Raw genomic sequence first — 121896 nt, forward strand, 5'->3', positions numbered from 1 at the left:
AACAAATCTGTCCGAGGGCACAAGCAAATGAATTACAGAAGGGAGATTTATGACTCTAAAGATTTTTATATGACCTTTTGCCCCTCTACTTTGCTGTAAATTATTATCCTTTTCTGTCCTTTTTTAAAATGAGTTTATTGGGTGATGTTGGTTAATAAAGTTATATAGATTTTGGATTTACAATTCTATGATACATCATCTGTATATTGTATTGTGTGGTCACCATCCTAAGTCAAGTCTCCTTCCATCACTATTTATCCCCCCTTTACCCTCACTAACTCCCCCAAGCCTATTTTCCTCTGGTAATCACCCTACAATTGTCTGTGTCTATGATAATTTTTTGTTTAATCCCTTCACTTTCATCCAGCTCCCCAACCCCACTCCCCTCTATTCTATGTATTATAAATCTGTTTCTATTTTGTTAGTTTATTTTGTTCATTAGATTCCCCATATAAGTGAAATCCTATGATACTCGTCTTTCTCTCACCAGCTTATTTCACTTAGCATGATACTCTCCAGGTCCATCCACGCAGTTACAAAGGGTAAGATTCCATATTTTTAATGGCCTAGTAGTATTCCATTGTGTAAGTGTGCCACAGTTTTTTTAATCTACTCATCTGCTGATGGACACTTGGGCTGCTTCCATATATTGGCTATTGTAAATAATGCTGCAATGAACACAGGGGTGCACATAGACTTTTGAATTAGTGTTTTGGGTTTCTTCAGGTATATTCCCAGAAGTGGAATCACTGGGTCATAAGGAAATTCCATTTTTAATTTTTTGAGGTAGCTCCATACTGTTTTCCATAGTGGCTTTGTCACTCTGCATTCCCACCAACAGTGCATGAGGATTCCCTTTTCTCCACTTTCTCTCCTATACTTATTCATTGATTAATTGATGATGGCCATTCTGAGAGGTGTGAGGTGATGTCTCACTGTGGTTTTAGTTTGCATCTCTCTGATGATTAGTGACGTTGAGCATTTTTTAAAATATGCCTATTGGCCATTTGTATGTCCTCTTTGGAGAATTATCTATTCAGTTTCCTTTTTTTTGTCCTTTATTCATATTTGTCCAGATGTCTTCATGCCTTAGAAACATATTCTCCTTAGTTTTTACTCTTCTCTCTACTAAAATCCTACTTACCTCTCAAAGACCAATTTAAGTCATTACCTCTTGCATGAAGACTTACTTCCCTTAGGTCCCCAGCCCACTCTGATCTCTCCACCTCCAAGTTCCCGCAGCACTTATTATCTTTTCTACTTATTCTTATACATTCAGCCATTTCTAGATGTCTATTATGTGCAAAGCAGTGTCCTAAGCCTTGGGGATCTATCAACAAACAAAACAGACAGAAATATTAGCCCTTGTCAGCTTAGATCCTTGTGGCTGTAGAAAACTTAATGAAATGAACACAGCAAAGTAATTATACAATACATTAGAAAATGATACATGCCATGGAAAAAATAAAGTCAGAACAGGGAGAATTAGAGTGAAGGTCAGAGGTGGTGTTTATTAGGGTGGGTGGATAGGTCTCAGTGAGAAAGTGACTTGATTAAAGACTTAAAGAAGGCTAGTCAATCAGTGGTGGTTGGGGGAGACCCAAGACGGTGGAGGAGTAAGTGGAAGCTACACTTACATCCTCTCAAGACCAAACTGGAATTACAACTAAATTATATAATGGTTGTTAGGAGGTGGAGGTGTGAATAGAAGGTCCAGCCTGGGCCATCCTGCTACCTCATATTTTTTTTTCTTGTTTGTATGAATGCTTGATATCCTCGACTAAATTGTGAGCTTGCTGAGATCAGGAAGATTTGCTGATAACATTTTTTTTTTTCTCATTCCTTTTAGTGTCCCACACAATATTTTGTACCTAGTAGGTGCTCAAGAAATAACTTTTGGTAATTGTTGGCTTATTGATTCTGCACACCATTGGCCTTATATCTTCATATTTAGAATCATTTTGAAGCATTAACGGTAAATCCCTTCATCCCTGCCCCTAAATACACATTTTATTTTTGGAGTTCCCTGCTTTTTCAGAAGTTACCAGAGTGAATGACATGAGACAACACTGCCCCCTTCAGGGCAGGTAGTACTAGGGGCTTTTGACTCTCAGTTCACTTACATTGTTAACTACACTGTGTAACTCACTATTATCTACCCAACCAACCAAAAATGTTTGATTAACATTTTCATACAATTTTGTTGTTTAAGTATCATGTAAGCAAATGAAATTTATCAGGAACAACGGACATGATTAGAAAATGAAGTACAGTAATTTCCTGAATAAAACCACAAAATATACAAAGGAGAGGGCTGTATGGCAGTAACTCTGAGACTATTTGAGCTAGTTTGTCTCACGATAGATGGGGAAATTCAACCCCAGTAAACCTGAGTTAAACAATCAAGGCAGGTCAATGCCAAAGACAGTCTCCCATCACAAGAGTATGAGGTGGTAGAAAGAAAGAGCCAAGGAACTCTGTTCCTTACCAGTTAGTAAGTACCGTGTCTAGCATGAATGGATGTAGCATGGAATTGTGGAAAGAGCAGGTGCACGCTGGAGTTAGCCACTTATTTACTGCTTGACCCTAGGTATGTTATTTAAACTCTCTGAGCTTCTATTACCTTCCCTAAAAATGGTGTCAATACCCTTTTTCCAGTTACGAGATTTAAAAAATAGTTCATTTTAAGTGACTTTTTAATAAATTGTAGTGTACCAATCTTGATTTTGGAGTTTAGGTAATCTCTGAGAAATAATTGCTGGTTCACTTTCCCAGAAAGGAGTTTATGGGCAGGCTATAGGATAGCCACAGAACCAATGAGATGTTTTGACAAGCAGTCAGGAAACTATATATATGGTCCTAGCTGAAATTTCCCACAGGAAGGTTCTGAATAGGACACTGCTATTGCCACCACTGGCAACAGACACTGGAGCCATGAAAACTGCCAGTGGAGTGATTCTAAATTATTAATTTCTTTGTGCCACCCCTTTGACTCAGGTCCTCATGAAAGTATCTGATTAGCTTAAGTCCTGTGTCTGCTCTACCTGCCCATGGCCCAAAGAGCCAGGGGTGGCCACTTGGGCTTCCTAGTGGAGTCTGGTATCACATTGTAATGGATGTCTTAAATATATAAAGGGGATTCCAGTAGGCAACAGCCCCAAGAGTAACAAACACCCACTGTAAATATCTACTGTAACTATTATGTGGTTCTCTGAAAGCCAACTTTGCTACTCAGCGGCATAGCTTTATAGCTAGAAGGGAGCTTGTAGCTGCTCATTTTAAAGTTTGGGAAACCAAGATCCTGAGAGATGATTTATTTAGATTACAGAGAAAGTGAGGAGCAGTCTAGAACTTAGGTCTGCTAATTGTCAGTCCAGTTCTCCTCATGGCATTCTTTCCCATCTGTAAAAAAGAATAAGATGCTTACTGCCCGGAACACTCCTTCTCATGGTATGGATATTAACTCAAGCATTGCTTTCTTAGGGGAGCCTTCTATCCCTTGTCCAACTAATTCTAATTCCCTTTTAGATCACCATAGCACTTATAATAATTACACTTTTCTATCTCATTATGAAAGTATTTGGTTGATGTAAATCCCCATTAGGATGTAAACTCCATGAGGGCAGAGAGTGGTTCTGGTTTTGTTCCCTGTTACTTCTCCAGGTTTAAGCACAGTGCCCACCATATAGTTGGCCCTTCATGATTATTGGTAAGTGCAGAAGTAAATGGATAAAGAGAGCTTGCAGACCAGAAAGAAATTTGGGTTATTAGTAGAGTTGTCACTACTACTATTGCAGTGGTTATATGCATATATCAGGCAAATATCAGGTAAAAGTCTTCGACTTCTCATATATTTTGACTTCTCTTTTCTTTCTGCTTATGCCTTTTACCTGATGTCCATCTGTCATCTACTTTACTCCACTGCCCCCATCCCAGGTCTTTTCAATAGGGGAAGATCCTTAGCCTTCAGAATAATCCCTCCACCTACTTGATCAACTAGTTTAGAGGGCTAGGGTGAGAATTTAATGGAGAAATGATGTAAAAGCCTCTACCATAGGGTTTAGAACATCTGTTCAACAGATATTAAATTCCCACTCTCTTTCCCTAAGGGAAAAATTGTAGCCAGAAACTGAAAGTTTATTTTAACAGACAATGTTCGGGAAAGGAACAATAGAAGTAAACCTCTTAATGGGAAACTTTCAAGTCAGGAGTTAGGGCAGTGGAAAGCCATTTAAGGACCCCTTAAATGTCACTGTGTATCACCCTTGTCTGAGACAATTTGGAGAAGAGTGGCGATATATGGCGATTCTACCTGTACAACAGCCTCTTCTAGACGTCCACAAAAACTCAATTAAATTAACAGCCTTGGCTGGCTGGCTGAGTTTGTTGGAGCATCATCCTGTAGACCAAAAGGTTGGGGTTTGATCCACAGTCAGGACAGATTCATAGGTTGTGGGTTCAATCGCTGGTAGGGGCATGTATGGGAGGCAACTGATTGATGTTTCTCTCTCTCAAATCAGTGAACATATCCTTGGGTTAGGATTAAAATTTTTTTAAAGCAAATTAACAAACAGTAATTAGGACTTGCTCCATGCCAGAAACTGTGTTAAGTGTGCAATCTCTCTGATAGCTCCTTCTCACTCTACCTCAAAAGCTCCTTTTAAGGTGTTATCCTTAGTGAATTCACCTATTCCTAAAATGTCAACCACTATCTATATGCCAGCAAACTTCCAAGTCCATGTCTCAAGTTTTGAAGCCCTAGACTTGTGTTTCCATTAACTATTAACTTGTGGATTGTCCAGCTGGCGTAAAAAATTCAAAGAATTTGAACTTCCGGCCAAGATGGAGGCTTAGACGGACACGCTAGGTCTCCCTCTACAACTAGAGAGGAATACAACTACTTCAAAACAAAGGATAACTAGAAATTCCAGAAAATAAAACTACACGGAAGCCCAACATAAGAAGTTATAAACCAGCGGTGCCATTTGGGCAGGTAAGAGTTAAAGAGGGCAGTGCTGTTTGCGGTCGCACCTGGACAGCGGCGGGCGGCGAGGAATCCCGCCTGCAGTCAAGCCCCTGGCGGTGCGTGACTCCGGCGCTGGGGAGAGCGGCCGCCGCATCGCCTTGAACAGTGAGGCCCAGGGGGGCGGGAGGACGGATCCCGGTCTCCTAGCTGAATAACTGTGTGAATCCATCTTGGACCCCCGCCCCCAAAGAAAGCACCACAGGGCTGCGAAATAGGTCGCGGACAGGCAGGCGCCGGTCGCTGATTTGTGACGCGTACACAGGCACTGCCCCGGACAGCCGGCCCAAGAAAACAAAACGCATCTGTCAAAATGAGGCAGACAACTATAGAAATCCCGGTGACACAACTCACCAGGCAGCAGATAGAGAACCTGACAGATGAACAGATAAGAAACCTGTCAGAGGCTCAGTTCTGGGCCATTGTTATCAGGTGGCTTACAGAATTCACAAAAGAGCAGGAAAAAGATAAGAAAGAAGCGAAAAACTTTCATAACGAAAGGAACAAAACCGCATACGAGATAGATGGTGAGAAAAAAAAATCCAGAGTTCATTTCAACAAACTGGAATATGGAGAAGGAACAAGCAGTCAACCAATGCAGCGAGAGGAAATGGGAAGCAACAATGAGAGGATCAGAAACCTCTGGGACAGCTATAAAAGGCCCAACATAAGAATCATTGGTTTGCCAGAGAATGAGGAAGATGAACTAGAACTTGAAAAATTGAGTGAAAATATAATAAAGGAGAACTTCCCAGACTTGGGGAAGGGAATAGACTTGCAGGTCCAGGAAGCAAGGAGAGTTCCCAAGAGACTGGACCCAGGAAGAACCACCCCAAGACACATTATAATCAAAATGTCAAAAATTAAAGATAAAGAGAGAATCTTAAAAGCAGCAAGAGAGAAGAAAAGAATTATGTACAAAGGGGTCCCAATTAGACTATCAGCAGACTTCTCAAGGGAAACCCTACAGGCAAGAAGGGACTGGCAAGAAATATTCAAAGTAATGAAAATCCAAAACCTACAACCACGAATACTCTATCCAGCGAAATTGTCATTCAGAATAGAAGGACAGAGAAAGTGTTTCCAGGACAAAATAAAACTGAAAGAGTTCATTAGATCCAAACCACTGTTATATGAGATGTTAAAGGGACTGGTTTAAAAAAACAGAAGCTAGGGAGATGAAACAAAGGCAAACTAAATAGGCAACGAGAGTGGAAAAGGAACTGTGGGTACGGGAAGCATATTGGGGGGAGGTCAACAGGGAGGGGGAATGGGGAAAGGGAGGGAGATGATATAGGAATTGGGGATCAAGGTAGGAGGGAATGGAATAGACGGAGAGAGGTTGGGAGGAACTGTATGCACAACTAATGGACATAATCTAAAAGGGGGGGACAACTGGAGGGAGGGGGGCCACTGGGTGGAGGGGAGCAGAGGGAAGGGAAATTGGCACAAATGTAATATTTTAATCAATAAAACACATTAAATCTGAAAAAAAAAAATTCAAAGAATTTAACTCATTATCTTCTTCCCAAAGCTGTTCTTCCCTTTATGTTGCCTATTTCTTACTGGTTTCACTACTCACCAGCAATCTAAGCTAGAAGCTTTGGAGCCCGTTTCAATGTTTCCTTCTATCATTCTCACACAGAATTGATAGAACTTGGTACAGAACTTACTGGTGTCTTGCTTGTATCCTTTTAGCACTAATGTTTGCCTGCATGCTCACCCAAAGCCTTTTTACTATAAGTACCAGGGGCTCTTTGCCTGAGAAACTTCTCTAGCTGCTGGTGTTTACTCAACCAACTTATTGGGCAGGCCAGAAGTGCCAGAGTTAAAATCCCTGGGACCAGTCCTCAACCAATGACTGCTGGCAGTTGATGGATATATTTTGGGGACAACAACTCTGAAGCATTCCCTATGCTGTCTCCCAGAGGTCACTGGTCTTCCTAAATCCTAATTGCCCAGAGTGGTAATCTACTCATTAATGCATCCAAAATAATTTTCATGCCTTTTGCATTCCCAACTGATGCTTCCTCGGATTGTCTTTCAAACAAACTCATTGCAGCTGAATGAATGTCTGTGGGTCTGCTTCTAGTCATCAACTAAAACAGTGACCAATTAGATATTAGGATAAAAAAAGGAGTTGAGAATGGCTATAACTTTTTACTATGCATGACTGGCTTTTGGGGGGTATCATTTACGTTTTAGACATTAGATAATTGAAACTAGGGGCCATCAAGATCACCCAGTTGGACTCCGAGAGAGTAGAGATAAGGAACTAGGAGTTACGAGTATACACAGGCAAGTGCTGAAGCCATGAAAATGGTTACTATGGCCAAAATGCTATGTACAGAGGAAAGAACAGAGGGAATGAATATTGAATGACAACTAGCAGTTTCTATAAGAAACACTAAATATCATTCAAATTTTCATCCCTAAAACATTTTAACTAATGTTTAAATCCAGAGCCCATCACAGTGCCTGGGCAGTAACTTTTCCAGAAATGGAGAATTAAGTTTTATCCACACTGTATAGTTAATGCAACGAAAGAATCAGACCTTAGATCTCTTTGCTCTATCTTGAACGCAGTGTTTTTCTCTTATGAAAACCTAAAATCTCACCTACCACCCCACCCATTCTTATTTACTCTACCAGGGAGGTCTGTTTTCCAACTGACAAAGGAGAAGACAGTGTGTTTCCTACATATTGACAGTTAGCTTACTTAAAGCAAGATGCTGGTGATGCCAGTCTGTGGCCCCATCCCTTACATGACATTTGATTTGAGGGTAGATTTTAAAGCAGTTGTTAAGACCAAAGGTTTTGACCTTAAAGGTGCAGTCATCTTTCTCTTGGGAGACCTCGGGGGTCTTGTTTAAATATACTCGTAATGCGTTATATTGTTGTAAAAATGAAATGAGGTAATGCCTGGAACTTGCTGAAGTCCTCGGCCTAACACAATCGAGAACTCGTCAAGCTTTACTTTATGCAGCGTGAATTAAACAGAGAATACGCTCATTTATTTATTTCGTCCTCCAAGTGCATCACACTGAAATACCTCACATCTCTTTACCATTCCCCCGCCTCCCAAATTGTCCCCCAATACCCTGCTGCCAAAAAGCACTATGCTCCTTACGACAGCGTACGACGCCGAACCGCAAAGTAACGCCTTTCCCCAAAGAGTCTGGAGCGCCGGAGCCAATCACGCTGCTTCCGACCAGTGACGCCAGCTGCGCTTGTGCATGCGCAGGGTGGGGAGACCTTGGCCGGGCGGTGGAGGCGCTTGGCGGAGGTGAAAGCATTGACGGAAAGGAAAGTCCAGCGGGAAAATGCAGAGCTGGAGTCGTGTATACTGTTCCTTGGCAAAGGTGAGGGCTGACTAGGTGGGGCCGTGCAGAGCCAGAGGCACAGACAGGCCCGCTGACGGGGCCCGGGACGCCGTCTAACTTGTGGGAGTGGGTGAGGCTGACGGGCTGAGTGGGACCGTCCGCGGTGAGCCGGCTCAATCCAGGCCGTGGAGTGGAGGCAAAGGCCTGGGTTCTGGAGCGGGGCCCGTCGTTTGTGTGGCGGCCGGCAGTCACACCCTGCACTCCACTCCGGTGGGGCGTGCGGCCGTACACAGGCCTTTCCACCTTGCAGGGAGTTGTAGAAATTGCCCTTGTCCGGTACGGCCTGGCTTTTCAAACCTACCCTTTCCTAATTTCAGTCTCTGCCTAACTTCCTGCTGTGGGCCACTGCTTCAAGGACCCCAGCCCAGTCAACCCCGATAGGTAGCCCTAGGAATTCCTCAGAGGTCCCTTAGGTGTTTGCAGACTTAAGCTCGTGTTCATTTCCCTTTTCATTCGTATACCAAATACAGCCAATTTGTATATTTAGGATCGTGGCTGAGTACTGTATTGACGGAGACCCTAAACATGATAAAGCAGTCAAACTCCTTTGTTTCTGAGATGGGTATCCTGTGTTCCTGAAAGTTGATGTAGCATACTGCAAGCCATACATTCAGTGACGGCCAGAGCTCGGACTAAAACTCAGGAATGCCATTTAGTCAGCGCCTCCTTGGTCTACCTTCCGGGCCACAGGTGCAAGAATTACCTTGGAATAGGGAACATTACTAGATCAGTGTAGGTTTTGTTACTGCCTTCATTTGCCTGGTGCGATCGATGGTATTTGCTTTGTTTCTTTGTACCTCACTGTTCTAGAAATAGTTGTCATCCATATTTAGAGATTGTGTGGAGATTATGATGCAGTTGGTAAAGCTGCAGTAGCTCTTGAATATGACTATACTACTACATTTTCCTAAATTACTGTCTAATTTTCTGTTCCTAGTTGATGATTCAGGAACATCTTCATAGATCATACATGGTAGATTTGACTTAGGGAACAATAATTAGTAGTAAGAGGATTGTCATAATGTAGATTATTCAGATGCTTAGGTTAGAACTTTTAAGAACTTTGTTTTTGACATTAAAATGATCCCTGGCACTAACAATTAGCCATGCTTTCTGAAAATTTAATAAAAATTAACACCACCAAATAACATTTTTTATAAGTTAAACACGAGATGTTTGAGTATTTAAAAGAAAAAGATTATATGGTAGGCTGAGGTTGAAAAATTTAAATAATTGCTGTTGTGAAAGAGGAGAAATTTCTCTGTAACCTCTGGGTGGCAATGGAAAATACATCAGTAATTAGTGTTTGATACATTTGCCGAAAATCATTATGCTTTCATGGGACCTTCAGCAGTTCTTTGTTTACATAATAGGGCCATTTTCTTTTTTTCTTCCAGAGAGGCCATTACAGTCAAATATCTCATGGCATAAAGGGAGTTTCTGCAGTGCCTCTGAGAACTTATGCAGATCAACCAAGTGAGTACTTAGTAAAACAGTCTCCTTTCAAAGTTGTTCATGTATTTATTCACTTAAGAGTTTATTGAGGACCTAGTGTGTTCTAGGCAGTGAACAAAGCAAAGTCCTATTCTTATGGAATTTATGGTCTAGTTCCATAAAAGACAAATAATACACAAGTAACACGTAAATATTTTGGGTTACGATGGAAAATTAAAGCAGGTAATGGGAAGGAAAATCAATTATTTTAGATAGGGTGTCAGGGCTTTTCTCAGTAGGCATGTCTGACAAGTCCTGAGTGAAGTGAGGGAGTGAGAAGGTTATTTCAGGCAAAGGAAAAGCATTAGTGAGAAGGGTCTGATGTTAAAAATCGATTGTGAAGCTTAAGGAATTGCAAAAAGGCAATTCCACGGGCTAAGCATAGGGAGCTATGAAGTCTACATACAGGTTGGGAATGTTCACAGAATTCTTTCCTAAGGAAATGATTTTGCTATCTGAAAAGGGAGTGGTGGTGGGTATGGGTGGAGGTGTTCAGGAAGAAGGCACAGCATGTTAGAATATTTTGAATGAGAAGGAGCATAGTGCGTGAAAAGATCCACTGGGGCTGAAATCTGTTGAAGATTGTGAGTTGACTTCTCCAAATTAGGAAAGACCCTAACACTGTTTTAAGGGTAGTTGGAAGTCATTGAAGTGTTTTAAGCAAGGGTATAATATGATTAGATTTGTTTTTAAAGATCATTCTGGTTTCAGATTGGAGTCTTTATTGTAATTTGTTTTCTTTCTCTCAGACTATAAGAACCAGGCCTATGTCATTTATAAGTAGCCCAAGAGCTTAGAGTAGTGCTTGTAATGTGAAATGTATGCTGTCATGATAGAACAGAATGTACATAGGTAGACCAGTGCAATTCTGTGGGTATAAGCTAACAGTAATTCACTGTTGCTGAAGCTTAAACTGCATGGTATTAGTGGATAAACAGAATGTGGTGGGAGATGAGGCTGGAGAAATAGTTACTGAAGAGGGTTTGATGCTGTATTTAGGAACTTGTATTTTATCCAACAAGAGACAGGGAAACCAGTGAAAAGTAAGAGAATAAGGTCCGAATTGGGTTTTAGTGGGAGTAACACTGGCATAGCAGTGTGTAGGGTGTTGTGGAGGGTAGGAATGAGACTGGCAGCTCCAAGACTAAGGTGGATTTGAGGAGGGAAGAAACATTTATTGAGTGCTTAATAAGCACCCGGCATCCTCCCAGGGCCTTGACGTGCATTATCTCCAACCTCACAACCCTGAGATGTAGATATTAACTGTCACTGTTATCCCTATATTACATCAAAGCCTAGAGAGATTAAATGATTTGCCCAAGAAATTAAGAGACGGTAGACCTCATATTTGAACTCAGGTTTGTATTACTTGAAATTCTTTTTTCTTTTACTATATTTCCCCTTATGGGCTAGGAAGTTGGAGGGTTATGATCAGAAAATCAAGTATTAGAATTCAGGATTTTAGAGGCAGAGCAATTTTCGGTGGTGATAAGTATGTGGAAGAAGGTCACTGAAATAAACAGAAGATTAAGGGCATTGATAACTTAAAAACAGCAACATTTACTCTGCAACAAAACATCAACAAATAAACCTTACAAAGTAGCTTTATACTCATTTAGGGAACTTGGTAATTAATGATTGCTGCCTTATGATACCTCTTCATATTCCTGTTTTCTTTTTAAAAATAATTTTGAGTTAACTGCATTTTGATATGTGCCTGTCTTCCCTAAATATAATGAAAGAATATTGAAGGTAGTGATGTTTTCCACATAGGGTATGCATTTATAAATATTTATTGATTTCATTCTGAAAATGAAAGAGGTTCTTGTTATTTTAGTTTGAGTTCCTGATTGCCCAGGAAATTATGATAGTATCTTAGTGTTTTGGAAGGCATGAGAGCATATGGTTTAGGCTTCAGAATCTAAAGAACCTAGTTTGAATCCTGGCTAGATCACTTACTAGTTGTGCAACCTCATGCAAGTTAGTTTCTCTCAGCCTTATTTTCTCCCTGTTAAATGGAGGTAATAACTATGTGATAGAGATGTAATGAGGCCTAAATAAGACAACATGAAGCATTTAGCTCACTGCCTGGCACATGTGGTAGATATTATTGCAGACTGATTTATTAATATATCTCTTGTAATTTGTTGATGATTACAGTTTATTTGTAACCTGACACCTTTATTTCAATGGTAACCTTAATAATGTATCTTTTTCTCAAAGTGATATAAGTAACATTTGTGTAATAATTTGTAGAGCACTTTCCTGCTTTTTCTCTTGCAGTTCATTTTATGGCATTAACTGCCACGTTTCTAAAGTCAGTCACTTCTCATTTTATCATTTTTTGAAGTATCAGTCTTCTGGTATTTCACTGCCACCTGATATGCAGGTTGCTGTCCAGCTGTCTTGCCATTTTTGCTGACTTAGTCATCTTTCTCTCCCGCTATCAGTTTGTATATTCTTTTCAGTTTTTCTTTTTGCTTTTAAAAGCCGATGCTGATTTTTAAAAATTTTACATCAAGTATTCCTTAATGTATTTCATTTAACTGCATTTCTATATCCATATTTTTAAAACGATATATGGGAACCAAACTGAGAAATACTTATTGACAAGGAGATGGTAAATTAGAATTGTGTATTGTAAACTTTCATTTGTATGCACCTTTGGTACAGGTGGATAGCTAGCTGGTTTGGTTTTTCCCAATATTTTATTATGAAAAACTACAAACATTAGAAAAGTAGAAATTTTACTGTACTTACATTGTCACATCTGCCCATCAGTTTATCCATCAGTCCATCTTACTTTTTTGGTGCATTTCAAAGTGAATGGCAGACATCAGTATACTTTCCCTGAATATTGGCTTATTCTTGAAGGTTTGTCACTGGATCATACCTTCCTGTATTCTCAGCTTACAAATCTTTAGATAAAGACTCTTCTATTTTCCCTTCATTTTTGTGTTTCCTATTGCTTTAGCAGTATTCTGATGGAATGGTACATTCAGTGAGTAGTAAACTGTTTTGAGTTTTGAGTTTTTGGTATTTGTTGTAGTTAAAAATTTTGCCCTGGCTGAGTAGTCCAGTGGGTTAGAGTATTGTCCTGATGTGCCAAGGTTGAGGGTTCAATTTCCAGTCAGGAGACATACAAGAAGCAACCAATGAATGCATAAATAAATAGATGTTCCCCCCCCACTTCCTCTTTATAAAATCAATCAATAAAAAAAGAAAAAGTTCTAAGATCACATAGTGAATTGGGAAATAAAACTCTAGTTTTCTCTTTAGCTTTTATATGTTTAAGTTTATTATATAAACCTCTATATATTATAATTAGAAAATATCTTAAAACACTCAGAAAAGAAACTTGTTTTTGTAGTTTTTATTTACATTACTGTGAAATTAAGAATTAGAACCCAAATTAGGGGATATTCTTTAGGTCATCATTTGGTTCATGATTTGAAAATATGGAAATGAAGAAGTAAAAATGTCATTATTTGCAGATGACATGATACTCTATGTAGAGAACCCCAAAGACTCCACCAAAAAACTACTAGAAGCGATAAATGAATTCAATAAAGTAGCAGGATACAAAATAAATATTCAGAAATCAGTTGCATTTTTATACACCAAAAATGGGCTATCAGAAAGAGAAACCAAAAAGACAATTTCATTCACAGTTGCTTCAAAAAGAATAAAATACCTAGGAATAAATTTAACCATGGATGTAAAAGACCTGTACTCAGAAAAATGTGAGACACTAAAGAAAGAAATGGAAGAGGATACAAATAAGTGGAAGCATATACCATGTTCATGGGTAGGAAGAATTAACATCATTAAAATTTCCATACTACCCAAAGCAGTTTATAGATTCAACACAATTCCTATCAAGATACCAAGGTTGTATTTCACAAGACTAGAACAAATATTTCAAAAGTTTATATGAAACCACAAAAGACCCTGAATAATTGCAGCAATTTTGAGAAAGAACAAAGTTGGAGGAATCACGTTACCTGATACCAAACTGTACTACAAGGCCATAGTGATCAGAACAGCATGGTACTGGCGTAAAAACAGCTATAGATCAGTGGAACAGAATAGAGAGCCAGGAATAAACCCATGCCTTTATGGTCAATCAATATTTTACAAAGGAGGCAAAAACACAAAATGGGGTAAAGATAGTCTATTCATTAAATGGAATTGGGAAAATTGGACAGATACGTGCAACAAAAAAATGAAACTAGACCACTTACAGCATATGCAAGAATGAACTCAAATGGATTAAAGACTTAAATGTTAGACTCGAAACCATAAAAATCCTAGAAGAAAACACAGGGCAGTAAAATCTCAGACATATCTCATAGCAGTATTGTTTTCTGATATACCTCCTTTGAAAAGGGAACCAAAAGAAAAAATAAATGAAACTATATCAAATAAAAAGTTTTTGCACAGCAAATGAAACCATCAACAAAATGAAGACAGCCCACTGAATGGGAGAACATACTTGCCAATGATAACATTTGATAAGGAGTTAATATCTAAAATTTATAAAGAACTTATGAAACTCAATACCAAAAAAAAATCAAATTAAAAAATGGGCAAAGGACCTGAATAGACACTTCTCCAAAGAAGACATACAGATGGCTAATGGAAATATGAAAAAATGCTCCGTGTTACTATCAGATAAGTGCAAATTAAAACAACAATGAGATATCACCTCACATTGGTCAGAATGCCTGTCATCAGTAAATCAACAAACAAGTGTTGGTATGCATGTGAAGAAAAGGGAGCCCTCGTCACTGTTGGTGCGAATGCAGATTGGTACAGCTACTGTGGAAAGCAGTATGGAGTTACCTCAAAAAAATAAAAAATGGAACTGCCTTATAACCCAGTGATTCCACTTCTAGGAATATATCCTAAGAAACTTGAAATCCTAATTTGAAAGAATATATGCATCCCTAGGTTCATTGCAGCACTATTTACAATAGCCAAGATTTGGAAGCAGCCCACGTATCCACCAGTAAATGAGTGGATAAAAAAAGTTGTGGTATACTTGAATACTACACAGCTGTAAAAAAAGAAGGAAATCTTACTCTTTGAGATTGCATAACTAAGTGAATAAACCAGTCAGAGAAAGACAAGTACCATGTGATTTCACTCATATTTGGAATCTAATGAATAAAATAAACTAACAGAATCGAAATAGTCTCAAAGATAGAGAACAGACTGACCACTGTAGGAGGAACTGGATGGTGGGGGATGGGGTTGCGGGTCTGGGTGAAAAAGGTAAAGGGGAAAATATAAATATATTTTATTATATATTTAATTCTGAACACGAGTTAGTGAACCAAGTGGTGTCGTCAAAAAGCACAGATGAATCAGTAAAAATTGAAGCAATACTTTTTTCATGTATTGGACTAGTTGTATTTTGTTCTTATATTGAATAATTCTAATTATAATTGATTTAACCAAGGAGAATCAGTACTTTCATTTATTCAGTAGAAATATTCTTAGATTTTTGTGGATAATTGGGTTGGATATCTTTTTAGTTATCTTCCAAGACAGTTCTATTTCTGTTCAAGGCCAGCAAAGGTTTATTTGAATTCCCATCCCCACAGGGTTGTGTGTTTTTTGGGTATGGGATGATAAGAGTTTAAATTGTCATCTTTGTAGGTCAGAATATAACTACCATATAGAGAATACTTATGTATCTTCCAGGTACTATATACTAAGCTGTTTACATACATTATTTTATTCTGTATTACAACCCTATGAGGAAGATACTTTGTGGTCTTTGTTTTGCAGATGAGGAAACTAAAGGTGAAGCTGGTTTAATTACTCACCTAACATCAGATAGCTAGTAAAGCTTGATTATTGCTCTTGGGGATTTTAATTTTCTCGTAGTTGAAATTGAAGAAAGGAATACTAGTATATTGATTAATGGGAAACCACTGGAAGTAGAGACAAAAAGCTTAATTTTGTCTGCTTGCTGCGTGGCCTTGGGCAAGTTAATTGACTTCTCTGAACCTGCATTTCTTATATGTGAGATGTTAGACATATGCCATTCTTAACTTTTCTCATAGGAAGGTCTGAGAATCAAACGTGATAATATACGTGAAGGAGTGTTATTTTTAAAAAGTGTTAAAAATTATTAAATGCTACTGTAATTGGATTGTAAGGACAGTGGAGGGGGATTGAGGAGAGTGAGAATAATTGGAATTATTTTGTACATTTCTGTTGTAATTATATTCCTTAAGAGTCCTGGCTGGTTTGGCTCAGTGGATTGAGCGTCGGCCTGCGAGCTAAGTGTCGCTGGTTCGATCTTCCAGTCAGGGCACATCAGAGAAGGAAACTCTGACTCCAAAAAACCTCCGCTGCCTTGTGGCATACCTCTTCAGGGGAAAGGCTAAGGGAGTAAACCCCGACAGAAAATCCGGAGCCGGAGTCACTAAGGCGGTTTGACGTTGTAGTCAACACCGGCAACTCCTGCGGCGCACCTGAAGCCAAGCTGTATTGACTCTGTCTTTCCCTTGGACCCTTCAGCTGCGAAGAGAGGGGCGGTCTGCTGCATGGGCAACAGCAGACCCTCCATATCACCCTGCCCAAGCTCTGTAGCTTCAGCTTCACTGGAGAGGACACTCCAGCGTCATCGCAAGATGTCGATTCAACACGGGAGGAGACAGATACCGTGTCACTCCCGAGTCGGACTGCACAGCCATTCTCGGCGGTGCAGATAGAGTCTTAAGAAGCTACACCATCGTCTCTCGAGATGGACGGCTGCCGACATATTCCTTAAGGCTGCTGTGTTTATATAATATCCAGAGTAGTTAATTGAATGTTCTGGTTAGCCTATTATCTTAAACTCTATAAAATTTATCAGTATTCAAATAAAGTTCAAAACATATTTCCCATGTGTTATAAAGAAGCTAATTGTCCCTCCTCTGATATCTCAGAAGTTAAGAACCTAGAAGGGATAATCAGTCTTAAGTTTATTGACAGTACTAAGGTATTACCTTATTTAATCCTAACAGCAGTCATTTAAGGCAGTGCTATTATTTCTATATTACAAAAAGGTTAAGTGACTTGGTTACACAACTAATAAGTGTTAGAGCTGAGATTTAAAGCCAGGTATGCCAGATTCCAAAACTCTGGTTCTTTCCTTTATATAGGTGTATGTATTACAGTGTTACCAAATGTCTGTCCATTATCATTAAATAAAATTACGTGGAATTTAGTAAGGTCAGTAGATACAAAATTCAGTAATATTTCCATATCCCATAATGAACAAATGGAAAATGAAATACAAAAATCTGTGCCATTTTTCAGTTAACATCCAGGAAACAAAGCACCTAGGAATAAAATAGTAGCTTTTTTTTTTTTAAATGTACTGATTTTTGATCAATACTGAGCAATTTACTGTTTTATATCAATTTGCTTTTCTTGTAGTTGATGCAGATGTCACAGTGGTAGGTTCTGGTCCTGGAGGATATGTTGCTGCTATTAAAGCTGCCCAGTTAGGCTTCAAGGTAAGGGTTAGACTAAAACTAGGTTTTTACTCATTTTCATTTGGGGAGAATTGATCATATTCACAAAATACTTAAATAATGGTAAATAATTTCTTAATCCTATACATATATTTAAGCCTGAAACTAATGAAGAGAAGGTTCTTTAGTATTTTCATGAAATGGAAAGTGAAGTACTTTTTTTCCTCTTCCCCCAATACTTTTCATTTTGGCTTCTAATCACACTTTGAACGGTACAGTAATATAGCTAAAAGCATGTATTTGGTAATGTTCAACACACAAAAATATCTTAGAATAATTCATTTTTGGTGGGTTACCTTGAGATTGGTATTCAAATGATAAATTATGAAGGATTATATTTCCTCAAAACACAGCTTGAGTAGCTTGTTTTGTAGAAGGAAGATATATATTTGGAATTTTAATGAACTGAAACATGGCATCTTATATGCAGTTAAATAATGTTCTCTTTGGTTGTAGACAGTCTGTGTTGAGAAAAATGAAACACTTGGTGGAACATGCTTGAATGTTGGTTGTATTCCTTCGAAGGTGAGCATACATTTTTGTACACTGTGGAGGTTTTTTTCCATTGGCCACCATCTAGAAGGATATATTTAGACTATAATATTAAACTAATGCAGTTATTAAAAAATAACCCATGGATGATTAAAAACATGGTTTCCCTTTGTAACACTTAGAGAGCTGTCACCAGTCAGCCATATATTCCTGAAATATCCTCCTTGTCTGAGAATATGTAGCATTTCCATTCAAGCAGACTCTGATGTTATTTTTTTTTCCTCTTTAGCTTTCCTTTACCATTGAAACAGATAATAGTAAATTCTTTTAGGGACTTTATGTATTTAGTATACATGACTACCTTTTTCACCTGCCACCTTGAAATGTGTAGTTAATGCCATTGCTTCTAAAGAAAGTAAAGATGTTTTATTTTTTTATTCTCATTTGTTAAACATTTTTTACATCATTATTAATTACAGAAATTGTATTGGTATAGTCATATGTACTATTCTGTGTACAGACTGTTCATTTCATAAGTTTTTTGATTGCATATAGTCTGCATTTGAAAATTTGATAATCTTATTTCCTTTAGGCTTTATTAAATAACTCTCATTATTACCATATGGCCCATGGAAAAGATTTTGCATCCAGGGGAATTGAAAGTAAGTATACTTTCCATATTTAGTGATATGACCAGCCATACTTGACTTGATTTTTCTGGCTAAAGACTTGTGTCTGATATATGTGTAATATTTACTGAGGGAAGAGTAAGAAAGACCTTTAAATATAGAGATTTATTTAAGAAAGAAGGCTTAATCCAGATTTCTACCATGACATCTTCTGTTCCTTTGTCAGCTTTTGCATGTAGTCTTTGGGGGGCGGGAGGGGGGTGGGGGGAGGCAGGGGGTAGAGGCAGACAGTTTTCATTTTCCTGAAACCTGGAAATCACTGGGGTGGCTGCTGGATTCCTGAGTGGTATGGGCTGATAAAGGAAGGAACCTTACCTAAGTTGTTGGCAGTAGAAAGAGCAGAGGAGAGAGGCAGGGATGTAGTGTAATGGAAAAGGACATTTCGTAACATTTTAATTTGGTTTGTCATGCCTTCTGCAGTTCTTTTTGGGCTGTTATTTCATTCTTTCTCTTTAACGATTGTTGTTGACAGATTCATGCAGAAAGGTAGTCTGTTCTGGAAAGGGCTTTAAACACATTGGAAAGCTATTTTTTTCTTCATTTGTTTCTTTGTAGCAGTAGGTTTCCGAAAGAATGGGCTATAATGTAGGCTGTCCCTTGGACATACAGGTGATTTATATATACTAAAGCAAATACTGTATTAAACTAGATGAAGAGTGGAATGAAAACCCATTTTCTTTACCTACTAAGGAAAGAAGAGACAGACTTAGTCAAGAGACCTGCATGTAGGCAACAGTTCATGTTCTAGCTCTGTGACCTTAGGTAAATCAAATCTCTCAGGATCTTTGCTTTCTTATCTCTTAAGGTGTTTTCGTTTGTGTGAGCTGATTTCTAAAATACCCTTCTAATGTTCTATGCCTTAAGTTTATCTTCTTATATTGTTGCTTCAGAGTTCTCTTCTGAGTTAAATGAATGATTAAACTCTATGCTTCTGTATTTGAAATTTTCTCATGTGTGTTTTTATTAGTTTTTGTTTCATGAAATTTAGCATTTTCTTTTATTTAAAATTTCAGGTGATGTTTTACTTTGCCATTTCTACTTAAATCTCCTCCAGACTTATGATCATCATAAGGTGTTTGGAGAATATGTTGTCACAGTGGGGTATCATGTTTTATTTTGGACTGCATTTTTCCCAAAGGTGGATTTTTTTATAGTGATCAATAGGTTATGTTACTATGATGTGATGTTGTTGGCCTTTTGCCAGCTGGGATTATTATATCAGTTATTAAATTTAAAAATGTTAATATGGCCTTATATGCAGTTCTGTAAGGATTAGGCTGAAATTTTCTAGACCTTGATTAGTAAAAAGTATCATACATTGCTTCAAGAATTTAATTAAGTACTAAAGATTTATTTAACAAATTACAGTGTCTGAAGTTCGCTTGAATTTAGAGAAGATGATGGAGCAGAAGAGTAGTGCAGTAAAAGCTTTAACAGGTGGAATTGCCCACTTATTCAAACAGAATAAGGTCAGTGTGTTTAATGTTCATATTTTTGCTTTATTTTATATACACATTAAACATTGCTTTATGCTAATAGAGTGATGCTGTTAAAACTTGGCTGCTGGGTAATAGTTACTTAATTTAAAACAGTATGCTAACCTGAAATAGATTTCTCTGACATAGATATAAGTATATATACACATACATATATATATATAACATTATCAAGTAAGGAAGCATTTTGTATTGGATGAATTATTTAATAGAGTAATTTTTGCTGTTAATCATGTTTGTAAAAAACTTTATTTTAAATATGTGAATTTCTGTATTTTATAAAGGTTGTCCATGTAAATGGTTATGGAAAGATAACTGGCAAAAATCAGGTCACCGCTACAAAAGCTGATGGCAGCACTCAAGTTATTGATACAAAGAACATTCTTATAGCTACAGGTTCAGAAGTTACTCCTTTTCCTGGAATCACGGTATTTATGCTTTTTACAATGGTTAAAACCTTTTTATAGAAGTATTGGGTTGTCCAAAACGTCTGTTAACATTTTTTCTTTACAGTAGCTCTAGTAGTACTTAGTTGTTTTTAACTTCTTTTGAAACAATTTTGTTAGATTGTATTGAGATAACTGTCATATCAGCATGCATTTTAGAAAAAAATTAACAAAATTGATGAACTTTTGTGCAGCCATTTTAATGAAGATGAAAGAAAATATGCAACATTTTTTGACGTATTCGTTATTATTTCAAGAAAGGTGAAAATGTAACTGAAAAGCAAAAAAAGATTTATGCAGTGTATAGAGAAGGTGCTATAACTGATTGAACGTGTCAAAAGTGGTTTGCGAAGTTTCTTGGTACTATTGACATTTTGGCCAAATATTTCTTTGCTGTGGGGCTGTCTTATGCCTTGGAAGATGTTTAGCAGCACCCCTGGCCTCCACCCGCTAGAAGCCAATAGTGGGAGATAGTGGACATACTTAAAATATCCAAATCAATAGTTATTGGTGAAAATGAAAAGTATATCTTAAATAAAGTATATGGAAACAAAGTAACGGGCTTTTTCACCAACCCAGTACATATTATAAACCACTTTATTCATGCTCTTTATGAACTCTGAGAGCTTTCTTACTAAAATACTGTTAATGTTGACAGTCATTCAACTTTGGGAAGTCGCCTGTCTTTATTCTCTAATGGTTTTGACCAGAAATAGAACACTTTACATTAAGATATATTTCAACTTAATAGGAAGTTAAAATTGACCACTTTGTTTTGATATGGTGAATGATAAAATTTTAGGTATTTTAATTTTTAATTGAGTATATGGATAGAAGACATAGGTACCTCAAAACAAATAAATGACTTAGTTTTTTTAGTGATTATACTGAGTGAGAATACGGTTTATAAATCAGTAGGTTTTTCTAAATTTGATTGTGTCCTTTTTATTTACTAGATTGATGAAGATACAATAGTGTCATCTACAGGTGCTTTATCTTTAAAAAAAGTTCCAGAAAAGATGGTTGTCATTGGTGCAGGAGTAATAGGTGTAGAATTGGTAAGTGATATCTTTTCTGTCTCTTATTATCTCCATGGGGTTGGAAGTGACTTAATGGTCCCCTATTTGACTGTATAATGTCACAGGCAGAGCAGCATTGTGTTTTGCTTAAATACTTACAGTAGTCAAGAGTTTTCAAGACAACTGATTTATGTAATCAGTCATTAGGACATTGTCTTTTATTTTGAAATTTGTTTCCTTTTATCTTCCACTCTTCTTGTTCTCTAGAACTTGATTAAAAAAAATTTTTTTTTGACAGTCCTTCAACTTTTTATATCTGAAAGCCCCTCAGGTCCTTTAGCCCTTTAGAAGGCAGCCTTCATTCTGAGCAAATTGCATTTCAGATAGACTCTTACTTACATAATCTGGCTCTTCCCGTCCTCTCCATCCTCACTTCAGTCCCTCTAATTTAGGTATTAGAAATGTCAAGCTGTTTACAGTTCTCTGAATCCTGCTGTTTCATAAATCTCGCTGCTTGTTCTTCCTTCTTGTCCATCTGGCAACTTTCCTGTATTTTTCTCTCAATTTCAGTTATCCTTTCCCAGGGCCATTTTATCTTATAATCACCAAGAATTGCTGTACTTCTAAAAAGACAAATTTAGACATTTTATTCTCTAACCATAACCTCCTTTCCTCTCTTATTCAGTTATTCCTAGTAACAGACTTTTTAATCAAGTATTCTAGTCCATAGATCCTTCTTTGTTTTTGCTCTCTTCTCTTTCCTGTCTTGACTGCTTTCCAGTTCAATTTAGATTCTATAGCCCATCAGTTTAACGGCTGTCTTACAGGGCTTCTTTGAGTCCCTTGCCTTGCTGTCAATACCGGCTTGACAAAACTCAGATCCTGCCTTCTTTATGGTATATCCAGGCTAGTGACTACACCAGGAGAAAAACATACACCCTGCAGATTAATGCCTGTATAAATTCTTGGTCATAAATCTCAACAGGAACCACAGCCTGCTAACAATCCGATTATTTCCCTAGTTGGTACACTCTTGTTGTGTCTGTAATGGCTGTTTCATTTCCTATTTGTCTCTAACCTCTGCCAGTACACTGTCTTCCCCTGCCTGTAGATGACCTTGTCTGCTATCACATAAAAGAGAAACCACCAGATGAAAACCCCCTCAATTTGATGCCCCAGATTTGAAAATGTTGTTACACCCATTCTCTTGATCTTCTCTTCTGTAACTGGAAAACTATTTTTCCCTAAGATGGAGCCCTTCACCTCTACTTAGTATTGCCTTGTCTCCTGCCTTCTCAGGATCTTGGCTTTGTGATTTTTGTTTTTGCATTTTTTTAGTCTTCAAACTCTCCCCTACTTTTGTTTCCTTCTCATTTACATTTTTTTAATCCTCACCTGAGGATATTTATTGATGTTTTTAAAGAGGGAGGGAGGAGAGAGAGAAACACCAATATGAGAGCGAAACATTGATTGGTTGCCTCTTGTATGCGCCCAGACAAGGGACCAAACCCGCAACCTTTTTGGTGTACAGGACATGCTCTAATCAGCCAGGGCCCTCCTCATTTACATTCAAGCAAGCCTCTGGTCACCTGTGTGCCATTCACACATGCTCAGAGGCATCTGCACTCAGAGACACAGGCTGTGTACACATAAATAAGCCTTCCCTTGATCCCACTCCTCCTTAAGTTATTAAATTCCCTCTCACCTTCTTTTCACAACCAAACAGTCCAGATGTATTGCACAAACTCCCACTCACTCCTCAAGTCAGTGGCTTCTTGTGCCTTCAAATTGTTCTTGATAGGACATGAATGGATCTCTTCGTCCAGCGGACCATTTTCTTCACTGCTTTACTTGGTAGCAATCAGCACTGCTGATTTTCTTGCCTTTGGAACTCATCTCTGATTACATACTCTGTTGATTTTCTCTCTCACCTTTGGGCTAGCTTCTCTATTTCCTATGCATGTTTTCCTTCCTTGGCCTTCCCTTTAATTGTTAGTATTACTCTAGATTCTGTCTCAGGATTATATCCCAGACCCTTTTTGTCTTTCCATAGAGTATTTTCTTCACTCCTATCTGAATTACCTAAGGACTTGTAAATATTTGCAACCTAATTCTTTCTCCTTGCCTCTGAATTTTATATCTGAATGACTATCAGCATCTCTCTACTTTTAGGTCTCCCTTGTCCTCATTTCTGTAAATGTATAACTTAACCTTTACCTTCCCCTCCTCCGTCCTCCACCACACAATAAACAAAGCCAAACCAATTTTTTTCTAACATTTCCCATCTTAGTGAGTGGTACTGCCATCTACCTGGAGGTCTGAGCATGAAGTTTGGGAATTACATGACTTATTCCATGTCTTCGTGCTCCATATTGAGCCAGTTACTGGCTCCTAATGTGATACCACCTGATATAGATATCTTGACTACAGTATATCCTCTTCTCATGTACCTACTTGGCTCCATGTTCAGGCCAGCATCATGTCTTGCCCTAGGTCTCTCTAGCTTCTTTAAACTTTTACTAATCTATATTCCCCAGAGTTGCTGGAGTGATCTTTCTGTAATGTAAACGTAATCACATCCCTTTCCTGCTAAAAACCCTTTCTTGACTCGCTATAGCTGTTAGGATAAATCCAAACTCCTTAATGCTGGTTAAAGGTCAGCATGACGGGGTACAGGCTCAAATCTCCAGCCTCATTGCTAGCCCTTCTCCTTCTCAAACTATGTTCTAGGTATATTCAAATATCAGTCGCTGAATAAGCTGTGCTTTCTTTTATCTGTGGGCCTTCTGTTTGGAATATTTCTTTCCTCTAGTCTCTGCACTCGAATGAGTTCTTTCCTGACTATTCTAGGTGCCCTTGAGTACTCTTGCTGAGTGTTCCATCACACCTTGTACTTCTTGTTACAATATGTTCTCACTTTCTTGATATTACTTGTTCACTTGTCTCTCTTTCATTAAATCATGGTGGTTTTATTTACTGTGTCTTTAGCATCTAGCATAGTCGTCGTCGGCAGCCGTCCATCTCCAGAGACGATGGTGTAGCTTCTTAAGAGTCTATCTGCACCGCCGAGAATGGCTGTGCAGTCCGACTCGGGAGTGACACGGTATCTGTCTCCTCCTGTGTTGAATCGACATCTTGCGATGACGCTGGAGTGTCCTCTCCAGTGAAGCTGAAGCTACAGAGCTTGGGCAGGGTGATATGGAGGGTCTGCTGTTGCCCATGCAGCAGACCCCCCCTCTCTTCGCAGCTGAAGGGTCCAAGGGAAAGACGGAGTCAATACAGCTTGGCTTCAGGTGCGCCGCAGGAGTTGCCGGTGTTGACTACAACATCAAACCGCCTTAGGGACTCCGGCTCCGGATTTTCTGTCGGGGTTTACTCCCTTAGCCTTTCCCCAGAAGAGGTATGCCGCAAGGCAGCGGAGGTTTTTTGGAGTCAGAGTTTTCCTTCTCTGATCTAGCATAGTCAATGACATATAATAAGTACTCACATACTAGCTTTTATTGTTATTATTCAACATTTGTTGGTATAACTTTAAACAGTCAGCTTAGAAGTTACTTTTTGGTGAAGACTTCTTTGTTTTGAAACTCAAGTATTTTTTTGAGTCAGTATAAAATGTACATCTTATCATTTAATAAAAATATATTGCAGTGTTTGTTTATTTCTGTCTCTACTACAGAACCATAAACTCTTTGAAGGCAGGGACTGAGTTTTATTCATATGTGAATCTCCATTGCTTTTATTAATACTTCTCATTGAGTCCTATAGATACTAGATCCATTATTTTGTCATCATCCTTTTGATCCAGTCTGGTCTGACAGGATCACTTGTAAATGGTGTTTAAAACTAAGGATAATCTGGATTTTGGAGAGAACATCTTTTAATATAATGCTCTCAGATCAGTTTGTTTATTTTTAAAGTTGTTGTCAGCTGAGAACCTTACATCCTTTGCTTGAGAAATTCTGATTTTTTTAAACCTAAATAAAGGATTTTGAAACTATAATTTCTCTTCAATTTAATCTTCACTTGCACCCATTATTTCAATCTATTTCTCTTCTTGATTCTGTCATTCTTAAACTTACCTGATTTTTCTTGCTTTGTGTAATTCATAAATTTGGGAAGCATGTTAACCTAAGGAATGTGGTCCATATTTTCTAGTGACTTATAATGTTGAGCATCTCTTTATATACTCATTTGCTGTCTTTTTATGTTCTTTGCTGAAGTGACAGTGTAAATATTTTGACTTTTTAAATTGGGTTTTTTAATTTTGTTGCTTGGTTTTGAGACTTTTGTAATCTGAATATAAATCCTTTTTCAAAAGATGTTTTGCAAATAATTTTTCCCAATTGTGGCTTTTCTTTTTGTGTTCTTTTTTCTTTTTAAATTTATTTTATATTTATTGGAGTAACATTGGTTAATAATGATATATAAATTTCAGATGGTCAGCTTTATAATACATCTGTGTACTCCATTGTGTGTTCACCCATAATCTTATCTCCTTTTGTAACCATACATTTGACCCCCTTTTCCCTTTTTATCCCTTCCCGTGAAAATTAGTTGTCCATATATGTGTGAGTTTATTTCTGTTCCATTGGTCTGTGTCTGTTTTTTTCCAACATACAGTATTTTGATTATTGTAGTTTTGTAGTGTACTTTGAAGTCGGGGAGTGTGATACCTCTGGCTTTGTTCTTTTTTTTCAGGGATTGCTTTGGCTGTTTGGGGTCTTTCATGTTTCCATACAAATTTGATAACTTTTGTTCTATTTCTGTGAAAAATGCCATTGGGATTTTGATGGTGTTTGCATTTAATCTGTATATTGCATTAGGTAATATAGCCTTCTTTATAATGTTAATTCTTCCAATCCATGAACATGAAATATTTTTTCATCTCTGTGTTTTCAGTTTCTTTCAGCAGTGTCTTACAGTTTTCAGCATATAGGTCCTTCACTTCCTTTAAGTTTATTCCCAGGTAATTTATCCTTTTTGTTGCAATTGTAAATGGAATTCTTTTCTTCATTTCTTTTTCTAATATTTCATTGTTAGTATATAGAAGTGTGACAGATTTTTGTGCATTGATTTTGTATCTTGTCACTCCTAAATTTGATTATTGTATCTAATAGTGTTTTGGTGGAGTATTTAGGGTTTTCTTCATATAGAATCATGTTATATGCAAATAGTGACAGTTTTACTTCTTTGTTCCCAATTTGTATACCTTTTATTTCTTGACTTCCAGTACTCTGTTGAAAACCAGTGGTGAGAGTGGGCATTCTTGTCTTGTTCTTAGTCTTAGAGGAAAAGCTTTCATATTTCACCACTGAGTATATGAGCTGAGGGTTTGGCATATATGGCTGTATTATGTTCAGGTATTTTCCTTCTATGCCCATTTTATTGAGTGTTTTAATCATAAATAGATGCTGTATTTTGTCAAAGCTTTTCTTTATTGATATGATCATACGATTTTTATATTTTGTTAATGTGGTATATCAGATTGATTTATGTATGTTGAACCATCCTTGCAGCTCTTAGTGTACTATGTTCAATTTGCTAGTATTTTGTTTAGGATTTTTGCATCTGTGTTCATCACAGATACATTAACTTTTTGTTGTTATTATTGTTCTCTTTTGGTTTTGTTAGCAGAGTAATGTTAGCCTCCTAAAATGAGTTAGATAGTATTCCTTTTTTAATGTTTTGGAAAAGTTTGGCAAGTATTAGGTATTAAAGCTTTGAATGTTTGGTAGAATTCACCAGTGAAGCTATCTGGTCCTGGACTTTTGTTTTGCGGGAGGTTTTTGATTGTTATTTCTGTTTTTTTACTAGTGATTGGTTTGTTAGGTTTTCCACTGCTTCATGGTTCAGTCCAGGAAGGTTGTATATTTCTAAGAATTTGTTCATTTCTTCTAGATTATTGAATTTTGTGGTGTATAGCTTCTCATAGTAATATTGTATAATCCTTTATATTTCTATTGTATTCATTGTAACTTATCTTTTATTTCTGATTTTGAATCTTTTCTCTTTTTTGCTTAGTGGGTCTATCCAGAAATTTGTCAATTTTATTTTATCTTTTCAGAGAACCAGCTCTTTGTTGCCTTAATTTTTTTCTCTTGTCTTTTTTGTTCCCTATTTCATTTATTTCCACTCTTAATTTTTATTACTTTCTTCCTTCTACTGATCTTCAGGTTCTTTTATTGTTCTTTTTTTAGTTCTTTAAGGTGAAATGTTACATTGTTTGAGCCCCCAGCTGGGGACCTGACGTGCAACCTAGTCATGTGCCCTGACTGGGAATTGAACCAGTGACACTTAGCTCGCAGGCTGACGCTCAGTTCACTGAGCCACTCCAGCCAGGGCTTGTCTTTGTAACCTTTGATCTCATCTTTTATTTTTTCTTTGACCCAATAGCTGTTCAGTGGCATGTTGTTTAATATCCACATTTTGTGGTTTTCTCGGCTTTCTTCTTGTAGTTAATTTCCAGTTTAATAATGTTGTGGTCAGAAAATATGCTTGGCATGATTTTAGTATTCTTAAATGTATTGAGATCAGTTTTGTGCCCCTCTGTTCCATGTGCAGTTGAGAAGCATTATCACTAGTGTTTTGAACTCTGCATCTGATTGTCTCCATTTCGCTTAGTTCTTTTTCTGGTGTTTTGATCTGTTCTTTTATTTAGGCCATACCTCTTTGTCTCCTCAATTTGACAGGCTCCCTGTGTTTGCTTCTGTGTATTAGGTAGAGCCGCTGCACCTGTAATGGTGTTAGGGGTTGAGCTTTAGGTATTTGTCAGTGTGGGGCGACCCGATTCACCTCTTTGTGGTGCTGTGTGTGTGGGAAGGGTAAGAGAGGGAACAATATTGCTTGCTTGGCACACGCCCCTTTTCCAGTCACGTTACCCTCTTCCCGTATGTAACTGGCGCCCCTCTAGCTGTTGCCCTGATGTTAGTTCCCAGAGTGGGTGGGTTTGTGTATATTTTAGGACCGTGGGGGTCCTTTAAACTAACTCTCCTGGGAGATGGGCAGTTTCTTCCGCTACCTCAATTCCCACTGGTTTTCACAGCCAGAAGCTATGACGTTTTATTTTCCTGGCACTAGAACTGTGAGTTGCGTGGTCTAGCCTGGGGCTGGGAGTGCTCCCCGGGGTTCCCTCCCAGCTTTCATCCACCACATGTGGATGTGGGACCATTTGTTCTGCCGCCCGCAGTCACTGCCTTGCTACTGCCATAGCAGCCTCGCCTCTGCCACACTGTGTCCTCTCCACCCTGGCTTCCCATCTCTGCCCCTCCTACTCAAATATGCAGAATGCTTCATGAATTTGCATGTTAATCCTTGTCTGTGGGCCATGCTAACCTTTGCATCGTTCTAATTTTAGTATGTGGGCTGCTGAAGCAAGCACTGTCATTAACTTTTGACATTTTTATATGTGTCTTGGGGAAGGTCTTTTTGCATTGAGATAATTGAGTGTTCTGTTAGCTTATTGAATTCAAGGGTCCAGCTCTTTCCATAGGTTTGGGGAGTTATCGATTTTTGTTTGAATAGGTTGTTTCCTTCTCCCTCTGTTCTTTTGGTATACCTGTTATTCTTACATTGATCTTTCCAATGAAGTCAGATAGTTCTAGCATTGTTCTTTCATTTTTTTTTTTTAACTTCTCTTTCTTCTTTCACCTGAGTCACTTTTAGATTTCTGTCTTCAAGTTTGCTAATTATCTCTTCCATCTGGTCTGTTGTTTCCCAGGCTATCTAATGTGTTCTTCAGCTCCAGAATTTCTGTTGACCTTTTCTTAATAGTTTCAATCTCTTATTTAAGTACTCCTTTGCTTTATCGGTTTTATTCCTGAGCTCATTGAAATGTTTTTCTGTGTTTTCTTGTATCTTACTGATTATCTTTTATAACTACAATCATTTAAGTGACAGAGATGTCATTTAAATCACTTTCTTCCATGTCTTTGAGTTTGGTTTCTGGATACTTTCATTTTCATTCTGAGCTCCTCTGTAATCTTGGTTATTTATGGTACTTGATGGATTGTTTTCTCTGCCTGGTCATTTGAGGTAGTGAATTTTTCTTTTAGGTGCTGTTCTGTTCTTAACAATAGCAGGTTAGGTAGATGTCTGTCTTGTTCTCCAGTAGATGGTGCTATAGTGCAAGTTTTAATTTTTTTCTTACTTGCACTACTGGCATCTCTGAGATCTGTAGTTGGTGTGGCATCAGTCTAGAAAAATGCCTCATGTTACATGTGGGGGTGGGCATGCTCTCTCTGTGTCCAAATCGCCTCAGTCTTAGGGTACCATCCCTATGGTGGGATATGGCCGGTGATGGGGCTACAGGTCTGAGTTCCCAGCACTGGCTCCACGTAACCAGAGGCTGCCAACCAACGTGTGCTTTCTGAGGCATCTCTTCTGCCTCTATTGGGTTCTGCCATGATGGGTGGGGGAGGGGGAAGAGGGCTTACAAGTCGGTAGCTTTGCCTTGATAGTAATGGTGGCTACTACTCCACAGCTGCCACACCGCTATGCTGTGGTGCTGTGTATTCCCACCCTTGTCACTGGGTTTAACGGCAGTTGGTGCTGACCAATAGGCCAGAATGATGCTTCTGCCCCTCTAGCCCTATGGATTACTGTGTTAGGGGTTCAGCCTGACTCCTTCCCTGCTACTGCGTCATTGGGGACTGTGGTAGGTGCTAGACTGCATCTACAGCCTCATCTCTGTTCTTTTCCCCTCCTGCCTCCCATGCTTGTTCTGATACATCCACCTACAGATGACTTCATGCATGGATGTCTCAGACGTGTTTGTGTGGAGCAGGGAATCATTTATTGAATTGATAGTTATCCAGCTTGTCATTTTAAGGGGAAAAATCAAGAGGTCTTCTCACTCTGTGATGCTGACGTCATTGCCCTCTTTTTGTGTTACTGTCTTTCGAAGAGTTTTCAATTTTGATGAGGTTTCATTTATATACTTTTTTTTCCCCTTTTATGGATTTTGCTTTTGGTGTTGTAGCTAAGAAACCTTTGTATCATTCAAGGTCACTAAGATTGTCTCCTATGTTTTCTTCTGGAAGTTCTATAGTTTTTGTTTTACATTTGGGTCCATGATGAATTTTGAGTTCATTTTTGTATATGCTTGTAACTTATGTCTTCTTGCCTATTTCACGTGCAAGTATTTAGAAGTTACAATTGTTAAAATGTTTAAAAATCAGCATTCAGTTTAAATTATAATTGAATGAAAAAGTAAATATTTTTCTGTTGACAAAATAAAATAAGCCAGTTTAGTATTTTGTAAGCATTAATAATTAGTAGCAGTAAGATTCTACTTCTTACCCCTCAGGACCTTCCTTCCCACTTGTTCCTCTTTTACATTAGTTACCTGTATAGTTCCTTCCCTCTCTTCCAGTCCTTGTGTAAATATCACTGACAGTGAAGCCTTCCCCAGTCATGCTATTTAAAATTACAATTCCTTTCCTTTCAGTAGTCCTAGCTCTGTTTACTTGTTTGTTTTTTTTCTCATAGTACTTTACTGACCTCTTTGTGAATTTTACTTGTCTCCTCTACCAGGATATAAGGTTTCTGGTATGCCTAGCACCTCAAATGGTGCCTAGCCTATAGTAGGTACTCAATAAATGTTGAATGAATAGAGTGAATAAATATATAAAGTTATATTTGTCCCAGTGTTGATTTTAAACCTCAGACCCTCTAATAAAAGCATATTAACAAAGGAAAATAAACTATTTAAGATAACTCAGCGAACATTTGCTATGAGAACCTTTATTTTTATGATTTTTAAAAAAATGTTATTTGCAGGGTTCAGTTTGGCAAAGACTTGGGGCAGATGTGACAGCAGTTGAATTTTTGGGTCATGTTGGTGGAATTGGAATTGATATGGAGATATCTAAAACCTTTCAACGCATCCTTCAAAAGCAAGGATTTAAATTTAAATTGAATACAAAAGTTACTGGTGCTACCAGGAAGTCAGATGGAAAAATTGATGTTTCGTAAGTATCCTATATTTGATTTTGATAATGGTACCCTTGTCTTTTTCTTTAAGAAAAAGCTTCAATATTTCAGAATTCAATATTTTATAATTTCAGATTATTTTATAATTTAAGACCATTTTATTCCTTAGTATTATTCAGTATTGCTTATCAAATTAGTCTATTAAAACTCATAATTAAGTTGATGCTGGAAAAATTAATCCAGTGTTCTGATTGTAATGTACTTTTCAATAGTATGCATTCAGAAAAATTTAAACTCCCAGCATTCAATAAAATGAATTTTTTAAAAAGATTTTATTTTTATTTTTTGAGAGGGGAAGCAAGGGAGAAAGTGGAGTGAAACATTGATGTGCGAGAGAAACATTGGTTGTCTTATATACGCCTCCAAACTGGGAACCTGGCCCGCAACCCAGGCATGTGCCCTGACTGGGAATCAAACCAGAGACCTTTTGGTTTGCAGGCCAGTGCTCAATCTGCTGAGCCATACCAGCCAAGATAGTAAAATGAATTCAGTATTTTTAGACATGTATATGGGAAAATCAGTAATGTTAGATTGCTTACTATGTGCCTAGCATTCTTATTTATTAAACACTTTTATAACTTAATGAAATAACTCACCTTAGGTCACACATCGAGTGACAGAGTCACTACTTGTACTTGGATCTTTCTCACTAATACCCATGTTCTTAATCTGTGTTATACTGCCTGTTTTTGTGGGATTTTAATGATAGAGCTCACGAGAATATGTACATTTTTTCATTGTCTGACCCTTATGTTTATATTTATAATAACATTAACTTACACTATTAAAAGGGTCATTAATACTTCAGAAATGTCTGGCTTTAGAATTTGAAGTCTATCAAGTATTTATGCAGATGTGTGTTTAACAGTTATAACATGTTCATTGTCCAGTATTGAAGCTGCTTCTGGTGATAAAGCTGAAGTTATCACTTGTGATGTTCTCCTGGTTTGCATTGGCCGACGACCTTTTACTCAGAATTTGGGACTAGAAGAACTTGGCATTGAACTAGATCCTAGAGGTAGAATTCCAGTCAATACCAGATTCCAAACTAAAATTCCGAAGTAAGTTGCATAGTTTACTGCATTTTCAATAATTTTGAAGTTTATGTCAAACACTACTTTGAAAATGTCTTCTGTCATGCTTAAAAAATGCATTGGCTTTGGGGAAAATAGTAAATAAATATGTGAAAGCAAAATAATTAATTGAATTTTTTTATTACCCAAGATTAGAACCCAAACTCAAATATTTAAAGAGCTGTATTTAATATGTTTTTGGTGACTTATTATTAGAAACTCTTAATTTTGTGAACATGGCATAAGTAAAGATGAGTATCTGATTTCAGAAGTCCACTGTTTCTTTTGATTTCTATTGCAGTATCTATGCTATTGGTGATGTAGTGGCTGGTCCAATGCTGGCTCACAAAGCAGAGGATGAAGGCATTATCTGTGTTGAAGGAATGGCTGGTGGTGCTGTGCACATTGACTACAATTGTGTACCATCAGTGATTTACACACACCCTGAAGTGGCTTGGGTTGGCAAATCAGAAGAGCAGTTGAAAGAAGAGGTAATTCCGAACAAGGGTAGTTTCACTCCAATATGTGAATTAAGTTAATGACACTGAGAACTGTTTTATTAATATATTAATGCATTTTAGTTACTATGTAGAACATTATATATTTTTTTCCTTTGTTAGATCATAGAAGAGATCATTCACTTGCCTGTATTCGGAAACTAGTAACTCCAGAGATTTTCTTTTTGTCTTTGAAATATACACAAATAGACCAAAATTTACATCTGCTTGTATTTATACCAAAATATATTTCATTAACAGGCTTTTGGTCTTTCCTTCTATATGTTCTTTGAAGTATTACTTTCTTGGGATTTATTTTCTGAACAAATGGTAGATGATTTCACCAATGAGGATGAACATTTTCAGAGTTTATTTAGGTTGCCATTTTCTCTCTCACAGGGTATTGAGTACAAAGTTGGAAAATTCCCATTTGCTGCTAACAGTAGAGCTAAGACAAATGCTGACACAGATGGCATGGTGAAGATTCTTGGGCAGAAATCAACGGACAGAGTATTGGGAGCACATATTCTAGGACCAGTGAGTATTGTAAAACCAGGAATCCCATCAGGATTTTTTGGGAAATATTGCAATTTAATAGGTTGATTTAAAATAACCAGGTATTTACAGTCTGAGGTTATTATTTATTAGTAAAGTTTGAGTATGGCCTCTTTGTGCATCATATCTAGCAAGGTACTGGCAGTACTGTTTTGCCCACCACTTCATCTGCTTTCCACACTTGGAAATATGATTATCCTTTTAAAACATGTACCATGTGCCTGCTTACAACTCACCAGTGGTCCTTTGCAGTTGAAGGCTTACACGTAAGTCCCCACTAAATCTAGTCCTGCCTACCTTACTGACTTCATCTCTTTTCCACTCTTACTTTTTGTTCATTCTCTGTGTCATGGGCCTTTTCTCAATTTCATAACAGGTCAAACTTCTTTCCATTTTAAAACTTTTGTGCTTATATTGGTACCCTTTGCTTTAATACTGTACCTTCAGATCTTTGCGTGGTCAACTCTATTATTCATGTCTCAGCTCAAATGTTACCTTCTAAGAGAAGCCTTTTCTACCGCTGAATCTAAAGCATGCCTTTCACCTAGGTATCTGATGTAACAATAATAGAACGTTTGATTCCTTATTCTGTAATTTTTCCTAAATACATGCATTAACTTTAATTTTTACAACTGTGTGCTGTAGGAACCATTATGCCCATTTTTGAGGCAAAGAAGTGGAATGAAGCACACAGAGTCTGCATAGTTGAGGTAGTAAGTGGTAAGATTTGAGTTCAGAGCCCAAGCTCTTACCTTCTGTGCCACCTTTTCTGTTAAGCTTTTTCTGGCTGGAGGAAGTTAGTTAATTGCTCTTACAAATAATCTGTCCCATTAGTGTAGTTGTTTTTGCCATGGAAATAAAACTACTTTTTGGCTTACTGTTTTAAAGGGTGCTGGTGAAATGATAAATGAAGCTGCTCTTGCACTGGAATATGGAGCATCCTGTGAAGATATTGCTAGAGTCTGTCATGCGCATCCGGTAATTATTCATAACATGGCAGAATGATTATTAAATTTTCTTTTGACCCATGAGTCCTTGATTTGTAATATTACATTTCTTCTCTTGCAGACCCTATCAGAAGCTTTTAGAGAAGCAAACTTGGCTGCATCATTTGGCAAATCAATCAACTTTTAAATTAGAAGGTTATATATATATTTTTTTTTCTGAAATTTCCTGGGAGCTTTTGTAGAGATCACACTTCTGAACATGAAATGCTCACAGCTCCCAAGAATTTCTAGGACTGAATTACGAAACTTTTAGAAGGTGTTTAATAGAACTGGACAGAATGGAATAATCTCATACCTATATTTTAAATAAACATTAATATTTTGTTTCAGCACATTAATATTACCAAAAAAAACACAAAAGCTATTTACAGTAGCACTCTGGAAAATGTTCTTCAATGCATATTTCCATGCTGTTTGCAAAAGGTTCAATTTCACTGAATTTATGTTTTGTAGCTTTTATCTGGTATAGTAAAGTTGGATTTACTACATGGATGGAACTAGAGTATGGTATGTGAATAGGTGTGTATGAAGCAAGGTGATCAAGTGATTTTAAACTTGGTTTTCATATTGGACATAAGAGTCAGTCATAATAAGATTAAAATATGTATAAATTGAACTCATGTAAATAAAAAAATGATCTCTTGTTTTATTTAATCCCTAAATTCTTGCAATTCAGTGGTAGAATTTGTGTGTTTAGATTTTCAAGCTACCATTGAGGTTTGTAGTTCTGAAGTATATTATCACATTAAGAAGGTATATCTGCAAAATTCAAATGGGAAATGAAGATATGAAAATAAACTTTTTTAAAATATTCATTTACTGGTTATTCTGAGTAGATATCAAGATGGTCTGATTTCTTTTATGACTACCTCTTATGTGTATTCTTATTACTTTTATTATAGCTCTTATAAATGTGGATGTATCTTTCCCCACATTGTAGTATTAAGGCATTTAAAAGGTTACTATTACCCTTCTGTCTGTTTTAGTGATATCTATTAAATTTAGCTGATATATTTGGAAAAACAATGTAAGGAAATCTTTAATCTGCTATCTTTTCCTATGTAGATTTCCATTGGGTAAATGACTGTCTCTTTAGAGTGCTATAAAATTGAATTTATTGGTAAAGATTTAAGATGGCCATTTTTTGAAGTATTTAAATAAGTGTTAAATGACAAATAGGTTTTTGCATATAACTAAATTTGAGTCATTTTAGATTCAGTAGTTCTCAAATCTGAGATAGTATAAACTTTTTTAAAGACTTTATTTTTAGAGAGGAGGGTAAGGAGGGAGAAAGAGAAGGAAAGAAACATCAGTGTGAGAAAGAAACATCAATCTCGTACATGCCTCAACCAGGGACCAAACCCACAATCCATGGCATAGGCCCTGACCAGGAATCGAACCAGTGATCTTACACTTTGCAGGATGATGCCCAACCAGCACTAGTCAGTGTTGGGATAGTATAAACTTAAAGAGGAAAATAAAGTATCCTAAAGTACTAGAAATATGTTAATTAGATGGTCACTTGATTGCAATTTAAAAGTTAAAAGTTATACGAGTCTTAAGGCAAGTTTGGAGAATGTAATTTAGCAGCAGAAAGCTGTATGTAATAAGATACCATCAGCTGATCATAGCTAAAAGGAGACTAGTAGTCTTAAGGTTTTAATTGTATTTATATATGGATCACTTTTTCCTTTTTCTTAGTGTGTTCAGTGGTCCTGGATTGTATCATGGCCCTTATGAATGATACAGTGTAAAGACTGGATTGTTACATACCTCTGAAAAAGTGATTTTTTTTTCTTTTAGTAGGCAGTTAACTTAGCATATCTCCCACTCCCCACTTGCCATCTTTGTGAGGGGCAGCAGCTGAAGTCTGCCCATTGCTTGTGTAGTTCACTGGTCAAGTAGGAATTGGACAAAATATATGTATAATTTGGCGGGGGGGCGTGGGGTGTCCTCTCCTATGCCTGCCTCTCTTGTGTTTCCCTCCCACATATTTCAGTTGCTGTGGTTGCCCTAAACTCTGTCCTTCAAATCCTTAACCAGTAGAACTTTGCTTCTGCCCAAGTTGCCACTTACTGGGATCAGCCCTTAAGTGAAAAGTTACTGAAAACAGAATTTCATCCAGTGCTGATCTTTCATGAGTGTCAGCTCCCCTCTGCCTTTTGCCTGCTTGGGTATTCTCCATTATCTTTAGGGGGCAGAAAACAAAAACATGTTCAGAGTTAGCAGTTGTTATCAGCAGGAGGGTTGGTTTGATATGTAGTATTTGCCATTATTGAGAATGAACTCTGCATTTTTAAAAAATCTGAAATTGCAATATTATGTGAAGTGCTAGTTTATTTAAACATCAGACATGTCTCCTATTCTAGGGGGAAAATTTCTAATTAGGAAATAGTGAAATATCATTTAGTATGAATTCTTATAGAGAGACACACAAGATAATAGTTAAATTCAACTTGAAGGGTTCCCATTCAATGTGAGAATGCAAATTTGTTTGTGTGGGACTGAAGTCTTGGGTATAAAACAAGTTTTAAATGTTCACTTACTATTTACTAAGTTCTCAGTATTTTCTTGGCTTGTGAGAGATGGGGCTGAGTTAGTTATCCAATTCATTAAACTGATTAAAATTCTTAGTTTTGAAGTGAGGTCTTAGTTGTTTACCCATAAAGGAATGGGGAGTATGATGATTTCTATTTTAAGAAAAATACTTAGGGGTGAGGGGGATGACTTAGTTGCTCTAGTAGGTGATGCAACATGACCACTTTGTTAGTTATTAGGATTCCTACCTAAATAAAAGTGACAATTAATTGCCTTGAACCAGAGGGAAGTTGCCTTATTTAAATTACAACTGTTTACATAACTTTTGTTCAGGCTCAGTTTCAAGTGCAGCTGTGTTGGATGCGTGGGTGGTTGTTAAGTAGCACACAGAATAGTTTTGCTCTAAGAAGAATGTGTGAAAAAAATCCCTTAGGGCCTGAGCTATTACCCAGTTAGTTCAGTGATAAAGTTGACACAGGCCTGGCAATTGTATTCCAGCTATTTTCTTTACCTTGTGGCATAAGTAATTGTCATATGATTGTTTTGGCCTCACCTACAGATCCTAGCAGAGAATCTAATTTAGGTTGTGAATTCAAATACAATATAAAAACTGAGAAATTACAACATCATTCTATACTTTGAGTAGCACTGCTCAGTTGGTAGGAACAATGTCTGTTAACTCTGGCCTGCTTTAATTTAAAGTTTCCCCATAGCAACCCTGAACCTATACTAGGTGTTAGTACTTAAAAGTCATTAATTTTCTAAAAATTGGTGCTTTTTGTTCTCTTTCCTATAGCAAGGAATACTTATGGGAGTTTTGGAGATTGGAGCAATTAAGCAGCCAGTGATATTGTGAAAGTAGGCTCTATCCTCCTTATCCAGAAATCACTGGGAGGTGATTTTAGGGTGGATTGTGGAGGGTATTGACCTAGCAAACAGGAGTAAAAGCTTATTTATAGATATAATGGAAATTATGGTCTCCATGGTTGTAATCAACTTGTTTATAAATCCATCTTTACATTCTTTGTTCAAGGAATTCATGAACACTGAATCAGTAAAAGTAATAGTTTAAGAATTATACTAAACAAAGTTATACAAAAGCACTGTACTTTATTAAACTTCATATAAAATGTGGTGATTAAAAACATTAAATAGGCAATGAGCTTTACTTTGAAAATCAGTAAGTCAGTTTAAAATGTAGCTTTTTACCAAATTTGGTCACTTAGCCATCTTATAGCCTTTTGGCCTTTGTTACAAGCAGGTGCTATAAATAGTAACTTTCTGGCTTATATCCTTTAGGAGTGAACGGACTTCTCCTTCTAATCTTACCAATTCTTGAGCTTTATCTTCTAAATATTTTTGATTGTCCTCATATTTTCTTTCTAACTCTGTGGGAGATAAAAAGAAGTCTGAGCAATTTATACTATGATGATCTCAAAATTAACACTCAAGTATCTTTGCTTATAAAGCTCTCTTAAGTGCCTAAGAAAGGTAAATAGATTTTCACCTTAAAAAAAAAAAAAAAAAAAAAAAAAAAATTAGTACACATACTAATTCTAAAATTCTTCATGAAAGCATGAACCTAAGTGAAAACACCTACCTTTCAGGAGTTGCAGCTTGCTGTTTGCTTGAGCCAAAAGTGTTTTTGCTTCATTTTGTAGCATTTCAGCTTTCCTTCTAGCATCTGCTGACTCTTCAGTTTTTTTGGCAATTAAGTTTTCTACTTTCTTATATTTTTCATCAAGTTCACCATCCAGAGACTGCAATTCCACATTTAAACACAAAGAAGTGATAATGTTAAGTGTTAGTAATTACATTTAAGAGCAGTATGTAGTATAATCATGGCAAGTTTGGATCACAGATATTAACTTGGACAGCAAACATTCTCGATTAGGGGCCACTGTTCAGGTACTCAGGCTTCAAGCTATTCAATAAAGTAATTGAAAGCATTATCTTGAAGTAGTGGAATTAAATACAACATTGACATGAAAAGATTTCAGACATTTTGGAGTTGTAACAGGTCTCAAGGGCTAAGTCCTCTTTCTCCTGCTGATTTAGCTCTTCTCAACAGAGACACTACAGAGATTTTCTCAAAGGCAGAGGTGCTGGGATCCAGACATTTATACCTCAAAAAAAGCCCTTTTTGAAGAAATGAGAACTATCTGGATTCTTGATTTGGGTTTGTAGAGACTTGATATCAAGAGTCAGAGTGAAAAGGTACAGTTAACGGTAGGGCAAGATTATAGCATACATGGTTGATAGGAGAAATTGGTGTAGGTTTAGAAAGATGGTTACAAGTGTTTTTTTGAGAAACAGGATAATAGTTATTGATAATAGGAATTCCATGTCAAGGGATTTTGCTCTTTATTATAATCAAATGTCACATTTATGCAAAATGCTCTGTAAGACAATTATTTGGGAGACTTACTTTCTCAGGACTGCAGGAAACTAGTGGAAAGTGGAAAAGACAGGTGCAAGTGAAATTTTCTTACTGTTTTGCTCTCTTCTCCAACCCAGAGGTATAGGGTAGTCACTATCACCTAATGCCCAAAAGCCAAACTAATTCCAGGAAAATCCTTGAAATTAATTTCAGTTTAAAGCTCCATACTATTCATGTAATAATTGCAGTACTCTCCTCAAGTTTAAAATGGTTTCTTTGGAGATAAAGCCCATATAATTCAGAAATTACTTTTAGTGAAAAAAAATGGGTCCTGAGATTTTCTCTGCAGAACAGAGTACCTTCCAGTGAAAAGCAAAGGGGCAGTTAATTCAGAATGAGGATGGAAGGGGTGAGATGTTTGTTCCCTCCTACTAGCTGTTCTCTGTTATGAACTGTAAGCTGTTTCTACACTGCTTTTAAAGATTTCTCGAATGGCCAGGTGTTGTTTACCGTATGCCATAAAGATCTCCCTGATTGAAACACAGAAAAACATGCTTAATATTCTTGTTTTAAGACTTCCATTCCTAAGTTAATTTCACTTTTCTAAACCCTTATCTAAGTTTGGATATGAGGGCCTAGGTCATGCTTATTGGATACTTTCATATCCACTCCCATTTTTTTCCATCTGTGTCTTTGAAGACTGCTATGTCAGAACAGGTCATTTGGGATGTTTCTGATAATTAACCATTTTAAGGGCCGTGTTCCTTATTCCAAGGAAGGCAGTGAGGAGACCAGTTGCTCCTTGATCAACATAGCTGTGAAATTACAAAAATTTACTTACCTTCTTAACATCTTCTGCATTTTGTTTCATAGCATATACTACTTCTTCAATATATTCTGCCTCCCCAGAGTTTTGGGCTGCTTTCCGCTTAAGTTCTTCCATATTCCTTTCCAGCTCACTTATGCGCTGGGAGGCATTGAACAAGGTTTCCTCAGAAGCTGCTGTTTCAGACTCAATCTAAAAGTATAATGTCAATCAGCCAGCAAGCCATTAATTTAAGAAGTGGTAGGAAATGCTATGAACATAAGTTTAGAGGAAGATTTAACAGACCACTATGCCATTTTACTATAGACCAAAAGAAGTAATTACTAAAAAAAATTTCAAGAAAGTTTATAGTGCCCGTTATTATTTTTAAATATATTTTGATTATGCTATTACAGTTGTCTCAACTTTTCCCCCTTTGCCCCCCTCCACCAGGTAACTCCCCATTCCTTGAAGCAATCCCCCCTTAGTTCACGTCCATGGGTCATGCATACAAGTTCTTTGGCTTCTCCATTTCCTATACTGTTCTTAACATCCCCATCTATTCTTTACCTACCAATTTGTACTTTTTAATCCCTACACCTTTTCCCCCATTCTTTCCCTTCCCTCTCCCAACTGATAACCCTCCAAAAGATCTCCGTATCTGTGATTCTGTTTCTGTTCTGCTTGTTTGCTTAGTTTATTTTTTAGATTCAATTGTTGCTAGTTGTGAATGTATTGCCATTTTGATGTTTATAGTTTTGATCATTTTCTTAAATAAGTCCCTTTAACATTTCATACAATAATAACTTCATGAAGTCTCTTAGCTTTACCTTGTCCAGGAAGCACTTTTTCTGTCCTTCCATTCGAAATGATAGCTTTGCTAGATAGAGTAATCTAGGTTGTAAGTCCTTTCTTTTCATTACTTTAAATACTTCTTGCCAGTCTGTGCTAGCCTGCAAAGTTTCTTTTGAGAAATCAGCTGACAGTCTTAGGGGGACCCCTTTGTAGGTAACTTTCTGCTTTTCTCTTGCTGCTTTTGAAAGTCTCTCTTTAACCTTTGGCATTTTGATTATGGTGTGTCTTGGTGTGGTCCTCTTTGGGTCCATCTTGTCATCTTGTTTGGGACGCTCTTTGCTTCCTGGACTTGTGTGACTATTTCCGTCACCAAATTAGGGAACTTTTCTTTAATTATTTTTTCAAATAAGTTTTAATTTCTTGCTCTTCCTCTTCTCCTTCTGGCACCCCTATGATTCGAATGTCGGTACATTTGAAGATGTCCCAGAGGTTCCTTAGCCTATCCTCCTCTTTTTTTTTCTTGATTCTTTTTAATTCTTGCTGTTCTGATTGAATGTTTTTTTCCTTCCTTATGTTCCAAATCATTAATTTGTTTCTCTATTTCATCGACTCCACTGTTGGTGTTCCCCGTAAGTTTTTTTTTTTAAATTTCACTTAGTGTAACCTTCATTTCTGCCTGGGTTTTTTTAATGCTGTTGAAGTACCCAGTGAGTTCTTTGAGCATCCTTATAACCAGTGTTTTGAACTATACATCTGATAGATTGCTTATCTTCATTTTGTTTAGTTCTTTTTCTGGAGTTTTTTTTCCTCCTCATTTTGGCAGTCTCCCTGTGTTTGTTTCTGTGTATTAGGTAGAGCTGCTTTGACTTTCAGTAGCATGGGCTATTGTAGAAAAGTGCAGCTGTAAGTTGTATAGGGTGGAGCCTTAGGTAATCACCAGGGGAGGGCAACCAATGTCACTGCTCTGGGGCTCTGTGTCAGGGAGGGCTCAGAAAAGGGACAGTGCTGCTGCCTGGCCTCTGGAGTTTTATCCAGGAGGAAGTGCCCTCCCAGTTCTTGCCCTGATGCCAGACACTTCAATTTCTCTTCATATGCCACTGTTGCCCATCCAGCTATTGCCCTGTGGTGAAGCCCATAGAGGGTGAGTCTGTGTAAGTCCTGAGTCTACTGCAGGCCCTTTAAGAGGAGACTTGAGAACCCCACAGTTTTTTCCACTACCTCAATCCCCACTGGTTTTTATAGCCAGAAGTTACGGGGACTTATCTTTCTGGTGTTGGAACCCAGGGCTGGGTGGTCTGGTGTGGGGTGGGATCCCTTGCTCCCAAGGTACCCCTCCTGATTTTTATCCAGCACACATGGTTGTGGGACTTGTTCTGTTTCTGCACCTCTCTTAGCCTCTCTGCATCTCCACCCCTGCTTCCCATCTGGATAAATGTGGCTTCTTTATTTATTTGGTTGTTGGATTTCTATACAGCTCAATTTTCTGATGATTCTGGGTAATATTTGTTTTGTAGTCTAGTTATAATTTTTGCTGTGGTTGTGTGAGAATGCGAGCCATGTTTACCTATGCCTCCATCTTGACTGGAAGCTAAATGCCCAACTTTAAATGGTCTTTGCTACATCTCACATGTTAACTTAATCCTTTTGGTACTTTTGGTGATCTAGGCTGAAATTCACATAAAATTTCTCCTTACAGTCAGAACCACCCCCAGGCAGCTTGATGTGTTGAAAAGCATTTTAAGGATACCTGTAAACTTTGGCCAATGTTCCCAAATAAGCAGATATGAGAAGAGGGATTTGCATATCAATTGTAATTAATGTGAGTGGGAAAATTATAACTTCCAGTCATCTTTAGTTTTTTCTATCAACTTCAAATGAAACTCTAGTAGTGGAGGTTATGGCACTTCAGAAACTACCTATAAAATTAATTCTGGTGTTTTTAGCTAATTACTGAAGACATGGAGACATGGAATGTTCTTTAAGACTGAAAAGTTACTGATAGGATTGGGGGATGGAAATTATAAATAAAATTATTAAGGGGAAAATATCTGGGCAACTGGTGAAAAATCCACATTTGATTTCTTTTCAAAGGATTACAAGTAAACATTGATTTTTTTTTTTTTTTTTAAAGAAAGCTAGCCAAAATAAGCGATCTGGCCCATGATAGAAAAACCAGTTTCACTCAGCCCTCACTTTTTCTTAAAAATAATCTTTAAGGATGGGGCTATTTCCATAGAATTAATTCTAAAGAACAATAATGACATAATAGAACTAATGGGTTAGTGTAGACATATGCTAAAATTTATATTTTAAGCCAAATGATTCTTGGCCAAAAAGCTTACCTATTAATTAATTTAGAAAAATATTCTTAGAGAGTAGTTATAATTCTTAGGAGATACGTTTATAGTTTTATGAGTGAATAGTTTCTGACAAGCTTTCATTAGCATAGTTTAGTTAGAGGTTGCCTTTGTTTCTTACTGTTACTAATTTAAACCACTTGCTGCTTCCCAGGGTCCCTGAGAAACAGAACCACCATTATTAATGTTAATCATCAAGCCAAATATCTCACCTATCGTTGGATTAATATTTTCTAACTTGCTTTTCAAAACAGTAATTTTTAAAAAGTCACCAAAATACTGTTCATGTTAGCAGCATACTAAGAAAATTTAAAAACCTAAAAATAATTAAAGGTTTAAAACACAGCCTGATGGAAAAACATAGTTTTCTAAACCTGAACAAGCAGCTTAAAGAAAAGGCCTTGCAGGTACTCAGAATTTAAGAAGGAAAAGTGTCTGACGAACTGCCAGGCCTGTCTTAACTGAGATCAATCGAATAAGGGAGACAGGTTTGTACTGACTAATGGCAGGAAACACAGGTTAAAAAATAAACATTAAGGGGGGTGGTTGGCCTGAGATGGCTGCCAGTATTGGGAGCATCTAATTTCAAAGTATAGTCTGAGAAGATAGGGAAGGATTGGATGAGTCATGTATTTTCTTCACCCACTTTTATAAAAGAAATGAACAGAATTCCCTCAAATTGGAAGGAAAAAGGTTTGCCTATAGGAATTTTTCTTAAAAAAAAAAAAGGAAAAATAGAACTATGTTTGCATTACTTTAAGAGGATTTTTAGAATAAAGCATTAAATGTATGTGAACTATTCTTTTGTTATATGGTAGTTTCTAAGAGCACTTTGCTTAAAAAAAATTATGTTTTCTGTGCATTCACAATAGATTGTTTAGCTATTAAGATCTATATTAGGTTCTTCTAGATTGGCCATTGGAAACTGACATTTTGACCTTTGCTGCTTTCCAGTCGTTTTCAAAACTAATGCAGTTTTGTTAATGATCACCTCAGAAATCTTAAGACACTGGTTTCAGCCATGTAGTTGCTTTTGGGCTGCTTTATAATAGCAGTTTTCTAACAATGGATTTTGAAATTATTACTATACTTCATACTATTGAATGGAGTCTATATGATCTCTTGAAAGAATGGGAAACTTGTCTTAAGATTTTTATGGGGGTGAAAATGAAAGGGGACTTAATGTTCCAGTGTCTTCAGAGTCCTTTTACTTTGAAAACATGTCACTTATAGCATCTGTGCTAGTTCAGTTATAAGAATTTTCTAACTATGAAATATACTATTCTGAAAAAAGATTATGTATTGTTTTCTCCTACATGTAATAATGATTGTAATAATCTTACCGAAGTTAGTAGGTTCTGGGTTCCTTGGATGTCTTCATCCGCTTGTTTAATTGCCTTCTCTGCTGCAATCTGGGCCTTTTCTGCTTCTTCCAGAGCTTCTTTTACCATGTCTGCAGTGACTTTAACATTTGTTGCACTTTTGCTGAGTAAAAGAATGAGACGATATATTATCTGTGAACATGAAAAAAGCACTGTACTTCCTTCCAGAAAAGAATATTTCTTTTAAGAAACCCTTCCTGAAATGACCCAGAGATACTCCTGGAAATTTTTGTTGGTTAAATACTTTTTACACTTTTTAAAATGCCATGTATTTGTATACCTGGCTTTTTTAGCTTCTTCTAACAACATCTCAGCTCTGGCAATGTCAGCAGCACTTTGCTGTAGAATAACCTCCACTTGAGAAAGGCTTTCAACTCGTTCGCGAATATCTTCTGTCAAGTTCTGTAACTGCTGTGGGGTGCTAGGCATTTCCATTTTCAATACTTCATTAGCAACGGCTTCAATGCTGTCCAGATCAGCACCATCCTCTGTTAAAAGCAAAGATGTTCCCATTAAGAGGTGAAAATCATATATGACTCATTTTTTCACCCACTAACTTACTGGTCATCTACTATGTGAACAGCAGAGTGGGGTTACACCAAGACAAAACACACTTCCTGTTTAAGAGTTTATAGTCTAACTGAGCAGGGAGGTGAGACCTTCACACATGAGAGAGGAAAGCTTACAGCAAGGACTACAGTATACCTTCACTTATCGCGGGTATTACATTCCAGACCTCCCCCGCGAAGGAGGAACCTTACATTTATTCTACACTCTTAAACCTACATAACTTTAACAACATACGTATACAGTACCGCAAAATCCCACAATATAGTGAAAAATCCGCGATAAATAATTAAATATATTATTTTTTAAAATCCCGCGATACAGTGAGGCCGCGATAAGTGAACCATGATATAAGGAGGGACTACTGTACTGGAATTTGCTGTAGTCTGGGGTAGTCAGGGATGTGTTTGTAGAGGATGAGGAAGTGATCAGTTTTGAAGGAAAATAGGATTTGAAAGAAGAAAGGGCATCTTTGGATGGAGAAACAGCATGAGCAGAGCCTGTTATGTGAAAGTTGAGTGGAGTGAATGGTTCAGATTATAGAAGACGAGAGGCCAGGGTAGAAAGCTGGGACTTGATCCTAACAGGCAGTGAAAACTTTCAGCTGAGGTTGAAAGAATTGGTAGGAACTACTGTAAATGCAGATATAAAGTGCTGATATTCCTTATAAGTGATCTGGATTCAGGAAATTACAGGAAGAAAATCCAGTCAGAGAAGCAAGAGAATCAGGATGGCATATTATCTATCAGAAGCCAAGAAGTTTCAAATGTCAAATGTGAAAGGAGGTTAAAAAAATACAAGATAGGTTAATCTTTAAGTATATCATTAGTTTTTAACCCTTTTCAAAAAAACTGTAAACATAAAAATGGACCCCTAAAGTTATAAGTAAAGGAAAATATATCATTGAATAATGGCTTCCACAGACTATTCCATAAGACATCCATAGTAAATACTGTTAGCTCCTTACTTATTAGCCATTTCCCCATTTTCCTTGCTAACAGAATACCAGTTGTGTTCAGGCACGTACCCCTAAGGTAAGGTAAGCTTATCAACCTCAGAATTAAGTCCTGACTGTATGTGTTTTGTACCCCTGAATCAGTTCCAACCCCTGGCAACCCTGTGAATGAGTGACATACGCATAAATCCTAATTAGTCTGCCAAGTATGGCATGGGCATGGGACTCATTTCTGGCTAGTGAGATTTATGGAGAAGACTGTTTAGAGGGTTCTGGGTAATATTTCCCTCCTTTAAAAAAAATACAACAGAAGGACAGGTGGTCTCTTCTTCCATTAGATATGATCATGTTTTTATATGAAGTCTGGTACTTTGGCAGCTGGCTTGTAACCAGGAGGAGCTAGCCAGAGAACAAAGCTAATAGGTGTAAAATGGCAGAGCAGACAGATGAAAAGCACATGGTCCCAGAACCATGGAGCTATCCTACTAACTTCTTGTTATGTGTTACACACCTTTTTGATAAAGTTTATTTCAGTTGAGAGTTTTTGTAGCTTGTAGCTTAAACCATCCTTACTGGTAACACTCAAACTGACCAGCAATACTTATGAGTTAGACCACAAATTCAAGAGATGTTCTTTCTACAAAACATATAAGGTACAGAGTTGTCTAACCATAGGTAATAATACCCTGTAAATAAGAGCATTACGAAGCTTTGGGAGCAATGCCAAAATAAACTCTACTTCAAATTAAGGTTCTAACAACATTATCTGTAATCTCTAACAAATTCCAAATTCAATTCTCATAGTATATGATTTATTCTTCCTTCTTGATTTGCTACTTGGGTATCAGATCACATGTGTCTGTATCTGCATAAAATTGGAGAAGGTTATTGACACACACATACAGGTAACCCCATATAACATGGTTGTTAGGTTCCTAACAAGTGCCGTGTTACGCAAATCTGTGTTATATGAAACAAAGAACTAGTACAAAAAGGGGAGTTAGGTTCCAAAAATTAAAAAAAAACATACTATTATATTTTTATAATTAAGAAATATCTTTATTCAAGCAATTTTCATCGAAAGTATTACATATTAACATGAATTAAGTAATGTTTTCTTCGTCATCACTAAGCTCCATTAACCAAATGCATTTTCTTTTTGACAAGACATCCTCATTCTCTGAACTTTCTTCAGCATTATCTTGATTTCTGTGCTCTACTTTTTGCAAAACTTTTTTTAGATTGCTTGATTTTGGCTGAGAGATCTTTATAAATTTTGTTATACGGTGCTAAGCACTTTTGAAGTTCTCTCTTAAACTTTGTGCTCCTAGCAGTGCAAGATGGTCATTTAAGAAATATGACTTAACTGTTTGGCTAAGTCTATGCCTGCCTTTATGCTTTTTAGAGTAAACTGTTTAACTTCTTCATTTTCATCAGTGCTGTCATCCCCTAAGTTACCTTGGCACATTCCAAATGTCATTTCCACCAAAATTGCTCTTATCATTTTCTTCTTCTACCAGCAATTCTTGGCTATCTTCTACAGTCATATCGTGTTAGAGCGGAAACAGTGTTATAAAAGTACCGTGTTATATGGGGGGTTTCCCCAATGCTCTTAATGTGTTAGAGCGAAACTGTTATAGAAGTACCATGTTATACGAGGGATACCTGTATATAAACTTAAGATAGGAAATATTTCTTAACATGGAATTTTTCTTTTTAATTTGGAAATGTTACTTTATTCACTGCCAGAGATTGATTTTATCTAAAATGCAGATTTGAATTATGGCCTCTGAAACACAGACTCTTACCAAACAGTTTTATATTTCAAGATAGGAAGAAATGTCTAAAATAAAATGAAAAATAAAATGAAAAATTTCCTTACGGGTCAAAAAGTTTCTGATCTGCTTGATCAGATCTCGCAGATCCTCATTACTCTTGTTCACTTTTTCTTTGGTAGCATTGGTTTTCCACAGAACATCCTGAGCATTCTCTTTGGCCTCATCTGCCCTCAGTTTTGCTTCAGAGACCTAAATATGAAGAATAAATTACTCAGAGAACAACTTCACTCTTTCTAAAGCAGTTCAGAATATTATAAACGGTCCAGAAAAGCATGTTAAAAAACTAGCATTTGGAATCATGGCTTTTCAAAACAGGTGCCTCCCATTCAACCATATTATATTCCTATACAGAGTGAAAGTATTCGGTATACAGATTCCTACACAGTATTCTCATATAGCTAAGACTAGCCTACAAATTTTTTCTGGTTGTTTTTAACTCCTTTAAAAAACATTTGGTGACCTATAAAATATTCCTTAGTCTTTTTCTCAGGTACCGACATAAATATTTCAGTTAATATGAGGTTAGTACTTCATGTATCACTTTTGAATAAAAGCTCAACTGCTTATTATAGAATTTTTGTAGTGCAGCTGGATGTATTCATAATCCTGCACCCATGGTAAGAAACATGGTTATCTCAAATTATTGTCATGATAAGAAGGCAAATTCTTACATATCGATGAATAAAACCTCCTCATCTCTTTCCCTGGCCTCACAAAAACTTGAATTTTCATGCTTGGTGTGAAATGCACTTTTTATTTTAGTCAGCACTTTGAATTGATGTCCCCTTTTCAGATCCTCCACTATGTATTGGAAGCAAACAAGCAATAAAAACTGAGGCCATCCGCTGAATTACCATCTTGGAGAGCTGTTCAACCTCAGCGAGGGCACTCAGAACATCTCTGTCAAAGTCCATGGCTTTCTGCCAGGCACTGTGTGCAGCAGTGACCAGTCCACCACAGCCAGGTCCTCCACACTTCTTATGTCCTTCGTCAGTTCTGCAGTTGGGGCCGCCACATTCAGTCTCGGAGCAGGAGGCCCCTGGCGGCGTTCCACAGGTCTGCAACGAGCCAAGGAGCAGGCACAGATTCAGAGAGGGAGTCTTCCTGCAGTGTAACAGCTGTGCAGGGGTTGGGTGGCCCCAGAGAGTGTGTAGGTGGTCCTCAGCAAGGGTGTTCGGGATGGAGAGAGGAGCAGAGAGTTTAGGGATAATCTAACCTCTATTTCCAAGGAAACAATAAAAATTTTAACCCTTATCTATACCTTCTGCCCTGAAGAACTGGAATACCATATGGGCTCTGACCAGGGTGCAAAATTATCTCCTCTATTGGGTTCAAGTTTGCCTATACATGAGCCACAGAATGCTTCCCCTTTTTCTGACCAGCTGGATTTAAAAAGAAAACAAAAAGCAAAACAAGTATTGGAAACCTTTTTTAGACCAGTGCCATGTTAAATGTCCTGGTGAGTAAGGGTGACACTAAAGGCCCGTTACCTGGCTTTTTAGTAACTTTCCATCTAGTTAGGAAGGCAGGATTGGTCTGCATAAAACAGCCAAGAACAGGTCAGATGCAGCAAGTATGAAGGAAAGCAGACAAAGGAGAGACTACTGAGGACTCTAGTAGTTGTCCTTGGCGAAGGATGTCTCTGGTGGGATCTGAGAATAGGAAGCAGGGCACCATTTTAGATGTGAGAGGGAGAGAGAAAAGAGTAGGAACAAAGGTGGATGTAACTTCCAAATAAGCAACACCCCACACTCTCCTTTCTTATCTACCAGAAACTTCCAAAGAGCAGGGCTTGGGCATGGTATACACATGGTTAATTGGTGAATTAGAAGTTTGCTATGTGGCATAAAAGGCTGAGCAGGAAGAAATTATATTTGGAGCTATCCTTTTGTGGAAAATGCTCATACTGAAGAGACAAAGGATTTAGGTTTGGGCATGGTATACACATGGTTAATTGGTAAATTAGAAGTTTGCTATGTGGCATAAAAGGCTGAGCAGGAAGAAATTATATTTGGAGCTATCCTTTTGTGGAAAATGCTCATACTGAAGAGGCAAAAGATTTACTGCAGTGAAAAGCAGTTAACAAAATACTCCCAAACAAGGAAAGCGTAAGATGTAAAAAAGTACTTTTTCATAAATACAACAAACTCTTTAGCCTAATAATTCTGTGATGATTACAATCTCATATCTCAAATAAAATAATATAGTCTTCCATAGATCTGGTTTACGGTACATAGGAAACTTCAGAAGATAGTCTTGGCTGGTGTGGCTCAGTTGATTGAGCGCTACCCTGCGAACCAAAGGGTTGCAGTTTTGATTCCTAGTCAGGGCACATGTCTGGATTGTGGGCCAGGTGTCCAGTTAGGGGCGCATGAGAGGCAACCACACATTGATGTTTCTCTCCCTCTCTTTTCTCCCTCCCTTCCCCTCTCTAAAAAAAAATAATAAAATTTTTAAAAAAATATTCAGAAGATAAAACTCTTTGTGCTAAAGAACATGAGCTTTAATCAAGAAGGGCAGCGTAAAGCCTCAGAGATGCATTCTAAAAACAGTCTGACAGCACACTAAAAGGTCTGTTTTATTTCAACAGGAAAGACATGAAAAAACCCCAGCATGGGTCTAGGTAAATAGACATCAAGACAAAGAACTGAAGGCACTTGAAAAACACAAAAGGACAGAAAAGTCCCTAACATGAAGTGGCATTAAGGAGTTCTCATAGAATAATTAAGAAAAACACATACAATGAGAGACAGGAAGGAGCTGGCTAATCCTTAGGTAGCTCATCACCACATGGAGAAGCAAGCAGGGGAAGGGCACCCCTTCATGTGGCCAGAGGAACCAGCCCACCGCCACCCATCCCCAAGATACTGTCTCTGCTGCAAAGCAAATATCCTTTAGCATGTTCAGCTACTTTTCATTTTAGTTTGTGGATTTTTTATTTGTGGTTACTGGTTTTTTATTGGAATTTGTAAGGAAGGAGTCAATACTGAAAGCAAGAAGATTTAAAGAACTGGCATTTCATGCCTAAGTATAACAACTTTGTGTCCTATTAGGTACGATTTACACATTGCTCTGAGCCTCCATTTTTCTATTAACTAGTGACAGGATTACTTCCTATTTCCACAAGATGCTATGAAGTTTCTTAAAATAATGAGTATATATTGTAGGTATCAATTAAATTAGTCACAATATAGTATGGATTGTGCTTTTGTCTATTCAGAGAAAGGGGTGTGGGGACAGGCAGGGAGGGAGAAGAACTATCATTAAGACTAATGAAGTCTGAACTTGCACAGTTTCTATGCACTCACCTTCCCCTTTGTTTAGTGGTGCTTTGTTTCTTGGCTAAGAGAGCACAAGCCTTACAAAATAAAAGTCTATAAAAAATACCCTCCAAACTCTCAGGTACTCTTCTATGAAAAACAATAAGGAAACAAGAGGAAGAAATAGGCTTACACTGGTGTTTTTGGCCTTCTGCCTGATTTTCATTAAAGTCACTACTCAATTTCATTTGGCTCCAGAGTTACTTTTTAAAAGCTTTTGGAAAATGAATCTACTTTCTAGACTGGTCTCAGGGTTAATCTTCACCAGGTAAAGTTACTGGAACAAAGGAACATTTTAACTAACACCTATGGAAAAATTCTTGAGCTCCCTTTAATTTTTTTTTTTTTAAGAAATCCCTTCCAGAATAATTCTGAATTACTCCACTGAGATGGGAGTTTGCACTTCAAAGCAGAACAAAGTAAAAAAATAAGTGTCCACATTATAAAAAGGATCAAGTTTAAATAAGAAGTCACTGAGTCAGCAGACAGTATGGGAGAGTAGTCATGATTCTTGAATTGTACCACAAAGAAACCACTTGAAGAGAAGGAAGATTAGAAACATACACGCTGCTGTTTTTCACCTGGCTTGGTCATGGATACCCTACACTGTGATCCAGAGATGGGAGCCTAGGAGTTGTAGTCCTGCTGATTTGTTTGCAAGGTGAACAATATTAAAGACAAGACAGGGTGTTTTTTTCCTCTTACAACATGATGGCCTTGAGGCCAAACCCCCTCAACCTTACCATTTCGGCAGCAGCTGAAAGGTCTAGACTTTGTAGTTTGCCTGCCAGTTCATCCAGGAGGCGGGCCTGTTCCTCTTGTTTTTCCCTGAACTGGGACTCACGCTCCAACATCAAGTCTTCTACTCTGTTTCTTGTAAGCTCTGACTGCTCCACAGTGCTGTTGGAATCTATGGTGGAGGCATTTACCCTCTTCTCTGCCTCTAAAGACATCTGGAAATACTTGGTAATGCTATCCAGGGCACCTAGGACGTGAAATCGCCCACAGTTAATCTCTTGTACTCAATCTCCTCATCAAGCAATGTCCATATTTTGTGTCTTTCTAGCCCTAAATTTACTGTATTGGTTTTGTTTTAAAATTTAAGAAATAAAATCTTTAGTAAGAAATATAACTTTCCTGTTACAACCAATGAATATACTTTGTCCTATTAGCACCTACTGTGGCTCTGGAGGATGCCAAACATCTGAATGAAAAATTAAGTCAGCCATGCAGATATTTTGATTCAGGCAAGCATCCAGTTCATTCTAGATAGCTGGTGTCAGCCAGCCTCTAGATACACATCCAGCTAATTTTCCCCATTCTCAGTCATTTGTTTAGATGCACTCAAAAGGCTAGTATTATAAACATTAAACAGGATGGCTGTTTTGCTTTAAGGACCTAGCCGAAAAATTAAGTGATCATGCATTAAACAGGATGGAGAGTGTGACCTGACATATTTTTACTTTCTTTTATTATATATGGCCTATGACAGCAAATGAAGGATTTGCCGAAATTATTTCCTGACCAACCAACGTTCTTGAATGTAAAAGGTTTTATGGAAGTAGCAACCTAATTTCTTAATTATTCAAGAGCCCGTTTCCAAGAAAAGCCAAGGAGGTTAAATCACTAACTGAAAAAAATCAGGAAACGCATGCCATTTTAATGAAAGGACTGCCGCTCACTCCCTGTGATCTCGGCTGTGAGACTTGTAGTCTCTTTGTGGCTCAGGTCCCATGTTTGTAAAACGGAGACTTCAGTCTTCATTTGTGCCAGAGACACAATGAGAAAAAGCTTTAAATCATTAGAAAGCACTTAATTTTTTTTCTGAAAGCACTGTATTAAAGAGGTTACACAGATGGTTAAATCCACTGTCCAGGACTGAGTACTTGCACAAAAAATGCTCACCCCGAATATCTGAATTTTTGATAAATTCTAGTTGTTCAGCAAGCTCTTGCACTGTCTTGTCGAGGCTTTCTGCTTTTGTCTGGAGAGAATGTAGGCCTTTGGCTGTGCTGTTTCTTTGTGAAGCTGTGTCAGATAATTCCACTTCTACTTGAGCCATCTTTTCCGTAACATCTTTGGTTAGTTTCCTACAAAGAAAAGGGTAAGTTTACCCAAGTAAAATAAATCTTTTCATATTTCCTACTAATACTATAATTCTTTAATTTCAAACCAATTCAGTAGTTGGTAACAATTTATCTCTAAATACTGGTTTTATTCTCCTTATCATTAAGAGGCTGTATTAAATCTAACAATTTTTCTTGCTTCAAAGACTTTGAAGAAAAACACAGAAGCACCACCCAGCTGTGTTGGTTGGGCTATTTAAATAGCAGGGTTCTGAATCTCTGCTGTAATATAAGCATATGTCCAGAGCATGGAGATCCAGCTCCAAATGCAAGTAGCTTCAAACCCATACAATCTCACAAACTCAAAAGACTAAGTGACTCCAGTGTAGAATTATGCCTCCCAGCCAACAGCCAAAAATGCTCTTATTTGAACCTTATGGATCTCCTTCAAGATGGGACATGCAAAAAAAATAGCCCCAGAGCCAGCAGGATTACAGCAGGAGCCACCCTGCTTTTCACACAGCTCCCCCTCCCTTTAAGCAAGGTCTCATCAAAGGAGCCTCCTTCTTCCACCAACAAGCAACCCTTTTATTTTACAAAAGAAAGAAGGTAGTTATCTATTGAGAATGAAATACTATAAACATTTTAGCTTTCATAATATTTCATTGGAATCTAAACCCTACAGCATTTTGTTCTGTATCTTCACATCTTTAAAGCTGTACTTTAGGCACCTACTTGTGTATTACTTATATATACAGTGTACATGCACATGCATATATATCACAAAAAAAGTGATCTTTGAGAAGAAGACCTTAGCTCTGGGTATTACTGAGTCACCTAATTGAATATGATTGTCTTCTCAGGGATATAATATTATAAAAAACTGGAAAAAGAATGTAGAGATGCTGAAAGGTTGGGGGCCATTAGAAAAATTATATTTAAGGCCAAGATAATACCATGACTCAATCCAGAGAAAAAGTACTTAAAAGTATTTGTAGGTTACATTGCATTTATTTATAAGCCCAAAGACCTTTTTTTTTTTCCTGAGGCTATTATAGCTTCTTTTTTCAGTGCTTTGCTCTTGTTAATCTGCAGATTCACAGGAGGCTTTCATTTCTTCTCAAGTCTCATACAATGTTACAATTTTTTTAAAAAATCATATCTAACATTGTACATTTTTAAATAATGCCACTTTGGATGTGAAACATGCATCCTTGTATATTATGTTGAAAAAGATGAACGAAACCAGTTTTCCTGAGGTACTTTTATCTATCTGATTGTAAAGTAAATAGGCTACATGGAAAGCTGTTTCAGGAATGTAAACTCTTCTGACATGCTCTCAAAGGACACCATATTTTATCATTCTTTTTTTGGTGCATGAGGCCAAGGCCAAGAATCATTTCCTAAATGTGCTTGCACTCAGAACAGAACCTTCCAAAACTTATTGCTACATGTTAGGAGACTGAGCTGCACAAGTCTTTCTAATGAGGTAAAATTCCTCATTAAATGTATTATCGCCCCATTAGACATTTCATAACACCCTGGTCAACTACATGGTCTGGACACAAAGCCTGTGGTTTGACATCAAGGGACTTTAAATCTAGAAGGTTTAGGAAGGACCTTCTACAAAGTACGTGACCAAATATCAGCTGTTCCCATCCTGCTGCTCATAGATAGCGTTGAGATGAAAAGTTCATCTGGCTTCTTAAAGATGCCGATTAAAGTCCCATCAAAAAATATTACTGTAGTTTTATCTTAATGTAAAATGACTTCAATGTATAGGACTTAGCTATGAAATAGCCCCCTTGCTCATGCTAAATGGTGAATCTGCAATAAATAACTGAGCATTTGGGAAAACACAAATGCTTCCTACTCTCTTTCCTGTTTCGTCCTTCAGCCTAGATCTTATTCTGCTAGTTTTGGGCATCTTTGTTGGCAAAGGTGTTTGGACTGTTTCAGAGCAGGAGTGATAAGGCTAGGAAAAACAGTAGAAAAATGAACCCTGACAAGTTAGGCATCACTCAGCTCAACCCTCTGCTTTCAATGGCAAAATTAACACTTTCCAGTCAGAGAGATGATTACCCAGAGAGGGGCTAAGAAGAGGATTTTTCATTGCAGAGAACTGTTATAATCAGATGAATGAAGCACAGTTCTGGTGGACCAATGGCTGAGCAGCAAAACATAATAATTAATCTTGCAATGTTTTTTGCATTTACATTATCTATTTCATAGATTGATCTTTTTGCTACTCCATAAGATAAAGGCAAACATTATCTTACCCTTCACAGGAGAGAAAAGAAACTCAGGAATAAGTGAGTCACTGAAGTTCACAAGCCTAGCAAGTAACCAAGCTGTGACTCCTTATGGATTCTTGGTCTCTGAAACCAATGTTCTTGCCATGCTTCTGCCTTAAGAGCACCATTTGCAAAAAGGAGTGCTGAATATAACATGCACACATTCTATACTGCAGTCTCCACAATTCTGGTCCCCAACGATGTGCCAACGTTCACGCACCCAATGCCCAGACTGCCGGAAAATGAACGGCCAGCATCTGTTTTCACTCATAGGACTAACTGCACCCTCTGACGGATGCACTACTTCAAGCCATCTCAGCTTTCATTCATGAAGTGTAAACAATATTATGAATTCTTACTCATGCTCATTAACTACTTACTCTGCTTCCTCAAAGAGATTCCCAATGTTTTTCAGCGGCTCTGCAGCTGGGCTCTGGGCCAGGATGTCTCTGATCTCACTGACTTTCTTCTCAACTGAGTCCACAGTCTCCCGGTATGGCCCAATCACACCACTGATCTTCAAGGCCTTGGCTTTCTCCAGGAACTTCTGGGTCCTGTTGGTCAGCTCAGCGATGACCACATCCCAAAGAGCAAAGCACTGGTGGCAGGGTGTGCAGTCAGGGAAGACCCCCGAGTACCCTCGAGTGCACTTGTCACAGCGTGGACCCTCAACACCCTCGATGCACACACACTGGCCGGTGGACTGGTCACACTGTGGTGTCTCAATACCCCTAGGGTCACAGTCACAGGCTAGAAGGGAAAGAGCAATGCTAGCTGATCTACTAGATCACAAGGCTCAGTGACAAGATTTGACATTTTGGGTCCTCAGTGACTGTTACAATGGCACTGTGTTAACCATTTATGACCATTTACCAACAGCTTTCATAGACTGCAGCAGCTTTCTCCAAAACATACATTACCTCAACCCTTGCTGACCACTTCTTAACAATAACAGTAATAGTGGACAATAATTTTTTTAACTTAAAAAAATTATTAATTTAAAAAACACTCATTATTGTGCCTGGCACTGTAGAAATGGTTTACATGCATCATTTCATTCAAGCATCACAATAATCCTGTGGGATAGGTGAACTGCCTCAAGTCTTATGACAAGGAAATGGCTGAGCCAGGATTTTAATTTAGTGCTTGCAAGTTAAGAGTCTGTGCTCTTAAGCTCTGTCCTGGCTCTGCCTCCCTCTTACTCTGAAGTCCTATCAGTACAGAAAATTCAGGTGACACCCTGATGCCACAAGGCCATTGCTTTTGTTAGCCAACTGTACTCCAAGTTCTCAAGTAGCAAGTTTGAGCAGTAGGCGCTGTGGTCAGTGCTGTGGGCTCATGCTGCCTGGTGGTGAGTCCTGCCTCCCTGCACCTCAGCTATTTGATTCTGGGCAGTAAGGAAAGTGAGCCAGTATACACATCTGTAAAGAAGGAGTGACGATTATACCTACTTCACAGGATTGCTTTCAGGATGAAATAACTTAATTATAAAGTGCTTCAAGGAGTTTCTGACTCACAGTGAGTGCTCAGTAAATGTGTTTCATTACTATTGCTTTCTGTGTCCATGCAAATGTCAGGTGGTCTCCTGCTCAAAGTGTTGCCTGATCACATTTCCATTGGATGAAGAGGAAAAAAGTTGTCATGGCCTTCCTTATGTTTACCTTTGTGTATTTTCCAATAACATCATGATCATTCAAAAATTTGAAATTTGGAATATTTTAGTTCTCAAACTTTAGGATTTAAAACATATAGCATTCTCTTGGAGCCTTGGGTTTTCAAAACTAAATCTTTTCTCCTTAAGAATATTGTTCTACTTCCAGGCACAAAAGGCATACTTCATTTTTCCTATGTTATTTTGGGGCATTCTCATGAATCAGGAAGCAGCATAGGTGAGCTGGAGATAACTTCAAGTGTGTTCCCTAGACCATTTGTCCTAGGAGATGTTCCTAAAAATAAGGGCTCCTGAATCAAGCAGTTTCAGGAAAGTCTACATCCTCTACTTGAAGATTCAAAACAAACAGCATATTAAGGATTCTGAGGTGTGTGGGAAAAACACTGTACACATTCTTTTTACCCAGTCATATCCCAAACTCATTTGACCGTGAAATCTTTTTTTAGTGGAATACCTAGTGACAGCCCAGAGATATGATGGGGAAGGCTTGGGAAAGCCATTGCTTTCCGAGATCAGGAAAATGGGAATAACTGAGATGATGCAGTATCTGAATGCATATGTTGTTTAGACTTTAGCAATGGATTTCCATAGCTGGTAAAATTCGGTCACCTTCCCAAAAGCTAAGTTACTTGGGTCATCTAGATCCTAGCCTCTCAAATTTAGGCATTCATCAGTCACTGGGAGGGTTCCTGAAACACGATGGCTTCCCCATGCCTCCACCCCCAGACTCAGAATCAGTAGGCTGGGGTGGGGCCTGAGTATCTGATTAATAGTTGCCAGGTGATGCTGATATTAAGGGGCACCAGACCCTATTTGGAGATGCACTGTTTGTGTTATTTGCCCAGCTGTTCCAGCCCTCCTCTTATATGTTAATGTGTGCATGTAAGAGTGAGAGAGTGTGTGGAGCAGGAGCAGAGTCGTGACTTTGGAAGTTCACAATGTAGGTTAATGCACAAAATCTAAGGACCTATGTAAGTAGAGGTCCTTAATGATGCCACTTATACTCAGTCAGATTCTCAGGCTACCTCTGTCCAGCAGGCCCCCATGGGAAGCCTATGTGGGGTCTAGGTATCCCAGTAGACCTGTGCCTACTCTACCATCCCCCATAGATTTGGGACAACCTGCACCTGCTTTTAGTTTGCTTAGAAAATTATTTCTTTTCCGTAGGTCAGTCCTAAAAAGGGTTTTATTGGATTCATGCTTGGGGCAAGGGTGTGTGCCTATGTAGACTTTATTTTTAATTTCTTTAATAATTGTTCATTTATTTCATTGGTAAAGGTATATCTTGCTCTCATTATGTAATGGGCATCTTTGAGGAGGAAAACACTGGCCCTAAACTGTGGAATTTAAAAGGCAAGTGCACTCCCATTAAGGTTTTCCTCATTTGTCTTTTACATAACCACATTTTTTTCTATAAGAAGACCTAAGTCTTTCCATAAGCATATTGTTAACAAGGTGGTACCAGAAAGTCTAAAATTCTGCTCTCCAACAAGCCATTTCAATGGAAAGATTTGCAATTGAAGACATATTTGGCAACTAACTACATAATTTGAGAAAAGCAGTCATATTCTTTTCCCACAGCTCCATCTAATTTTGGGTGACACCTATTCTTATCCCTGCTGATTTCTGGATCCTGTCCCCTGTCCCTTTAAGACTAGTTTTCTGAAGGACCAGTAGAAATTCAGCTATCTCCAGAAGGCAGGGACCAGTTCAGCAGAACTGACCAACATTCCTTTCCTTCAATTGAAAAGTAGAGTCAAATTTCACAGATGGCTCACAGATGCATTTTCATCATTGAAAAAGTCAATCCTGAACTCTCTCTCTGAAAGAATACCAAATGCCTACTCTAACACGCATGTTTTAATTTCAAGCTGAAGCTGGGAATCTGCTAGAGCTCCTATGGACATGTGCTTCCTTCCCTGCCTATTGAGTTTCCAGAACTGCTTCTCAAAGGGGGTCACCTGCACGGCAAGCCCTAGAAGGCTTGCGTTTATGACCTTGTAAAAAGATTCCCCAAGAGTAAAAGATCCCCCAACAGTATTTCTGATTGAAGCACAAAGGTTGGTTCTCTGACACTAAATTATGAAGGAGACTCTCCAATCATCTCTCACATGTACTGGGATCTGTAACATTATAAGCTTACTGCAGGCTGCCTCCGATGAGGTCCAATGGATTTTCTCCTCTCTTAAGGGAAAGGGATAGAAGACCCAGTGGACCTGTAGCTCAATCTTGCTTTAAGAAATGGGATTATTGGGCAGAAGATCAAAAACTTTCTCTTGGAAAGAAGGAAAGTGTATGTAGCAAAAGTGAACAAATCATAAAGATGAAGAATAGCACTTCTAAAATCAGACAATCATTTTAATGAGCCATAAGAATTCTACCCTCATCTGTAAATACATTCTTGGTTTTGTGGTCAGTAGGTTCTTTCTACTTTTACTAAGTTTTCTCATCATTTAAAACAGAATGTCTAAAAGGTAGGAAAATGAAAAATATTGCACCATTTTATAGATATTGAGGCCTGGAAGAAAACACTTGCAAGTCAATGCCAGAATGGGAAACAGCCAATGTATCTCTTTGTCAGTAGGTATGATTGTTCTGCTTTCTTTATACCCTTCCCTCTCCTTCTCCAGACCTCCTCTGCCCACTGAAGAAAGTCCATCCTCAACAGCTTGGCACTGAAGGCTGTGCACAATCTGGTGAAACTGAATCTCTCCATGACTCTCCAGTAACACAGTTTGTTTCCCGAGCGTGCCCTCCACCCCCACCCCAGTCTTGCTGCTACATGTTGTCCTTATTGTCCTAATTTATCCAGGACAATAATTCTCTCTCTCTAAATGTCACTGACATCGAGGACCCAGCAGGTCCTTACTTGCGTTCGTCTTTGGGCAGGTCTCTTAACCTTTCTGAGCCTGAGAGTCCTCAGCTAAGAAATGGAGATTACACTTAAAACAGGATAAAATCAGGAATATGTATATAATATGCCTAAAAGTGCTCAGCATACAGCAAATTCTTTTTCTATGAAACCCTGTCAAACAACTAATCTTGCCTCTTCAGGAAGATGAAAAGGTCTCCACTTGTTTCCCACCTCCTGCCATCACTTTACTGTACATACCCCCTTCCCCAGACAGCCTGCTGGCACCTCCTGTTCAGATGGTAGCTCGCTTCTGTGTCCATTCCCCGCAGGCCCCAGTGGGCAGTACACAGTGTTGTGCTGATGTGCTGATTGTTCACCTTTTTTTTTTTTTTTTTTGAACTAATCTGCCAGGGACAGAGAAAGTGCTACATCCTACAATAAGGAAACAGGGTCCACTATCCTCTGCTGGGAACCTTGTCTCAGAGTAACATGGGACTCCAGGTGTCATGCCAAAAAGTTTATTGATATTTTATGTAAGCATTTCCATTTTACTGTAAGTGCAGGAAATTTAAATACTTTTTTAAACCCTCACCAGAGGACATTTTTTTCATTGTTTTTAAAGAGAGAGGAAGGGAGGACAGAGAAACATTGATGTGAGAGAGAAGCATTGATTAGGTGCCTCCTGTATAGACCTGGACTGGGGATCGAACCCGCAACCCAAATACGTGCCCTGACTGGGAATCAAACCTGAAACTTTTCGGTTATGGGACGATGCTACAGCCAACGGAGCCATACAGGCCAGGGCTAAATACTTTTAAATTTCTTAAATGTAATTTTCTTTTTCTTTACATCTTCTACCTCCCTCAGCCCTACCTATTTTTTGGCCTCAATAATATAACTTCAGTTTGGGAAAGAAAGTTGGAGAGTGACTATGATTTCAGCTGCAGAAATGAGCTGGCTGTCCAGTCCAGAGGTAAGCGCTTTTTCTATAAAGGCCCAGAAAGTAAATATTTAGGCTTTGTAGGCCATATGGTCTCTGTCACACTATTCAACACTGGACATCCTGGACAATACGCAAAAGGCACAGCTATGTCCAGTGAAGCTTTCCTGACACAGTGAACTGGATTTGACACATGGCCATGGTTTGCCTACCTCTGGTCTGGCCCAGCACTTCGGCAGTCATATTCTGTGATTAGGATTATGTAAGATAAGCCTTCCCTCTACTAACAAGAGTGTTGGTGGTTCTCTAAAGAATCAAATTAAATCTGATTTCCTGAGTCACGTTGACAATAAAGAGTAAGGTAGCTCTGAATGAATCCCAGGCTGAGAAAATACAAACATTCTAAAACTTTATGTCTGAGCAAAGAAATGGACTTAATGTTTCTCCTAAAACAATTTGAAATGAGAAACAAGTATGATGCCCACTACCCAGAGCTTCCCATCTAAGCCCCACACTTCCAATTTGCCTGCGTTTAAGAGACACTGGCCTTTCCCAAGAGCCAGAGGCTCTTTGCTATCTATGAGTCAACAGAAAGATTTGTCATGTGACCCTTTGACCCCTGAGGGGCACGACACAGCGCTCCAAGCTGAGGTTTTCTCTGGCATGTACAGTGGGTGGATGAGATTCCCCCTCCATTCCAGCACAGTGGTGGGCTTGTTCAGACTTGGCATGACTGGCCAAGAGCCTCAACCCGCCTGGACAATAGGAACATTCAACAAGTTGTAAGTTTGAAACTACTCATTTGTCTTTTACATAACTACATTTTTTTTCCATAAGGAGAATACTTACCTATGACCTAAGACTTTCTATAAGGTTACTGTTAATGAGGGGGCACCAGAAAGTCTAAATTTGTGCCCTGTTCAACTGAAAGATTTAAAACTGAAGACTATTTGGCATTTAATTATGTAATTTGAGAAAAGCGGTCCCATTCTTTTTCCATAGTTCCATCTAATTTCAGGAGACACCTCTTCTTGTCCCTGTTCATTGTTGGGGCCAGCCCCTTCAATTTTCTGTTATCCCATTTGGGACTACATTCCAGTACATTGAGAGCCCCAACCTCCATCTGCCTTTGCATTTTTGTCCCTGCCCTCATCAGATCATACTGGTCTTGTTCCTACTGCCACCCTGTCTACACAAGGCTCTCCCACTGGCGATGGCGGCCCAGTGTTAACGCAAATCAATTCGCACTCTCTCTGGGTGCTTTGTAAATTATGATCTTCCTCCACAGGCTGTCAAAAGCACTTGGGTCCCAACAGTTTCTTATGTAATGGATTGACCTTTCTTCTGGGTAAAACAAAGAATTTGGCAAATACTGATGTCAAGGATTTCACTCTTTGCAAAGTTTCTAAAACTTTTAACCTGAAGAAATTGACACTGTTACTATAAGCCACAATTTCTCTGGCAAATTTAGAGCCAAAAGTTTAAAGAAAAGATAAAAGGGTAAAGTTCTGAGTACTAAAGGAACAACTCTCTGATTGACTCTGGCTCTGGGTAACAGGCTTTTCATACTAAGCTTAGATGGAGCAAAAGGTCAGAAAGCTTTGGCAGCGAAAGCTATTTTTCCAGTGATACAGGCTAAGAGAATCAGGCTATAAGCAATGATAGAACCATTATCTAGAGAAGTCAAACTCCTGGGACAGTATGCACATTCCCAGATTGAGGGATTTAACAGAATAGTGTTTAGAACTCAGGAGAAATCAGATTTCAAGCACATTTTGTTGTTGTTGTTGTTTTCAGAAGACATCTTGTACAAGTAGTGCCCTGCGTGTCCTGGACCATCGAATGAAAGTGAGAAAATCAGTTCCCATTTGGAACCAACATCTGGACTGAGCACTGATGAATGAAAAAGCATTTTTTTTTTTTTTACACAGCAAACTATTATCTTCTCTGTGGAACAAACCATAACTAATCTAAGATGTTGGTCCAAATCCTTCTGGCTAAGCCTCAATTGGAAAAACAAATCATATGCCTTTTGTTCTGCTCTTGTCCACTGTTTGAAATTTTCTTGCTGTTAAGGAATACTCAGTTGACTTAAGAAAACATAGTATCTGTTTCTGACCTTTGGTAGGAGATAACTGAATATCTAACCTGAAGATCTGTATTATTTCTCACTACAGTTGTACCCCCCAAAGAAAAAGGTCATTTTAAATTGAGTCCACAGGGACCTAGAATTTCAGATATGTAACAAAGGAAATGTATCAAAGAACAAATATGAACTACAGAAGGTATTTATAGTTATAAATTTAAAACATAGTAAAGAAAACCCAAATAGGAAAGAAAGAATAGGAAAGCAGAATAGACACAACCTATTCAAATCTTTTCTGTAAATGTTTTTACTTTAAGATCTGAAAAGTAATCTGGCAGGTCAAAACAAGACTAAAACAGCATAAAAATTAAGCAATTCTCAAGGTGCTATGACAGTGCCCTCCAGTTCCCACTCATGGGGACACTGCACAGAGTACAAATGCTAAGGGTTTTAATTGCCATCAAACCATCTTACTACAACAACCATTTAGCTGGGTATTCGCTGACAAGGAAGCTGGTCACACAATACTTTTCACAGGGGAAACTAATCAATTTACCAAACGACATGGTTAATATAAGCCTATTGTGGCTAACAAACAACCCAATTAAAAAATGGGCAAAGAGGACATACAGGTGGCCAATAAACATATGAAAAGATGCTCAACATCACTAATTATTGGAGAAATGCAAATTAAAACCACAAGGTCATACCATTTCATGCCTTTCAGAATGGCTATCATCAATAAATCAATAAACAAGTGTGTTTGAGGATGCAGAGAAATGGGAAGCCTTTTGCACTGTTGGTAGGAATGCAGACTGGTGCAGCCACTGTGGAAAGCAGTATGGAGATACCTCAAAAAATTAAAAATAGAACTGCCTTTCGACCCTGCAATCCCTCTTCTGGGAATGTATCTGAAGGAACCCAAAACACTAATTCGAAAGAACATAAGCACCCCTATGTTAACTGTGGCATTATTACAATCGCCAAGATATGGAAGCTGCTCAAGTACCCATCAGTAGGTGAGTGGATAAAACAACTGTGGGACATTTATACAATGGAATACTTGGCTGTAAAAAAGAAAATTTTACTCTTATGACAGTATGGATGGACCTGGAGAACATTATACTAAGTGAAATATGTCAATCAGAGAAAGGCAAATATCATATGATTTCACTCATATTTGTGGAATCTAAGGAACAAACTGAGCAACAAGGAAAATGGGGACAGACTAATAGATAGAAAGCAGGACGATAGCTAGTGGTTAGGGGGTGGAGGGATTAAACAAAAAGGAGAAAGGACTCATGGACATGGACAACAGTGTGGTGATTTCTGGGGGGTAGGATTATAAGGGGACTAAATGGTAATGGAAAAAAATACAAGAAAGTTTTTTAAAAAGCAATTTTGTGTGTATTTGTGGTACGTATATGCGTTTGCACAGAGGCAAACAGACATTACCCCTGAGGAGTACAGCAGGTCCACTTTTTACTACCCATACTTCTATAGGACTAGATTGTTAGATTTTTTACACAATGAACATGAATTTCTTTTGTAATTAAGCATAGAGTTTTTAGAGCCAAATTAATTTGTACTGCACTTTAGCATTTACAAAGAGCTCTTACAGATAGATGCTCCCTCCACTCTGACCAAATACCAACGCAAGAATGCCTGCAGCCTCACCTCGGCATTCCACGTTGGGGTCTCCCCAGAAGAGCTCCTGGCACTCGCTGCAGGTGCGGCCCCCAAAGCCAGGCATGCACTGGCAGTGCCCCGTGAACTGTGGCCAGAAAAGAGACTTCAGTCAGCAGGCTGCAGGGCAGAAGCCCGTTGCATTTTCTTTCCCAGTTGCTAGTGAGGGGAAGTGGACTGAGCTATTTACCTGAGAAGACCTCCACATCATGACAAGGAAAAGGGATTCTTACTTCTACCTGGGGTGCTGAGGGCTAACTGCTCTTCTGCAACAGAGGCTGGAGAGACCCAGAGAACATTGCACTTTATTCACATGTTTCCTCACCAGTCATTCAGGCCAATTGGTACTCCCCTGCTCTGGGAGCCCTTCTTTCTGAGTATGTGTCAGGAAACATGAGTACTTCTGACAATGTCGTGTATGGCTGTTTGATTCCTTTCAGGCTGTGTGGCTAAGAAAACAGTCTGATTCAGCAGCCAGGGACTGGAGAGAAACAGCACTCTCCTGTCCATTCTAATGTGAGTCTGCAGCGGGAGTGCTGTACTAAAGTGCTGTCGTTGCATCAGGTGGGGCCTCCATGCACAGTTATGTCCCAGCTGAGAGGGACAGCAAGTGATGGCTGACATCCAGTCTGTGCTGTGTTTGCCAAGCTGTGTGCCCTGTGACAAAAAAGGTTGTGACCATAGGAGAAGGTGCCTTTCTCTAACTGGGACAAAGGCACCAAATAGCTGTCACCTGGACTCATGAAGGCATCTTTCCTTATGCCATGACAGCCTCACCCTAGCTACAGAGCCTCACCTCATTACAAGATGGCCCGAAGGAATGAGCAGCATTGCAGTTGCACGGGTCACACCCAGTCCCGCTGGCCAGCTGCCAGGTGTTAGGTGCACAGCGGTCACAGTTCTGCCCGACCACATTAGGAAGACACAAACACTGGCCCGTGGTTTTGTCACACTGGCAGTCAGAGCCATTACAATGCTCCTGCACAGTGCCCAGGTAATTGCAGACACACTCTGAAAAAGAACATGGCCACATTTACTTATACAGTCAACATTCACAAAATATACAGGCAAAGCAAAATTTAGCTAGCTACATCCCAAGGGCTAAGATTTTCACTCTGCAGATTTCAACCTGGAAATTCAAATAAGCAGAGAAAGGAAAGGACATTATTAAAAAATAAACTACAAAAATAGCAGAGACAGAGACAAAAAAGAAAATACCATTTACTATAGCAACAAGAAAAATAAAGTACCTAGGAGTAAACTTAACCAAAGAGATAAAAGACCTGTACTCTGAAAATTACATAACATTGAAGAAAGAAATTAAGGAAGATACAAATAAATGGAAGCAAATACCATGTTCTTGGATGGGAAGAATCAACATCATCAAAATGGCCATACTACCCAAAGCAATTTACAGATTCAATGCAATCCCTATTAAAATACCAATGACATATTTCACAGACCTAGAACAAATACTCCATAAATTCATATGGAACCAAAAAAGATCCCGAATAGCCAAAGCAATCTTGAGACAGAAGAACACAGCAGGAGGAATCACAACACCAGATATCAAACAATACTACAAAGCCACTGTAATCAAAACAGTCTGGTACTGGCATAAGAACAGACATATAGATCAGTGGAACAGAATAGAGAGTCCAGAAATAAACCCAGGCCTCTATGGTCAACTAATCTTTGATAAAGGAGGAAGGAACATAAAATGGAGTGAGAAGAGCCTCTTTAACAAATGGTGCTGGGAGAACTGGATAGGGACCTGCAAAAAAATGAAACTAGACCACCAACTTACACCACACACGAGAATAAACTCAAGATGGATCAAAGACTTAAATGTAAGCCGTGACACCATAAAAGTCCTAGAGGAAAACATAGGCAAGAAAATATCAGATATCTCACGTAACAATTTCTTCATGGATACATCTCCTAAAGCAAGAGAAATAAAGGAAAAAAATAAATAAATGGGATTACATCAAACTAAAGAGTTTCTGCTCAGCAAAAGAAAACATCAGCAAGATGAAAAGGAAACCAACCATATGGGAAAACATATTTGCCAATGACATCACAGACAGGGGACTGATTTCCAAAATATATAAAGAGCTTATACGACTCAACATCAAGAAAACAAACAATCCAATTAAAAAATGGGCAAAGGACCTGAACAAACACTTCTCCGAAGAGGACATACAGAAGGTCCATAGACACATGAAAAAATGCTCAACATCATTAGCCATCAGGAAGATGCAAATAAAAACCACAATGAGATACCATTTTACACCAGTCAGAATGGCCATCATCAACAAATCAACAAACAAGTGCTGGCGAGGATGTGGAGAAACAGGAACCCTACTGCACTGTTGGTGGGAATGCAGACTGTTGCAGCCACTATGGAGAACAGTATGGAATTACCTCAAAAGATTAAAAATGGAACTGCCTTTTGAACCAGCGACTCCACTACTAGGATTATACCCGAAGAATCTTGAAACACCAATTGAAAAGAACTTATGCACCCCTATGTTCATTGCAGCACTGTTTACAATAGCTAAGTGCTGGAAACAACCTAAGTGCCCATCTGTAGATGAGTGGATCAAAAAACAGTGGTACATTTACACAATGGAATACTATGTAGCAGAAAGAAAGAAGGAACTCCTGCCATTTGCAACAACATGGATGGAACTAGAGAGAATTATGCTTAGTGAAATAAGCCAGGCAAAGAAAGAAAAGTACCATATGATATCACCTAATACAGGAAACTAAAGAACAACACAAACAAAGGAACTAAATAGAACAAAGAGCAGAATAGCAGTCAATAGTGGGGAGGGGAGAGGGAGAGAAGGGGGTAAGGGAAGGGTTTAGTCAAAGAACGTGTATAAATGACTCATGGACATGGACAACGGGGAGGGATATGATTGCGGGAGAGGGGGTGGGTTGGGTGGGGGAGAGAAATTGGGGGAAAAGGGGACAACTGTAATTGAAAAACCAAAAAAAAAATAAAAATAAAAAATATATAAAAAAATGAAAATAAATAAAAAATAAAATAAATAAATAAAAAATAAACTACAACTATTGTTCTTCAGAAGTTCTGATGATGGTCTATTCTGTTCTGATATTTCCCAGGCAGACATGCACAACCACACTGTCTAGCAGTGTTTTCAAAATATGCAGATTTAATAAGCTGCCAGTGAATAACTGTAAAGTTGAGGACTTAAGTGTAAATAATAAAAACTATGCTGTCGGAATTAAGGAATCTAATGATTTCAAACTCTTGGCAGGGAGCTGTAGTAATGGTACAGAGCAGGTACAAGCCCTTTAAGCTAGTAAGGCTGAAGGAATCCAGTCCTGCTGGCCCTCAACATTCCACACGTGTTTGTGTACACAAAGCCAGGGCCCGGGGCTGTGCAGCAGGAGCAGGGGAAATACTGGATCTCTTGCTAATGGAGAAATAAGGCATTCTGAAAGAGACTTTAAAGATGATTCTTTCTTTCCCTGTCCATCAAAGACAGAGAAAAGGTGTGGGTGGACCAGAGTGGGTATCTAGGATTGACAAATCCTAGCCAATCAGCAGGTTCTGGGTAGAGCTTGTATAAAATCAATATACTTGACTGGATGGCATTTATTATGGTGACAGCTACATATTTTTTCTTTTGGTTGTCTCTCTCAGGCACTGAGTCATGGCTTGAGACTTCAGTTCTGCTAGAAAGTGAGGATATAAAGAAAAAAAAAGATCAGTCTCATTCTTCTTTTGTCGTAAGTGAAATTTTACCTCTCTGAACCAGTGACAAGTATATTCCCAAGTGAAATGAATATCAGAAGAACGAAATCCCCCAATGAAGAACCAAGTGGAAACCATTCTAATGAGGTAGCAAAATGAATGATCTTCTTACTCCGACAGTCCTGCTGGAGGGCATCCCCATAGTAACCAAACTGGCAGAGCTGGCAGTGCTCCCCTTCCGTGTGGTACAGGCACTTGAGGCACCTCCCAGTCTCCTTGTCACAGGCTTCTGGGTCTGTCGTGTCAATGTTGTGGTGACAATGGCAAGGCTGACACATCCCCCCAACATCAGAAGGATTGCCAAAGAAGCCTGCAGCACAGTCATCGCACCTGGAGCCTATTGTCCAATGAAAGCAAGCACAATAAACACCATTAGCTTGCTGACAGAAAGGTCTAGTCCATCCACATTCCTGCAGAGAGTCAACCCAGGTTGTGCTCCTCACCACACCAGTTAGTTACCCAGCCCAGGTGGCCACACCTTCTGGGGAAAAAGCCAGCTTCTAGTTGTGAGGGAAAGAAGTATTTTGTCACCTTTAACACTACTGCAGCCTGGCTCAGAGGCCACAGTGGGGCAAGGATGGCTGTAGGAGTTCCAGCACATGGGACTTGAGCTTCTCATCACACAGGGATGAAGCAGATTAGGAGCTAAATTAACAATCTAACAGAATAAAGCTTAGCTTGGTGTTAAATTCTAATTCAAGGATTATATTAACTGAAACATCACTGCCCCTGCCTAAGCAAACCCCAAAATGGAAGGTCCTTCATGATCTCAAAGTTTCTGAGAAATCCCAAAACTAAAGGCAAATATTTACTGAGTTATGGATAAGCATATCTAGTATTTGAAAGAGTGGCATCAAGTATGAAATAAAAGGGAGTTTATTTGCATAACTTGTCATACACCTTGAGTGCTGACAGATAATGTAAGTATAACAAACAAGAAGAATATATCTAGTGTTGACTGATTCAGTTGTCTGGGGGCCCCTACATGATATTCTTTCCTTCTTTTTGTCCAGTGGCCACTTCACCACTTTTGAGACTCCTCTTCTAGGAGACGGATAAGGGAAGGGAGAAGTTAAATGTAAATTTAAATTTCTGTTGCTTATTAAGTGTTCACAGGGATTCATTTATGGATTCAAATGAGCTTGCTCTTTTGCTCTGTATTGTAACATTATTATCATGGAGACTTAAGAATTGACTCTACTCCACATGTCAAACAAGAAAAAGAGCATCTTTTTAGATTCCCTTTACTTTTAATGAAGGATTATAAAAATGAAACTAAATTGGCTCCCTCTTCATCTATTTTCTTCATTAACAACTAACTCATAAAGACACCTCTTTTGCTTCAAGAGTTTCAACATTACTTACCAATGTACCCAGGATTACAGACACATGCAATCTGTAAAGTAACAGGATCTTGATAGCAGCTACTGGCAAACTGGCGTCCACTCTCGGGACCTTCTGGGCAAGGACAAGGGCGGCAGTGATCTCCTGACCCAATGATGGGATCACCGTAGTAACCACCCAAGCACCTGCATCCATCACAAGAGAGAGGGCCATGAGCCAGACTCATAAGAAACCTGCTACAAGAAAAAGTCTTAGAAACTGCATTCTCTGTTTGGGAACCTTCGTTCTCCGTTCCTCATGCATCCATGTGGGGCACTTCCCATTGGAGCACTGGTTCTCAAATGTTAGCTCTAATCAGAATCCCCCATAAGGGCTTGTACAAATCAGATTGCTGGGCTTCTCTGTTTCTGATTTAGGCAGTTTCAGGTAATGCTGTTGCTGCTGGTCTGGGGATCACATTTGCAGGGCCACTGCATTAGGGTGACGCCCCTGGCATCGCCTTGACCCTCCATCACTCCTCCCCAGAGGAAGAGGTCTATCTCCTCCTGTGGATCGTACAGTCCTAGCAGCTGCCTGCCTGCCTTAAGCATTCCAGTTGGCTCCCTCCTTTCATTAAGGAGTCTGGGGAAAGGGTTGGGGAGAGCTTATGGTTATCTGACTCTGCCATTGCCTAAGAGGGTGACCTGTTAACAAGCCCATGGTGGCATGTTCTGTAATCTAGCCTGTACCAGAATAAGCTGATTAAGATGCTTTCTAGCTGCATGATTCTTGTGTCTGTCTCTCAGGTGGTTTCACACTTGGGTAGGGATGAGGCGTGTTATTTATCATCTCCCAAGCCCAACTGGTCCCATCTCCTCTCCCCACAGATAAGGAACCCATGGAGGTTAAGTGATTTGCAAGGCTTGCACAACTTGTTAACAATGAGCCAGGGTTTGAATCAGCCTCCTGACTTTTGGCAAGAAATTATTTGACTATGTTGTACTGCCTCTCAATGTAAATGATACCAAGATTACTTTTTAACTTCCTATAACATAAGAGCTTAAAGGAATTTGAAGATCATCTAATGCAACCTAGTTATTTTACTCACAGGACGTTGGATACTTGGAGAGATTAGAGAACTCGCCAAGGTAATAAAGCAGGTCAGAAGCAAAACAGGGCCTGGAACTCAGGTCTAAGGATTTCCAGTTCAGTTTGTTTTTCATGTTCCCCCCACCCTTTTGGAGGAAGAGGTAATATTTTTTAAGTGGGTATGGGGGAAGATGAAGAAACAGGAGGGAAAAGTTGTCCAGAGCAAATTAATCACATGTGGGGGAATTGGTGGTGATGAAGCAATTTCATACAATGGTTTTTGAGAAAGTTTTCTAGGTGAAATAAATCCAAATACATCATGACAGAAACTGAGTGCTCATTTCCTGCCCCCCCCCACCTCTTCCCCCTTCAGGAACAATGTGAGCCTAGAGCTTCTTTTTAAATTCACAGGATTGGTACCAATTATCTTGGAAAGAGGAAAAGAATGATGAGGAATTGGCTCAAACTAGACAGCAGAATCCCAAATACTTTAACAAAGTTTTGTCATCCAAGCTAGGGCTAAATATCTTTCCTCTTCCCATATTCTCTCTCATTCTCTTACAAGAAAGCAAAATGCATTACAAGTAAAATCCAAGAATAGTCAGAAATACCGGCAAAGCCATTCTCACGGAATGTTCTTGCAAAGACATTGGACGGTGTGCTGATTTCAAATCAGCATGTGAACAACCACCTTTGTTTACTATGTTCCCCTTTTTAATTTGATTTTCTCATCTGTCTCTTTATCTCTAACTTATTTTCCATCTCTCACTGAAAGAACAATAGAAAATTTAATGCAGAAAACAAAAGATGACACGAATATACTAATTTCTTCCTTTAATCTTGCATAACTGTTTCCTTGCAATCTTTTAAACACAGTTTTGTGGTTGGAAGGAATAATTTTTCTCAGAGGAGTAGAACCTCTACTAGAACCTCTGAATTCTAGAATACCCTCTGGTACAGAGCCAAGACCGCGTATTAGCTGCCATGCACATCTTCATGCCCTAAGTTAACCACATATTCATTTTTACTCACAATTTCTTTTTCATCTGATGAGCAACTTTTGTACTGACTGAAGCAACCTGCTTAAATTTTAAAAACAAAACTCCTATATAGAGTGGATGGATATTAAAAGAGATAAAATTTATTAACATGGAAGGTAGAGATTAGTACTCCAAAAAAAGCAGATTCTAATAGCATGTCTGCCTTTCTTAATTAGTGATGAATAATATAAGTCAGCATGCCATTTTCTCACATGGACTATTTCTTATTGATTGAGCAGGGCTGTAATGTTATTAGAAGCACATTCTATGTCTTATTCTTGCTAAGTCCAGTGCAGTGCTTTGCATTTATAATAATTATCCAATTCATGTTTGCTAACTAGAGAACAGATCTACTCCTACACATTTTATGTCATCTCCTGGAAACTATAGCTACATAAAATTTCAAAAAAAACAAAGCTATTTAAAATGACTAACCCCATTTGCAATAGGTTTCTACTTGGACTGAAATTAGGTATTAGCATTTCACAATTCTCATCCTAGGCCAGAATCTGCTGAATCAGAGAGATGATTTCCACACAGATCTCTATGGCAATCTCTAGGATGATTCTCCAAGAGGGCAGATTCATGTCGGTTTTGTTCTCTGTCATATCCACAGCCCCAGAGCAATGCCTGGCACATGGAAGGTGTGAAGTAAATATGTATTAGATGATTAATTCCTAGAAAATACTGAAGTGTTCAGAAATGACTGAGCCATCTGGAGCGTGGTAGATTCATTCACTCTGTGGTTTCTCTAAGACCCTATTTGCTCAGCCAACAATGATTTCATTCTCTTTACTTTTAAGAGGCTTCCTCCACATACCTTTCACAGTTGTGGCCCGTGGTATAGTCCTGGCAGCTCAAGCACTCCCCTGTCACTGAGTCACAGTCATCAGCATGGCCGTTGCACTGGCAGGGCTGGCAGCCCGGAAAGCCCCAATATCCAGGTAAGCAGCGGTCACACTGTCGAGTGTACACACCCTGGAAACAGTGGCACTGGCCAGTGATGGGGTCACAGAAAGCACTGACAGACCCTTGCAGGTGGCACTCACAAGCTGCAAAGACAGGCAACCGAGGAAGCACCTTGAGAGACTCATTCGATGCAAACACACCCCTTAGATAAGCACCCTCATGCCCAGGTCAGAATGCTCATGGTTCACGTGATCAACTTCCTGAGTAAAACACTGCCTTCTGAGGCTATGGCAGCCACAACAGTATGTTTCAGGTCATCTGGATGAGTACATTCCAATCCTGATTAACCTACGTCTGCATCCACTGGGGCCGAAGCCAAAGCTTCCAGGAGCACATCTGTCGCAGGTCCTTCCAACCACGTTCGGCCGGCACTGGCACTGGCCTCCACTGGGGTCACAGACAGAGCTTAACGAGCCCTGAGGGTCACACTCACAAGCTGCAGGGGGGAAAAAGAGGCCAGAACTTGTGATACAGAGCAGCTGTGCCCCCCAGGAATGAGGGCAGCTTGTCACATCTGGCTGTGAACTGGTCCATCTGTTCCCTTGGGCTCTCCCTGATCCTTCCTCCTTTATAACCTAGACTTCTTCAGAATTCCCACAGAAAACAATCTCATCCCTATGGAAGCAACCAGAGACAGAGGTGGCAGATACAAGCTGCTTTTAGAGGCCATTAAGGTTTTCTCCCCTTGCCTTCAAAGCTTAAATATCACAGGACCTTAAGACAAAAGCCCAGTGACCTCTGGGGCTTGGTCTGACCTTTCAAAGAGAAAACCAAATTTCAGTTCTGTGCTTCTTCTCTGATTCATCCTCATGGACTTTCCCCCTAGTCACCTGGTGTGTATTTCTTGACTACTGAGTGCATTTGCAATGGTGCTCTATTACTGAAATATTCTTTTAAAAATATAAATCAAGACAAACTTTCGTTGAGGCACTATTTTCTTTGTGCTGACTACCTAACACAGAGCTTTGAGGCATGCTTTCCAACATACCTCACGATGCCAAGTGTGCTCTTGGCTCAAGAAAGAAAGAGCAGAAGCAGCTGCAGGAATACTTACCCAACCCTGTCTCGTGTAACAGGGCAGAGATGCTAAAGATTATGTTTCTGCAAACATCTGTCATTGGCGTTTTCACAACACTTCTGCTGTTCTCTAGGCATCGGTATCTCTGAAAGGTTTCCCAGGCGCTGTTGGTGATGAACCCATCTCCTGAACCTCCCATGGTGAAGATGTCCAGTGATTTACAGAATGGCATGAGAACAAGCTATAAAAAAATGAGAACAGCAAAGTGTTCTTATGGTGGTGTCTGGTGTCATCAAATACAGGCAAGTAAACACATAAAAACCCAAAATGCTTCTTTGACTCTTGAAAAGAAAAAAATTAGACTCATTTCAAAAAACTTCCCATTCTTAAAATATTCTTGTCAAAGAAAGTTTAGATAGCCCTTACACAGTTTGATGGTTTTTGAAGCATCGTTTTTAAGACACTTCATATTTTTGGAAAGAATTGGCTTGAGTAAATCCTTTCCAGAGGGTGGAGTTTTATTAAAATAAATAAGGAAAGCAGCCTTGGAGGTAAAAAAAAAAAAAAGAAAGAAAAAAATTCTGACTACTGTCTTAGCATTATCCCTCCACAAAGCTCTCCGGGGAAGCAGATGAGCACTTTCTGTCCAGCCTTCCCACTTGTGTCGGAAACGGCCTCACACTTACTGAGTCGATAAGCGTGTAGGGACTCTCCACACCGCTGTCGGAGGAGGTGTACTGGGGCAGTTCTAACCGGACTGTGTAGTTCACACCCCTCTCAAAGCACACAGGGCGCGGAAGGACGACGTACCTGCCCCAGATCAGAAGAGACAACAACAAAAGACAAACTAAGTATCCAATCAATCCATAAAAGCGCTACACAACTCATTCTGAAGGAAGAAAGTCAACAGTTTGGGTTTGGCTCTGAAATGGTTACTGTATAACTGCAAGGCAAGATATAATAATAATAATAATAATTTGCATATTAGTTCTATTGAGCTGCAAACCACTGTCACACTGACCTCGAACCAGGTGATAAAGACACCACCTGGTTGTCATCATCAGGGACTGTGTTACCACATCGGCTGCTAGTTGGAATCTTCCCAGGTCGCTGCACCGTGATGACAGCTTTTTCCCAGTGGTCAGGGAGCTAGAATAAGAAACAATCAAGCGAAAGTACCAGCTGCACTGGCCCACTGCTGCCTGTTAATAAAAACGTCTACCGATCCATCATTTGCCAAGTTTAAATGGAAAACACTCTCCTGCACTTACCCTCCCTCTTTACTATTTCCTCCACTATGGCCCCAGTTCCAGCCCTAATCCCTCCTCACCTGGACACGGAAACAGCTTCCCAGCTGCTTTCCCTGCATCTCTGATGCCCCTTAGCATCTATCTTCAAAGAGCTCAGATAATGAGCTCTTAACCCTTCCAAAACCTTCTCTTAATATAGAGACCAAGTTCATTTACTGATCTAGCATCTTTCCTAGCAGCATATCTAACCATATCCCATATCCCTTACCTAGCTATGTGGAATGACTCTCAAAACTCTCCTCTCCCCTGCTCATGTTATTCCTGACTTCTTCGTGTCAAAATTTCACCTATGTTTAAGGAAAGGCCGACATCTGAGTCTCTGTGAAACATTTGGGCAGCCCCTGGCCCAGCCTGGCTGGTGGGAAGCTCTCATCTTCTAGCACTGTTTGTATTTCTGTTCTTACACTTTCCACCTTAGGCCTCTCACTACACTCAGGGGTGCGTGCGTGCCTGTCCCTGGGCAGTGCAGGCCCTGAGGGTGAGGAGAGGATCTGATACAGTCTGATCCCACCTCAGTTCTCAGCAAGTTTAAGTGCGTAACAAGAAATTGCTCAATGTTCCTGAAATTGAATTGAAGAAAAAATGTACATTTTCACTTCCATGGAGGCTAGAAAGTCAGGGAGAAGCTCCTCTATTCCAGTGCAACCTTCGAATTTCACAAAAGCAGTTTCCATGAGAAGCAAGATTTCTCTCTCAATATCCTCCCCACCCCCAATAATTCACCGAGGGTTTACCTGTGGCTCATAGCGAATTAGGATGTCGTACTCCATGGAGTATGGTATGTTGTCAATGAAAAACTCCAAATAAGCTCCTTCAGGCACTCGGACAAAGCCTGCTCCAGTCCAAGAGGGAATCCGGCCCTGCACATACTGCCGCTCCACGATGGTGACCCCCTGAGGACAAGGACACAGTCCTTACGCTTTACTTGAAATGAAGCTCAATTAAATGTAACAGTCAAAGAAATCTGAAGTCACACAAAGGTCCCAAACTGTATATATTATATCTAATTTTTGCAATCACATTATCCAAGTAGATTTTAAACATTTTTAATATATAAACAGCAAATTGTCTTCCTTTTAGTTTTTATGGTTGAGATAGTCTCGAGACATTAGAGATGGGACTCAAAGCCCTAGGACAGATCTCTATGATGTAACTAGGGCAATGAGCATAAAGGAATGAAAGGAAACAGGCCAAATGCTCTTATAAGCAAGCCTAGGAATGACAAGGCATTTCCCAGATTTTCTACAAGGTTAGTCCAATATTTAGTGGATTTATTTCTGTCTTTCTCATTGGCATTTGTTTCAGGCTTCAAGTACAAGTGAAGAAACTTCATATAATCATGGGTGTTCACTGCTGCTGAATGTTCAATCATGCATGTTCACTACCGATGAGCTCATTGGGACTTGTCACTGAGGCTGAAAAGTGATCAAACTGAGCTGCTTAACTCAAGCAAGTGTTTAATTTGCTCACAGGGTTATATACTACCTGTGATTAGTCATCTCCAAAGATAAAGTCCTTCATTCCCTGGATGTATGTGTATGTGGCTTTAACCATTAAGAGGTGAAACCTACATTACCCCACCCTCGGATCTGGTCTGGCCTTATGACGTGACCAGAAAAAGGTGAAAAAAATGACATTCTGGGACCTCTGGGCCCAGGTTTTAAAAGACCTGATATTTTCTCCTTGGAAGCCAGATGCCACATCAAGTCTCACTCTCCTGATTCCACCATGCTGTGAGGAAGCTCAAGACAACTGCTTGGAAAGGCCATGCAGAGAAAACAGCCATCCAAGTTGAAGTGCCAGATATACATTTAAGCCATTAAATTTTGAATGGCTTACAACATAGCAATAGCAAATGAAAACAATATCCTCTCTAATTACTACAGCAGATCAACAACAACTATGGAGCATAAATGGAGAAGAATGGAAGAAGAAAAGAAAACCACAAAAATACCCCCCAAACACCAAATGTCCCAGTCTCTGTGAGTCATAGATTTATGTAGCTTTCAATATGACTGTTCTCAAGTCAATATGGTCCTGATCCTTACTTTGGGCTCACTGACAAAATACTTCTTAACTGGTCTGTTTACAAAATGTGTAGATGCCATTAGTGCTCCCCAAACACTGCTTTACTAACTTGCCAAGCAACCCCCTACTCACAGGCCCAAAGTTGGCTTCTTCTGCTTCATAGAGGTAGTGATCCAAGGTGGTAAAGTAGTAGCCAGGTTCCACATCATTGCACTGACGTCCGATCATATGGGGTTGGCACGTACACTGGCCCGACTCCACAGAGCAGCTGGAAGGGAGCAGAGCCGGGTCAGCATACTCTCCACTTATACAGGAGCCTCCTGGATGCAGTTGTACATTTGCCATTAAACATTAAATGGGGTAAGTTATTCAAGTGGCATTTTCTTATTTCCTCTGAAAAGTACTTGGAAAAAATACTGCCTGTGGATTCATTCCAAACACTGTAGTTGAAAGCTCTGCATGACCTGGTCTTTCACTTAAATCGCCCTTGCCCTGTCTTCACTATGCTCTGTCCACACCACATTAGGGTTTTCTGTAGATACAACAGGTGTTCTTATTTTGATTTTCTTTCTTTTTTTGCTTAGGTTGTGTGCCTTATTTTCAACTGCAAGCTCTTTCCTGGGCCTTAGCCCCAAATATCCAACTCCTAGAAAGGACAGTTCTAACTTAGCTATCCCAGAGGCTAACTGCAGATTCAAAAGTACAGCACTCAATCTCTCCCATGTTCTCTGCTGGGGAAAAGACACTGCCACCGACTGAGTCAATGAAGTCATAAATCTGGAAATTAGTCTCTGGACTCCTTCTTCATATCAAACAGGCACCAACTTCAGTGATATCATCTCCTAGCATCTGTTGCATCTCTTCCCCTTTCCCCAAACTATGCCTGCCTTTCTTCCTTCTCTCACTCACAGTAAAAGCAGTTACAGTCTTCTAATCAGTATCCTTGTCATCAATCTTCCAAATTCCCAACCCATACCACCACCTCCAGAGCTGAGCTGCCCAAATGAACCTTTCTAAGATGCATTAACCATATCACTTCCTGGCTACAATGGTCTTGGGGCAGTGCAACAGGACTTCCACAACCTGGCCCTTCTCTCCCTTTCCATCCTTATCTCTTCCCTCACCTTTCTGACCATACTGAAACAATTTCCAAAATGCACTGGGTGATTCAGGGTCTTTGGTTATGTTGCTCAGCCCGGACCCAGTAAAAGTCCACTAAGTCTTCTTTCCAGATTGAGCTCACCAATGGTTCCTGCTGTGGCATTTCCTGACCATCATCCCACTCCATAGAATGAACCACTTTCTCTTTCATGCTACCTCCTCCTTGCAGAAGAAACAATGTATTCACAATATCTACAACAGAGCTTGTCACACAGTAGGTGTTCATTATAGTTGAGGCACTATGTCTTCAAATTCTACGTCAAATCCTTTGTTTGGTTCCCTCACTTGACTTCAAAAGTGGTGCTTCCTGAGGCTTCAAATGTTTCTTATCGATCCTATGAAGACATTTATTGCCTTTTCTCTAGTAGTATAACTGTTGGACTTCCCTAACCCCCCACTGGCCTGTAAACTTCTTGAGGGCCCAGACTGGGCCTTATTCACCTCAGTCAGCCCCTGCAGGGCCTGGCCCAGTGTTCTGCATACAGATACACTCAAACATTGAGTTCAACAGATAAATGTGTGCAAGATAGGAGTACTGAATTAAAAAACAGGAGATGTAATGTAATAATAAAAATTTTAAAAATCAGTCATTAATCTTTTAGTTAATAAAGGCCTTGGGATAAAGTATTCATTTTGTCCTTAGTCTACGTCTGTCTTTTTCCTTAGTATCATGACTTTATGTACATGGTAAAACCAAATTACAGACAGTCATTTTTACTTTATTAAAGTCAAGATGTGGTTTGAAACTCTTACTTTAAAATCTATTCCCAACGTCCGGCCAAGATGGAGGCATAGACAGACATGCTGCGTCTCCCTCCACAACTAAGAAGGAATACAACTACCTCAAAACTAGAGACAACCAGAAGTTCCAGAAAACCAAACTGCATGGAAGTCCAACAAACAAAGATATAAAGAAGAAATACTCATCCAAACAGTAGGAGGGGCAGAGCCAGGGCTGAGAGAATGCAGTGTGGTGGTGGCAGCAGCAGCTGTGGCAGTGGCAGGCCAGCGGAAAGCACAGTTATACCTTTTAAAAAGTAAGGAGGGACACCTGAGGAGTGTTCCCAGCTCCTACCAGACTGCACAGCTCACGGTCCCAGCACTGGGTAAAATCAAGCCTCCTTGCTTCTGACTGTGCAAGCCAGTGGGGGTTGGGGCGGAGGCAGAAACTGCCGATCTCTCAGCAAAGTCCGCTTGTTTAAAGGGCCCCCATGGTCCTAGAACATCCGCAGACCCACCCACTCTGAGAACGACAGCCAGGGCAACAGCTAGAGAGGCACCAGTCCCATATGGAAGTGGGAGAAGTGCCTGGAAAAAGAGCAAGTGCTGAGCAAGTGACATTGTTCCCTCTCTGACCCCTCTTGCACATACAGCAATGTGGTGAAACAGGTCGCCCTGTACTGACGAATCCCTAAGGCTCCGCCCCTTACAACGTAACAGGAGCGACAGCTCTACCTACGACACAGAGGCAAACACAGGAGCCTGTCAAGATGAGGAGACAGAGAAGTATGGCCCAAAAAGGGTAACAGATCAAGGTTCCAGTGGGAGAACTAAGTGACGAGGAGATAGACAACTTAACAGATGAGGAGATAGGCAACCTAACAGATGAGGAGGTAGACAACCTAACAGATGCAGAAATCCAAACACTGGTGATAAAGATGCTCACAGGCTTGACAGATATGCTTGAGTATGGCAAATGCATAAGAGAAGAAGTGAAGGCTATGCTAAGTGAAATGAAAGGAAATCCACACAAAACCAATGGTGAAGGGAAGGAAACCGGGATTCAAATCAATGATTTGGAACATAATGAAGAAAAAAAGTCAACCAGTACAGAACGAGGAAACAAGAATTTAAAAAAATGAGGAGAGGCTTGGGAACCTCTGGGACAACTTTAAACGTGCCAACATCCGAATCATGGGGTTGACAGAAGGAGAAGAGGAAGAGCAAGAAATTGAAAACTTATGTGAAAAAATAATAAAAGAAAACTTCCCCAATTTGGTGAAGGAAATAGACATACAAGTCCAGGAAGCATGGAGAATCCCACGTGAGCTGGACCCAGAGGGTATCACATGAAGACACATCATGATTAAAATACCAAAAGTGAAAAATAAAGAGAGAATCCTAAAAGCAGCAAGAGAGAATTGGAGAGTTGACTACAAAGGGGTGCCTATAAGACTATAGGCTGATTTCTCAAAAAACACTTTGCCAGCAAGAAGGGACTGGCAAGCAGTATTCAATGTGATGAAAAGCAAGGACATACAACTAAGATTACTCTATCCTGCAAAGCTATCATTTAGAATGGAAGGGCAGATGAAGTGCTTCCTAGACAAGGTAAAGCTAAAAGAGTTCATCGTCACCAAGCCAAAACTATGAACACTAAAATGACAACAAACTCACAACTATCAACAACTGAATCTAAAAAATAAAAACAAAATCCAACTAAGCAAATCAGAAATGGAACAGAATCATAGGTATGGGGATCATTTGGAGGTTATCAGCTGGGACAGGGAAGGGGGAGAAATGGGAAAATGGTGCAGGGATTAAGAAGCATAATCAGTTGGTACAAAATAGACAGGAGGAAGTTAAGAATAATACAGGAAAGTATGAAGCCAAAGAACTTATATGCACCACCCATGGACATGAACTAAGGGGGTGGGATTGCTAGAGGGAAGGAGGGTACTGGGCAGAGGGGAGCAAAGGGGAAAAAAAATTGGAACTACTGTAACAACATAGTCAATAAAATATACTTAAAAAAAAAGAAGGAAAAAAAAACCCAATTCCCAGACTTTTAATTCTTTTTTCTGACCCCAAGCTTCATTTTAAAACAAGTACCTAAGTCCAAATGAAGTCTTCTTCCATATATCATATAAGTTGTTTTTATCCTACAGGAATGTGAATACTTATCCTGTAGCCAATTCCCAGAGGAGGAAACATTGTTCCAATTAGGACCTAGCCCTTTTCTGGTACAATCCACCAACAAAAGCCATTTTCAAAAATCCAGGCATCAGACATTACATCATATGGACAAAAGAAAATATTTCCTCCCCAGATGTTTACCGAGGGAACAAATGTCCAAAACATGAACCACTAAAGGAAACGACTTGATCCTTCACATGCCATCACCAGAGAATAAGCAAATAAAGCTGAGGATAAGGACAGTGGGGAGACTCCTGGTGTGGCCTTTTACCTGCAGCCCAATAGCAAAGAAGAAACAGCACAGGGGAACCCAATCAGGTGAAAGGAATTCTCTTAACATCAGCCCTGGCAATCTCTCCTCTTTGCTAGGCAGAGCTCCAAGCCAACACTTACTCCTTTAGGGAACTCATTCTTGTGGCTTTACTGGCCCCTGTGCAGATGGCCCTTACACCTGTGACTCCTTGCATTCATTCAGCTGTGCTTTGGTTGTACACTTACAGCCACAATGGGGCATTTCCATGGTTTGCCCAGCTGTCATCTCTCATTCATTTTTTCACCAATGGCTTGTCGCCTCTCATGCTGACTTCTTCTCTTCAGCTCTGCTATTTGTCAGCAGATTTAAAATTATTCTGATACAGTAGGTGAGATATAACCTTCCCTTTCCTTTATCCTTGATACCCAAGTCTTATTTCAAAATGTTTCTCAACTTAGTTTCTGCTCATTGTCACTGCCACTAATCTAGTCCAGTGAGTCATCATTCTACACCTGCTACTCTAGCAAACTTAGAAACCGACCTCTTGAGCTCTTCCCTCCCCCTGCCTAGTCCAACCTGTCTACACTGCCAAACCAATCTTCCCGTAGCATTGCTTTCATCATTCCACAAAAAGCCACAACTGTTTCTCCTTATCTTATTATATCAAGCCACAATACCTCTGCCTGGCTTCCAGCAGCCTCTAGAACCCATGCTTCTTATTCTGGTGCCCGCCCTTTGCTTTCAGATCAGCCACACTCCTTATACTCTTCCACAAATATTTACTGAGCAAATATTGGCCCTGAAAGCTGTGCTTCCTGGTGTTAATACTCTCACTTTTTGGCCCATTGTCAACTTTCTTCTGAATCGATCCTTACTTCCTTGTTAAAGTCCATTATTTCTGGCTAAATGATGACAAAGAAAAATGGGGGAAAAATAGTCCTTGTCCTGAAGAACTTACAATCTCATTTGGGAGATAATCAATAAAGCAACTGACCAATTCAACAAATCAAAATGCTGTGAATACCTATATAGAGCTACAAGCAATGCACTGTGGGTTTAGAGGAAGGCATTATTTATCCAATTAAGGGAAGCATCATAAAAGAGGTGGCTCTGAAGGTCACAGGGGATCTTGACAGGCAGAGAGAGGAGAGGCAAAGAGGGGTAATGAAGGAATATGAGCAGCAACTGTCAAGATCAGGCCAGACCTTGACCTTGACACACTTGTTCTCATCTCTATGTCTTCAGCAGTCTTCTCTCAGCTAGAAGGCCCTCCTCCTCATTTGTCACACCTCTCAAATCTCACTCATTTTTTATTTTTGTTATTTTATTTTGTAAAAGATTTTATTCAGAGAGAGAGGAAGGGAGGGAGAAAAAGAAGGAGAGAAACACTGGTGTGAGAGAGAGACATCAATTGGTTGCCTCTCATATGCACCCCAATCGGGGATGGAACTCACAACCCAGGCACGCGTCCTGATCAGGAATCAAACTGGCGACCTTTTGCTTTGTGGGGTGATGCCCAACCAACTAAGCCACACTGGTCAGGACCTCACTCATTTTCTAAAATCCAAGCTCAAATGCTACCTCCTCCATAGAGAGACAAGAGGTTTATTACATGTAACTAATTATCCTTTCCTGTGTTCAAGTAAAAATCATATCGGATAGAAATGATACATTTTATAAGTTTATATGCTACCCCCACAAATTTTCTGAAACTAGATATAGATTAAATATATTGTATCAGTAAGGTAGAATAATGAATGATTTAAGATAAGACAAAATAACTCAGGCCCTGTGGTAGGCAGAATAATCACTCCAAGTGATGTCCATGGCCTCATCCCCGGAATCTGTGCATATGTTACCACACATAGCACAAGGGACTGACGTGATTGAAGTTAAGGACCTTGAGATAGGAGATTATCCTAGATTATCCAAATGGGCCCAATCTAATCACATGAGCTCTTACAAGTGGAAGAAGAAAGCAGAAATGTGGGTAAAAGATGTGACAAGACAAGAATCTGACCTGAAGTTGTTGGGAAAGAAGGAGGCCATGAGTCAAGGGATGTGGGCACCACTAGAAGCTGGGAATGGTCCTCACTGAGAGCCAGCAGGAAAACGGGAGCCTCATCCTACAATTGAGAGGAACTGAATTCTGCCAACAACTCGAATCAGCAGGAAACAGATTCTCCGCTAGAGCCTTAAGATAGAAACACAGCCCTACTGACATCTTGATTTTAGTCCAAGGGTCTGACATACAGAATTGTAATAATATAGATTTGTTTGTTTTAGGCCACTAAGTTGTGGTAATATACCAATGACAACAATAGAAAACTAATACATGTCATTTTTTTCTACTTGGGTTAAGGCCAAGATTATTTTTTAAAAACACAGATTTCTCATAAATACAGAATTTAGCAACTTGTTTAAAATTCTATTGGAAGGAAAACTCTATTTCACTTAAATAGTGATGAGGAGAGCGAATACTGTACAGTTTCAATTTTTCTCTATTACTAAGAAAGAAGGGGCTACCACTGTTAAACACTGATTTCTCCTCCATAACTCTGATTACCAATAAGAGTTGGTTCTACATTGATTAGCAGTCAGCACTGTTCATTTTATGCAGAGTAGCCCTACCCCTGCAAAGCAGGATATTTTCTTAAAGGGAGGGAGCTGTACTCTACACTCCTTGTATGTCCAGCAACCTATATTAACAAAGGGTTTGGTACCCACTCAATATGCTTTTGTTTTAAAATATAATAAATTTCAGTTCCTCATTTATTGAGCACTGCAAGGCCCACTGCACTGAGTACAAAGGGAGATATAAGAACAAGTAAGACACAATCCCTGTCTAAAGACACCTTTCGAATACAAAAAGCTGCAGAATTAATGTGCTGTTACAGCATCAAGTGAGGCCTGGGGACTTCAGTCTAGGAAGTCAAAAGTCTTCAAGTCAGATATCCAAGTCCTAAATTAATTAATGAAATGACTCTGAAGGATGATGTAAAGATGTTTACATTTTTCAATGTTTTCAAAACATTTAAAAGTAATGAAAAACCAAAAAAAAACAAAAAAAATGAATGGAAAAAATAAAATAAAAGTAGCATTTACCTAGCAACCATTCTTATTTTTCATTAAAGCAGGTTATCCAGTAGGCCAAGCTTCAATAACCTGGCTTGGGATACATTATTTACATTAATTAGGTCTTACCCCTTAAAAATATTCAAAAGTTCAGATTAGCTGTCAACATAATAGACATGGATTACTAAGCTTTTATTGTTCTACAAAAATCCATTTGGCACATTATACAAAACATTGTAAAAGTTTTTCCACTTCACATGATTTTTACTTATTTCTGTCCCTGGTAAAAGTAATTAAGGAATGTTTGGGATCACATTTAGAGACTGTCTCTCCTAAGGAGTACATATTTAGTTTTTATATTTTAAAAATCTTGTTTCTCAAGTTCTTAAACTCAATCAACATTTATTCAATACCCACTATGCATCCAAGTAAAACAAAGGAATATTATCAGACAGAAGATATTTGTGAGTGGTTGCAACAAATCATTCATTCAGGAAGTATCTCCCAGGTGTCTACTATGCACCAAGCATTCTGTAAGTAGAATCGGTGTTCAGAAGACTGGACCTTGACCACTTCTATGGAGCTCTAGAAAAAGTCCTTATGGGGGAAACTTGGAAAAGGATCACTAGCAAACACTGCAGAGTCACAGAACCAGAGGCATATCGAAAGGCTCTTTTTTCCCATCAGTCAAGCCAAAAACCAGAGTGTCTCATCAATCATGTTACAGAGATCAAATTACCTGCTTTAAAGTCTTCACTGAAATGTTTTGCTTCACAAACTGTCTTGATTAGCACATTCTTGCTTTTATAAATTTTTGCAAGGAATACGAGTGGCAGCTCAGGGGCTAAGTGTAGGTGGATTTAGAGACAGGAAATGTGCGTGGAAGAGAGAAAAAGAGGAAGGAAGTGTAAGTAATATAAACCATTTAGGCTAAAGGAACATTGGACATTCCTGAGTTTATGACCTAATTTAGAGAATAATGGGTGCCATTTCATCTAATCGAGATGAATTGTAAGTGTGATGACAGCTTTGAACTGAGGAGTACATTACTAAAGGAATCAGCATGTGTTCTGGGAGTCACAAAGAAAAGTCAGAAAAATGATTCCATAAGCAGACAACTAGTTTGTCTTTCTTTCTGGCTTTTATGGAATTATTCTTGCTTCCTTCCCTCTGGAGGTTTTCTAAGAACAGACATTCAGTACTGGAGTTTCAGAAGGCTACATACATGCTGTACTGAGTTTACTACACTATTTGGAATAAAACAAACCCAAATACAGAGGCCAAACAGAACACATTCTTGTTGCCTGAAATCTCATTCCTTCCCAGAAGACTACTATGGTGTTGGGAAATAATCTTGAAAGAGAGTCAATTTTTGAGTACATGAAGCTTGCTCAATGAATTCAGCATGTTCTCTCTGGGAAAGTTCAGAAACAAGGAAATATCTGCCTGTTCTCTCAGCAGTCACTCACACTATTGTTACCAGATGTTCTAAATCTGATCCTGTAACCAGCAGAGACCCAAACTCTCTTTGACTCAAAGGTAGTTAATTAAACTCTCAGAAATTTAACATCTTGCCAAACGTGTATTATGATAATTCCTGGTACAGCTTTGTGTCTCATATATTCAAGGAATACCAAAATATTTAAGTAACTAAAAGTTATATGTAATTTTCATTAATAGGCTTGGAAGTTGAAAAAAAGAAGAAGAAAATGAAAAGATTCTTTACACAAATCAAAATGGGAGTTCCTTTTTTATCTTTTAGATTGGTGAAAAAATGTCTTATAATACCAACAGCTGGCGGGAATAGAGAAAGAGGTACTTTTATAACCAGTTGGTAGAAAAATACATTAGCATAATCCATCGACAGAACAACCTAATATCCACTTTGACTTCCAAGTTCCACCATTGGGAACCTAATCTATAGATATATCTAACAAACATTCATCAAGATATATCTACAAAGATATTCAATGTAACATTTTTAAAAAGCAAAAAGACTGGAAATAAATAAATCATGGTACTTTCAAATGACAGAGTACAAAAAGGTGGTAGATGAATACACACTGATGTGAAAAATATCTCTAGATAAAAAAAGCAAGTTGCAGAATTGTGTACATAACATCTATTACTTTGATTTTCAAAAAATGTCAGTAATACGAAGTGAGAAATTATGAGCTATTTTTTTGTGTGTGCTTGTCTGTTTTAAAAAATAAAACCTAACGTTATTTTAAAAGAAATGAGAAGAAATTGTAATTTGTAACAGGTATTCTGAGCACTATTATTAATTTCTACAGAGATACAAGAAACTGTTAACAGTGGTGCTTCTAGGTAGTAGTACTTGGGTAGAGAAAGGGCAAGATATCTGTCTGAACTGTTTGAGTTTTTTTAGAACTATAGGCATACATGTTTCCATAATTTAAAAAATATTGTTAAGTAAAAGCACAAAAACAAGGACAACAATGCTATTAAAACCAAGAAACACAGACATAAACTAGAAAATTTCAAAGTTAACTCTCAGAATGAATAAATCTTTGAAAACATTGAGATGACAGGCAAAAGTGACTATCAAGCATTCAAAACAAAGGTGAGCATTCTCTGCATATCTTCTTCAGAGACTGAATGCCACTCCTCCTAGGGATCTTGAGGGCTTCCCTGGGTGACTGAGTACAAGGGTCTAAGAGAAGCTCCACTCACCTATTGTTTAAGGCTCCCCCAATGTCACAGTCACAAGGTCGACATCCATCCAAATCGTTGCTTAAGCCCCAATGGTCTGGCTGCAGAACAAAAGATTAAACATCTAAAGGTGGGTTTCTGTAATTACACAATAGACTCGGCAAGAAACAAGTTATAGCGTGTTTGGGTTGTTCTACCAAGCGCTCATTTGCACTGTGAAAGAAGAAAGCCTACAAAAGAAATGAGTATAAGTATTCTGAGATAAGGAAACCCAAGCTGCAGGTCACTAGGGTCAGAGAGGGGTCACATAATAAGGCCAGTTCAGAGTAGTTTTTTTGCCCTGCAAATAGCCTGCCTCCAATAACCACCATGAGAAGGTAGCAAAGATGCCAATTTTCTTCAATATAATTACCCCAGCAGTAAGAGTTCTGGCAAATATTTGGTAGGCCTTTAAATTTCCTAAGTTCAGTCTGTCATAAACTCCATAAAGCAAGCTTTTTAAGGGTTTGTTTATGTGGAAACATAGCTTAAAAAACAAGGACTATTTTCACAATGGAAAGGTGAGGAGAAAACTGCATCCTGAGCCACTGGAGATGGAAATAAAATGAAATGGGACAGAATGTATACACTAGGGGAAAAGGTCTCTTTGTACCTCCATATATACACATTTCCTAATGAGGAGATAAAAACAAGGTTCTTCATTTAAATCAGACTTCAAGAAAGTTACTTTAAGAATCTACCAGGATATATACAATATGCATATTCACTGATCATAATGTTACAGAGTGGGGGTCTCAAAAATCCCCAGAGCCTGTGGGTTAGGGGACGGGGAAAAGGGAACAGCTTTTAAGATGCCTTTGCATGCCTGTGTCTAGTAGCTAGTGTTTTTGTTATGCAAATGGTTTGGTTTTTCCAAGGCCCTAAGAAGATGAGAGGGGTTTTGACCATGGAATGGTGCAGAAAGAGCATACAGAGCCTATGCAAGGTTCTATGAATGGTCAGAACTGGTTACCACACCCACTGCATCACAGGAAGCACTCAGGGATTTAAAAATAGACACAGATATTTTGGCTAGGAGAACTCCAAGCAGGTTGGAAAGAAAAGGGAGTACTCCATGCTGCTTTGAAAGGGAGACCCATGCGTGATCCAGTGCAACATGGCACATGTTTTCCTGGACAGTTATACAGAGGCTGATGACATCGTACCCAAGATCCTGAAGGAGAGAGCTGACAGATAAGGGATGGGGAACTTCTGGGCATGTTTTTGGCTTCTAGCCTTTTGGGGGGCAAGGGAAGTGCTGGGTCCCGTGGGAGAACAGGGCTCTGAGCTGAAGTGCTCACTGCCCTCCCCAGGTTGGAATACTGTAAATAAAGACCTGTTTTCCTCAACACCAGTTGTTGGGTTTTACACCAAGGCGCCACGTGAAAGAACCCCCTTTCGCTCTGTAACAATAATGTAGTTTGGGTTCAGTAGACTTCCTCTCCCAAATTGTAAAAACAATCACAAAAATGTTATAAAAGATACAGAATTTAAAAAATTACTCTCATAATTACTCCAGTTGGAATGAGTGCAGTAAACTTTTCAGTATATTTCTTTCTAGATTTTGTTTTTCTTGATGATTTTTTTTACTACATAATCAAGATACTACTCATACTCTGAGGTTTTTTTATATAACCATAAGCATTTTCTCATGTTACTGTTATTTTCAGTGGCAATCAAATATCACACTGTATAGAGCTCCCAATTTTCTCCCACTATTTCTTCTAAGTTTTTGCTATTATTAATAAAAGATGGAATGATTTATTGGGTGATCACTTCACTAGGTGTATAAATGTCTAACAACTCTGTTGTACATCTGAAACTAATATACTATTGTATGTCAAATATAATTGAAAAATAATTTTTAAAAAGATACAATAATTCCTCATTTGTGAAGTTTCTACTCATGTTTTATAACATTTACATATAAGGGTGATGATAAAACCTACAACAGGGAAAAGCATTCTCTATTAAAACATGTCATATTCACAAACTAACCATCCCATGTAAGCAGGATTTACCTACCAGACACTGGTCACAATGCTGTCCTGTCACCAGACGCTTACAGTAGCAGTAACCACTCTCAGAGTCACAAGGATTCCCACCAGGGATTGTTCCCAGAGGATTGCAAGCACAAGCTTTATTGACGATAAAACAAAGTAAAGAAACATAAACCAAGTGAGTCTAAAGCAGTCATCTGGATTTAGAATTGCAAAGCAGAATGGGACTCCCAAGCTTTTTAACAAATGTACTTACATTTACAACCAAATGGATCTTCGGCACTTAAACCATAGAAACCTTCTTTACAAATATCACAATGTTCTCCTTCTACATATAACTTACACCGGCACTGACCAGCAATGAGGCCAGCGGAAAAATCTGTGTAACTGTCACAGATTCCCCCATTCTGAGAACCAGCTGGGTCACAGGTACATTCTAAAAAGGATGAAAAGCACCAGATTTGTAGAAATACATATATATATTCCCTTCTTCATTCAGATGTCACAAAAAATAGACTTAAAGAAGGCTGGATTACCAAATAAATTCCACTCCTAGCATCCTATAAAGCAGATAAACTAAGGCTGGGTCTAATGGCCATACTATGAGTTCCCAGAGAGGGATAATGACCACCAGACTATTCAGATTGAAAAGTGACCTCAAATAGGTCCCACCTCATGACCACTCCCCACTTACGTTCACAGAAGTTAGGATCTCTGATGTCTCTCTCCGGGTGCTGGTAGTAAAAGGGTTTGCATTGCTCACAGTTACGTCCCATTGTGTTGTGTTGACAGTCATCACACACTCCTCCACTGACGTTTCCAGTGGCCAAGTAGACTGCCATGTCAAAGTGGCATGAGCTGGAATGCTCATTGCAGTTACACTCTGCATGACAAGACCAATGTCAACAAAAGCCTTTTAAGTCTGCCAGTAGAAGAATGGGTTGGCAGGAAGAAAGTTCATTTTTGGAAACTAGGGATGAAGTTCAGGCAAAACAGCAATTAATAAGAAGGCACCTGTGATAAAAAAGGACATAGCCACTTATGATATCAGTTTAAATCCTCTATCGTCCTGGAAACCTTCCCAGTGTAAACTTTATGAAATAACCTCAATAATCTGCCCTCTTTGGAAGAGAAGGGGCTACAAAAAGTTGAAAACCTTTGGGGAAAGTCCCCTTAGAAGCTCACTGGCAGGAAGGATGTCATTGCATGGAGGACACCTTTGGGTCCCACTCAGGGTGGGAGGGGAATACATTACTTTAGAGAATTTTCTAGGCAATATGTTCCTAGAAAGCCTGTGTGGGCTGCCCGCTTTGAGGAACAGGGTAGGAAGGCCTGATTCACTTCCTCCCATTCGTACCACCACACGAGTTCAGGCTCTTCAGTGAGAATGAAGCTCTGCTTAACAGCCATCTATCTAGCTGGCTTTAGTGCAGTTTGTTCCTCTGCCAGCCCACTCGGCAGTCACCTTGGTCCAACCAAGCTTCAGTCGCCTCACTCTTGTGATCAACAATTCACACAGATTCCTCTTATCCTTTCACAATGAAGCTTAACTGAGCTTGGCCGTCACAGGGCTTTGCTAATGTTTCATTGGTGCCCAGGAGAGTCTTGCCCTTGATACAATTGTTGAATTAAACCTTGGAATCATTTCTCGCATAGACTCTGTGCTGGTCACCAGAATGTCCTTGGGGCCTTGTGCTTGATGTTATTCTCCTTACCTGAACTCCCTTCCTACCTTCCCTCCTCTCTCTCTTTCTTCTCTTTACCTAAACAATTTTAACTATTCACTCAGGGTCAGCTGGGTTGTATTACTAACAAAACTTTGACTGCTCCAGCCCTAAAGGCTTTCTGAATTTCCATCATAGAACAGCCCTTCTTTGGGGAGAAGAGGCAGAGGGAGGACAATTTATGAGAATCACTGTGTTGGGGTTGGAGTGGTGGTGGTATGTCAAACGACACCTCTGCCCAGAGAATACCACTGCGATAGAGGGGCAGATGGACAGGCAGATGGATGGATGGAAGTAAGCCAGAGGCTGCAGTTAAGCTGGCAAAGAAACAAGGCTAAACTACTCTACTCCACATCTCAACCTTAATGATCAATCAGGCCATATTTTCTTTCATTTTTCTCTCATGGGCATCTTGCTTTAAAAACGTACAATGTCAGGAACAACATCTTTATCTTCTACTGAATCTGCTAAACACATAGGTGCAGCTCAGTAAATAGTAATCTATTAATTTAATTGAGTGAATATTTTTTTCCTAGGAACATTAGGGTGAAGCTGGGAAAAAGGCAGTAACTTGAGTTCCTTTTGCATAACAGTGTACTGTTATCATATCTCTTATCAAAAAGTAGGTAGTAGAGTCTGAATTGATTCAAAATGTCCCTTTGACTGATACTTACTTTTACAGGCATTGCTATTCCGACCTTCAGCTGGTCTCCATGGTAAATCATGGTAGAAATCCAGGCACAGCTCACAGTTTAGGCCCTTGGTATTATGCCTGCACATGCAGTGTCCATGAACCTTGAAAGTTGTAAAAATAGGAAAGAGCAAAGTAAAAGATATGCCAATGGCTAGATTTTCTCCACGATCAATGGAAAATATAAATCCCTTTTCATACTAATTCTAATCTCTACTGCTCCACAATAGGGATTTCTTTGTATCAATTTTGTTCCCTCCCACAGTGAGTTCTATCTATTTTGTTGATGGCTAAAACATTCATCTCTAGGAACTGTTCCTATTATATAATGGATACTCAATAAATATTTTGTTAAAGTATCAATAAAAACAACTCAGATGAACAAAAGTAGTAAATTAAGATTTTAAAAAACTAGTTACAAATTAAAAAATGTATTATGATAGAAATTAACAAAAGTTATAATGGGAACCAACTCACATTACTGCATGTTTTACCACTTCATATAAAAAGTTTTCATTTGGTTGTTTTGTTTTTGTCTTCAAGCATAGCACTTAAAATTTTTTCAACCAAGTATTTTACATTTTTCCTTTTACATTTATTTTTTTCCTTTAAGAAAGGAAATATAAAATCTCAGAAAGACACACATTATTTTGCTTTACGAGGGTCCATAATGCATTATTTTGCACTGCATTACCACAGGCATGCTTAAACCCCCGAGGCCTGTAAATTCTTTCAGTCTACCAAATATGCATGTACGTGGGCATCTCACCTTAACACTAGCATAATCTATAGCATGGAATTCAGGAATAGCTATAGAATGGAATCCAGGAACGGGACAGACAGGTCCACTCTGGACCTACTTTGACAGGAATGCAGCAGTTAGAAGACTAAAATCCTGTCATTCCAAGGTGGTTTCACATTAACTGAAAAGTAGCTCCAGAGTGCATACCACAGGACTCAATAGTTTCTGAATAAACAGTCTAATGAACTGCGAGATGCATGACAGTGACATGACTACAAGACATTAGCTACATATCAAATGTGTTACACTGAAAAATAAATATGATCTTCATAGGGTTCTCTGAAAAATATAGCAACAAGATTAGGCTAAATCCTCCCTTTAGGTCTTTTAAAAAATTCCCCTTTATCCATGCAATAAATTTCTAATTGGAGGAAAGGGAAGACAAGTTTTAGACAGCTGACTACACTCAATCCTGCACCTTCTTAGAGGACTAACAAGCTTTGAAAAGGCAAAGAGCAAGTCAGCAAGGCACTGCTCATCAGGAAGGGAGGCCCACAGTCTGGTGGAAGGAACCCTGGGGCAGATTCAGAAGAGCCAGATTTGAATTTCCATCTGCCATTTGCTTATTTAGGGCCCTCTGGCAAATTACTTACTCTCTGGTTTCTTCTAATAGGGACGGTTGGTTTAATAAATCCTTTCTGGCTTTAAAATCCTATGGGTCTACAAGAATTACCAATGCATTAAAGCTGGTAAAATACTGTAACTTTATCCATTTTATAAATCACCAATATCCAAAAAATTTAAAAGTACAGAATTTGAAAACACAGGGAAAAGAATGAAACTAGAAGATATAAAGAAACAAAGTCCATTTGATCCCTAAATGATACCCTGGGGGCACGTCTAGGTTCAAATTTCAGTTTCTTTGGACTGGGATGAATTTATGCCTTCTACCATAAAGATTAGAATGCTTGCGATTTTTAATCTCCCTTAAAGTAAAGGAATATTATTATTCAGAAAATATTTTTTAATATTTGCTGATTAAAATATCTACTGTAGCATCAGCCTGCAGCAACAATTTCCAAAAATGAATTCAATGTCTATGAGCAGTCCTTACATTCTCAGAGTCCAAGAAAGTAAGCAAAGAGAAAATCAACTACGGTGCAAAGGCCTAATTGTAAGTCTGGAAAAATAAAACCCCTACAAAATATGAAAGGCTTAAGGTACAACTAGCTTCAATTTTCGTTTTAGATTCACCTGTATAAAGGAGAAAGCCACATGGAATGCCTGCTTACCATTCCTTCTACCTCTTCATTGACTCCATCCACGGGGGCACATTCACTGGCGTGGCCATAGCAGAAGCAATTTCCTCGAACCACCATATCATAAACTGCATAGTAGTACTTCTCTCTGATTTCCATTCTGGAATCCAAGAGGTTATCCCCCAAAGTATGCAGTTTCACAAACTTGATTCTCAAGTTGGTGATTTTTAAGAGATCTATGAAGGTCACCAGAAGATGAAAAATCTAATCAAACAATCAAGACTTCTTTTGCAATTATACATCTTTTGTCTTTACAGAAAGGCATGACAAATAAAAATAACTTAAGTCAAGTTTACCCCTCTTGTATGATCTAGATGATCCTAACAGTAAAACTTAACATAATGTGACAGTCTCTGGAAGGAAGAAAGGTTACTACTTTCTCATTAGTTTAATGAGAATGTTTATTTTGTGATGGATTTATTTGCAGATTGATGTTTCAGTGGAGAAACTTAAGAATGTGGTTGCATGACTACCAGAACCCACTGGCACATAGTAATCTAAACTATTGCAGTACCATCTTGTTTCCATAGCGATTAGTGTCATTCTCAAAATCAGAAAATCCCATTCAGGTGGGAAAGGGTTTATCATAACAACTCAAATACTCATTAATGTAAGATAGTTAGAGAGAAACATACAGTATAGAGCAAAAATAGGTTTATAATTGTTCATATGTAAATTAATACAATAACAAGTAATAATACAAGAATAAACTCCATTTTGTGTACTCACAACTGTAAACCTGTTTTGCCCCATCCTGTATGTCTGTATTTATTTTTGCAGAGGAAAATACTACCTGGAATTTCCCACCATTTAGATAAAATCCAAGTTACTAAAATAAATTTAACACTATAGGATAACCACAATTGAGATACAGAATATCTCAACCAAGGTATTTTTTTTAAAGATTTTATTTATTTATTTATTCATTTATTATTTTTAGAGAGAGGGCTGCCTCTTGCACGCCCCCAGCTGGGGACCTGGCCTGCAACCCAGGCATGTGCCCTGACTGGGAATCAAACCAGCGACCATTTGGTTCGCAGGCTGGTGCTCAATCCACTGAGCCATATCAGCCAGGGCTTCAACCAAGTTTTTAATCAACATGACAATCTATAACTTTTTTTTGTCATAGTTTTACAACACAAATTTACCAATACAATACAGTGGCAGAAGCATAAAGGAGTTTAGTATTAAGATGATGGGGAAAATTATTTTTTCCTACATATAAGTTACTTGTAGATCAATTTCTCTTACTTTCTTTTCTCTTTCCTGGACCTACAGACCTCTGCTGATAATGGAAGCTGGGCTGTCAATTGCAATCTATAGTAACTTTATAAACTAAGAGCCATTCCACCTTCTGACCAATGTTTTCATTAATTACTGAGTTGTTCTTGCTAAAGTGGACCCCAAAAGATTGATTTGTCCATCTGCCCTCCCACTTAGCTCTGGAGCCTGAAACTGCTCCTAAGATTTACTTTCATCTCTGCTGATGCATTCTTATAATTTACAGCACAGGGCAATAGGGAATTGGCCTAGTGCATAAGATACTCTCAAAGCCCAAGTACAATTTTATATGCTTGTAATATATACATAGCTTACAGTAGAAACTATAGAAAGAGCTGTGGGTTGAAAGAGCAAGTCCATGAGTCCATGCGTTAAACTTGGACTCTTTGTAAAATCAAAAACTAAACAGAAAAACTGTGGTCTACTGAGCTGAATGGAATTTATGAATGCCAACATTTCCTCCTGCACAAATGCTCCTGCACAGAAAGAGCACAAGTGCCTATTGACGAGAGGCCAAACAACAAACTTGAGCAGCTGGAGTATTTAGAAACCCTTGAACTGATCTTTGTGGAAGACTTCAGAAGAGCAAATACACTCCCCTCCACTCTCCTGCCATATTTAACAACTAAGTTTCACATTGACTGTTGTTCTAAGAGGCAAAAATCACTTTTGAAGTGAGTCTCAAAGGTCTCAACAATAGAAACAACTAAAGAGAAATTGTTCCCTTGATTAAAAAGTAAATCAAAAGCATGAATAGCTAAAATGGATGCTTCTTTGATACAGAAATAATTTTTTTGATGCCATTTAACAATAGGAGACAACAGAATTATAATGTCAATACATTCCCCAAGTCCCACAAGTTTCACCTAAAAAGGAGCAGACTGTGAGTCCTTTCAAAGACCTGGCACTGGGGTTCTAGGGGTGAGGGAGAGAAGGCTGCCATGGGAGCCCAGGTGGACATTTCTCACAACTAGATTTTAAGAGCAGGGAGGGAAGGCCTCACAGAGCTCATTCAGAAATGGCACAGGGCTGGATGTGCCATTAAATATTTGTTTTACAACAGAATGAAAGAGTAAATTACAGACCAGAGACAGTCTGGGCCGCATGTAAAATTAAGTTAAGTGAGGAAACAGCATTCTTCTGGCAATATTCCCTGGACTTCTTCCATTCTATTCTTCCATCCTTCAGGCTGGGAGCTTCATGGGGCCATGCTCAGCTGGAAAATAAGAATCAGCCCTGCCCTGCCGCTGCTCCCCTGACTGCACGCACCTCAGTCACAGGAGCCTTGCCCTTGCACTCCGACCACAGGACCAGGTCCCTACGAGACCTAAGCCACAACTGGCAGCGGCAACAGTAGTAGCGCCAGGCACTTTGGTAGGTGGTTTACATACAGTAACTCATTTCCCTTCTCTAAACAACCCTAAGGTCAATATTACTCTGTCCATTTACAGATAAAAAAACAAAAACAAAAAACACAGGCTTAAAAAAAGTTTTAAGCAAACGGCTTGCCCTAGGTCACAGAGCTATAACATGTTGGCACTGGGATTTAAACCTAAATCTGTCTGACTCCAAAGCACATTCTTTTAATTAGTGTACACTCTGTCTCCCCAAAAGATCCAAACATAATTCTGAAGAAACATAGCAGAGTTACTAAATGCTTCAAAGAGCTCTGAACTAAGAATCCTAACGTATGGGTTTAGGATCTGACTAACATTAATGTCACCTTATACATGTCTTCCAACTCTTTTAGCCTCAGTTTACTCAGCTATAAAATGGAAATACAGCTCTCACATTATTGAGCACATTGAGCATGGCTGAGACTTCTGATTCCCCCGCTACTCTTTCTTCTCTTTGTCCTTTGACAATAAGAGCCCTAGTCAAGAGTATGAGAGCATATGGGCACCTACCTGGAGATGTCCCACAGTGTCTCCTGCAGTGGAGCCATGTGACTAATTATGGCCAATGGAATGCAAGTAGAAGTGATAACAGCTCTGTGCCACTTGCCCTTCATTTATTTCCTCCCCTCCCACAGGTTGGGACAAGGACATTGGTCCAGCTCTAACCATGTGGACAAAGACAGTAAGAGAGAAGGAATCAGGGAATCCAGGTGGCCTACTGACTAGGGCTGCCAGATTTAGCAATAAAGATACAAGATGCTCAGTTAAATTTGAATTTCAGATAAACAATCACTTTTTAGTATAAGTATGTCCCAAATATCACATGGGACATAGTTATACTAAAAAATAATTCATCGTTTTTCTGCAAGTCAAATTTAAGTAGGTGTCAGTCTATATTTTATCTAATGAGCCTAAATGTGGCAACTGAGCTACTCTTCACCAAAAATCCCTCTAGGTGATTATAAACTTCCATTTATTTGAGCCACTGTATTTTGGGGGATACTTTGTTACAACAACTTTATCTAACAGCTTAATCTGTACATACACATATATACATATACTGAGCAATAAAATAAATAAGGTATTGTGAGAAGCACAACTGTTTGAGTACCTATGACATAAATTTTTTACTCTTTATCAAATTATGTTTCCCACCAGTAAGGATTGTGATTACTGCCAATTTCAAGAGCTTCTGGTAGGGTATTGCAGAGAAATAATAAATGAAAAGGGTGGACTTAGCACTGAATATTTAGATTCTGGGTAGCAGTGCTCTGGGTAAAAGTTCTTCTATGATTGTTATTTTCTATCAAACTTTAATTTGAAAACAAGCTTACTCTGTATTCTTGGACTATAGGGATCTTCTATTTTGAAAGCAGGATCTAAAGCACGAAATATCACCTAAAAATAGATAGAAGAGTAATTGGTATTTCTGCCATGATCAAAAGCTGGATTTGCAAGTGAGATGTAATACAAAAAAAGCAAACAAACCTCTCCTTCTGTTGATGGTTCAATATCAGAATATCGAGAATCACAAATTATATCATCAACTTTCTTCATGGGGCCAGTTGAAATGCCTGGAAAGGAGCTCTCACAGTCATAAGCGAAGTATCTGTACACGCCCCATGTCTTCCCAAAGTCAGATGATCGTTCTATCAGCATAGCGGCAGGACGGAATGTCTAAAGACAGGGTGGAGAAGGTTTATTTGATGCTTTATTTGTAATGGTTTTTTAAAAATCTCAAATGAAAATATCACTCAATTGACTGCATGTGGTTGGTATTTCAGACTGTGGCTGTTCTGCAGAGCCTCTTCTTGCAGGAAAGTGTCTAGCTTCTAAACTTTGCACTTTCTCCCACCCTACCAAAGATTAGTAAGCTGTTTCTTTTTAGAACCTGATTATAAACAGGCCTTAATAGAAACAAGTTTTGGTATATTTAGTCACCAGGTCCTTATAATATGACTGTTTGAGTACTTCTTCTTTTAATTGTTCATTTAATTATTTAATAGATGTGTAATGACTGCTACTCAGTACCACACATACGTTGTAGATAGTCCAATGAGGTATTAATATGGGTATAAATCAGTTACACACTGCATGTCACATGTGGTGTGCTTTGGGAAAATAAGAGGAAGAAATTACTAACTCAGGAGACTGGGGGAATCCTGCAATTCCACTCCTAGCTGTACACACAAAAGGACTGAAAATGGGCTCAGACCAATACTTGTACATGAACATTCATAGCAGCATTATTCACAGCAGCCAAAGTAGAAACAATTCAAATGTCCAAATAAAAACTACATCTATGCAGTGAAATGTTATTTGGTCATAAAAAGGAATGAAATTCTGATATTTCCAGCATAGATGAGCCTTGAAAACATTATAGTAAGTGAAATAAGCCAGGCACAAGAAGACAAATATTGTATGCTTCCACTTGTATATACGTTTGGAATAGGCAAGTACACAGAGACAGACAGTATATTACAAGTTTCCAAGGGTTGCGGGGAGGGGTCAATAAGGAGTTACTGTACTGCTTGATGGACAACAAAGTTTCTTTTTGGGGTGATGAAAAAATTCTGGAAACAGTGGTGATAGTTACACAATGCTGTGAATATACCTAATGCCACTGAACTATACATTTAAAAGGGTTTTAAAAAGCAAATTTTGTATTATGTATATTTTACCACACACAAAACTAGGCAATGCTTCAGAGAGAAGATGGCATCAAACTAAAACTTAAAAGGGTAAGTGGGTGTTTCTCAGGCAGGGGTGGAGGCTGTTGCAGGTGACAGAAAAGGTTGGTTGGGGCAGAGCAGGAAGTAATTTGTCTGCGGTGCTAAGGTCTTTACTTCATCTTTATGCAATGAAGGGGAGACACAAAGATTTAACTGGACAAAATGAAATCAAGCGACAGAAAAAAGATGTAGGGCTTAACTCAAGCTTTACAGTTTGAATACAGATGAAGGGATGGAATCGACTGCTCTGAAAATTTATTGAAAGTAAAATATATTGAATTAGATTTCATTGGAAAGGGAGGGAGATGAAAGAAACACAGGTACCTGAGCTTGGGTAGCTGGGGGGTGGGGTGGGGTGTGGACTGTGCTACTAATAACAAACACATGTTAAGAGATGTGAAGGCTTTTGGTTCTGGACTAACGACATGTGAAGCATCCATACGGTGATGCCCACTGGACAATTGAAAACAGTGGTCCAGCACACAGCTGCAAGAATGGAGCCTGAAACATGGATTTGGGAATCACTGTCTACCTGCAATATTTGAAACTTCCAAACATATCATTTCCCCCCAAAAAGCAATGGACAAGATAAAAGAGAACCAAAGCCAGTGCTCCAGGAAAATGCATCAACAAAGGGCTAGACAAGGAAGGAAAGAGAGTGGTGCCCAGAGCTTGAATTACACTATCTCATTTAACCTTCTGTTATGGGCTAAACTGCATCCTCCCAAAATTCTTATGTTGAAGACCTAACCCTCAGTACCTCAGACTGTCACTGTATTTGGAGGTAGGGTCTTTAAAGGCGTAATTAAAGTAAAATGAGGTCATTATAGTGGGCTCTAACCCATTATGACTGGTGTTCATATAAGAAATTAGGACACAGACATGTAGAGAGGAGAGACCATGTGAAGGCAAAAAGAGAAGACAGTCATCTATAAGTAAAGAAAGAAAAGGCCATAGAAGAAACCAACTTTGCTGACACCTTGACCTCAGACTGTTGTTTATGTCACCCTTTCTGTGGTACTTTGAACAGCAGCCCTAGGGAAATAATACAGCCTCACAATACATTTTTCTTACGTATGAACAAATTGAGGTGGAGAGAGAGTAACTGACTTGCTAGTGTTAGAAACAAGGACATAGTGACTCCCAAACCAGTAAAAAGTCATTAGTAACAAAGGGCAAATGTAATTAAAGGGTCTTAAGGGAAAATGTAATTAGAGGGTCTCTGAGAAGGGAGCTGATAGCACTGGCATATCTACAAACCACAGAAGGGGCATTTAGATAACCATGTTAGATTGTAACTCCAGAGTAACCAGTCATGGAGAAACAGGGAAGGAGAGGGGAGGGGGAGCTAATTGCGTTAGGGCGGGGAAGCTAATCGCTCTCACTTTAGGGCAAGGAAGATAATCACTTTAGGGTGGAGAAGATAATCACTGTAGGGTGGCAATTTCAGGGTGGAAAAGATAATCACTTTAGGGTGGCAATTTCAGGGTGGGGAAGCTAAGACTATAAAACCAGTTTCCTTTGTCTACTTGAGGCGCACATTCTCCTGGCTATGAGGGTGCGCCTGGCTCTGCAGACTCGTGAATAAAGGCCTCGCTTTACTGCTCAAGTCCTGTGTCCCGGTTTTTATTGTGAGCGTTTCTCATACTAGCTATCTGCAGAACTTAGATTCAAATCCGGGCTGAACCAAACCTATCTTTTTGCCTCATTGCTAGTGGCATAACAGAAGACTGAAAAATGAATGTCAGAGAACAAGAAAGAAGAGGACAAAAATTCTGGAAACTGAGGCAGGACAGAGGTTTAGGGGGGTGTGGTGAACAGGGTCAACTAGAAATAAGAGATGAAGCAGGCAAAACACTTCAACACCAATGAACAGGGTAAAGTGGAAGCCAGACTACAATGGAGGAAGATCAAGAAAGTTAAGCATACCTAGAAAATGGAACCTGAGCAAAGACACTTCTGAATTACAAAACTAGTGCTTGACAGAAATTTGCATGACAACTAAAGGTGTAAACTGGTACATCCCCAGCCCCCTCTTGCCTCTCTTAATAATCCTGTAACAGAACCCTTGGGCTGCTTCGATTGAAACAGAACCCTCGGGCTGTTTATTTAGGGGCCTGATTGCCCGCTGCCAGAATTATAACTCTGAATACCAGAATTTGGTGAAAAGGAAAAGAATTGCTTATTTACACAAAGCCCTGCCTCCCCCTCCCAGACCTGGCCAGTCTTTGGAAAGTCAGAAACACTGTTTCCCTACTTCCTAGGCACAGTTCAGCTTTACCAGTAGCTGCCAATCACTCAGTTCTGATTGGGGAGGTCCTTTCTGTGCTGTGGTGCCCTCCAGCTCTCAATGCAGGACCGCCTGGATTCTCAGCCTCCTTGTAAACTGCCTTCTTCCTGCAAACCACATGGAATCTCCTCTCCTTCTCAAAGCAGACTGGCAAGAGCCTCTTCTTAAAGCAGCCTGGAGATCCCTTCTCCAAGCCAGATGGAGGGAGCCCACAAGAGCCAGAGAGTGAGGGCATGAGGGCCAGAGAGAGCCTGAGAGAGAGAGCCTCCTAGAGCCAGAGCCAGCCCAAAATATGTCCACAGCTGCTTCTCTTCCTCCCTGCCTCCTCTCTCCCCCTGCGTCCTCTCACGCAGTGGGTGTTGCAAACCATTCTGACCATTCACAGAACCCTACGTAGGCTCTGTCTGCTTCTTCCATACCAGCCCACAGTCCAAGGTCCCTCCCATCTTCCTGAGTCTTAGAAGTAAAGCGGATCTTTGCAACAATGTTTCCAGCCACTAGCCCCAGGCATGCAAGGGCATCCTGAAAGCTGCTTCCTGCTCCCTATCTCTCAGACGCAAACTCTGGGGTTTGTTTTTGGACTCCCCTGTTTCTGTAACAATCCTGACGGTCTTTTCCACTGAAAAAGGAGACCAAGGTAAGGAAATGGATGGTCACATTTTGACAGATTCCTTGACTTATTCAATTACTAGTTGCTGAAGTTCATTTTTTTAACTAATTCAGGAATATAAAAAAATGATACTTAATTAGAATTTTAAAGTAAGGGGAAAAAACCCAATAGCTAACTGAGCCAGCCAAGCTCCCCATGAGAACAGCTCCTGGGCAGCAACACTTGGGGGGAGACCAGCCTGATGTCTGTGTCACAGGAGAGTGGAGAGGAAAAGCCTTACAGACAGTCCTGGCTATGCTTCCTTCTCCCTCCTTTCTGGAAATTTCTGAGTCCCAAAGCACCACTGACAGGTTATCCAATTTCCTGTGGAATTAAGAAGCTGCTGGAAATGAGAACAACACATTTTACCTACGGAACGGGAGCCTTTCCACTCTCCTTGCTTAGTCACCAACCTTTTCAGGCCTCACAGTGCTTGCACATTGCCTCTGACTTCATACTAAATAACAGGGTTCTGGGTTTGGAAACATCTGACCATATACAAAAATATACTGTGTATATGCTAAATGAATTTTGTTAGCTTAAGAAAACTCAATCCACTTAACAATCAGCCACATCCATTTCAAACATGAGTAAGAATGACATGTATACTTCATCCTCTTCCTCTTCCTATCCTCACTGTTATGGATAGATCACTACCCTCCTAGTAATTCAGCTTAGTCATCTGAGTAACCTTTAATTCATCCTGTCCTTACCTTTCCTTCCACTGCTCCGCTTCTAATCTTTCTCTAATTCATGGTTTAACCTTTGACTCTAGGGGTGCAACTGATTTTCTTAGAAAACAGTCTCCACCTCTTGGTGATGATTCTCAGAGGCAGTAGTAGCAGGGTAATAGGGTATGTGTGATCTAAAGAAGCTTCCCATAATGCTTCCAAGGCATCTGGGATGCAGGAGGCGCTCCCTCCTGAGGATCACAGATAGCCTCTGCGTTGACACGCCAACCCCTCCTAAGTCAGCGCTTTTTAAACACTGACCATAGTCCCAGGCCCTCCTTTGCATTTCCACTTGACTCCCTCCCTGAAATACAAGTCTCATTTCCTGTCAATTGCTCCCTATTTTTTATAAAGTTCACACTCCTCAGCAAGAAGTCATGTCATCTTACTTCCCTTCCTCCCCTCACTGCCCCAAGCTCGAGATAAATCTACATTGTTCTGCTGAATGAGCCCTGCCAGAATAGTCCAGAGCTGGGCTTTCCGACTGTTTCCTCTGCCCAGAATGGCTTTTCTTCCACCTCCTCCCACCGAAATCCTGCTCACTCTTGCTGGCACAGGTCAAGGGCAGTCCCAGGCCTCTCATGAAGCTTTCTCTCATGTCCCAGGATAAAGTTAATCTCCCACCTCTCCATGCTAATGTACATTATCCGAACTTTTGCTATTGCAGTTAGCACATCAACTGGTGTATGATGAATTATTTGCAGGTATGTTTCTCCTCTAGAAAACTGGAAGCTCAAGGAAAGCAGGAACTCCACTATCTTTAAAATATCCCACAAAGCCTGGAGCAGTTTCCTACAAACGGAAGATGTCTAGACTCATTCATTCACTTACTCATGTCTCAATAAATATTTGCCAAGCAATTCTGGGCCAAGCATTAGTACATATAAAAATGATCAATTCCCACTGTTGGCCAGGGGAGCAAAATTACTTACCCCACTTTCCCAGAGGGAGAGCCAAAGCTCTTGCCACACACGCCAGTAAAGGGCAGAATGCAGATTCATACCCAAGTCTGTCCAACCCTATCGATGTGGCTTTTCACACACCAACTAGAACCCAAAGATGAGTTCTCTCTCATAAAGTATGACAACTTGTACCCATTCTTCATATCTCAGTTAAATCATCACCTCCTCTGTCAGACTTTCTGCATTTCTATGCCAAATTGCATCTTTGGCCCATTGTACTCATTGAATGAGTTTCAACTATAGAATATGTGCCCATAGAACTTTTGGATATAAAGGAACTCAGAACTACCCATGTATGTAAACAGATGCCCTTTCCAAAGTAAAAGATAGCACCATGAACATTAATAAAGATGACTATTTTCAGGTGTCACATCACATGAAGGTAATATCCTCATGTGTAGCTGAGTTTTAATGCTAACTGCCAGGTTGAGTGTGTGATAATTGAAGGGACAAGGAGTAAGTGAGAAAGGTGTTTAGTGGGAGCTCTCCCAACCCTCTCAGTATCAGGTGTCACTGTGTAAACCTTCCTCCCCAAGCCCAGTATCCCTCCCAGTCACATTCTGACCTCCACGCCCACCCGTGGCCCCAGCCTCCCAGCCTTCAGTGGAGGATACGAGTGAGACTTTCATGGCTACCTGCCCACATGGTAAATCTACCCCAGCACCTTTTCCTAACCTGAGAGGGTATAGATAAGGCCCCCAACTCCAACTGAAAACTACTTGCAAGTGATTTTAATCTGAGAAGTAATAAGCAAATTATGGGTTTTGTGTGCACCAGCATGTACTTAAGCCATGTGAAGTCTGTCATTTCCAGGCAGCTGCTTGAGAAGAAACAAAGGGACTTTGTACAGACATTCCCTCGTCCTGGAGTCATTTTACATCTCGAAAAGAAAAAGGATGAGAAAATCTACATTTAAGAAGGCATACACATTTCTTAAGGAACTGTAAAACTGTTCCCACAAATTTTGCAAAACCTTGGAAACTAAAGACAAAACACTTCCTTTTTAGTTACAAAACTCAGCATTAAATCATCGAGGCAAGCAATCAGGGATTTACTCTCCAGATGTTTTGTGGTGGTTGGGGAGAGTCAGAGTTGCCTCTCTCCATGGGGAAATAAAACACACCTAATTAAAAGTTTACAGTTGAATTACCTTAGAACAGTGGCTTTCTCTACTTATTCTTGTGAAGATGGAGTATTTGTTAAGCACAGTTATTCATGCTCATGTTTAAAAAACTGCCCAATTATCCCAATTTATGTCAACAATAACATTTAAGTTCCCATTTTGGTCAATTTGCAACAGACATCTGTTTTGAAATGGAGATTACACAGAGTTCTCATGTGTCATCTGTGAGAAAGTTATGGATTCCTTACCTTGAAGGTCATAATGAGATGAGTAAAATGGAATTCTGCTTCCAAATCCAGTTGGATGGTTACATTTTCCACACCTATAGATTTTTTTTTAAATAAAAAGGAAACAATAGGGTAAACAGGAACATCTGTGAACAGTTGAGACTGTTTTCTTAAGTTATCATTATGCTTCTCATATAAATCCCCTGTGCCTTCTTCTATAGTAAGCTGGAGAGGCAGATAAGATGACAATAAACCTGGGTCCTGATTTCGGTGGTAAAGCACAAATCGGAAGACCCTTCGGTTTTCCACAAATTCTTGTGGAGCTCAGCATGTTGAATCTGCTCACTGGAATAAGATATTTGGCAGAATGCCTCGAGCTGTGTCAAGGACATCTTTACTTAGGAAACAGTGAAATATCTTCCCATCCCTCTAAGCCAAGAGGCTCTCCAAGGGGAAAGGAGATGGGCACTTCCTGAGCACAGCAGGGGCTCAGCTTGCAGTCTAAAACACAAGGACACAATCCTCCTTCAGGAGACTCCTTTTTTTCTATGTAGCAGGAATGAAAATAAATAAGAGTTATACTCCAATTTAGAAAAACCCAGCCCTGATGCATTTTCACAATTGAAAAAGAATATCAAAGAGACAAGATGGACCAATAAACAAACTAGCCCAGACAAATACTAACAGCTCCTCTTTGAGGGGAAAGCCTGAACAAACAAATGGGCCTTTGCACCAAGCCCCAGGGGCACATCAGGCCAACTCTAATACACAGAAAGGCCACTGGAATTTCATAGGTGGACAACACCTCTGCCCTAATCCCCTGGACCCTGCCTGTTTGACAATGGAGACCTTTCCACCTTTCTGATGCTTCAGAGCTTTTAAGGTCCCTCTTCCAGAGCAAAGGAAGCCTCCAAAGCACGAAAGACAGGAATATGTCAGAATGAGTCATGTCACCAGCTGGTGTATTTTCAGGAAATCGGTTGGACTTTTGAAATAACTTCTCCAGCTGGGAAACTACCAAGTCAATTGGAGGAGGGGAAAGTGGCCACTGGAATGGATATGAGTTAGTTGAAATGTTAAAGAAAAACATTATAATCATCATAACTTTATCTAAATTATTAAAAGTAACCATATTATAAACCTGTTCTGGACATTTCTTTTCATGTGAAACGTTAGCCAAGCAATCACATGTCTCTCTTCTCCTAAGCTTTTAAAAACATGAAATATTTGTTCAAATTGAAGAGAACAAAATAATGTAAAGTACCAACAAGACTAGTACCATTTCTGCAACATATGACCATGTGCGGCAACGTGTGGCCTAAAAGCACATTTCACTTGAGTTTATAACCTAATAAAGCACTACAAATGTTTTTAATATTGGAAGGAAAATCCATGGAGAAGAAACAAGACCATTCTTCCACAGTGTATTTGACTTCTGTCAGACCTAGGAATAGATTGTGAAATGTAAGTTAAAAGTAGCTATACATGCCAAGCCTGTGAACTGATAATTTAATGCCACCATGGAAAGCTCAATTTGGACAAAACACACAGGAAACAGATAAAATCACATTTACAAAGAAAGTCCCTAATTGTGAACTATCACTATCAGACAACAGAGAATGACAGGGGACAGTAATAATCGGTCTGGCTTTCTAAAGACCAAGTTCCATCAGCCTCATGCCATCTAATCTTGTGTCAGAGTGACAGAGAAATCAAGCCCCTTTAACTGAAAAACCCTTCTCTCTGGCATTTGGTCTTTCATTTGGCCTTTCTTGCCACACAAACTAAAAGTTGAAGAAAATTTTAAACTCCTGATGTAACCAAGAACTAGCACATGGGGAACTATTTTACTGTCTATGACCTAAACTGGGAACAGTCTTTATTTTAACACTGAGGCATTCTCCTTCTGTTTCGTTTCACTAGATGAATGTGAGCAGTCAGGAAATGCTCCTCAACTATTCATAATAAGCTCTATACTATCTCAGAAGTCCTCTCTGATTCAGGTGCAGATTTACAGAAGCTTCTCTTTTACACTGATCAACCAAGATATCCTCTCATGAGAGTTAATAAGGCTCTAACTGATGCATGCTTTCTGAGGACCAGTCTATCTCAATCAAGCTGGTAACCAGTGGAGTCCCAAGGCCAACCAGTGAACAATTCAACCCTCCCTGGAAACTAACAGTCTTCTAGAAAGCATGTGGAATTTTATAGTCAATGATGAGGAAATCTAATAAGGGAGTTCTTTGCAGAATGTTGAATGACTGCAAGCATCCAAAAATGTCTTGGGTGTAGGGCATATAATAATGAGCTCTGGTAGTGTCCCTGCTTTCTATGGCCAGGCTTAGCTTCCCTTCTGAGAGCCCTATCTTATAATTTTATTTAAATCTAATGATACCTGGTTAATTAACAAACACAATAACTCTACCGTTATTCCCCAAAGCTCAGCATTTAAGTTTAAAACAAATGCAAAAGTAATTTGGCTTAATTTCACAGCAATAGCAACATCATATTTGATGAATTTATTAAACCAAGATCCAAAAGGCAAAGGGGAGACAAAAGATCAAATTTACACACTCACTGGGGAAACTGACTTGGGTGATATATGTGTTGACTAAGTTTTTGAAAAATCACATCTAGTGCTTATTCATTGTACTATTAATTTTTCTTTAGATAGAAGAAGGTGGTGATAGTGGTGGGGGCTGATTCTGCCCTTTCATTTGGGGCTGATTGGAATGAGATGCTATATTTTTGTGGAAGATTAAGGGCCTGAGATAGTACAGGGCCTTCCCACATCCTCCTTAACACCTACACACACTCCCCAAAGCGCCCTGCCCCCTTCAGAATGAGGACTAGGAATCACTTAGGTCAAGCATGAAAGACTGCTTTCTTATAGGAAGTACATGCTCAAGAAGAAGGATCAGATTTTACTGAGAAGTTAGTGCTTCAGGCAGTAAATCTGTCAAAGGCCGTGATCACAGGACAGAGGAATCATAATTACAAACACCCAGGAGTCTGTCAACCTTTTCCAAGTGACCAATCACACTCCACAAACTTGTTCCCACATGAACCACATACCATTTTCAGATTGCCACCAAATCTTAAGGCGGTTTGGAGCAAATGTAGTGACCACATTTTCAATGAGATGACTGTCAGGATTGAGGGTCTCATGATAAGGATCTTGTGAATTGCATATGAAGCATTTTTTGTCCTCCTGAAAGCAAAGTAACTTTCATGAGTCTAGGAAATAATCTCTCTCTCACACATACACCCCAAAATAAAAATCAAGCCCACAATACAAAAATCAAATCTGTTTGCTTCAGGAAAAATGGATGTGCCAAAATTACTTAAATAACATATAATATGCCTTCCACTTTAATTTACTGCATATAAAATTCTCCTGAAAATCTCCTCCTCTCTTGCAAATTCAATGTCAAAAGTAAAAGAAGGCATTGTTTCCACCAGCTATTGCTATTAATATAATCAAAATGAAACTTCTAGGCTTCAGCCTTAATCTCAAGAAATAGCTAGAGAAGCTTACTCTTCAAGTAAAATGCAGAAGAGGTATTAGAGAATTTTTGCTGACATAAAGCAAATTGAAAATGAAAGAAAAAAACAAAACAATTCATTTCGCCTGATTTTCTAAAACCGACATAAGGCAGAAACCAAGGATTAGGCAGATGTATTTAAGAACTTTTGAGGACCACAGAACAAGATTTTCTTGGCTTCTACTCTGCCCAAGCTGTGAACCAGCCAGCGGTGGTAGCCTGCAAACCACAAACTTCTCAGGGTATCTGGGGAAGAGGGTACCAGGTTGTCCTATTGTGCTAGGAGCACTATCAACTGTAACCAATTCAAAGAATACCAAAGTGGACCTGAACTGGAATTGAGGAATACTTTGGATTTTAGAGTAGCTTTGAACTGCTCTCTTCTCACTTTCCTTCTTTCTACAGTGGAGGCCACAGCCACCATGGCAGTTGGGTCAGGAGAGTTCAAAGAACCCTCTTTGTATTCCAGCATAGCAAATCATAAATAGCATGACTTAACAATTCTTTTTTCCACGCGGAGTTCTGATTTCTACCTAAGTTTTCTGAAATGCAGATTATCCTTAAGTCTGAAATGATACTGAGACTGAAATCTATAGGCGCACACACATCTTACAAAAAACATTTAGGCAATAGCGGTATTCTTATAAGGACCATATCAACTGCCTGTACTTTTATAATTCTACTTATTTATCTCCTTCCTTCCAAAAGTATTTAGAACCTGGCAAGATGTACTCATGAAAATATAGAGACCAGAAGTCAGGGATGCAGTGGGACCCTGAACAAAACACATAAGCTTCCTGACTCACTTTTTACACCCACTAAATGCCTGAGAAAAGTGGACACCCAGTCCCTTTTTTTAGGATATGATATCTGTGGAGAGCACTCCACAATTTCTTGGCTAATCACCTAAACCAGAGAGTCTGGTTCTACTTGCTTTTAACACAAATAGTCCAATTCTCATTCTGGTCAATACTGGTTTCAGAACTGGGTGATTCACTTACAGGATGGCCTGGCCTCTGAAGTAAATGTTAGCATAATATTTTAAGTAAAATTTATGTTATTATTAGAAAAGGTAACATCTAGTGCCTTCATTAACTTCTCAAGGACGTTAATACTGAAGAACAATTACCAGAACTTAAAAAAGTTTAATTATAGCCTCCCTTTTAATCAGGAGGAAGCAGTCTAGACATCTCTTCATAAATCTGGAAGCAAATGAGTGGAATCCACTTTACCACATTCCTTCGGTTTAATTTATCAGGTCTCCAGAATGGGCTCCCCTTCTGCTTTGTAAAAGCGACTCCATTTTAAGGAATCTGCTGTGTAAACCATACCACACTCTGTCCTACTCCCAAAGGGCAGGTATACAGGTGGGTGGAGTGACCAAAATTAGACCATTTGGCTTGGAACTTGCCCCACATGTGAGATTAACACCTACTCGCCTGAGAGGCCAGAAATATCTGCCTCCTTTTTAAAAATCAAGGAATGGGATTCTCATTTTGGATAGTTTCCACTGTTTTCTTTTAGAATGTGTTGACTTTGTAAAAATGTGATTTCTGAAATCTAAAATCTGGTTCTATTTTTAGAAACAGAAAACACCCTGAAATTTCTTTTAGGTCCTCATCTATCAGGGTACCATGGCAACCAGGTCATTTTGAAAAAGAAAGCATCTGATTCTGGTATCTAATAAAGATGCATGGGTGAAAAGCACCAGACAGGTGAGAAAAATAAGTCTGATGACTGTAGTGACCTTATAAGGTGTCTGTCAGTGCTGGAATATCCTTTATCCAAGTGCAAGATTTGAAAAAAAAAAAAAAAAAGTCCAAGATCACTACTCATTATTGAAAGAGAGAGAGAGAAGGAAAGAGGGGAAAAGAAAGAGAAATGAAGAAGATAAACCATTTTTTACACACATTTCCAAAGGGGAAAGATTAAACACACACACACACCCGCCCCCACACAACGGGGACAAATTACAGACACACACAAGCTCGCGCTCGCTCTCTCGCGCTCTCTCTCTCTCTCTCTCTCGCCCCCCCCCCCGCCCCTCTCTCCCTCAGTCTTCTGGAGCCCCTGGAGCCCGCGGGTTAGGGCGAGCGGAAAGGGCTATGTCTGTCTGCAACTGTCTTTCCCCGCTGCCTGTGGCGGCTGCGGCGACGGCAGGAAACATTTGGCGGATGCAACTGTGCAAACTGAGCTGTGACAAAAGGGTGAGCTACCAGCCTAATCCTGATCTTGCTTGGCTGACCAGACTTCCTATCTGGTTAGGTAGCAGAATCAGACTCCACTGGCCCTGCCGCTTTGGTCTGGACTGGAGGAGGTGCGCCTCGAGCGACCAGCTGAGCTCTCAGCGCTCACCTGGAGGTGGCTAACGATGCAGTAAGGCTCTGGCGTGTGCAGCCCGCACGTCGAGGTCACCGAGAGCCTCTGTGCTCGGCCGATGAGAAGGTCGCCGGTGGCTGGGTAGCAGCTGCCCTCCGCGCAGCCATAGCTGAACTCCGGTTCTTGAGCGCGCACTTGGACCGCGTACACCGCTGCAGAAGGGGTGGGTAGGGGTGGGGGTGGGGAATAGGGTATTGGGAGTAGGAAGCGAGCCAAGCAAAAGGAACAAGCAGAGGCCGGGGTAGTGCAGGTTCATAGGAAAGCAAAATGCACGGATAAAAGGCACAATGGAGAAGTGAGGAACAAGCAAGGAAAGCAGGGACGTGGAGAGGAGGATTCGGAAAGAAACAAAGACACGATCTCAGGTTTATCCAGCAGCCAAGGGCATCGCACCCACTCTGATCTGCCCCGGGGAAGCAGCTCCGGGCACAAAAGACCGATGTGCAGACCCGCCACTTCGACGTGACTGGACCTGAATGCAATGAAGTGGGCAGCCAAACTCCGCACATCTGCGCTGGGGTGTGTATGTGAACCCGCGTGCACGTGGCAGCCCGTGCATCCTCGCTGTGAATGCAAATATGTGTGCACGCTTAAGTCTGTGATCGTGGGGGCACAGGAGAGTGTGTGCGTTCGTGCGCGCGCACGTGTACGCGCAAAGATCCCTGAGTGCGGGGGTGGGGGGCGAGGTGGCTGTCTCGCGGGGCACGCCGCTTTCGCAAGCGAGGGGGCGAGCAGAGAATCCCTGAGGCCCTGGAGCGGCTTCAACTCTTCGCCATTCCAGGAAAGCTCCGGGTCCAGCTGTTTCTGGCGCCATCCGGGGGCAGACGGCGCTACTTAATTAAAGCCACATGGCCCCAATTTGTTCCCAGGACGAAGTCTGCGCTCAGCTTGGGCACTTCCCTGGGAAATGGGCTCACGCGAGCCCTCCGCAGTGACCCCTTCCACCCAAGGGAGCCTTCCCCACGCAGTGGAGAACCCCAGCAGGACTGGGCAGAATGTGTAAAATCCTGAGCAGCGGCCGCGGGATCCGGAGCTCTGGGCACAGAGCGCGGGGTATGCGGGTCCGCGATGATCCTCGCGCGTCGTCTTCAGCGGCCACCGATGGCGCTCGCGTTTAATCCCAGGGCATAATTTTCACTCCAGTCCCTCTCCCTGTCCCCCAGGCGCCCTCGAAGCTGGCTCAAACAGCCTTGAGGTTTTCTTTCCCCACATCCAAGCCCACCCTTCCCCCACCGTTTCATCGGAATTACCTAAGACAATGAAAGCGAACACCTGGAGCAGCCCCATGTCCAGTCCCTGCAGCCGAGGTGACACGGCAGTGGAGCGATCACCGAGCCGCCTGCCCCGTTTTCCCGTGTTCCTTTACGGAGAGGCGGAGTGGGGGGGGAAAGGCAAATGTTCAGAAAGAAGAGAGGGGCCCTTCCATTTCCTGCCGCTCCCACGGAAACAGTGGGTGGGAGGCTGGGAAGGGGGAAATCGCGCGGCTACTTTGTTCAGCTCACCCGACGATGCAAGCGCTCTCCCAGCAGCCGGCAGCTCAAGCCAAAGGAGGGAATTAGAAAGTTTAGCCTTGGGAGGAACCGAGGGAGGCGCCTCTGCTCATGCGCATTTGGAGAGCCAGCGGAGGGGGAGGGCGACGGGAGGCCACCACTTGGCCTGGAGGGGTTGAGGTCCCACCTTCCCCGGGCTCTTTTGTTTTAAGGACGCGCCTGCCGTCGCTCCGGGGTTTTGGCTCTTCCCGTTCCCCGCGAAGGTCTTCGGGCTGCTACCTGGTGTGTGTCCCCAGAGGTGTGCAGGAGGCAGGCTGCGCATGGACTGGTCTCGGAGGTGGGTGTTCAGATCCCGGGGCTTGGAAGGCTGGTCGGGACCTCCCGCCCTCTCGTGCAATTTACATTTGTAAGGAGTGAGTCCGGAAAAGGTGCCCTACGCTGCTAACTCTTGCACTAAGCACTCGGGGAAGGCGGGTTAAACCTTTACAAAGGGTCGACAGACACATCAGGCTGGTTCCTGAGAAAGCCAGCCGTCTGGTATCAGTATCACTGAGTTTGGGCTCGGTGGGACATCTGTGTCTTCGTAGCAGGGGGAAAAATTGCTCTTCACTGCGCTTCCTTTGCGCACTCATTTATTAAGGACCTGCCCAACTGGCCACGCCATTGAATTACCCATATGATTCTGTTTTTAAAAACAGACTTATTACCTAAATCTAGATGGTGGCTCTAATTCAGTTAATTTCTCGAAGGACACTTGTTAAGTGACGCCTTTTCCCATCTCGCGTTGACAGGGTTGACTCAGCCACGAAGCTGGAGGTCTCTTCATGAGACGCACTTCCCCACAAACAACTAATAACCATGTCTGCATTCTAGAGAAACTCCATAGTATGTATACAAATAATGAGAGAAGAGGGCCTCTAATGAAGGGTCTCAAGCGACACCGTGTGTGACCTATCTGGTTAAATAAAAGGTAAATCTAAGCTCACCGATCACCTGCGGGTTGGAGAGGGAAGGGAGGCGGGTGGCGGCACTCTGTCTGCCACTCTTTCGGTGAATTAGCCCAGTTCTGCCCCCTTAGCAACGGATGGAGTCAAGACTTCAGCTTTCTTGAGTCCTGCTCTGGGCCAAAGTGCTTGGAATGAGGGAACTGTAGTTAGTTGTTAATCATAGTCAGGAGAATTCACTTCTTTTCTCATTAATCACCTCAGGGAGAAGGTTTAAGTGGCCAGTTAGTGGGTCAGATTTTAACTTAGCTGTAATGAAATAGGGCCCAGAAAACTTTAATCATTAGACCATAGAGTAAGTTGCTTTATGAGTTTATAAATATGCTTTCTGCTGAGGGAGGCAGGAGCCTCAGGTCTTAGTGATGCATTAATTATTCACCAAATCAGCACTTACCCTGTTGCAACCTCTAACCTGCTCTAGATCCTAGGTGCTGGCTGTGCAGCCCTGAGAGCATGAAGAAAGCAGGTGCTGTTTTGAAGGTTTAATGTTGTAATGCAAGGTCTTCAAAGCTTAATTAAAAGAAAAATATTAAAAAACAAATCTCTTTTACCCTTGTCAAGTTTTTAATATCCTGGGTCAGAATTGCTTATTGCAGTTTTTCTTCCACACAAATTGCAAGCATCATTCAGTTCTGCCTCTTTTCTGAGACTGACCTCTGCTTTCAGCAGCTGAGCCCTCCTCATTACATGGCAGTTACACCTGTCCCTGGTCAGTGTCCTCTCCGAAAGGCAAAGAGTTCCTCACCTTCCACACTCCTCTAAAGCCCTCCTGTTGTCCAGAGCACCTCACTCATTAGTGAACTTAACATTACTAAGAAAATAAGAGATTTGTTGTTGGGTTTTTGGTGTTTTGTTTTGTTTTTTATTTGCATGTGTATGTGCATGGGGGAGCATGTATAACACTCAACCTTCTGCCCACTCCATCTATGAATTTGTCTTCATTCCCACCTTCGTCCTCTGTGCTTATGTCCTGTAAGTGTGTGCTCTCCTCTCACCTCCTAAGAGCAGTGCTCTCACACACAAATCTGCTCCATTCCCCCATCTAAAAGGGAACCCCCCTAAAAAACCTGCCATTATTCTACACACCTTCTACTCTCCTTCTTTCCGCCCTTTCCCTCCATAGCCCAGCTTCTTGAAAGGAGAGTATGCACTTTCTGTTTCCTTCTACTTTTCCTTTTTCCTATTTTGATGGCTTCCAGGTTGACCAGTAGTCTCAGTAATTACCACCGACCCTCTAGTCACCAAATGCAGTGGGCATTTGCAGAGATCACCAGATCTCTTTGTGGAGTGTTTTACAGGATCACTGTCTCTTTGAGACTCCTTTTTTCTTTGCTTCCAGGGCACAATTCACACAGAACTCTGACTCCTCCTCTTCCATTTCTCTTTCTCTTCTCTGATCTGTCAGACTTGGGTGCTCCCAAGGGTTTTGTCTCCAGCTTCTTTTCCCTCTATGCACTTTCATCCACACCCAGGATCCACACCCACCTTGGCCTTGGTACTCCCCACATCTATAACTCTAGCTTTTATCTTGCTTAGAATTTACAATCAATTTCTAATAGCCTACTAAATATCATGACTTTGATGACCCAAGGGACATATGTTATAAAACTAAACTCATCTCTTCACTTACCCCTCATGGAACAAAATGTGTTCTTCTGTTTCCAGTTTTAATTACTGGCACTGTAATCTACCAGTTATCTCAAGACAGAAACTTGGGAATAGGACTGGCTATAGGATTTGTAGGGCCCAGTGCAAGATGAAACTGAGCATATGGGGCCCCTTGTTCAAAAGTTAATGAATTCAAGATGGTGGCAGTAGAGCATTAAACCAAACCTGGGGCTCTTCTTGGGGGTGGGCTGGGAGACTGCACAGATCAAATTTGAAGACAGCTCAGCCTGGGAATCATGCTTGAAATTCTCTCTTCTTCACCTCGTCCCACTCCATTACCAGATTCTGTGATCTCTGCTTTACTAGCAACTAGTCACCATGGCTGTGTTGCTTCAAACTCGTTGCCTTGGTTCAGTCTCTCATCATGTCCCAATGCCCACAGGAGCCCCCAGACTGGTGTTCCTGCTTCCAAACTCTTCCCTTCTCCAGTCTAATCCTTCATAACATTGTCAGGAGGATTTTTCAGAGGCACAACTTTTGATCAATCGCTCCCTTGTTCAAAAGGTATCAATGCCTTCCCTCTGCCTATGTGAGCTTCCTGAAGTTACCTATACATGACATAATTATTTTTCTATTTTTGAGTTTTTAATTAAATTTTATTTATTTATTTTTAAGTTGAATTTATCGAGTGACATTGCATAATAAAGTTATATAGGTTTCATGTATACAATGCTACAATACATCATCTGTATATTGCATTGTGTCTTTACCACCACAAGTCAAGTCTCCTTCCATCACCATTTATCCTCCTTTTACCATCTCCTACATCCCCCTACCTGTCTCCCTCTGGCAATCACCGTACCGTTGGCTGTGTCCATGAGTCTTTCTTTTTTGTCTTTACTTAATCCTTGTACTGGTCTCCCCCAGCCCTCAACTCCCTCCCTTCTGACAGCTGTCAGTCTGTTCTCCGTGTCCATGTATCTGTCTCCACTTTGTTAGTTTATTTTGTTCATTAGAATCCACATACATTACATAGTTTTAAAATTTTTTAATGTTCGATTACAGTTGTCCCAATTTTCCCCCTATTGATCTCCCTTGCCTCACTTCCACACCCTACTCCTACAGTCAATCCCCACCCTTTTGTCCATGCCCATGGGTCTTTTACACTTGTTCCTCGAGTAAACCCTTTTGCTTCCTTCAACCATGATCTGCCTTCCCCCTCCCCTCTGGTCTCTGTCAATTTGTTCCTTATTCCCATGTCTCTGGTTCTATTTTGCTCATTTATTTGTTTTGGTCATTAGGTTCCTCTTATAGGTGAGATCATATGGTATTTGTCTTCTGCCACCTGGCTTATTTCACTTAACATAATACTCTCCAGTTCCATCCATGCAGTCATGAAAGGTAGGAGTTTCTTCTTTCTTTCTGCTGCATAGTATTCCTTTGTGTAAATGTACCACAGTTTTATGATCCACTTATTTACTGATGGGCACGTAGGCTGTCTCTAGCACTTGGCTATTATAAATAGTGCTGCTATGAATGTAGGGGTGCATAGGTTCTTTTGAATTGGTGTTTCAGGACTCTTTGGGTATAATCCCAGCAGTGAGATCACTGGATCAAAAGGCAGTTTTATTTTTAGTTTTTTAAGGAAATTCCATACTTTTTTCCACAGTGGCAGAACCAGTCTGCATTCCCACCAACAGTGCACTAGGGTTCCCTTATCTCCACATCCTCGCCAGCACTTGTTGTTTGTTGATTTGTTGATGATGGCCATTCTGACCGGTGTGAGGTGGTATTTCATTGTGGTTTTAATTTGCATCTCTCTGATGGCTAGTGATGTTGAGCATCCTTTCATATGTCTATGGGACCTCTGTATGTCCTCCTTGGATAAGTGTGTTCAGGTCCTTTGCCCATTTTTTAATTGGATTGATCATCTTCCTGGTGTTGAGTCATATGAGTTCTTGATATATTTTGGAGATAAAACCCTACAAAAGAGGCAGGAGCATAAAATGGAGTAAAATTAGCCTCTTCAATAAATGGTGTTGGGAGATCTGGACTGGAACATGCAAAAAAATGAAACTAGACCACCACCTTACACCACACACCAAAATAAACTCAAGATGGATAAAAGACTTAAATATAAGTATTGATACCATAAACATCCTAAAGGAAAACATAGGCAGTAAAATTTCAGATATCCCATGCAGCAACATATTCACCAATATTATCTCGAGGGCAAGGGAGGTAAAGGAAAGAAAAAACAAATGGGACTAATCAAATTTAAAAACTTCTGCATGGCTAAAGAAAACATCAGCAAAATGAAAAGGGAACCAACCATATGGGAAAACATATTTGCCAATGATACCTTGGACAAGGGTTTGATTTCCATTGCATAATTTTTATATCTTCATTTCTTTCTCTTTGCTACATGGCATCAACATAGTGAAATGATGCACTTTTAAGCCTCCACTTAAATATGACTCTCTCCTCCTCCCTTTTTCCACCCCCAGTCCCTTCCACCAGCACCTTGTAAAGGCCTGTTATAGTGTAAATGACATGGTGCTGTAACTATTTGTTTATTATCTCCCCCGATAGACAGTGAGACACATGGGGCACATTATAGGTGCTCAATAAATGCTTCTTGAATGAAAGTAAATGAAGACTAGTCTCCATGTTTTAAAAACTTTCTTAAATGTCCACTTTCTACCTGACGTGAATTTCTGGTCAAGGAGAAAAGGAAACCAACACACTTGAGTTCATTTTAGGAATACTTCCAAATTTCACTCATGAACCAAGCTTTCCTTTCATAGGGAATTTTATTTCATAGAAAGATGTTACAAATTTAGGAGGAATGAATCCCTTTTGTTAATAAAGTCCACCAAGGCTTTACTCCTGTTGACATGACTTTCTCATCCCCACTTGTACTTAACTTGAACCACCTGCTTCAGCATAAGGAGTCTTTTTAAATTTTTTTATTTTTTAATATGCTTTATTGATTATGCTGTTACAGTTGTCCCCATTTCTTTTCCTTTTGTTCCCTTCCACCCAGTGACCCCCCTCCCACCAGTGTCCTCCCTGCAGTCCATGCCCATTGGTTGTGCATATAGTTCTTCTCAACATCTTCCTATCTACTCCACTCCATCCTACTATGCTTCTTAATTCCTATACCATCTCCCTCCCTTTCCCCCCTTCTCCCTCTCTGCTGACCTCCTCCCAAAATGTTCCCCATACCTATAATTCCTTTCCCACTCTTGTTGCCTACTTAGTTTGCCTTTGTTTTGATTCCCTAGCTTCTGTTGTTAGTTGTTGTGATACAGTTTTCATTTTAATGTTCATAGTTTTGATCCTCTTTCTCCTAAACAAGTCCCTTTAACATTTCATATAACAGTGGTTTGGATCTGATGAACTCCTTCAGTTTTACTTTGTCCTGGAAGCACTTTCTCTGCCCTTCTATTCTGAATGACAGCTTCGCTGGATAGAGTAATCGTGGTTGTAGGTTTTTGCTTTTCATTACTTTGAATATTTCTTGCCAGTCCCTTCTTGCCTACAGAGTTTCTTTTGACAAATCAGCTGATAGCTTATTGGGACCTCTTTGTACATAATTCTCTTCTTCTCTTTTGCTGCTTTTAAGATTCTCTCTTCACCCTTAATTTTTGACATTTTGATTATAATGTGTCTTGGTGTGGTTCTTTCTGGATCCAGTTTTTTGGGAACTCTTTGTGCTTCCTGGATCTGTAAGTATTTTCTTCCCCAAGTTAGGGAAATTCTGCTTCATTATTTTTTTACATAATTTTTCAATTTCTAGTTCTTCTTCTTCACCTTCTGGCAACCCTATGATTCAGATGTTGATCCGCTTATAGCTGTCCCATAGGTTTCTGAGCCTCTCCTCATTTTCCTCACTTTTCATTTCCTCTTTCTGCACTGGTTGACTATTTGTTCCTTCCCTATGTTCTGATTTCTTGATTTGATCCCTGGTTTTCTTTTCCTCACCACTTGTTTTATATGTGTTTTCATTTGTTTCAGCAGGACTAGCCTTCATTCCTTCCCTGTCTTGTTTAAGATCTGCTGTTAGGTCTGTAAGCATTCTTATAACCAAAGCTCTGAACTGTGCCTCAGAAAGATTTCCTATCTGCTGTGCCATTAGGTTAGATATTTGCTGTCTGGTCAGCTGCATCACCGGGATCTCCATCATGATCTGTGCCATCCTGACAGTTTTGTGTTTACATTTGCTTCCTGGGCAGGGCTGTCACACTTCCTACGCTATAGGGGGCGGGGCTCTGTGCACTCGTCACTACCAGGTGACTTTTCTCACCACACTGTGGCATTTTGTGTTGGAGCGGGGTCCAAGATGGCTTCCTGCCATTCACTCTCCGCTGAGAGACCAGGAGCCTCCTTCTCCGTCCCCACACCCTCCGGCCCTCACAATCCGAGGCAATGGCGGTCTGCCTTCCCTGGCATTGGAATTGCGAGCTGACAGGTTTGGTCTGCAGCCAAGGGTGCTCCCCGGGCACCTCTCGCCTCCCCTTAAATACAGGTGTCTGTGCTTACCACAGTCCCGCCGCTCGTCGTCGTAGCTGCCGCCAGCAACACAGCTTGACCTCTCCACCCTGGCTTCACCCCTCCTACCTGTCCAGATGAGCACCACTTCTTTATATCTTCATACATTAGACTTCCATGTAGCTTTATTTCCTGGAACTTCTGGTTGTTTATGGTTTTGCAGTAGTTGTATTCCTTCTTAGTTGTGGAGGGAGGTGGAGCGTGTCAGTCTAGGCCTCCATCCTGGCCGGAAGTCCCAAGCATAAGGAGTCTTTACTGAAAAGTTCTGTAGTATTTTGAATCGCAGATGGGATTGCAAATTGTTGGCTGCTCCTTGGCACAGAATGCATGACAGTTATCTCCCTGAGGCATCTATTATTTGTTTGGGAAAAAACCAAGGAACTGCTTTCAAGGTTACCTTCACACAGTCTTATAACCAGTTATGCACTTCATTTTATGATAAATGCTGATTGACAGTGAAACAAAGATGTGACATTCTAGACTTTGAACTTCAGGTCCTAAAACCTGGCTATTTATTTAATATAATTGTCATGAAAAATAGTAGATTTTTGCTATTTTGAAATAGATTTAAATGTGCTTTGTGAGTTCAGAACTGATCTAGGAAAGTAAGTTCAGAATTGATCTAGAAAAATAAGTTCAATGACCAGTAAAATTTAGGATACATGTCACACAGCACTTTCTACATAACACTTTTATAATATATAGGACAGTTATTTATAACTTTGTGTTAAATATTCTTTCCCCCAGGAAGTTTTTGAATTTTATTGGAGTTTATATTTCCATCAGGTGGCAGAGTTTCTGGTATATTATATACACTCGATATCTACTTGTTGGATGAATAACTAAAATTGAATAATGCTCTCTTATAACCATTATGGGAGCACATAGGGGTCTTTACCATCACTCTCTATAACATGGAAATCATCAGGGCCTGAATCAAGCAGGTAGTAATAGGATTTTCAGTCTCAGACCATCCAATAGAAACTGCCTTTGAGCTTACATGAATATCCCTTCATCGAGTAATAGCACCTAGATTTTTTTTCTTTGAGGGTACTAATCTTTTCACATTGACAACCCACCTAACTCAGGTTGGGGCTAATCCCTCCATGGGCTCCAGGCTAATCAATGCATTTCCATCTCCCTCTTCCTAGCAGTTGGTTCAGGGATGGGTATGCAACTCAACTGTTTCAGTTAGGTGACTTCTGGGATTTCCATGAGAATTACTGGGATTTTTAGGCAAGGGAAGAAAATCTTTCTTTCCCCCTGGACTTGGAATTATATAGATACCAGCCTGGAACTGGTGGTGGCTGCTTGAGACTGGGGCCAACACAGACAAAAACAGAACTAGGGGAAGCAAGAGGGCAGAACCTAAAGAAACACTTCAGCGTGTCTTGATCCAGCTATGCCTGGAGCAAGAATACTTTACCTTTGCCAATGAATTTCTCTGGATATGTAGCATGAGAGAGTTATAAACCTTTGTTGTTTTTGCCTGTGATTTGGGAAGGCTTTTTGTTGTTGTTGTTGCTTTAAACT

At 39.7% G+C, this 121896-nt stretch overlaps 2 protein-coding genes, 1 long non-coding RNA gene and 1 other non-coding gene across 5 annotated transcripts; 2 read left to right on the plus strand and 2 right to left on the minus strand.

Moving 5' to 3' along the window:
- The first annotated feature begins 8246 nt into the window (after positions 1–8246).
- DLD (dihydrolipoamide dehydrogenase) lies at positions 8247–35514 on the plus strand. The gene is made up of 14 exons (XM_090287353.1): positions 8247–8385; positions 9804–9882; positions 17338–17417; positions 17892–17960; positions 18520–18589; positions 19985–20085; positions 20397–20540; positions 21515–21616; positions 31355–31545; positions 32458–32628; positions 32942–33131; positions 33537–33674; positions 34581–34670; positions 34761–35514. The coding sequence occupies exons 1-14, from the start codon at positions 8347–8349 to the stop codon at positions 34824–34826; spliced, it is 1530 nt and encodes a 509-aa protein (XP_090143479.1). The 5' UTR covers positions 8247–8346; the 3' UTR covers positions 34827–35514.
- Positions 28851–28955, minus strand: LOC150001784 (U6 spliceosomal RNA). The gene has a single exon (XR_016513195.1). It is a non-coding gene; the product is annotated as a U6 spliceosomal RNA (small nuclear RNA).
- Positions 35515–38327: 2813 nt separating the features above from the next.
- Positions 38328–113276, minus strand: LAMB1 (laminin subunit beta 1). Of its 2 annotated transcripts, XM_090287355.1 has the most exons (34): positions 113210–113276; positions 112958–113067; positions 111684–111859; positions 108859–108994; positions 105805–105878; positions 98558–98746; positions 98404–98467; positions 94365–94567; positions 92314–92434; positions 90610–90798; positions 90172–90351; positions 89941–90053; positions 87898–87977; positions 77931–78066; positions 76505–76663; positions 75482–75609; positions 75147–75270; positions 74497–74701; positions 73735–73878; positions 73294–73525; positions 70387–70550; positions 69134–69358; positions 66031–66245; positions 65226–65322; positions 56377–56746; positions 53542–53726; positions 52380–52621; positions 49171–49374; positions 48361–48505; positions 45237–45444; positions 44918–45059; positions 40459–40635; positions 38838–38997; positions 38328–38625 (listed from the first exon to the last, which is right to left on the minus strand). In XM_090287355.1, exons 2-34 carry the CDS (start codon positions 112992–112994, stop codon positions 38489–38491), a joined length of 5361 nt encoding a protein of 1786 aa, XP_090143481.1. In that variant the 5' UTR covers positions 112995–113067; positions 113210–113276; the 3' UTR covers positions 38328–38488. The 2 variants fall into 2 exon arrangements, with proteins under 2 accessions (XP_090143481.1, XP_090143480.1); XM_090287354.1 differs by having other exon boundaries at positions 112958–113237.
- Positions 113277–114106: 830 nt separating this feature from the next.
- On the plus strand, positions 114107–114742 carry LOC150001786 (uncharacterized). Its single transcript, XR_016513057.1, has 2 exons — positions 114107–114167; positions 114623–114742. It is a non-coding gene; the product is annotated as an uncharacterized LOC150001786 (long non-coding RNA).
- Positions 114743–121896: the final 7154 nt, after the last annotated feature.

The sequence above is a fragment of the Furipterus horrens genome, unplaced genomic scaffold, assembly GCF_987537825.1.
Source record: "Furipterus horrens unplaced genomic scaffold, mFurHor1.1.pri manual_scaffold_9, whole genome shotgun sequence".
Lineage (NCBI taxonomy): Eukaryota > Metazoa > Chordata > Mammalia > Chiroptera > Furipteridae > Furipterus > Furipterus horrens.

Bases quoted from the DNA above. Each gene is read 5' to 3' on its own strand.
- LAMB1 (XM_090287355.1), bottom strand. From the start codon at position 112,994: ATGGGGCTGCTCCAGGTGTTCGCTTTCATTGTCTTAG. The intron at 70,551-73,293 runs GTATGTGGAGGA...TGATGGATGCAG, and splicing joins ACGGGCCACAACTGTGAAAG to GTGCTTGGGTGGTTACTACG. The intron at 45,060-45,236 runs GTATACAAATAC...TCTTTTACTCAG, and splicing joins GAAGAAGCTAAAAAAGCCAG to CAAAAGTGCAACAAATGTTA.
- DLD (XM_090287353.1), top strand. From the start codon at position 8,347: ATGCAGAGCTGGAGTCGTGTATACTGTTCCTTGGCAAAG. The intron at 17,961-18,519 runs GTGAGCATACAT...TATTTCCTTTAG, and splicing joins TTGGTTGTATTCCTTCGAAG to GCTTTATTAAATAACTCTCA. The intron at 33,675-34,580 runs GTGAGTATTGTA...ACTGTTTTAAAG, and splicing joins GAGCACATATTCTAGGACCA to GGTGCTGGTGAAATGATAAA.